At 36.3% G+C, this 144,179-nt stretch overlaps 5 protein-coding genes and 1 long non-coding RNA gene across 20 annotated transcripts in view; 3 read left to right on the top strand and 3 right to left on the bottom strand.

The window, feature by feature from the left end:
- Window positions 1-566, bottom strand: part of cpsf1 (cleavage and polyadenylation specific factor 1) — a 53,724-nt gene extending 53,158 nt beyond the window's left edge. For all 5 annotated transcript variants that reach the window (XR_015945191.1, XR_015945190.1, XR_015515852.2 and 2 more), the window contains 2 exon segments: window positions 424-566; window positions 1-153 (listed from right to left, as the gene is read on the bottom strand). The exon segment at window positions 1-153 is cut by the window's left edge and continues 19 nt beyond it. Coding sequence is in view for 1 of the 5 variants with exons in the window: in NM_001114681.3 (NP_001108153.3) it covers window positions 1-125 (125 nt within the window). In the remaining 4 variants the exon portion in view is untranslated.
- A 4,914-nt stretch (window positions 567-5,480) lies between these two features.
- parp10 (poly(ADP-ribose) polymerase family member 10) lies at window positions 5,481-73,472 on the bottom strand. Of its 9 annotated transcripts, XM_087295486.2 has the most exons (16): window positions 73,233-73,472; window positions 72,067-72,149; window positions 71,503-71,736; window positions 70,784-71,015; window positions 53,859-53,949; window positions 43,637-43,803; window positions 26,526-26,698; window positions 23,495-23,737; window positions 20,880-21,107; window positions 19,796-20,796; window positions 16,704-16,916; window positions 16,493-16,616; window positions 14,316-15,263; window positions 11,132-11,265; window positions 10,406-10,580; window positions 5,481-6,118 (listed from the first exon to the last, which is right to left on the bottom strand). In XM_087295486.2, exons 7-16 carry the CDS (start codon window positions 26,695-26,697, stop codon window positions 5,820-5,822), a joined length of 3,537 nt encoding a protein of 1,178 aa, XP_087151612.2. In that variant the 5' UTR covers window position 26,698; window positions 43,637-43,803; window positions 53,859-53,949; window positions 70,784-71,015; window positions 71,503-71,736; window positions 72,067-72,149; window positions 73,233-73,472; the 3' UTR covers window positions 5,481-5,819. The 9 variants fall into 9 exon arrangements, with proteins under 9 accessions (XP_087151612.2, XP_087151615.2, XP_087151613.2 ...); XM_087295489.2 differs by lacking the exon at window positions 71,503-71,736; XM_087295487.2 differs by lacking the exon at window positions 53,859-53,949 and having other exon boundaries at window positions 70,784-71,010.
- Window positions 28,836-32,318, top strand: polr2k (RNA polymerase II, I and III subunit K). The gene is made up of 4 exons (NM_001199106.1): window positions 28,836-28,915; window positions 29,180-29,242; window positions 29,472-29,564; window positions 32,171-32,318. The coding sequence occupies exons 2-4, from the start codon at window positions 29,182-29,184 to the stop codon at window positions 32,191-32,193; spliced, it is 177 nt and encodes a 58-aa protein (NP_001186035.1). The 5' UTR covers window positions 28,836-28,915; window positions 29,180-29,181; the 3' UTR covers window positions 32,194-32,318.
- On the top strand, window positions 36,278-68,928 carry spag1a (sperm associated antigen 1a). 2 transcript variants are annotated; one of them, NM_001089406.2, is given in 8 exon segments: window positions 36,278-36,715; window positions 38,627-38,726; window positions 43,720-43,872; window positions 46,908-47,062; window positions 54,157-54,298; window positions 58,481-58,607; window positions 58,778-58,904; window positions 68,174-68,928. In NM_001089406.2, coding segments are annotated over 8 exon segments (1,161 nt in total). In that variant the 5' UTR covers window positions 36,278-36,363; the 3' UTR covers window positions 68,179-68,928.
- Window positions 73,473-81,357: 7,885 nt separating the features above from the next.
- Window positions 81,358-130,090, bottom strand: rnf19a (ring finger protein 19A, RBR E3 ubiquitin protein ligase). 2 transcript variants are annotated; one of them, XM_088651381.1, is made up of 11 exons: window positions 129,885-130,055; window positions 123,191-123,309; window positions 106,529-107,372; window positions 99,937-100,145; window positions 97,694-97,838; window positions 97,401-97,563; window positions 91,111-91,225; window positions 89,088-89,249; window positions 87,760-87,973; window positions 84,558-84,701; window positions 81,360-84,440 (listed from the first exon to the last, which is right to left on the bottom strand). In XM_088651381.1, exons 3-11 carry the CDS (start codon window positions 107,128-107,130, stop codon window positions 83,726-83,728), a joined length of 2,469 nt encoding a protein of 822 aa, XP_088507507.1. In that variant the 5' UTR covers window positions 107,131-107,372; window positions 123,191-123,309; window positions 129,885-130,055; the 3' UTR covers window positions 81,360-83,725. The 2 variants fall into 2 exon arrangements, with proteins under 2 accessions (NP_001313624.1, XP_088507507.1); NM_001326695.1 differs by lacking the exon at window positions 123,191-123,309 and having other exon boundaries at window positions 81,358-84,440; window positions 129,885-130,090.
- Window positions 98,576-102,302, top strand: LOC147832481 (uncharacterized). Its single transcript, XR_015516584.1, has 2 exons — window positions 98,576-100,925; window positions 101,659-102,302. It is a non-coding gene; the product is annotated as an uncharacterized LOC147832481 (long non-coding RNA).
- Window positions 130,091-144,179: the final 14,089 nt, after the last annotated feature.

The following is a 144,179-nucleotide window of genomic DNA, read 5'->3' on the forward strand; positions in this document are numbered from 1 at the left end:
CTGTAGACGTACAGCTGAGATGTTCCTGCCACCACCAGGTTTTTCTCTTGGCTGGAGATGAAGTTGCAGTAAACGGCAAACTCCACTGCGGTGGGCGGGTGAGCCTGACGGTACACCGCGTACATGATGAAGATCAGCGGCTCCTCTCAGCACCTTATGAACCAAACACACAGTCAACACTAACGTAGTGCTTCATGCGTCATGACTGACTCTTCACAAACTCCACAGCAGCACTTCACATCTTCTAACTGCTCCATAACTGATAAACACATATTTACTGATTTATTGTAGAGAGTTATTGGTTTCCCTTGTCTATTCGAACATGTTGTTGATATTATTTGCACCTCACGCTAATATGCTAGCTAGCTATATTTGACAATAACAAAAGTAAGTGAAGATACGCATAAATAAACTCGAACATACCACAGAATAAATGTACGATTGTTATGCTCTTTGGCCACTGGGTCTCATGAATGCAGACATTAAAAAGTGCACATTATCAGCACACTGGACAGCACTTTCTCATTCATTACACATCCCAGAACGACTCGCGCTAGAAGTGCGGCGCTCAAACGAGTCCGGTGTGGCCAATGTGCGAAACTTGAGTTCCTGGCGCTTTGTTTGTTGTTACTAGAAAAGATTCAGCTGCGGTAGGAAGTTAACGAGTATTATTTAGAATATGATTATTTATCAAATTATCAATTAATTGTATTTTATTAACGTCTACCCCTACTCCAACCCTAAACCCAACCATCACAGTAATGTAAAAACTGCAATTATGATATGTAATATTCACATTATTTATTAAATTACAATTAAAGTGTAATTTTTTTTGCATCTACCCTCAACAAACCCTCACAGTAATGTAAATAATATATATATATATATATATATATATATATATATATATATATATATATATATATATATATATATATATATATATATATATATATATATTGTTGTACAGTGTCAAAGAAATTAGGCTAAATTGATGTGTGTAGCTGTAACTTATCCCTTCTAAACTTTAGGCTAAGATGATTAAAGCGCGGTTAAGTTGGTTTTGTTTTCGATATTACTTTAGATCCTTTTAGGGTAAGAGGTTTTTGAGTTATTGCCGTCTATCACTAAATGTGTCAGGAATATCGAAAACAAAACCAACTTAACTGCGCTGATAAAGCGGGTGCTTTCTCAGTCAAACGTAACCTATTTTGAATTTATTATCCCTTCTACCTAAAGCAGGAAATTAATGTTTGTTTGTGGCAAACGCCACCAAAATGAACAAAAACTCCACCACATAATTAAAATAAACCGGCAAAAAAAACTCTTGAACAGTTACACGAGCTTCTGTGGTAGCGCTCATTTAGGGATTTGCAGCGCCGTTTACTTTTAACCAATCACACGCGCTGCTGTTGAGTTTAGGATTGAAATAGCCAATCAGAGGCGTTCTGAGTTGACCTCGACTTAAAATGCAGGCCCGTAGCCAGCCTGGATGTTCTTTTTCTCAAAATGTGGACCTTTTTGCAGTTATTCACCCCATTTATAATGTTTAAGATTTAATACTGTATTTTAGCGATGTTTTAAGCACTATTTTAGCTGCATTGGCTTGTTAGATTGTCATCATAATGAAACATTTAATGTACCAAAATATTTCCTAAAGATTTTGAATGAAGAAAAATGAATACTTATTTTTAAAATAAAAATTTATTACATTATAAATCATAAAAAAATTTAAATCTGTTAAAGTTTTACATTAAAAACTGTAGCCCAATGTACCCTTAGCCTACAAACTGGCCAGAACATTCAACTGTCCTCAGTCAGAATTTGGCTATTTGAATTATAAAAAAAAATAAAATATAATAATAATGAAAGAGCCTCATAATTTTTCTATCCTCTCTTGTAAAAAGTACATTTGATTTGATTTGATTGAAATTACATGGATATCAATAATAGCCATAGTAGTTTTCAAATAAATTTGCATATAGCATTTTGCTTGGTCTCAAAGCCTTTTTCAATGGATTAATTTCACTATTCATGATGGCATAGCAGTCAAAATGAGACAAATGAGCTCAATTCTGGTCCTTTGTCATGGAGGGGTGGGTCTTTCAAACCACCCGAACCCCTCCTGGCTAAGGGCCTGAAATGTAGTATTCTGTAATCATTATAGGGGAATGTAACGAATGATATTTAAAAACATTAAAGATAGGGTAAATAGGGTATATGCCGAAGCATGCTAATAGGACTTTTAATTTGCTAGTTATCTGGGTTAAGCGCTTCCGGTGAAAATCTGCGCGTTAAAGGTCTGTTTTCTTTAAAAATCAGCGATCTCCACTGGCTAAATGATATCCGGTATAAAGTGGGTCTCAGATTGTACTAGAAGCACTGCATTAAATTGCATTTTCCCCCGCTACGTCTTAATAATATGAGCATTTATTTTACCCCAGTATATCCATTAGAGCTTCTGCCCTAGCCTGCCGATCCTGACGGACGAGTAAAAGGCCTTTTGTCTCGTTTTACACTTGAACAACTAAATGAATGCCAAAAGTTTATTTAACTGAATGTATTTCAATTACATTACAACATAAATGCTGTAAAAGCTACCGTATAAAATGAAAAAAAAAAAACACAATAACAGGTCACCGGAAGTTTGAGAACAACACTAGCTCGGCATATACCCAATTATATTCATCTGTCTCCATATTCTACTGCATCACAGAATATTACACAGCACCAAAAATGTAAAAATATATATTGAATATATTTAATGTTTTTGTCCACAGCAGACCGCAACTCGCCGTGACGCAAATTCCCGAGTCTGTGCTCCAATGAGGTGAGCCCTCGTCTTCAGCGCTCACCATGACAACTAGACTCACAGTGACATGTCATGTAAAAATTTGCATATGCATTCCTATAAAGCTAGTCGGTTCTCTCTCAGCGTTGTCAGTTCGCTCAGTGTTGCAGTTTGTACTTGACCAAGGTGAGTTCAATACCGACGGTACGAGTGGAGCCACGCCAATCTCACATAGTCCGCTTCGTGAAGCTTCACTCGGGCCCGTCTGTGCTGTAGGTCCTTGTGGTTTGTGTACATAAACGCAACATCGCAAGGAATATTAAGTGTTTGTTGCTCGAAATGTGCCGCCGAGCAACATCCAGTGAATACTGGCACGGCCTGGCGCCCGGTCTTCTCGTGCATTCCCTGGGGCTAGGCGGCCTTTGAGCCCTAGGCAGGGAACAAACAACCCCCGAGGACCCTCAGGGAAACACGGGGGGCCGGTAGTGGGACCTCGCTGCGAGGGTTATGGTGGGTGGGAGCAGCGAGGCCCACTCATCGTCTATTTTAAACTATAGTTTCAAACTTTAGTTTACTATAGTTTGAAATAGACACCATGGTAACTGTTATGATTTAACTTTATGCAAAGAGCTTAGAATGACCAAGAGCAACACTCAATAGAACGTTCCATTGCAACAGCAGCGCCCAGCAACAGCCCCGGATTCCACCATTTTGAAGTGAAAGCGATCGGCTGTCGCGATGGCAAGCAGCTGCTTTGTTTTTAATTAATTTATTAAAAAAGCGCGTTCAAAAGTGTCGATAATGTTGATAAAGTGGCCGCCGCGCCATCTAGTGTCTGTTTCCCAAATTGCACTACACGATCGCCTCTTGGTGATTCTATGCTCTTTGCTCTTTGTCTGACTGTTGTAATGTTTTGCTTTGTTTTTCAGCTAAAGCTGTTGAGCAAAGAAGGACTATTGAAGACATCAGTTGAAGACAACCGCGGGTTATATTAACGAGCTTCATAATGTTTCCAGGCTGTTTTCTGAAAGTTTATGTTGTTTAGATAAGTTTGCAGGTCAAACAAAATAAACTACTCTTTCTAAACACCTGTCTTGTGTTTTATTTGTCCTCTACAGCAATGCACTGTCATAAGTCTGTTGAATGCATTTGTGTGCAACATGGTTTGACAATACAGTAGTCTAACAAATAAATAGTTATGTACCTTCATTAGTCAATACTTGGTGTAGGTAATAAAAAGTTAATCAAATATGTCCTAAGATATAACAGTAATGTTATAGTTGTTAAATAACTGTATTTATTATTATTCTGCATGTTCAAAACCTGCAGATTTACTATATATTTAACATGTCATGAACTTACAGTTATTTAAAAATTTAAAATGGTTTATCAACCTACTGTAGGTTTCAGGTTGAATAGAGCAGATATAGGCTTCTTATATCATACTATTGGTAGTCAGAGTTTTTTAATGACCCAAATCAAGTAAGTCGTCTCTTACTCAAGTACTTTTAGCATGCAAAAGTCAAATTTGAGAATATAAAATACAGTTTCCAACAACAAAATTTTGTCTCTTGAATATGACCAGTTTGGTTGTGAGAAAAAAAGTTAATGTCAAGTTATATATATATATATGTGTGTGTGTGGCTCAGTCTTATAACCAAGCAAACACGTTTCATTTGAGCTAATAAACGTAGTAGCCAATCAGAGACATAGGATTGGTCAACGCTGTGTACGCGTTTTGTTAGTACTCAATACAGTTCTTCAGAATTTAGCAAGTGGTTTGGGAAATAGCTTGGAAATTATATTCATAACTTGCGCACTTTTTTGTCTGTGTAGCCAGATCATGAAATAGAGTCTATTCTCATACACAATAATTACATTTTCATGTAGGTTATTTTATATATTGAAGTCAAATTTATTAGATCCCCTGTTTATTTTTCCCCCAATTTCTGTTTACCGGAGAGATTTTTTAACACATTACTAAACTTAATAGTTTTAATAATCCATCTCTAATAACTGATTTATTTTATCTTTGCCATAATGACAGTAAATAATATTTGACTAGATATTTTTCAAGACACTTCTATACAGCTTAAAGTGATTTTTAAAGGCTTAACTTAGTTAATTAGGTGCTTAGATAGGCAGGTTTGGGTAATTAGGCAAATTATTGTATAATGATGGTTTGTTCTGTAAACTATTGATAAAATGTATAGCTTAAGGGGCTAATAATTTTGAAAATTAAAAAATGCTTTTATTCTAGCCAAAATAAAACAAATAAGACTTTCTCCAGAAAAACTGAAAATATCCTCGCTCTGTTAAACATCTTTTGGGAAATATTTAAAAAAGAAAAAAAAAATCAAAGGAGGGCTAATAATTCTGACTTCAACTGCACACACACACACACACACACACACACACACACACACACACACACACACACACACACACACACACACACACACACACACACACACACACACACACACACACACACATATATAATTTAAGATTACTAGTGTAGCCAAATTATTTCAGAATTAATTTTCATAAATGAGCAAATATCTAGTAACTCCTTTTACATTTCCAACACTGTAAAAATGATAAAATAATGTAATGTATGCATTACTGTTTTTTAACTGATATTACTGTATATACTGTACACATTGAAAGATATTTACTTCATTCCAGCTTTGTTGTTGCTGTTTCACTTTATTATTTGACAGCCAAAAAATGATTATTCAAAAAATGATGTGTATCTGACAGCATTAAGGCGAACAGTGTCTTTATGATTTAATTCATTTGTAACAAAAATAGTATGAATAAAGACGTATGGCTAAATATGAAAATGTCACTTTCCAAACATAACAATCAAATAATAAAATTAAATAAAACACAAACAGACAAACCTTTGTTTCAAATAATAATACAGTAAAGCTGTAAATTAAAGTGGCTCTAATCAGTTTAATAACTGTACATGATTGGCAGTTGCTGTAAATGCATGCCAGCATTAGGATCTGAAAGCATGTGATTAACCGTAGATCTTCTTGCATGTGATAAGGTATTTTGGATAAGCCTGTGTGTCATTAAAGATGACGAATAAAGTCGGGGAGTTGATCTGATCCGTCACGCTGTGGTATCTGAACGGTACGGCTGAATTCTCCTTGAGCGGAGCTGCCTTCATCTCGTGTTTTCCTACAGTGAACTCACCGGTGAGCACTTTGGCTACAAAAATAAACTTGTGCCCATCTGCATTGGGTGGAGAGTAGGTGTCTGACACAGACAGAGAGGCGTTGACCGCAAAATACACACCCTGACCGTATACAGTGGCTGGAAGAGAAAAAAAAAAATTTGAATATTAAAAAATAATTAGTTGAAGTAATTCATTTTATTACATTTTGTTTAATAAACATGTTTGGGGCATTTACACACTTTCAACAACAACAAAAACAGAAAACAGTTTGTCAAATATATGTGTTTTAAAGTGTTAGTTGTTGATAGAGATATGAAAAAGTTAATAGCTGTTTCTCAATATGCGTTCTTCAGCGGTCTTGCGTCCTCGTGTTCTCGTGAACGTCATCATCAGCTGCCTAAGTTCAGTTCCAATACTCAAGTCCGCAAGTACGGAGGACGCGTGAAACTTCCCGGATGTGATCTTGATATCGAGGACTCACTGATGCAGACTTGAGCACCGAACTCGCTCTGGAAGTCCCAGAAGTCATTGCGACTGGAGGGTGGGAAGCGCAGCATTTAATCTAGATTTATTATTAAAGTTCAGAGATTTAACTAATTCACCTCAGAAGTTTTCCTAAATGAAACGGTGAAAGTAAACATTACCATGAATATCTTAATAAAAGGAATAAACACATTAAGGGTGTTTGTTTGCTGAAATTCGTATTGAAATGTATTTTATTTATATTGTGCAGAGTATATTTATATTTATAATGTTTTTATGCAAAGTATATATTTTGAAGAGGGGTAAAAACAATAAATCGTCGTATGAATGCTGTAATGTTTAAATAATTTCCATTTAAAACGCGTGAAGGTCACGTGACCATCAGGAAGAGTGCAGCATCCCATTTCTCAAAGGACGCGTTCTCTACCCTCGCGGTCTCCCGAGTTCGTTCTTCCGAGGACACCTGGCAAGGCCGGTATCCACAAGGACGCAAGTCCGTTCTCTGCGTTCTTGGAATTGAGAAACAGCCATTGTCTCTGTGTGAATTACAAAAGCACAGTTTAGAGAAAAATATTGGACAGTGACGGAAAACATACGTTTTTCTAAAATCTGTTTTCACTTCAATTTTAGTTAAAGATTTAAAGAGCCCCTATTACATGTCATATTTTAGTTTTGGGGTCTCTAACATCAGACTAATATGCATTCAAGGTCAAAAAACACTCTCATTGCCTCATAATATGGATTTATTCATTCATTCATTTTGTTTTCAGCTTAATCTCTTTATTAATCAGGGGTCACCACAGTGGAATGAACCACCAACATGCATTTATTTCTACCTAATTATCCTAACCAGTCCCATATGATTTGTTCGCCGATTCGTTTCTAGACCCCTACTTAGCGCAATGCTAATTGACTGATTGGTCTGATGACATAGTCTGTTGTAAATGGACTGTGTTCTGTTACTTCCCGGTGTGGGAATATAAATGTATATAATCTAATTTCCAATTAACAATAATTTACATATAACTGAAAAGTTATATTCTTTGGTTTTAAATTATATCATTTCATTAACATCCCAGCTAGGAGGGACATTTAACCTTTGGCTTTGTGGCTACAGGCTAAGCCAAAGTGATGCAAATGCTATGGGCAGGTTTTTCGGGTGTTGCTTTTATGCTACAGAAACCCTTGTGTTGATTAACTTGTGAGGTCAGTAGCTGGGCCGGTTCTTAACACATATATGCCAATTTCATGCCGACTTCAATACTTCATTTGCATGCTTAGTTTAGCCATCTCCCTTCCTCCTAAGAACACAATATAGACAGAACAGCTTTGTCTCAAATCAGACTTGTGATAGAACTTGCAGATTGCGGACCTCCAGTAGGCTCTGCAGACACATGGACTTCGTGAAGACGCTGTATGACTGCAGATTAACCAACACGTCTCAATAAAGGAATTCTTCTGCTTGTTTCGAGTCTCCTGGACTGGGTTCTATATCTTCTATTCCATTATGTATTCTTTTTCAACAACAGTTAGGATGTTTAGAGCAGGGGTCACCAAATTTGTTCCTGGAGGGCCGGTGTCCTGCAGATTTTAGCTCCAACCCTAATCAAAATACACCTAAACAAGCTAATCAAGGTCTTACTAGGTATACTTGAAACACCCAGGCAGGTGTGTTGAGGCAAGTTAGAGCTAAACCCTGCATGGACACCGGCTCTCCTTGACCGAGATTGGTGACCCCTGGTTTAGAGTGTGCGCGATAATGACCACTTCATAGTAGGTCATTATCAAAAACCCACAATAGGAGCTTGTTAAATACTTTGTTAGTTTGTTAGTCATTTCTATTAGTTATTTTTGCTATTTGTTGATTTTTAAATGAACTTTTATTTTAGTTACTTCAGTACATTAAGTTAAACAAAATGCAAATGAGACATTTCCATAGCAACTCTCTGAAAAAAGGTTTAATGCATACATGTTAATTGTACGTAATTTTTATTTCAATTCAAGTAACAAACTTGAGTTTAGTTTTGCTTTTTAATCTTTTTAAAAATAAACTTTATCCTTTAATGTTCATACACTGTGTACGGTTGGTGAAAATTAACTAGGTCATATTTAATGGCTATAGGAGTGATTGCTGGAATCAAGACAACAGTAAACATTTAGGGTGCTTTCACACCTGTGGATCGATTCATTTGTTCCAAAACAGGCATTAAAATTGTTACAATGTTGCTCTTTGTTCTTGGTGCGGTTCGCTTTCACATGGCAAAGTTTCTAAATGGATCAAAAGAGCTAAAACAAGTCACGTGTGCGTAAACTCTCCTCACATTGGTAAGAGTTTCACGTTTTTTTTTTTTTTTATTAGAGTCCCGCTCAGCTGTCATGCGTCCTTATTTTAATGTAAGATGATGAACAATAAGACATTATAAGCGAAAAGCTGCGCTTTCAACTTGAATGATGACACCCACAGACATTGTCACCAAGTATAAATCTGAGGTAAGACTTTCTCACACAAAGCAGTTGGCTTATGCATTATAGGCTTTACATTATAAAGAGAAATAACAGATAAATCAAGACTGCTGTTCGGTCAATTTACCTATCGGACAAACAGCTCTCATTAATAGTTAGCATGCTTTCACTTTCGTATTTAACATGAAATCCACATTTACCGGTAGGAATACCTCCCCCCCAACTCATAATTCTCTCTTCATATAGCCGTATTACATATCCTATTCTGGCTCGGATCGTATCGCTTTCTCACTACAATCGATCCGCTCCAGAGTTTGTTTCAATCGAGTCGAGACCACCTCATCCAGGCGATCTCGGACTGACTGTTTTGGCAGGGATCCGAGCATGATTGCTGGATTCACATATGCCAAATGAACCGCGCTAACTGGGGAAACGAGACAGGTTCCAAAACAAAGGTCTAGGTGTAAAAGCACCTCTAGTTTCTGTATTGATAGTACAGTCAATGACCATGAAAGGCAGTATTACCAATATGGACTTCATTAACAATTTTAAATTTTCAGTTACTTTTTAACCACTGTGTATTTTATTTTACATCAAGTAGAAAAAAATGGTTTGAAGCCGCCTTTCCACTGCATACGACAAACGACAAGCGACAGACCGGAAGTCATTCATTTCCAATGGAGAGCAGTCCGGGAGCTGCGTTGAGTTTCGATCATCTCTGTATGCAGAAAATTCGGATCCGAATTGAGCTGCGGTTCCGTTGGAATATTTGAACTCCTGCGACTAGACCGCATGCGACCTGCCGACCGGATATGATGTATTCCAGTGTTGTCCAAGCAGGTCGGTGCGCGTGAGATGAGAAATAAGAGTTTATTTGGTTATTTTTTTAATTATAAAAAGTCTATATTAAACAAAAACTTTACTGTTCATAAATGTAAGTAAGAAAGTAATAAAAATATGTATTTTTAATGTTGTCTCCACATTCCTTCCAATATTTTAGCGGTCCATGAGTTTCTAGTATTCATTCATCCATTAAAGTATGCAACCACACAGAGATTAAAGGCTATTGCTTTTGCAGTCCTTTATTTCGGACACCGTTGAGAATCAGCTTCTCCCCCGTGGTGCACGACAACACTGAAAATACTGTGCGGCTGCCACAAGGGAGCGTATTTCGAAAGTCGTGTCCAAATGTCGTGTGCAGCGGAAAGTCGGCTTTAGGGTTTATGGATTTAGTTGTAGTTAGCTATAACAAGCCTGCTACACATGCACAATCCTTAATCTATTACATGACAGTTATGTACAGTACACTAAAATATTGATTTGAAAACAAAGACACATTTTCTATGAATACATTTGGATAATAAAGGCACATTTATAGACATGAAATTTGGTGATTTGGGTAATTATTGTTGTATTTTGGTTGTTACTATCCTAAATTCCTAACTGTATATGTGAGCAATGCTAACAGCTTTAAATACCATTTTTTCCACAGAAGCTCCTGTTGAAGCCATGAATGCAGATCTCCTTCACGCTGGTTTCACTGGTGCCGTGGTAAAGTGTGCGCTCAAACTGTGGTTCTGAGGTGCTCTGCTCAATACTGGCCTTCTTCAGCCTGTACTGGTCATGCAGGAGTTTGTTCATCAGCTTCTCCACCTGAAAACATAGCAATAGGAACATAATGGACAACTATTTCCCAAAGCAGAATGCAAGTCTTTCAATTCCAAATGTAGATTCCAAACAAACTGTGATAGTAAATATTAGAAACACAAACGTTACAAGTTTTTTTAATGAAATATTTGATAGGCAGACCCCTCCATTAAATGTCTTTTAATTCACCTAGATCTCTGGCAATTTCAACAGAACTGCCTAGTCCACTTAATGCATACATATTAATAAAATAAATAAACTTTTGTTTGTTGGTTGAATTATTTTTTGTGGTGGGGGGTGTTGTTTGTAGGGGGCTGTACTTATTTTAGCCATTGGATTAAACAGCTTAGTTCATATAGATTTGTTTTTACAAATGTGTTAAAGCATCATTTTGGAAAAACAAACTTTTAATGGAGAGACAGAAGTCTCTCAGATCTGATTATAACATATCTACATTTGCATTCAGAAGATTAACAAATTACATATGAGGCAAGTAAGGGACGTGCAAGTAAGAAAAGGGTAACAGAAATCTCAATGGCTTCCATGTTGAATCATACCTTGATGATTCTGATTTTGTTGTGGTTGTCTTGAAGTGTGTCATAAAATTCTTTGACCACATCCTGAAATTCATCAGAATTTACATCCACTGTAGACACTTCAGGCATGCTGGACAGCAGACTGTAATCTTCATCTGAAAAAAAAACTTAATTAGCTAAATATACAAGTGACCCTGGACCATAAAATCATTGCACTGGTTTATTGCACTTTTATTTTTATGACATTTTGCAAATTTTATTCCAAAAGTTTATCAAACCTTAGTTTGTGATTAGCATTATGCATTGGTAAGAAATTAATTTAGACGAATTCAATTTTTGAGCTGAATATTCTATTTCAACAAACCGTATATCAATGAAATGATTAATCATTCATATTTCTAATGTATAAATATTCAATCAAAACAAATCACCCATATAACTGGTTTTGTGGTGTAGGATCACATTTAGACCATTTATATGAGACATTTCAATGTAATATTAATTTAGCTTGATTACTCGCCAATGCAAATCTCATTTGTTCAAGTTGGTCACTTAAATTCACTTCGATGACCAACAGAATGCTGTCTGTCGGGTGTAAAAGTGACCTCATTGTGAATTCACACTGATAATGCAAAAATTGCACTGAAATGCTGTGATTGCAACTAGACAATGAATGCTACAATAGTTATCACATCCAAAAATCAGACAAAAACATAAAAAAAATCGTAGCACTATTAATTAAAAAATGTAAAAGGAGTTGGACTCAATTGATAACTAGGTCTTATATCAACTGATTATGTTATAAATAGACATGACCTCCATTGACATAATTTTTTTACGACATCATTTTTGCATAAAAATGTATGTCAACAACATTTTAGCTGATTGTGCAGCCTGTCATGCCATCTAATATCTGTTGGGAAGCTTAGCTTCTTTTAAGCTTTCTGATAGTTGCCGAATAGGTGACTTGTACCATTTTCTAGTGATGAATTGGAAGAAATTGTTGAAATCCACTTCTGTAAAAGCAACAGTGGAAATAGCACACATTTACAAGTAACATTTATAGCAACACCGTCATTTACACTCTACATCAGCTGTCAAAGTTTATATTAAGACATTTACTTTTAAAACATTTAATTACAGAATCTAAAACTTAAGAGATTTAGATTGTGTTTATGCATCATTAAAAATAATCAGTGGCATGAAATGCTCTTAAAATGACAATAATATTCCATATTGCAATAATCACTGAGACAATATTTTGTACAGCACAAAATTCTTTATTGTGGCAGGCCTACTGAAAGATGTGGATTGTACTTATCACAAGATGAAATAATTTTAGAAATCTATACTCCACCTGATTTAGAAAACCAACAAATAATAACCCACATTTGAATCACAAATAAACTTAAATGTAAAAGACACTTATATTGTACAATTTAGATTCAAAGGGTTTTATTATTGATTTATGTGATTTTTGCTATCTATTTTTGAAAAGTTGATGAGCAATTCTATATAAATGTCAACCTTCTAATGTTAACATAGACTTTCTCTGTGGATTTATGTTTTGAGTTTTTACTGCAAATGTCACATACATTGCGCTGGAATTGCTCTTATATGCGTTTTCTTGATGCATTTTGTAAAATGTTTTCCTTTGAGTCACATTTTCAGCACATGAACTCTATAGGAAGAAAGCGTTTGGGTTCTTTTGATTCTTTCTTTTGATTTGACTTCAAGGCTGGACTACTGTAATGCTCTATTTGCTGGCTGCCCAGCATCCTCTATTAACAAACTTCAATTAATACAAAATGCAGCTGCCAGAGTTCTGAACAGGTCTAGAAAATATGATCATATCACCCCAATTTTATCCTCCTTACACTGGCTGCCTGTTAAGTTTCGTATTGAATTTAAAATATTACTTCTCACCTATAAAGCTCTAAATAATCTAGCTCCTGTTTATCTAACCAACCTTCTGTCTCGCTACAATCCAACTCGCTCTTTAAGATCTCAAAACTCAGGGCTTCTGGTAGTACCTAGAATAGCAAAATCGAGTAAAGGAGGTCGAGCCTTCTCTTTCATGGCTCCAACACTCTGGAATAGCCTTCCTGATAACGTCCGAGGCTCAGACACACTCTCCCAGTTCAAAACTAGATTAAAGACCTATCTGTTTAGTAAAGCATACACTCAATGCATCACCTAGCGGGTTCCACACAGGCTTCTGCATCTTGCTTATATACACTATGAACAGCAGCTACGCTAATTATTCTCTTTATTCTCTATTTTCACCTGGGGATACTCATCCCGAGGTCCTCAGATTATGCAGAGTCACTGATTGGATCCAAGACCAGCGACGAGATGATCCCAAGGTTTCCATATCCGGGACCAGGCCATATCCTGAGCTGCTCCTGCGCTGATGGTCATGGGGAGTGGAGAACATGAGTCTGATTCCAGCGACGCTCCAGGGACAGACGAGTCTTCGCTGAGGCCATCTTCCAGCCTCCACCACGGTGACTGAAGCTCTGTACAAGACTTTTGGCAAGCGGAGAAATTAAAATGGTCGTGCCCAACTGAGTCTGGTTCTCTCAAGGTTTTTTTTCTTCACTCCCATCAGGTGAAGTTTTTTCCCTCTCCGCTGTCGCCACTGGCTCGCATGGTTCAGGATTGGTAGAGCTACGCATCGATGAATTTGCTTTTCAGTGTTTGAACTCTTAGTAATGATTAAATCACACTGAACTGAGCTAACCTGAACTGAACTGAACTTAAACACTAAAACCTGAACCACACTGTTCCAGTTACTATGACCATTTATGTGAAGCTGCTTTGACACAATCTACATTGTAAAAGCGCTATACAAATAAAGCTGAATTGAATTGATTCAGGCTGTTAAAATCTCTTGTGCTTTTACCTATTAAACTGCATTGGCACAGCCTAGCAACCATTTACAATACCCTAGCAGCTACATCAACACATATTTGTCCATTTCTTAGCACTCCATTGCTTTTGGGCAGAACGGTAATGCATTTTACCCCATCAATTTGCCACGGCAAACCTCACACACACTTTCTTTAGGAAATGTACAATTTAGTTATTATTATTATCATTATTATAATGAACAGATTAAACTATTCATTCACTAAATTGGACTTTTACAGATAAAAAAATTCCTTTTTTAATGAATTTTTAAATAATTAAGCTGAATTCCTACCTGCACCGTCTGTGTACAAGTCCTCTGTGCTCATCATTTTTCGTTTAATAGGCACAGATTTCCCAGATGCCAAACTGTGCTCTTCCATCTTCTCTAAGTCAATGCTGTATGGCTGATTGTTGAATAAAATATCAATCTTCTTCTGCTTCAGCTTCCAAGCATTCTCTATGAATACTGTGGCCTCGGGCGAGTACGGTGTGCCCTTAGAAGAGCCCTGCTCATACCACACCCACTGAACAGACTTAGCAATGCCAGCATCACTCATCATGTGCTCTGTTCGTCTCAGGACGTCCTTCAGGTCAGGAACGGCCACAGAGACGTACTCTTTAAAGCCAGAGAGGATGGCGGTGGTGCCCTGGATGTTGATTTCCACAGCATGCTTCCTTTTAATGAGATCTATGCATCTCTTCTGAAACGAGGAAAGTTTCCGGAGGATTTTGTTCTCAATTTTTTCCTCACACTGTCTTAGTCCCACCTTCTTGCCCAATGCAATATCAACCCTTACAAGATCATGGTTGTAGTTTGCGTATACAAATATCTCAGCGGTGTTGGATAATCTAATGGCTTCCTCCATTGACATTTTAAATGCCATCTCCAGCTGTTTGTTCTCCTCCCTTGGTACGGAGTCCCTCTTGGAAAGTTCTAAAGCTTTCTGGATGTCATCATTGTCCTTTCTTTGGTTGATCTCCATTGATAACTGAATCGCCAACAAGAGGCTCGCATCTTCGTCAAGGTTGCAGACATTCGTAGGTGCCGAGGAGCTCGGGAGGTCAAGCGTCTGCAGGGGTTGGGGTTGATCGTCCGAGTCGGAGTTCACTTCTATAATTTCTTCACTTGGGTCGGAATAGATATCTTGAGTATCAGTGTTTGTGGATTCTGAACTTGAAGGAGCGGGGTTGAAATCACTCCCAATCACTGCCAGAATCTTCTTAGCTTCTTCAATACGAGCTGAGAAAACATACCAGCAAACATTAGAATCAACATATTAGTTGCCAGTAGTTTAAAAACAAACAACAAAAAAACAAAAAGCTAAATTTTTTATTTGGCGAAGAAACTTTAATCTTCCAAGGTAAAAAACTAAAGGAACACTCACTTTACTTGAAAATACCCTTGTACAACTCGCCCAGAGTGAAACAGTTGAGTTTTACCATTTTTAAACCCATTCAGCCGATCTCTGGGTCTGGCGGGAGCACTTTTAGCTTAGCTTAGCTTAGCATAGACTACTGAATCGTATTAGACCATTAGCATCTCACTCAAAAATGACCAAAATATGGTGAAAATAGTCCCCAGCTAGGTAACTGTGCAAGCAGATGGTCACATTGCTTATATTGATGGAGGTCAGATCATTTTCAGGCACTGTGTGATATCATTACACCTGCTGTAGCCATGGTACGGCAGCAAAGTCCTTTGATTATTATGCTGGATTGGGAGTATAGGTCCAATTTATTGAAAGAAAATCGCAACTTTAGGAAACAATGTAACTACAGAAAAGTCAAGCATTAAAAAGGAAAATTATTTAAACTCTGGTCATTTTTGAGTGAGATGCTAATGGTCTAATCTAATTTAATTAACTATGCTAAGCTAAAAGTGCTCCCGCAAAACTTTGAGATTGTAATAATGGATTCAAAAATGGTAAAACTCAAGTGTTTAAAGGTCCCATGAAATTAAAATGTGTTTTTAGAGGCTAGTGTCAGTATGTTAAGTTAGGTTTGAGGTTATATATAAGCAAGTGTGCTACAAAACAGTAGCATAATCTGTATTTAGAAGATATAAACCTGATACTGAATAAACATCTAAACCTTCCGGTTTGTTACTTCAAAGTAAATGGATCAACAGTTTTTTTCATTTGACTTCATACTTCAGTTTCTCATCAAGTCTTGACTAATCAAATGCTCTCTAGAATTTGACATGTCGCGCCCCTGTTAAGACACTTCTAGTTTGCTTTTCATTTGATGCTCTTGAGCTCAACCACTCTTACTAGCAGAGCTGTGATAAAACAAATGCAATTGGCTGTTTAATAAAAGGGATGGAGCCACTCAATGCTATATCTCTATCTATACTTTAAAATGGATCTTGTTTGGGGCTGTGATGTTTTCATGATTCTGTATTTATTGAATTCTTTATTTACAGTTATATTAAAATGTGTAGAATGAATCAGGGATATCTTCTGTAATGACCTGATGCATGTGCATCAGTAGCGCCATTCGGTACACCAGCAGTGAATTCCTGAATGGAATTTGCAGAGGAACTCTTCTGGAAGTTCTGACAGGGTGTCATTTTCCATGCCAGCTCCAAAATATCCTGTGGAAAACACAAGCGCAATTAACTGTAAAGGATCACTGATTATCTGAGTTACATCAAGATGAAGAACAAGGCTGGAAACATTACTTTATCTTCTAGAGGCTCCCAGTGCACTTTGGTCATGTCTATATAGACCTCAAACTTGGCTGTCATCTCTGCCAGTATGCTGGTACCTTCATCGTCTAGCAAGAAGCGGGAAATGCCAGGGTGTTTGACTACAATGCTCCTTGTAAATACTGAGCCGATGATAGCACTTAGCAGTTCTGCCGCTGACTGGCAAACATTTGCATCTCCTTGAATCTGCCAATGAAATTAAGAAATTACAAACAAACAAATATATAAAAAAAGTGTAAGCAGTTACAGAAAACATTTAAAGACAATCATAATACTAGGCACGGGACAAAAACGTTTACAAAGTATACCGCAGTTAGGAAAAGTCAAGGTTTTAAAAAAACGGCATAATTTTCTGCTATACTGCTCCTACTGTATATGTAAGATATTATTATTAATTTTATGTTTTTTGTTTGAGTTTGTTTTTAGGACAGCAGTATCTCCAGCAGAAAAAATATCCAAAGATGCTGTATTAAATGGCAAAGAAATCTGTGTTTTGGTACCTAATGAAAACAGCAGAAGTCAGTGATTCATTTGAATTATTTAGCGTGACATGTTTACTGCTCCAACATATTTAAAGTTTTTTAAAACTAAAATATATGTGTTCAAAGGGTAAAAAAGTATTTGTTTTTACTCAGTCATTTAAAAAGATTAGATTTCAGTAATCACAATACCGTGAAACAATGACAATGTTATCCAAGGTTACCATACCGTCAGAATCTTATACCGGCCCATGCCCACCTAATACAATCCAAAAAGGGACTTGTATTGCAAATGTGAGATTGAGTAACCAAAATTGCAATTTTTTTTTTAATCCTGTAAACACGTCTTGAACATAGAAGAGCAGCTATTTGTTTTTAAAAGTATTAAAAATAAAATTAAAATTAAAAAGGACATTGTACTTTATCAATAAGGGCTGTGCAATATGACAATATATTGCATTTTATATAGACAAATTTAAAAGTTTATTGCTTCAAATTTAGCTTTATCATTTGTTTTGTGGCATCACAAAATATTTTATGGTAATAACCTTTCATAATTCACATGAGCACAATTTTACATGGAATTACGAGGATGCTGACAGAAACATGAATAACAGCATCATAAGAAAGTTGCAATTTTAAAAGTACAATGTTTAAATTTTGCATTTCATTTAGTGATGTTTTATTTTTACGTTGGACATGTAATCAGTTTTAGAAAAGCGTTTTATATTTCATTAATATTTTGTTTATATTTCTACATTTTTTAATCAATCGTTCTCCCTGAAGTGAGAAATATGACACATTAAATACATTTTTGAGTATATATTTTCAAATGTCAAAAAGAAATAGTCCTTTACATCTCAATATACGGTATCTAAACTACTAATTGATTGAATTTACAGAAAGGGTGCTATCTTGTGACGTATGCCATTATCAAGATATGATATGACTTAAATCATCATATGAGATTGTCATATCGGCCAGCCCTAATTGAAAAGTAATAATTTTGAACTTTTAGCCAAGAGATGCCCAAACTAAGGCTCGTGGGCCAAAGTTGGCCTATAGTAACTTTTGATTTGACCCACCATCCCATCCAAGAGAGTGATGGTGAGGGTTAAGTGCCTTTAAAAATAATTGTCATTTCTAACTTAACATAACCTTTTTTTTCTTTGTTTGCTTTTAATGCTCAGCTATAAAAAATAAAAATAAGCAAACTGAAATTAAATGTTTCAATGAAATCTATCTGTAGATGAATCTGATTTAAAAAAATTGAAATACAGAAGACAATGTATTTCAATTGGTTTCAATTTCAATTTCAATTGGAAAACATTGGTGAGCAAATCAAGGCAAAAACAAGTGCTCCACTGAACTCTATTCTATTAGAAACAGGATTTATTCATTTTCCTTCGGCTTAGTCTCTTTATTCATCAGGGGTTGCCACAGCGGAATGAATCAACAACTTATCCAGCATATGTTTTACACAGCGGATGTACTTCCAGCTGCAACCCAGTACTGGAAAATAACCATACACACTTATTCGCACACATACACTACAGCTAATTAAGGGCGTATTCACACTATATACAGTTGCCTTGAACCGGGTAAAAACACGCTTGTACCCCTCCCGTCTCCCCCGACGGCCTACACTCACATTACATTTGGGCACAGTGGAGATTTCTTTAGTTATGTCGTTTGGGATGTGGTGACACGCAGTCAAATATTTTGCCAAACAGATCAGCCACTTTTGACGCTCAAAAACAATCATAAAGTCCTCGGCTGCAGGAATTATGAGGTTTGCTAAAGGTGTAGCTGTTGTGCAGTGAAGGGTTTGTGTCTTTAATAATCTACAACTCAATCCTCGTCTTCAGTTTCGGGCTCAGGCATGTTTTGCACTTACACTATAAGCGTACCGTGCCAAAGCCCAAGTGAACCGCGCTCTAGCACACCTCTTCCAACCAGGCCAGGGCTGGCCAAGTGAACCGTGCCTGAGTCCGATTTAGTGCACTCAAACTTCTCAAACGATCCAGGAAACGAGCCTAGGCACGGTTTGGATATCATAGTGTGAGTAGGCCCTTAGATTATCCAATTCACCTATAGCGCATGTCTTTAGGCTTGTGGGAGAAAAACCAGAGCACCTGAAGGAAACCCACACAAACATTGGGAGAACATGCAAACTCCACACAGAAATGCCAACTGACCCAGCCGGGACCGAATCAGTAACCTTCTTGCTGTGAGACGACAGTGCTAACCACTAAGCAACCGTATCGCCCAAAAATGGGACTGTTTTTGTATTTAATATTATAAGTTTATTATAAAATGTAAAAAATATATACTGCATTAGTAAATATAAAGCAATGTTTTCTAGTTATAGTTTTTTTAGTTTTTATACAAATTACTATACATGGTAATAAAGTTTAGTATATTTCCTTCAGCCCACCACGCTCAAGAAAGTTTGGATTTTGGCCGTTTATAAGAAAAAGATTGGGCACCCCTGATTTAGCCTTACCCTAATACTAACCCCAATCCTAACCGTTAAACAAAATCTTAATTATATAACAGCAAATGAAAGTAAAATCAGTAACTAACACTCAATCCATCTCCGCTCTCCAGCGGGAATAAGATGACCTCTCCCATATCTGCTAGTAGATCCTGATGATGAAGTTGCAGGAATTTGAGCATTCCTGGCTGCATAGACAAGACAGTCTCCTTCTGGTGTGGTGTGCTGAGAAACTCAACAATCTTCCCCTTGTTATCCTTCTCCATTCCTGCTAAGGTGACTACATTTATCCTGCCAGCATCTTCAGATACTGTAGTGCTACAAAAGTCCAGAGACGTCAGAAAGTCAGACCACTCCTCTGAGAAGATCGCGCTCTTGTATTCATTGGCCACTGGCACGGTAAACTCTGATATCCTTAACTTTAACAGATCATGGGTCTGTCGGGCTGTGTCACGGGATGAAGACGTTACAGTGACCGTACAATCAGACACACTGTAGATTGAAGGAAAATCTTTCAGGGATGAATCTAGTCTCTTTTTAACATCCTCCCTTCCAAGAAAATCAGCTTTGAGTTTGTCATATGTCTGATGATCCTGCACAACACCAGTCAGGAATTCTAGAACTTTGTTTTTAAGTCTTTCGACCTCAATTTGATCAGGACCTTTGATTTGAACACCATCTTTTGCTAGGCTGACATCAAACTGAGGATGAGCCTTCGTGAGATCCTCAGTCAGTTTACTTAATCGGAGTAAGTTATGTTTAGCGGCGTCAGGCACAGGTACGAAGCTGACACATTCTTTCTGGATTAATGGCTCAGCAGCAGTTGCAGGAGTTAAGTTTGGTATAACTGGGATGATGTTCGTCTGTGCATTAGCTTGTCCTAAACTAGTGCTATCCATTGGGTGAGAGACAGTAGGACTTTGAGATGAAACCGGCTCTGTAAGGTTCATCCCATCCATCAGTGTACTCTGTCCATCTTGAGATGCAGCAGACGCCTGACCCACCACAGCATGCAGGAAGTCAAAATATGGCTCGACAACTAAATCCCTATCCTCCAAATTATGAGATTTCTGGAGAACACGATCCACAGCTGTGAATGAGAAGATCTCAAATGAGATTCAGAAACGAAATAACTTCAAGTGTCTGAAGAAAAACATCTACATTTCAGCTTACTTTTTACATCCTTGAAAGAAACTTTAGCGCGTCCGTCAGACAGCATGCTGACTGCAACAACATCAGCCCCTCCAGAGCGTATACTGCCAAAGTAGAGCTCCAGCACATCTTCTGTTTGAGTAGACAGATTGGAAACCAAAATGGAGTCTGTAGCTACAACCTGCTCCAAAGAGACCTTTGCTCCATGTAGACTCTTCTTGGAAACGTCGTCACTTAGAGTCTGAAAATCTATGAAACAACACAGACAATGATGAAGTAAATAATAACACTCGTGTATCACAGGCAGGGGTGTAAAGTAGGCATTTGCACATACTCCAGTTACTGTATGATTAGTTTTTCTCAGGAATTGTCATTTATTAAGTAGTTTTAAAGATGTGTGCTTTTACTTTCCCTTGAGTACATTTTTTGTGTTTTATCGATACTTTTACTCCACTACTTTCCTTCAACATTCAGTCGCTACTTTATTTATTTCTGTCTATGGGGATTGCCTGAGTAAAAATCTAGTCCTGTGATTCCTGTCCAATCAGATCGCACATAGAAAGTAAGTCACATCGTACTGAACTACCTCAAGACACGGGCACTTTATAAATACAGCAAACAAAAAAAAAAGTTAAACCGTGATTCATACGGATCACAAACCCACGGTTCGGAACAAACGTGACCCACGGATTAATACTTTTTTTTTTACTGGTGGATTAATCCTGAATTTGGAACAATTGCAGAGAGATCGCCTCTCATGTCATTAAACTCACATGTATGAAAGCATTTAGGCTTTCCTGTAAAGTGTAATAATGTTGTATAATAATGATGAAGTTGTGGTGGGTTATTTGAGATGTGGTGGGTTTCTTAGGTTATTAAAGGTGTTTTCTGTCACTACTTGTTTAGCCTGCATTAATGCATTCATTATAAGCTACAGGAATAATAAATAAAAGATGGAGATCTCAACACGTAACATGCATTATAAATGATGGTGATTTGCATATGTTTATAAACACTTCAAATCGCTGCATTAAAATCTGTATTTGAAAAACGCAAAAATCAAGAAAGAGATTGAGTTTTTATTCTTTTGAGTTATTTATAAAGTTACAGTCAAAGAAAACGGAAGTACTGGGAGAACAGTTCATAGTTTAGATAAAACCACTGATGTTTATGGTAAAGGTTAAAATCTGTGCTCAAAAATGAAAGTTGTAGGCAGCAATTACATTATGTAACCAATAGGTGGCGAGAACCAGCCATCAAAAATATGCCACTGAATAATTCTTTAAAAATGACACATCTAGCAATGAAAGTTTTATGAGTGAATAACTGAATTTGTTGAAAATGAGACGAAAAATAAATGTGGGTTGTACAAATTGTAATGTTAGTTTTCTACATTTAGCGTTATCAGCAACACTATTTGTAACAGTGAATATTTTACAGTACTGAATATGTTACAATTTATTTTTCTTCAGATGATTATTTCTTTATTTCATTTTTTAAATAAAATGACAGGTATTAAGTTCTATTTGATAAAACCAAAAGTGTCGTGCATTACTGTTTTTGTGATAAATAGAAAGAAAATTAAATTTGTCTCCTCCTCTTTTGGCTGATCTGAAAAATGGTCCAGTCCGTGATTAAAAAAACATTATGCGAGTTTAACCGTGAAATTTGTGATCCACTACACCACTAGGTAGAAAGCATCGAAAATGTTCAAGAATATCCAAAATCTTTACACGCAATGATTGAGAGACTGTTTAGATTGCATGTGATGATGAGCAGATGACGGTTGTTTATTGTATGATGACTGAAATTGCCAAATGGCCTTCAAAAATGATTAAACGTACCACAGAATCTTACGTTGTCACACACACAAATTGCATCAAGGCGCATGAGCCATTCACAGCGTAATACTCACTACTCAATACTGAATACTTTTAAAAAGGTTACTTTTTACTCATACTTTGAGTGATATTTACAACAGATTTTACTGTACTTGCACTACATTTTTAGGAAAGTAATGGTACTTTTACCGCTGTAATGAAATCTCTGTCTTGTTTTGCAATAATCCATGTCTTTACAGGCGATTTGGTGGAATAAACAATCATATCATTAACATCTATATACACAGCAGCGGTGAATACAAACGAACAAAAAAATAGATTATACAGTATGTACCGCCCCAATGACAGGCAAATATTTTTAAATTCAGTAGAAAACTCAGCCCTCTTCATGATATAAGAATTATGCCAAACATATATGGTTATTTTCTATTTGCCCTCCTTTGAAATATGGTCCAAATCACAAAAATTTGAAGTTTCCTCTGTCTCCTGCCCTCCATCTGAATTTTGCGTGTGACCAGAACGTTACTGAAAACAACCTAAATAATTTTTCTAAGTCATTTTTAGAGAGCATATGAAGTAATTTATACAAAGTTCCTACAGAATCCCTAGCTGAGGATCGATGAATTAAATGATTAGTACAGCATCAGTATATTTATTACGCTATCTGTTAAATTTTAATTTCTTCTTGCTCAAGTTTAAAATTGATTTCATATAAACAAAACACATGAACTTCACAAAAAAAGAATTGTCTTTGTGTAAATGTGTGCATTGCTGATGCACCAATCAGCTACTAACCTTTAGATGGACGTTTTTTTAGGTGTATCAGAACCAGGTCTTTGTTCGGCGATGGGTACAAGGTGAATTCTGTTTCTAAATCTAGTCTAGTAATGTTTTCCACAAAGAGTTCTACATAGTCCATGGGAGTGTCTGGATTGAGGCCTCTTAGCAACAGTTTTCCAGGGTCCTTAGGTGGTTTCCTCCGCAGTGTCAACGTGGTATTGTGGAGACTGTGGCTCTTGGAGCTAACACTCACAGCAGCTGGTGTAAGAGAAACAAGTGTTTTGATCAGGTTTTGCGATTGTTTTTTCGAATCTAATGTAATCTTTCGTTGGTTTTATTGTTGAAAGCTAATTGAAATTAATTTTTTTAATTAAATACTGTAAGTTAATCAGATTTAGTTTAAATGTACATACCTAATGGATAGATGACAATGCAGAGACTTTGGTTAGCAAATCAAAGCAAAGGCAGATTCTGCTTGACTACTGTGTTTTCAGCATTGAACTCCACTGTTATGTTTTAATTTTATGTATCATTTTATAAAGTGGACTGGATTATTTAATTTGATTAGCAATGCTTTTATTTATTTTTAAATATAATGAGTATAAATTAGGAAATTACCCATGGCAACTTTAATGTGATCATATAGACCTTTTTCATGGCTGCTGCATGGAGGGCGCCATAGCGACCAGCGTCTTCTGGTAGAATGCTAAAAACTTCCGTTTACAGCATGTACAACTGGTAATTTGCGCTCCGAAAATGGGTTTCAATGACTTTTTAATAGATAACAGAGTATTTTTGTGAAACACAACTTAGAAATGTGTCTGTTAAAGCCATTATAATCTGTCACATGTGGTTCAAGCGAGTCAGAAATACGAGAAAAACGTTCTCCTAGTTCACGTGTCTGCCGTCAGAAATACAGTGTTAGCTCAGCGGCTCTTTAACACACACACACACACACACACACACACACACACACACACACACACACACAGAGAGAGAGAGAGAGAGAGAGAGAGAGAGAGAGAGCAAACCAGAGTACTGACATGAAACTTAACAGGTATGAAAGTCGTGCAATTTACAAAAATGACCAATAAAAGTCTGTTATTGATCCTCTGCTGGCTGATTTGCTGTTTATTCTAATCGCAAGCCTTTTGTATTTTATTTCATGTGTTGTTTTTACCACGTTTTGTGTTTTTCTGTCATTTCGAAATGACACTAGCCTATATTTTCACTTTGTTACAGTTATTAAATCATTAGCCCCTTTCACACAGTGATACCGGTAAATATCCGGAAAATTTACGGAACGACTTTACCGGTATATACAAAAAAGGGCTGTTCACACAGGCGAGGATGTTACGGACATTTTCTGGAAAAGAGCATTCACACATCCATTCCAAAATACCGGTAAATTCTGACATCATTCACCACAAATGAGCTTTAAACGGCTGCGCTTGTATTTGTAAACATTTGACTAAATTACAAACTCTTTTGATGATCAATATTGTAAACAACTTTCACTGGATCACTTTCGCATGTCGAGATGTTCATAATATGTGCTTGTGCAGACGCTCACAGGCTGTTTCATGGGCACACGCAAAGCTTGAAGGTAAACAAACAACGGCTTATCATAAGCATCTTATCGATGATTATTTGCACAGTTGGCATTAAGAAGAACATATAAACGTGATCTGACTAACTTCTAGCAGCTAAATGTGTCTGGAAAAATATTCAAAGGCTTTTATTCTCACAAACCGTGCGGACGTAAATGCGTCTGACTGTTGTGATTGGCTAAAGCAGAAGTCTTACGTCAGCACGTTCTAGACGTGCACGGGCTTATTACGGGAATCTTCCTTCTGCATTCACACAGCGCAGCATTCCGGCAAATTGCCGGTAATCTTACAACTTCTCTTTCCGGAAAATAGCCAGAACGAATTTACCGGTATTTTCAAAAAGGACCTGTTCACACATACAACCTTTCCGGAAAATTGCCGGTAATTTTCCGGAAAGGTCTGTATGTGTGAAAGGGGCTAGTGTGTCAGTGGGACAGTACAGGCTACGTGTGTGTGTCAAACATTTTGGTGAATTACATTTGTTTGGGCTGGCTATATATTTGAAATAAAGAGAAAATGTTGACTTTAGCGATGACAAGGCTTCATTTAAACTGCAGAAGATGCCGTCTGACAACGAGGGAAAAATGCCTCACAGCAGCTGTTTTCCATTTTATTAGATCGCATTTCTTTAAATGATCAGTCCAGGAGATGGTGCTGATGGACAACAGTATTAGTTCAAAGAGGATAAAAGCAGGTAAAATAGATTAAAACTATCGTTTCAAAGCTGTCCAAATGTGACTGTTTACACGCATCAGCTGCCGACCGGAAGTTCTTCGCATTCTCCTTGCGCATACACGCAAAGCATAATGGGTAATTTTGCGTTCCATGAAAAAGGTCTATAGTTTGGTAGATTTACCTTTGACCCACGGCTCATAATAATATATGCTTTTTGGCCCTTTAAACAAAAACGTTTGGGCACCCCTGAACTACATACATCTCAGTTTCTATGAAAGAAAAAATATCAGTTTTTTTTTATTATAATGCAGTAGGGCTGAATGATATCGGAAAAATTTGCCATTGCAATATTTTGTTTTGCTGCGATATATATTGCTATATGAAAATAATTTCACTAGATGACTTGAATAGCTCTATTTTAGATCGACTAGGGTGATCAAGGCTTTTTCTATGCCTTACATCTGCATAAAAAGCAATAAATTAAGCATATATAAATATGACAGGACAAATAAAGGTTAAACAAACAGTGCGCTATGGTTATCTGGCCTAACAGTATTTAAATATAAAAATTGAGCAATCAAACGTAAAATAAATTGATCATTATTGTATTTTGTAAATAATCTAATCCTGCGATGCGACTATTGCGGATACACATGTTGCGATATCAATGCGCAATTTAAATATTGTTCAGGCCCATCATGCAGCCTGCAGTATTGTAATTAAAAGTCAATTTCTAAAACAGCATGATCATGTTGTCTTACTCTCTGCATCTTCAAAAACCACCAATGCTTGGTTTCCACGTCTCTCCAAAGAGACCACCCTCCCTCCTCCAGAGCGCCGCTTGTTCTCAAAGTAGAGAATGAGAAAATCATCATCCAAGTCATCGGGAATATCTAGAACCTCCAAACTCCGCTCCTCCAGGCTGTCCGCCATCCTGATGAAACATGAAACACTCGTGAAGCATGAAGTTAAGCAGGTTCAGAACACCTGACATTCCTGCCACAGTTACCATCAAAAGCTCATGTGAAAGTTTTTACAATATCAAAAACAAATCACTTGGTGAAATATTGGCTTTGGAGTTTTGTTGTTTGTTGGTTTTTAAAAGTGACATAGGCATATTTTTTCATGAGATTCACAAAGCTTTGCATCATAGACAGCCGATTCAGGACATATCTGTGTGCTGTTGCAGGATCAATCTACAATCACGAGATATTATTTAGTAGTGATTTCATTTTTTTATTATTAAAATCATTTTATAATAGGGCGACACGATGGTGCAGTGGGTAGCACTGTCGCCTAACAGCAAAAAGGTCGCTGGTTTGAGTCCTGGCTGGGCCAGTTGTCATTTCTGACATGGAGCTGGCATGTTCTCCCCGTGTTCCTGTGGGTTTCCTCAGGGTCCACCTGTTTCCCTCACAATCCAAAGGCATACGCTATAGGTGTCTTGAATAAACTAAATTGGTCGTAGTGTATGAGTGTGTGAGAATGCAAAAGTGTATGGGTGTTTCCCTGTACTGGGTTGCGGCTAGAAGAGCATCTGCTGTGTAAAACACATGGTGGAATAGTTGATGATTCATTCCGCTGTGGTGATCCCTAATTAATAAAGGGAATGAACACTTTCATAACAAATCTCTCTTGACATTAGCTGCTCTTGATTACAAGACTTTGAAAAGTGTGTGCTTGCAGCCATGCAGATGCATAAAGATTCTGTGTTTTTGTAAAGAAAGTGAGTCAATTAGCAAAGGGAACTCAACTTAGTTTAATTTTATTTTGAACAACAATATAAAACGTCCATATTTATAGGTTGGGAGACCTAAAAATGTGAGAATGTAGAAAAGTGCTGCTAATAGGAAGTCTTATTTGTTGTTTATTATCTATTGTATAACTGTAATGTTTCTGACGGAACCATTTTAATTACAATACAATCATTCTAGACATTCAACATGAAAACAAAACATGAATATCTTTCTGAGATGTCTTTTGGGGATAGTTTCTGAATATTGCTGCCCTCAATAGTTACAATGCATACACCTGTTGATAACTATGGAATATTAAATAATTTAAATATGTTATTACATTTCATAAACCGTTTTAATTACTTGTGCTTATACTTGATTTAGTTATTAATGGCCAACATGTGTCCTGTGGATTTGAATTACCTTCAAATGCAAAGTATATCTATCTTTTGCTCTAAAAATGAACATTAGTTTTAAAAAATCATAATAATATTTAAGGAATTAGCAGTATTTCAGTATCATTGAAACAGTAACAAAACATTTCAGTATATCAAAAAGATAAACAGCTATCAATAATTAGTAACTCTATTAATATGAATAAATGACAATTGGCTGGATCAGCTTGTTCTGACATATACCTTCGTTATAAACACATTATAAATGGGAATGTTGTCATGGATTAAACACATTGCCGAGAAACAGAAACTGAAAGGGTGAGGCGGGATTACGACTGCCAGTAAAAAAAAAAACATTACAAACATAAATACTAACAGTGTACAGACTATCTGGTTATACCTATAAAACATATAATAGTATATAATACTGACAGTAAAGTTTTGCAAACTCACCCGAGAGCTGAACGTTCACTGGCAGTTTTTGCAGCTGCGACTCACTAACGTTACTTCCTGCTCTGAGACCGTCAACAACACCGACAAATCAAGTGACAATGTAAGAAACACATTTCACTCATACAAAAAATTAAATAATAATTATTCATTAATAATAACACATTTCTGTTAGTAAATAAATGTGTTTAGAATGTTTCACAATTTCAGGACAGGTTTAATAACAGCGTTACACATGAATTAATATAAACCATTAGCGTTAAACAAAAAAGTACACAAATAATACGTCTTCATGGTTACGTACGTCTGTCACTAAATGAATGTTTAAAAACGTCGCCGCGAAGTTTTTCTCCGCCATCTGAAATTGCTGGCAGTAATAAAATAAAAGTCCCAGATGAACCTGTAAGTCTCTGCGTAAAATGGTAATGTCCTCCCTCCTGGCGGCGTATGACGAGATTGGTTCAATTCTTGCCAACCAATAGCATTGTTCGTTACTGTGATGTGATGTCGCTTGTGCGCATGCGTGAACGAAAAACGTTTCGAAGCAAACAGAGAGCTCACGCGTGAAAGGTAGCTAATGCTTTGAATGTTTACATTTCGTACTCGTTTGTACACTGATAAATGACAGGATGAATGATATGTGCGGGGTTTTATTGCAATTTTAATATGATGAATTACGTGTCTTGTTGGGTTTATAATGGAAGAACGTGTTTGTGCATAGTGCAGCATCTCTTAAATGTGCTCTTACGATAGGTTTAGGTCAAATAATGTGTAATATTCTAATGAATTTATTCAATTTAGACTATATAATCATGTTTGTGTGTTTGCTTTAAGCCATGGATTCTCAGAAAGACATTCAGCCCCCCAAACAACAGCCAATGATCTACATTTGTGGAGGTGATTGCTCTTTTGATTGTATTTATGTTTATAATCTATATGTATATTGATCTATTAGAAGGTTTATGTATTGATTATATTTTTGTAATCAGTCATTTCTTTCTTAATGCTAAACAATCAAGATGTTCACAATCTAGTCTGTTTTTGAGCTTGAAATTTTGTGTGTGTGTGTGTGTGTGTGTGTGTGTGTGTGTGTGTGTGTGTGTGTGTGTGTGTGTGTTTGTTTCAGAGTGTCACACAGAAAACGAGATCAAGGCCAGAGACCCCATCAGATGCAGAGAGTGTGGTTACAGGATCATGTACAAAAAGAGGACCAAAAGATGTATCCTTTATCAACTAAACCAATGCTTTGTGGTAGGCCTGGTTGATACGACAAAAAAAAGTTGATTAAATTAATTTCACGCTATAATCCTCTCATTTGCTAATAATGAGATATGTCATGATATAGTAACTAGGGATACAACAATACAGTTAGCCTTAGTAAGAGGTTAAGGAGAAAAAACTTATTGCAATACTTCTTTATTTTACTTGATAGCCAAGAAAAGTACACTAGTTTGTAGTTTAATGTATAATAAAAGTAAATTAACTGAAATCTCACAGCTGCTGGTAGCTTATGTACAAACTGGGGAACACGGATATTCCTACATTTTGAAAATACACATACATGTGAAAAATAATTTCAAATAAACATATTTGATGTAATTTTAAGCTCTGGATGTTTATTAGTTTTACATTTTCTAAATGCATATTGTGTCACTGTTTTGGAGCACACTAGCTAATAGGATTGGGCGATGTTGACCAATTTGCCATCATATGATGTATAATGTGAAACAAAGTAATGGACGATAACATCGTTATTGTAGGCGTCAGTGAATTAATAATTAATTCATAACGGATTAATTATTTGTAGCCCATGTTTCAACTACCTGACCCACAAGGTCTTTGTTTTACCCATAACCAAATCAAAAATAAATAAAGTTGCACACAAATTACCACCTTTCAATCACTTTTTCCATTGGACTCTGGCATGAATAGGCCAATAGAGTGATCTGTGTCTTTACAATGACATTGACAAACTTGGTTGGGAAAAAAAGGTGCACAACCAACCAACTGTATCTGAGGTTTTCACTAAAATTACTAAGTATAAGCATGAAAGCGAAACACTGAAGCAGTGTACTGATGCTGTGACACATTACCTGATAGATTCAAAAGACCAAAATGTCTGAAGCTCTGATACGAATGTATACTGCAGGCATAACAGTGTGCATTTTCATCGATATCGAGTGGAAGGAAGGCTTTTCAGAAATGCTAGATGAAACGCCTGTGTGGACGTAGGTCGCTTTTGTTCTAAAATGCCATTTTAAAACTAAGATGTATTAAGGCTGATTTATACTTCTGGGTCAAACACCGGCGTATGCTACGGCGCTGACGCATAGCCCTTCGCCGTGGCCATCGCCGTCACTGACGTGCACCTCTCAAAAAATGTAACTACACATCGCAACAACGCGTAGCGCAAGCTCTGTGATTGGTCGGCTTGGTAGCGCTGACGAGTCTGGGCGGGACCGAGAGCTGCGCGAATGGCGCGACGCCGCGCGAGCGATTGTTTACAAGTGTGGAGTCCCGTGAAGGAGCTCCGGATGGAAAGTTTTGTTTTGTGTTTACCTCATAGTTAAAGTTGTTGCACGTCCGCCGGTTCCTGCCTTAAAATGAGCGAGTTTGAGCCACTTGTACATCCCAGAAGTGTTCAGGAAATGCAAAAAAGTAGCGAAGAAACTCAACACAGAGGAACATTTACACCTCACTGCCAACTAGCGTTTCGGAAGTGTTAATGCAGACCGACAGAGACAGCGCGCAGAAGTATAAATGCACAGCCACGCGCGTTGCCTGCGCCGTGGGTTACGCCGGTCACCTGACGCAGAAGTATGAATCAGGCTTTAGTGTAAACGGGGCCTAAGTGTGTATTTTTCACAAACGGATTGCTGCTGCGGTGGGGTGGAGGTTAGCGATGCCAGCTCAGCATCGATATGTCTATCGACGATGGCTTCGTCCATCGACCCAACCCTACTAGCTAATAGATATCCTTAAAACTAACATCTAAAAAAAAGTTTAGTTTGAGTTTCACAGGACCTTTAAAAAAAGGCAAACTAATGAAACTGGCCTAGAGAAAATTGAAGGGCGCCAACCTCAGTATATTGACCACATCTCAAGCACTATTTGTTTTTGTTCTTTACATTTTAAAGTATATACTCAGAAATGCGCTCATTCATGTGTGAACATATTTCTTACTTCATTTAGAACTTCAAAGCAAATGTTTTTAGTAAAGATGTAGAAATATGAATAAATTCTTAATAAAATAAAAACACACTTTAAATACCAAATGATTACAACGATTAATCCAACATAATGTAAAAAATATTGCTAAATAAAATGCCAAATGTAAACATTGTTCTTTCTAGATTGCAAATTTCCCATATGATGCCGTTGTTCATGTTTCTGTCTGCATCCGTAAACAAAGTAAATGATAGAGTATAATATAAAACAACAGACTTTGTTTATTGCACAGCCCTACTTGGTGGTTGAAATAACAGTTTATTCAAACAAAAGTAATTTTATTCTGTTATTTACTTAATTTCATAGGGCTCTTCCAAACAATAACCATAAAAAATATAAAAGATTTTAAATGTTGTAGTTATGAGCTGTTCAATAGGCCATTAACGTTATTAATGCAATTTCATTTTCCTAGTTTTTTCTGTTTAAATGATTTAAAACGTATCAGGAAATTATTATTTTGGGGGGATTAGCTGTTACTTTAATTTTTTTTTTAATAATGTTAAGTTGAACTTGGTTTCACGCTATTAGGTTAGTATCTCGATTTTTGTGATCTTTGTCTTGTGTTCTTTAAGTTTTTCCCTTAACTTCTGTTTCCAGTGGTCGTGTTTGATGCCAGATGAGATCCTGCTGTTTTTTCTGTTATAGTTATCTTTTTTATGTCTTTGAATATGTAAATACATGTGTACAATTTGATTAGGCAGTAAAGGGTCAAAACTGAGTAAAATGCAGTTTTCAAAGTTTGTGAGTGAATGTGCTTTATTTCCTTTTTTTCCAGTGTTTGTACAAATTTAAGTCACAAGGTTTTGGGTTGAATCGTGTTCAGTTTGTGTCTGTGTTTTGTATTGTATTAAGACACAAATTATACTACACGAATATGGTGAATTATGAGCGGAGTGAATTATGAGGACTGATGTTCCCATTTTTCCAAAAACTTATAATATAGAAAGTAATATTTGAATACATAAAAAATGCATATGAATAAAATCTTGTAAGTTTAACTAGTTTCCTGTAAGGGTTGGTTTTAGGGATAGGGTGGGGAAAATACAGATTGTACAGTATAAAAACAATAGAAACCTATGGAATGTCAAAGGTTCATAAAAAACGTGTGTATGTTTTTCGATCTATATTATTATTTGTATTGCCCTTATTAATCATATTACCAAAACCCTCCTTTTTCAATTACAACTAATTCAAACTATTAATTACACTACAAGAACTACAAGACAAAAATATTCTGTACAAATTAAATTGGATTTTCGTGATCACAAATTTGCCAACATTTGAGAACATTAAAAAAAAAAAAGTCCTCTTTCCAAACTTGACTTTTTTTTAATTCTGTATGTTGGCTAATATATTTAGGGATTTCTGAGTGAAAACTCACTTCAGTGTATAGTCAAAATCAATATTTTATTGTTTTACTTAACACAAACCTTATTTTTGCTTTGGATATTGACCTTATTCTAAAATGCGGAAGTGCACCTGTTTTTGCGATTGTCTTAGAACTTCCGATTCAGTCTCCTATGGAAGAAATGACTAGTAATAATAAACGGCAGAAAATGGTCAAACTACTTGCTCTACAAACAAATGTTTGCATGACTATACAGACAAAGTAGAATAATATAATAAGAAAATGTCAAATTGCATCATTAAGCAGCAGTTTTTAACGTCAGAAAATGAATGGAAGTGAATGTGACCAGAAGTCACGAGACAAAAAGATTCAAATGGCAGCGCCCGCTCGTCGGCAGAGAATAAGGTGAATAAGGCACAGAAATGACACCATCAAAAAGAAGCCTCCGGGACCCTTAAATCAACCCAAAACCTAGTGACCCTAAACAATGTCAGTTAATGTCTGTGTATAATAAATTCAATAGAAATTAAAACCCACACAAATACAATGACATGAATCGAATTTTAGAAAGAAAAAAAAGAAAACTAATTTAATTTCTTTTTAAATGGTTTGTGAATGATACTAAAATATGGTCTGTACAAATAAATTCAGAATAAAAATTGTATTTTATGCATAAATCATACAGCAAGTGACTAACATTTACACAGTGACCTACACCTTTTTTGATTTTTTTTAAATAAATATTTTCCATCTTTTTAGTGTATCTGAGAAAGAGTTCACTGTCAACGTGATCAAATAAAGACGGCCGGAGTGTGCTTTACAAGAAAATTCAGTTTTATATTTTTAAATAAAAATGTCAAGAAATTTGTGTTCCTAAAGCAACACTGAGCAACATTTCATTTTGTTTTTTTAATAACGGCACATTCACAAAAAATCAACTGTACGTTTACATTACAAAACGGTTTCTGGTCTATGTTTGTACAGTGACCGAGGCCGGTGGTTCTCAAAGTGGGGGTTGGGAAGGGGGGGGGGTCACTTGGCGATTTCCAAAAATCTCATATATTTTATTAAACTATTAGAACTATTTTATCCATAACCTGCAGAATATAAAAAACTAGGGCCAATGATTTTTAACTTAAAATATAATTAATATATACCTTATATTTAATAGTTACATTAAAAAAACATGCAAATAAAAAGTCATCCATTGGATTGCGTTCCCTGGGGTTATTATGCTAGATTAACATCACAGCAGTAGCATTAGTTGCAGCAGGTTGATTTTACAGTACAATGTTAAACTTTTGACACCTTTATGGCACTCGCATACATTACAAAAAGGCCCCGACTGAACAAGGAGGACGATTTCCAAGTGGCTCCAAGTCTCCAAAATTAAACCAAGAATAGTCTTGTGCTATAAACATTGTGCTCACTATTCTCATTAAGTGAGATTAATATTAAATTAAACAAATGAATAATGATTATAAAAAATAGACTGTTACATTTTTTGTGTAGTCAATAAGCTTGTTTATATGATTCCTATTAGTGTATGTGCATTATTGTGTGCAATATTTGTATGCTTATAACCACCTCAGAGGCTGTAAAGTTTGAGAACCCGACCTAAACATTTTACCAAATCCAAAATGCTTTTAAATACTGATATTCTTTGTGTTCTGATAAACATTTCAAAGTTGCAAAAAATTTAAGAATTAAATAATGATTATAAATATCAAAAACTATTATTTCTAATAATTGTTATACATTTTTATAAAATTAATTGTAATAATTACACAATTTTTAAGTTTAATTTTCAAACTTGTATATAAAGATTATAAATATTATTTCTAATAATGAATTTTTTTTAAGTTTCTAACTATATTTTTCACTATATTTCTACCTCAATTTAATGTTTAAATTGTACATTTGTAAATAAAGATTTTAAATATAAATATTATTTCCAATAATTTACTTTTAATATTATTTCTGATAATATAATTAAAAAGACATAACGGTGGCGCAGTGAGTAGCACGACTGCCTCACAGCAAGAAGGTCGCTGATTTGAGCCTTGGCTGGGTCAGTTGGTATTTCTGTGTGGAGTTTGCATGTTCTTCCTGTGTTGGCGTGGGTTTCCTCCGGGTGCTCCAGTTTCCAATATGTATGGGTGTTTCCCAGTGTTGGATTGTGGCTGGAAGTGCATTCGCTGTGTGAAACATATGCTGGATAAGTTGGCGGTTCATTCCACTGTGGCGACCCCTGATAAATAAAGGGACTTAGCTAAAAGAAAATCAATAAACATCAAATTAAATTTTTAAAGCTGTAAATGAAGATTATTAATATAAAAATGTTTTGTCTAATAATGGTTTTAAAAACATTTTTAGTAATATTATTTCTAAAAATTATATTTTTGCTTCAGAATTTCAAATTTGTCAGTAAAGATTATAAATGTTAATAAATATTATTTCTAATAATTTATTTTAAAGTATTTCTAATAATATTTATAACAATTACAATATTTTTACTTCAGAATTACATTTCATTTGGCTTAGTCCCTTTAATAATCAGAGGTCGCCACAGCAGAATAAACAACCAACTTATCCAGCATATGTTTTACACAGCGGATGCCCTTCCGGCTACAACCCAGTACAGGGAAACATCCATTCACACTCATTCACAATGGCCAATTTAGTTTATTCAATTCACCTATAGCGCATGTCTTTGGACTGTGGGGGAAACCGAAGCACCCGGAGGAAACCCATGCCAACACAGGGAGAACATACAAACTCCACACAGAAACTGAAGCAGCCGGGAATCGGACCAGCGACCTTCTTGCTGTGAGGTGTACACTGAGCCACCATGCCTACCTTCAGAATTTCAAGTATCATTTTTTGAGTTGTAAATAAAAATAATAAATGTTAATAAACATTGTTTCTAATAATTTATTTCTAACAATTAGAATATTTGTACTTTAGAATTTAATGTTCAATTTCGTGACAAATTTTCCAGTCGAGTCATTTTTTTCTGAGGAGTCTGCAAAATGTTCAACCGGCTGATCACATTAAGCAGCCTTTTAAGCACAAAATCAATACTTTATTTCTTGACTAAAGAACAAGCAGCCTTGCTTTAACTCTGAAGTCCAATATCAATCACAAAGATGTCATCATAAATAAAATAAAAAACCCTGGAGAGCCCACTGAACCTAAACGGTGTCATCTGAAGGTCTCTGCAGTGTATTTTCCGCACGAGGGAAACCTTTCAGAACTGCTGCTTCAGAGTAAAACCACCCCCACTCTTCTGCAGCAGCGGAGACCCCTCCTCCCAGTGATGTCACAGCAGGAGGTGTGTCCTCTGAATCTGTTTCAATCTGCGCAGGGAACAGGAAGAGTGTGCATGAGAGTGTGTGTGTGTGAGAGAGGACGAGAGCTCGCTGTACTGTATCGGGCAGCCATGGGCAATGCACAGAAGAAGGGCCCCGGTTACAGAGAAGGAGGGGGCCCAAACTCTCAACCCGGGACACCGGGACGCAGGAGAAGCCATGGACTAAATAACGCAGCCAACTCGAAGGAAGTCCCAGGCAGCAGCCCGGCAGCGAATGGCAGCCTTCCAGCCGGCAAGAGCCAGGATGAGCCTCAGGGACTCGGATCTGCCGGGGAAAGCTGTAATCTGGACGCCCCGTGTGGAGCCCTTCCTCCTCCACTAGCCCGGCTCAAAAACCAGGGCAATATGTTGTTCAAGAATGGACAGTTTGGGGACGCGCTGGAGAAATACACACAGGCCATTGACGGATGTATAGAAGCTGGTAGAGTACCAAATACTGCTTTTTAATGTTATTTAAATGAGATATCCTTGAGTAGCTGTGATTATATATCATCTTTAGCTGTATAGAAGGATGTGTTGAAGTGCTTTAAGGGTGTTGAAGGATGTCTAGAAGCTGGTAGAGTATGAATATAGTTTGTTTAATGTTATTTAAACGAGATACACTTGAGTATCTGTGATTATATATCATTTTAAGATGTATAGAATGATGTAATGAAGTGTTTTAAGGGTGTAGAAGAATGTATAGAAGCTGGTAGAGTATAAATATAGTATGTTTGTTTGTTGTTGAATGTTATTTAAATGAGATATATTGGAGTGGCTGTGATTATATATCATTTTTAGCTGTATAGAAGGATGTATTGAAGTGCTTTAAGGGTGTTGAAGGATGTCTAGAAGCAGTTAGAGTATTAATATAGCTTGTTAAATGTTATTTAAATGAGATATACTTGAGTATCTGTGGTTGTAAATCATTTTAAGGTGGTATAAATACAGTTCGTTTTTTGTTAAAGTTATTTAAATGAGTTATTCTGGAGTGGCTGTGATTATGTATACTTTAAGGTGGTTGTTTTTTATTCTTAATATATTGAGTTAAAAGTGCTGGACTTAATCGAAGGAAGTGTTTTGTGTGAAGGACATGACATGTGTGTAAAACAATATATTTAACATTTCTATAATATAGCAATATTTTATTATAATTTATGGATTTAAAAGTACTCATGTAACCTACTAATTTCAAAAATTTTAAAGAATCAGATTGAGTAGATGCATGTATCTTGGAATAATACATAATATATGTTAAAATTGTGTATTACAGTTTTTGTTGTCATCTTAATGACATTTTTACAAGCTGAAACTGGCTTAAAAATCATATCTATGTAACACTATTTTGGTAACGCTTAATTATATTTAACATTTATTACATATTTATTGTATTTTATTATATAGTGCACAGTGTAGTGACTTAAAAGAAAAAAAACATTTTAAACATCCTGCTTCATGGTGGATATATAAGTATTATAATTTTTAGGTATATTTATTTATTATTATTATAAATTTTTTATATATTTTGGTGTTTGACATTTTTTGGTTAAATACTTTTGGTGTTACCACATAGATGTTTTGGTAAGGCAACCTTTGCCATTGATAATTTTTTTAAAATCCTGACTTAAAGGTTTTGGGTTTTCATTTACTCTACTGGATACAACTATTTTGTCTATTCGAAACTGTGTATGTATGTTTGTGTCCTAAAAATCTCATAATTTTTGAAATTACACTTCTGCAAGGTGACAATTTATAATATTCTGACTAACACCAAAATATCTTAATGACTTTGATGAGATATAAGTATTAATCTTGAAATATTAGATTTAACAGCTAGCATACAGTAACAGCATACCAACCTACAAGTTCCCCATTAGCAAGTTTACATCACGTGTAAATGAATCATCTGGTAGTATTGCGCAAAACATTGCATGGATCCTATTCAGCAGCGTTGAGTAATCCAGAGGTTCATTCAAAAACTCAGGCTTGACCGTCTAGAGTTCCTATTGAAACCAAGCATGTATCAACCCATGACATTTTGAAAGCCAGCAGCTGCATTTTTGGTTTAATTAGTAGTGAAAGTGTTTCACGAGAGCCCTCACTCGTTTCTGACACATCACATTGTAGGTGTGCCCGGTAGACTTACGTAACGAACAGCCGTGATGTGTCTCTCTAAACCGAGCTGTGTTTATTCTATGACTAGTTGTGTTTGTAACATCATATCAGGTGACCAAACGGCAGGTTTTCCACAATGAGTGGCCACCTGCACTATGAACTCTTCCTCCCACGTGTCTCCATGCAGAACTAAAGCTGCTTTCTCAGGCTATTTTCAGTGCTGCGTTTGTATTCGCAGGTATCGACAGCCCAGAGGATCTCTGTGTTCTGTACTCCAACAGAGCTGCGTGCTTCCTCAAAGATGGAAACAGCGCAGACTGCATTCAGGACTGCACCAGGTTCATTCACATCTACACACACACTCAGTGAAATTAAAGTGGCAAGAAGAACCAAAAAAAAGGGGGGTTTCACTGAATGATGCCTATTTTTGGTTTCCTAAAGAGCCTTTTAGTGATAATTTAATAATGATTTAATCATTTAATAATGCTTTTCTTAGTGTGAAGAACATTTTAATAAATATTTTGTGAAATGAAAAGTTTTCAGGGATGTTAAAGGTTCTTCATTGAACAATCAATCAGTGTTGGGTCAGTTATTTCTAAATATATATATATATATATATATATATATATATATATATATATATATATATATATATTTACTAATTACATAATAATTTTTTTTAAATGTTTAAATTATTTTTTAATTACTTTGTCTGAAAGACCTGAATACTCTAAGTAATTTAATAATTTGCCTCAATATTAAAAATACCTATAAATCTCAGACAGTAGACAAACTATTAATTAAAATATAGTTCAATTCTATAAATTTGAGTCAAATTGTATGTTTAAATATTTTTATGTAATGCTTCAATTTTGAAAAAGCATCATATGAACCAAACCAAAACGTTTAAAAGACCAAATTTCTTATTTCATTTCATTCTTAATGCAAGTGCAACCGTTGGACAATTTATTGTGTACTTTAATTGTGTAGTATCTGGTTATTATCAAAATACTGAAATACTTTGGTAACACTTTACAATAAGGTTTATTAATTAATGCATTTACTAACATGAACAACACATCTACAGCATTTATTAATCATATATGAACATTTACTAATGCATTATTAACATCCAAGTCCATGCTTGTTGACATTAGTTAATGCACCATGAGTTAACATGAACTAACAACGAACTACTGTATTTTCATTAACTAACGTTAACTAACATGAACAAATACAGTAGTAGATGTATTGTTCATTGTTTGTTCATGTTAGTAAATACATTAATTAACATTAACTAATGAACCTTATTGTAAAGTGTGACCAATACTTTTTTTAATATACAGATGAAGTCTTATATTTTCTTTCTTAAATATTTTCCAAATGATGCATAAAGCTGCGCTGAGAGTTTAAGCATGTGAAATTCTGCCGTGCTGCGCTGCAAAAAGGGGTGGGATTAAACAAGATGACTAGACATTAAAAAAGTGAGCGATTGCTAAATATTTTAAATTTCTGTACAGATAGGTCATGTTTTGATCTACTGGTGGTCTAACGCAATCACATGATTTAAATTTGCAGGTCAATACCGAGTTCACCAAGCCTGAGCATTCATATGCAGCGACAATCGAAACTTGTTGCACGACCTTGCGTTTCCTGTCTACCAAATTGGCATGCATATGAATGGAAGTCTATGGGGCAAAAAGTGCAGTGTGACCGTGGTTTAAAAGAGCAAGGATTTTTTTCACAGTATTTCCTACAGTATTTTTTATTCTAGAGAAGGTCTTAATTGTTTTATTTCGGCTAGGAAAAAAAGCATTTTAAGGTCAATATTATTAGCCACTTTAAGCAATATTGTTTTTCGACTGTCTGCAGAACAAACTATCATTACCTAGACAACCTGCCTAGTTAACCTAACCTAGTTAACCCTTTAAATGTCACTTTAAGCTAAATACTAGTATCTTGAAAAATATCTAGTCAAATATTTTGTACTGTCAAAATGGCAAAGATAAAATAAATCAGTATTAAAAATTATTAATAAAACTATTATGTTTAGAAGTGTGTTAAAATCTTGTTTCCTGTAAAACAGAAATTGGGGAAAATTTACAGGGGGGCTAAAAATTCAGGAGGGCTAATAATTCTGACTTCTACTGTATGTACACACATTTACATTATAAACTAATTTCTTTTCTTAAGCATTGTCAGTTGTCTTGATAAATGTAATCTTTTTTTTAATTGAAAATTTTTATTAAATCTACAAATTTTATTTGTTTAAGAAAACGACAAGAAATTTGCATCCCCAAATTAATTTATACTGTACTGTTGAATCTATGTATGTTTTATTCATTTTTATTTAATGATCTAAAATGAAATGTAATCCCTTTACTTTTTTAGTAGAAATTTAATTTAATTAACTTAAATTAAATCCACCCAACACTGGTATCGATGGCAGTGTTAAACCTTTATTTTGAAGAGTTTGACACAATAATGAGAGTCACAGTGCTGTGTTTAGCTTGGATTTACGTGTGAGGTAATAGCAAGTGCGTGTGATTGTCTCAGAAAGATTAACACTCAAAGCGGTCAGTTGTACAGTAAGGAGCTTTACCAACAGACTGGTTAACCGGCACTAAACCCAGAGCGTCTGTTACCATGTTCTGCTCCACTGGAGGGAAACGATCATTTTCACCATCAATGAGTCTTGCAATTATACTTTCCACTCTCCTATTTGGATGCATCCATTTTTTACGGCAAGACACTGCAGGCACAAACAGTTTTTTAATGCACTGGTCAGTTTTATGATTTTGACCTTTTTGGTTTTATATACTTTTTTTTCAGGTGTTTTATTGTCAATAATATTAGCCCCCTTATGTTTTTTTTTTTTACTTTCTACAGAAAAAGCCATCATTATACAACGATTTGCCTAAATACCCTAGTTACCCTAGTTAAGCCTATAAATATCACTTTAGTCTGAATACTAGTATTTTGCAAAGTATGTAGTAAAATATTACTAATTGTTATCATGGAAAAGATAAAAGAAATCAGTTATTAGAAATGAGTTATTGTTTAAAATGTTTAAAAATAGAAAATATAAAATAATTAAGAGAAGTCAAATAAGTCTGACCTACTGAAGGTTACAGAAGGACAACTTTATATGTAATATGTCTGATTATATGGAGCAACTTATTCTTCAAAAAAATTATGAATAGTTTTTTTTTCTGGCTGACTCTTTTTTTTCATCACTGAATAATTAATAAAATATTGTGATTCCCAAATTTTTCCCTGTAAAACATTACAATCTTGTTTGTAAAAATAAAAATGCTGACAATAATTAAACAATTGTATACCCTGACCTCAAATTAGTGCATATTTAATTAAATATTGACTTAATTGCTTATGTAAACTAGATATGTTATACTTTCAGAAATAAAGGTCACCTTTTCAAAAGAACACTTTCATAGTTTTAGGTACTATACTGATACAAATTGTATCCTTAAATTACAAAACTACAGTGGCCAAAAGAGCTCAAATGTGCTGCAAGTTAAGAGAACTAATTTTCACAACACACGCAAATACAGAAATTCGCTGCTAAAAGTGCAGATTACAACAGAAATGGGGATTCGCGGAAATGACAAACTCGGCTAGTTCCTGTTTAAAATTCATTAACTTTAATTGTGCAATTTGTCAGATTATTAGGGCTAAAATATACAAACAACAAGGAACCATAAGACCAGGGTGTGAAAAAAACCCCACCACTCAGATCTCCAACAACACTGCTGACTTTAAACAGGAAGCAGAAAGTTTGTCACTATTTGGGCTTCCCCAACACATTTCTGTTGTGGTCTGTTATTTTTCATGCATGTGTTGTGAGAACTGGGACCTGTATCATAAAGTCAGATTATTTGTCTAGCCAGTTAAGTTTCAGTGTAGTTTGCAAAAATTCTGGATTTTTGATACCACATAGGTAGCTCAGCTCAGCTACTTCATTATACCACAGCAACAAACAGTGATTAAAGTCAAAGGCTCTTTAAGATAAGTCATTTCACTCGGCAGCCGTTTTTCAAATGCTTCTCGGCCAGTATGCTTAGGCTTTTTGTCAGAATGTGAAAACATCAAATTCTCCAAAATGGCTTGCCAAGCTTACGATAAAATGTCATGTTAGGTGTGGCACAATAGCTTAGTGGTTAGCATGTCGACATATGGTGCAGTAGCCCATCAGGGTGTCCCGGGGTGTCAGTTTGAATCCCGGCTCGAGGACATTTCTTAACCCTACCTCCCTGCAAGCAATTTTAGAGAATTTGATGTTTCCACATTCTGACAAAAAGCCTAAGCATACTGGCCGAGAAGCATTTCAAAGACGGTCTCCAAGTGAAATGACTTGCCTTAAAGAGCTTTTGACTTTAATCACTGTTTGTTGCCGTGGTAAAATGAAGCAGCTCTCTCTCCAAGTTCACTTCCTGTCTCATTATGGTCCGGTCTAATAAAGGCAAAAAGGCCAAAAATAAATCTTTAAAAAATGTCATGTTAGGTATCAGCAATAAAATGAAAAAACAACTGTCTCTTTAGTTTCATTTCTAAATGTTTGAATCACACAAAATCTGTAGAAACTCTGGTCAGAGCCCCTGCCCCAGAGAATCGTCAGTCAATAGTAATCGATGATTAGCTCCTGTACTAGAAGTCGGGGCTTCACCATATTGACCATTACACTTTTCCCCAATCAAATCTATAGGAGTGACACGTCTTGTGTACTCTTTGTTAAAGTCAAGCTGACTTCATACTACCTAAAATCCAACATTGGTACAAACTGAAGTGAAACTTGACAGGCTAGCCAGCTAATCCAGCTTCATGATACAGACATTCTGTTAGTGATTTGTTTTTGCTTGTGTTTTTTACTTGCAGCACATTTGAGCTTTCTCAGCCAACGTACAATACAGGCCATTTTAGTATAAATGTTTACCTTTTGAAAAGGTAACCTCACAGTCATAGTTCACGTACCTTTATATCTGAATGTCCAAAACTTGTAACACAAAAAAATTAAATTAAATATTTAATTAAATGAGGAAGTATAATATAACAGCTTTTTAAAAAACTTTTTTACTCTTTTTATTTATTTATTTATTTTTACCTGCCATGTCTTGCCATACTCAATCAAGGCTGCTCTTTTTAAACAAATAAACCTAACAGCAGTTTTATTAACTTAAATTGTCAGGATTGTTTCCAAAAACAGTCAACGGCTTCATGAATGGTCTCTTACGTTGTGGTGGAGAGTTCACTGTAGGGCACCGGTCAGGATCAGAGAAAGATGTTGATCCTCTGTCTCATCCGGTTTATTTATAGGGCGCTGGAGCTCCACCCCTTCTCGCTGAAGCCCCTCCTCCGGCGAGCGATGGCCTATGAGTCTCTGGAGCGCTACAGGAAAGCCTATGTGGATTACAAAACAGTGCTGCAGATTGACATCAGTGTGCAGGCCGCTCATGACAGTGTGCACAGGTACAGTTCACAATCTACACAGATACTTACATGTTTTTTACACACACACAGTTTTAATGGATTTATTTAATATATAATTTAGAATGTATATGTAAATGCTGGATATCATTTTACTATAAAATAATCTATCAAAAAAAGCTTTTCTTGCTTTGTATTTTTTACAGTATACATTTGTAAATACTCCTAAACATTCTTCAAAATAAATTCAAAAAGAAAAGTTTTACATTTTTGTCCATATGCTATTGGTATATATTTCTTTCTTTACTGTATACATTTTCAAGTAGGTCCAGTTTATTATTTACCAAAGAGCTATTTCCACAGTTTGTTTTATTTATTTTGTTTAAATATTACTTTATTTATTTATGTTTTGCCTAAACTTGAATCCACTTTTAAAAATAAGTCTAGCAATTTTAAAATAAAATGTAAAATATTAATTTTCCTATGTCCAGAAACACTTTATTTTAATATCCTTTCAGAAAACTTGGCTTAATATATTGCTTCTCAAGGGAATTTATCCTTATTTAACAATGTTTATATATTTCCCTGAAAACAAGACTAAAAATACTACATAATAAAACATTTTTACAGTGTTTTAGTGTTATTCAGATCAGTTTTTAGCCACTCTAAGAATTTCCAACTTTTTTTATAGTATACTAACTTAAGTGTTTTCTTCTTAACATTATTATCAGCAATGTTTTAAAGGTTCTGTTAAAAAAAAAAAAAAAATATATATATATATATATATATATATATATATATATATATATATATATATATATATATATATATATATATATATATATATATAGTTTTTTTTTTACTTAAAAAAATTCTTACTTTTAAGTATATCTATAAGCTAGCATGCTCCGAAACAGTGACAAAATTTGTGTTTAGAAGATATAAAAAAATTAAAAATAAAAACACATTTTTCACATTACCTCATTCTACATTTTATCTTGACCAGTCAAATACTCTCTAGTATCTGACATACCCTGCCCCCTTTAAGACGCTCTTTATACGATACTCTTGAGCTCAACCACTCCCACTGGCAGAGCGGTGATAAAACAAACACTATTGGCTGTTTTTTTTAAATGGGGAGGAGCTACTCTATGTCCCATTCTCTCTAAATTTTTCAGTTGAGATTACGTTTAACATAGAATAAAACAAAATGCAAATTTCAAAGCACTTCAGGGGTCCGTTCTTCGTACGTGGATTACTCTGTTAGCTGGATTTGGATATTGACGATTTGACACGATCCAGGATCGTTTCGTTCTTCAAAGCTGATCCGAGAGTTGTTGTCATAGCAACAGTTCTGCTAGGTCAAACCTGATCGGGAGCAGGTTCAATTCATATAAACAGGATTAGATCGGCTCAGTTCAAGCAAAGATAATAGAGAAAGTATGTACCGAATTCTGATATTTTCTTACAGTAGTAGTTATATACACTTGGGAAAATGGTACATATTTTTTAACTATATATATATATAAAGTTATAGTCATTAATAAATTAAATTAAGTTATACATATTAATAAAACGTATGCAATCTGCACCCTCGAAATGAAAGTACAAAGACTGCCACCTGGTGGTGCAAAGAGAAAACTTATTGAAATTAACTTTTTAGATTGCTTTAGTACAAATTGTGTATAATAGAAATGCACAATATGTGACTTTTTTTAAAGCAATAATACATTTCAGCAGTCATAAACATGTTTTGATAGTTAATATGCCAGTGATTTGATGCTTCACAAAAGTTGCAGACACCTTTACCAATATGAAAACGCTTTTGTAAACATCCAGTTATTATTTACACCGATTAAAAAACGGCTACTATAATAAAGACAATCTTTTCTAAATGTAGAACTAAATACATTGATTTGCATTGAAATACACGATGAATACTCTTGACACATGAAAGCGTAAAGCCTGCAGCTCACAACAAATGTGGAAGGTTATTGCGTGTCATATTTAACAAACCGTTTACTGCTAATTTGATGTAATTTTGCTCACATGGATAATTGAATATAAATCAGATGATGTCATTACGCTGCTGTGCCGTCAGCCAATCGCTGCATTGCTGATCATGATTTCGAGGATCGATAGATCTGTCCTTCACAACACACGCATCGATCTCAGATCAGTTTATCCAGACACTCTAATCTGATTCGCGAACTTGTTTTAAGAACCAAATTAGCGAGAGATCAGTTATCAAGATTAAAAGATCCAGAATCTGCCAAATAATCTTAGATCATTTAAGCGAGGTACGAAGGACGGACCCCTGGGGACCCTTTAAATGTTGTGGTTGTGCAAATAAATGCATATCCTTTTAATAATTTTTCCAAATGTATTTTTACCAGGTGGAATTTATGGTATGTATTTTTTCCATTTAAAAGACTGTCTTTTTTTAAATGATCATTTATTCTGATGATGTTGAAATATTCTGAAACTATATATACAGTTTTGGGTGTCATCAAAATGCTAATTATTTACAGTACAATATAAAACTGTGACAATTTTTGGTATTACAAACATGATATGCATATATATGGATTTGGTTAGAATGCAAGCACTATCTGTTTTAAGACCTTGAAATGATTTATAATAAGCTATATGTGTTATAACAATAAGTAAGAAAGCTATAACATAATTGGTGTGATTTGGCAATTTATTATTATCATTATTGAGCACAAAATAATATGAAGGGTTCATTTGGTATAATTTTTCCTTTACATGTAGTACATTTTGTAATTTACGCATTGAATTGTTTTTAAGAAAATTCTGGAAAACTGCCAGACAGTAAGTTTCCGCCAGTGCATTTTCCATTACAGAGCTGTTTTACTTGTAAATAAAAATAAATTCCAATACTCAAGATGTAAACATGATTAATCATATCCTACGCTTTCAAGTAAACAGACAAGCTTAATGACAATTTTTAATATATTTGCTGGAAACATAAGCAAATAAATTACTCAAGGAAATGATATGAAATTGTAATCATTCCAGTAAAGTCATAAGTTACGTCTGATATCTGCTTTCAGAATCACTAAAATGCTGATAGAGCAGGACGGTCCTGACTGGCGAGAGAAGCTTCCAGAGATTCCAGCGGTTCCTCTTTCTGCTCAGCAGCACCGCAAAGAAGAGCCCAGCGCAGAGCTCCTGCAGGCCCGAGCAGAAAGAGCAGAACAGGAGAAAGGTGAGTGTAAACACATACACACTGTGAGGTTATTCTGCATAACACCATAGCTATGCAGAAGTCTGCAATCTGGCTGGTTCATTGTGTTTAAACTGGTTTTGAGGAAGCAAAGGTTGTGAATGCCCTTATGTGGTGAGCGTTTGGGTGTGTTTCATGCAAACAACTACCCTTAAGCATGTTGTGTTTCATTTAAATGCAACATTAGAATAAGACTGAGGGTCACTTAATTTGCATAAAGCACAAGTTGGAAGTTTCTCTTGAGGCACTTTGCATGTAAATATGAAAAATCCATGCAATAATTAGCATATCAATTCAGCAAGATTATGCTATATATATATATTTTTTTTTTTTAACATTTTTTTACATTTACTCCATTCATTTAGGAGACAATAGAAAGAGATCGGTTAGTTCAGCATTTTTTAACATTTTATTCTTTTAAATAAATAGAGGACAAACAAACAGGGAGTTGTTGGTGTTGATGAAACAGATGAGTTGTCAGTTATTTCTTAATACTCATCTGCTTGCATAAAGTTTGGCAACCATCAAACAGTTTCAAACCTTTATGGGTTTCTTTATTCTGTTGAACACTGAAGAAGTAACTTGTAACCGTTAACATTCGTAGTAGAAAAAAACTTATTCTATTTATTTTAATGGTTACAGATTTACAGCTTTCTTCCAAATATCTTCTTCTGTGTTCAATAAAAGAAATAAAGTCAAACAGGTTTGAAACAAGTGAAGGATGAGTAAAAGATGACAGAATTTTGATTTTGGGGTGAACCCTCCCTTTAAAGGTGAAAATCCTTGAATGTGATTTTGTGCTCCTTTGGGATCCCAGCAGGCACATAATGTCAGATTGAGTTTGAGTTTGAAAATGAGGGGTTGATGTCAGAACCCAACGTCAGATCAACATCAGTGTTCAAAGCTGGACAGACGTAGCATTTTGGTTATGTTCCAACGCAACCTAAAAGCAACAAAACATCAACGACTAATGATGTTCCAGCTTGACGTTGTGTGGATGTTACCAATATGACGTCTATCAGACGTTGGATTTTGGTTGCCACACCTGACGAATAAATGTCAGTATTTGACGTCAATATGACGTTTATTTAAGATGTTGGCTCAACGTTGGATTTTGGTCACTTTCCAACACAACCTAAAATCAACAAAATATCAACTTCATTTCATGTCATTATTGGATGTCAAAATACCATTGTTCTTAGACACTGGCGACCTACATCTAACCTAATATTAAATTTCTTATGATGTTGTGTGTCTGCTGGGATGGTACCACAAAGTGACAATTGTTAGCAGCAGGCAAAGTCCTGCCGTGCACACAAGTCTAAAAAAGTGGATTCAGGTAAAGAGGTGAAGAGCCAGGGGCCATTTTGTAAGATAACGGTTGCTTTGTAGCAGTTGCTGTTGGGTTTGTCAGCATGAGGCTCTTAAGGTCTTTCAGATTTTGGTCTTTTCAAATCTGTGTAAAATGTAAAAAAATCCCAAATTCAGTTTTAATAGCAAAACTACTGAGGCAGTCATTTTGGTATTTTTTTATGTAAATTAATAACTGGATTAAAATAAAACCCATACCTATAATACCCTGACTTTTCCTAAATGTGATTATATTTTATTCTAACCCTACAATTTTATTAAATAGTATTATTTTTATTTTATTAATTAATTTTATTATAAAATATTACAATTTAATTTTATACTGCATATTTCAGCATAAGCTACATTTATTCCTTTGAATATGCATGCCTCTGTTGCCTAACAACGTTCTGCTTCTTATAGCAATAAACATAACTTAGTAAAGAACATAACCCCAACTTTAAGAAAAAAAAAAACTTTGTTCTTCCTGTCTGCTGGAAAAAGGGAGGTATGCACCTTTGAGGGCAGCCAAGTTACTCATTACAAAAATTATTGTGCTTTTAGGGTAATAATTTAATAAAATATGACGACAGACTATCAAAGCTTAATTATAAAATCTCAATAAAAGCTTTGAATGTAAATTTGATGTGTCAATACAGCACAATCTTGTTTTTGGCCACACTTCAGACACTTTGTTTCTGTTTCAATAAAAAAAAAAAAAAACATTTTCTCAAAAATAAATTTTCCTTCTGCACTGAGCCATAAATCTTCCCTTCAACGGTAATTACATAGATCTACTTTACAGCAGTGGTGTAAAGTAACCAATTACAAATACTCCAATTACTGTAATTAAGTGGTTTTTCTCAGGAACTGTAATTTTCCTAAGTAGCTTCACAAATGTGTACTTTTATTCCACTATTTTGCCTCAAACTGCAGTCGCTACTTTATTTCTTATTGAGTAGAAAAATCAGTCCTGTGATTTCTGTCCAATCCAATTGCAAATAGAAAAAAACATCAAACTGAACTACCTCAAGAGACGTTTACATTATTGACTGTTTAGACCATGTCATTAATAAGATGAGGGACGTTGACTGTATGATGACTGAAATCAGCAAATGGCCTTCAACAATAACTAAATGCACTATAGAATGTTACGCTTTCACACAAACGCACAAATTGCATGCAAAACCATCAACCTTTTACTAGGTATGCTCAAAATAATCGATTAACTGTTAACCGAAAGGGTGCGTTTGTGACCGATTAATGCTATCAGTTAAACAATTAAAATTATTATTTTATATATTTTTAGTTTGGCTGCATAAGGGGCAGATTGAATGCGCCTTTGCGTTAAGAGGGGCATCTTTTACACGCAGCTCATCCCAGAGCAGCAGTTTGTGTTGTCAAGACAACTACAGAGAACTTTTAAAGAGCATGGTTTCCGCTACATTCATTCTTACATGGCGAGGACCAAAATGCATCACGCCACGGATATATTACCCATTCAAAACATTCAGTTATTGTTGTTGTTGTTTTTAATAGCGGGTTATAATCGTATCAAATCGTATTAAAAGGTAAGTGGATTATAACAGCGCAAACTTTTCTGTAACCGTATAGTGCTGTGCGCTGTCTGTTTAATCCTTTGGGGTTACGTGCTGACTGACTGACTGACAGGTGCGTGAGGCCAGAAAACACGCAGAAGCTTTCAGTTAAAATGAACACAGTTTCTATAGTTATACTTTATTTATAGATAAAGTATGACTCTGCATATAATCACTCTATCTTGCTGGAGTTTATAGCCGTTTTGCTTTACTTCAGGATGCATTATTGCTGCTCTGAAGGTCTAATCGCTGTTTTAAGTTATCCAGAGCTGTATGAATGTATAAATCTTGAATATCACAATATTATTAAATATTACAATTTTATCAACATATACAGCAACACTTTTGCGCAATCGATACCCAGCTGATTCAGTCTTTTCATTAGAGGACCGCGCCTCTTCTCTTCTTTTTTCCTTGTCAACATATAAAGGCAGTGAGGTGCGCCTTGCGTTTTTGGAATGAAAAAAGCACGTTAGCTGTGGTCGGCCACTTGTTTAACTGCAAGACATAGCCTACTTAACTTGCGGGACGATAACGTATGCTATAACCCGTGCCTACAGACACATTTGCCAAAGAAGCAAAATGGAAGAAGAATATTGCTGTTTAACAGACGTGTTGATGCCAAAAAAAGCGCTGATGTTGACCTGGATCTGCATCATAAACGCAACAAATAGGCTTTACCTTTTATTTTACAGCTTATAAAGCATGTATGCACATTAATGCAATATCATATTTAAACAACAAAACTGTTTACAATAAGTCAACATAGGCTATGCGCGTGTTGTTGTCTTTTCATCACGCAGCGCGCACTTTAGCCGCGATGGAGAGAAAGGAAACCATAGCAAGACATAATCTTTAAAATAATGATTTCTATTAAAAATGTAAAAGGTTTTGTGATTATAATAATACAAGCGGGGCATTAAATAAATGCCAATTTATTTGAGGGCGATTTGAGGAAGTCTGCTATTTTATTTGACGGAAGACAAAAAGATGATTGGAAAAAAACAGCCTATGCCGGTTATTAAAAATAATCAGTCAGTGTTTTCGATTTGTAATATAAATTAATTATTTAAGTGGAAAATAATTTAGAGCAGTCCTATTTATTTTATTTAAACTATTTAAACTATTTTATTTAGTTTATTCTGTTCTTCTTTGCTAAACACTGCAGGTGCGTGAAGATGCTCTGTTGTTCTGTTCTGTTATTAATATGCTAGCATATAAAAATAAATCAGTATTTTATGCAATATTTAATGTGTCAGACACAAAATAGACATGTCAATTTGTTTAATATAAAATTAATAGTAATCTGACCAGTTAACCGTTAATAACCGATTAATGAGGGGCGGTTGTCGGTTAGCAAAATTAACCGAAATGAGCATCCCTACCTTTTACAGTGTAATACTACTCTTGAGTACTTTTAAAAGGGCTACTTTTTACTTTATTTTACACTTCTATACTTTTTTTAAGTGATAGTCTCTACATATACCTTTACACTACTTGCACTACATGGTACTTTAACTGAGTATGAATTTTCATTACTCTTTCCACCACTGTTTCAGTTTCATTCATATCTATTTTCTGAAAAAAAAAAATAGATAAAAATAAAAATGTCCAAAATCCAAATCCTCTCCGAAAAAACCATTTCCAATATTCAACCAGTTTTTTAAACTGCTTCTTCCATAGTTCAGATTTTTTTTCTGCAAATGTATGCACATTTTTTTTTAAAGATTTTTTTTAAATTAATTGATGCATCATTTGCATATTTAAATCTAACATTTTGTGAAACTTTTAATACAAAATTGCAATTATTAATGTAATGAATCAGCTGGGCTGTGTGGTGATAATTATTAGTAATATTATTTTTATCTTATTTGCTTTAATCTGTCACAAACTAGCTTAACCAGCAAGACTTCCTTGGTCAATCAGTTTCTGCCGGCTGACCATTAATATTACTGGTGAAAAGCATACCTATGTTGACCAGCACAAACTAGTCTGGACCAGCACGAATATCCAAGCTGAGGTTATATAAGAGCATTATGTGTAGTTAACATAATGCATTTCAAAGCAAAAATCCATTCTGAAATAAAGAACTGCAAATTCAGGTCAATGCTTACAAACAGAGCATACTCTGTTATTTATTTTAACATCTTTTATTTTAACATAAAGATATCTACTGAGAAACTTTAGTTTGTGTCATGTGATGTTTACGTTCTTTTTTATTGTTTGCAATAATTAAGCAAACATGCTGCCTCTAACAGCATTTGTCAGCATGGATGTACAGCGCTTGATGGCAATCAATAATGTAAAAGCGTAACACAGTCAGCTCTCATCGTAATGGAAGCAGACGAGTCTGGTTTCACTCTGAGCCCACATGATTACGAAGCACACATTTCACCTGATCACATTCACAATGGACAACCTTTGCTCTGCTGTCCTTTGAGCCACATGAGCTCAGATGAATGACAATATGACTTAACTGGAACTGAGAAAAACCAGTGCCAACTTGCCAAGTGTTCTGCTGCTAGTGGGTCAATTACAACAGCACATTTAGGTTTCATAAAATCTAAATGTTGTTATTGTTAAACCCATGTTGGTAACACTTTATAATAACTACACACTATGAACCATTTATTAAGCATTAGAAAATAGTGAATTCATTATCTGTTAAGCATTAACTCTACATTAATAGACGTTAGTAAGCAGTTTATAACTGCAGCTACAAATGCTGTACTATTGACTTATGAGCACATTTATAATGTGCTTAATAAATGTACTTTCATACTTTGTTAATGATTTATTTTTCATCTTATCTTTAAAATATAGTGCCCTTTAAAATAAAATATTAAAATATGAAATATTAAGCTTAACAGAAACTGTAAAACTAAAATAAATAAATAATATGAAAATAAAGACTGAAAATATAAAAAGTCATTTGAAATAATAAATACTATAACAATATATGAATATAAATTTATGGAAACAATAATTGGACCGCCTGAAATTTTTCAGTTAGTGGAGGTTTCTGTAGTTTTTCCCTTCTTATTTTTCAGAAAATGACAGCTGTCAAAAACTCTTAATATCAGATGCCTTAATTTGTTGTGACTGAAATCTTTTTGCAGCATTTTTTCTCCTTATTTTTACTGATGTATTATTTAATTTAATTTAGTCATCATCATTATTATATTTGACATATTATTTTTGACAAACAATAAAAAATAATTGTTGCTGGATCATGACATTGAATTTATTGATTCTGTTTTCTGACAGTTGCATATGTGTTTGAGAGAGATATTAATTTGTCACTTATAGGTTTTGTGTGTGTTATGAAAATTGTATTTATGCATTTAATATTTCTAGGGAAACTATTTAACTTTCGATCCAGGGGGTGCAAATGCAAAACATGCTTTTGACTAATTCTGACACATTGAACAGTACATTTCTGTATTATTAATGTACATTGTCCTTAAAAAAACAAACATGACATTAGGCATGGGATGGTTTAAGATTCTGACAGTATGATAACCTTGGATAAAAATATCAGGGTTTCCAAATATTGAGATTACTGCTCTAAAATATATTCTTTTTAAAAGTCTGAGTAAAAACTAAAACTTTTTTCCCCTTTGAACACAATATATTTTTGTGAGAAATGTTTTAAATTTTTTGAAGCAGTAAACATGTCAGACTAAATAATTCTAGTGAATCATCGACTTCTGCTGTCTTCATTAGTTTTAAAACCCAGATTTCATTACATTTTAAAAAAGAATCTTTGGATATCTTTTCTGCTGGAGATGCTGTTGTCCTAAAAACAAACAAAAAATGTCCTACCTTACCTTAGGAATGGTATAGCAGACAATTTGGCCGTTTTAAAACCTTGACGTTTCCAAACTGTGGTATACCTTGAAAACGGTTATCGTCCCATGCCTACATGACATCAAATGGAATAAATAAGAAAATTTGAGAAGGAAATGTGCTTAGAAATCTAAAAAACATTTTTTGAGAAATATGTTGCAGACATGACATGCAAAGAAAATCTAGGTCAGAGGAATTTAAGTCGACTGGACTATGTGAACTAAAGGACACTGTTTGGTATTCAGAAATGTAATTGTGCTGTATCTACTTTCTCTACAGCCAGAAAAGCAGAGGCTCGATTCACAATACTGAAACAAGAAGGAAATGAGCTGGTGAAGAACAGCCAGTTTCAAGGTGCCTCGGAAAAATACAGCGAGTGTCTGGCCATCAAACCCAACGAATGTGCCATTTACACCAACAGGTATACACGTGCAATTGATTTGATGAAAACTGCTTCTGTTTACCACATTTTACAAGCTACAAACTAAAACAGCACTCTAAAATAATTAACGTAAAGTGGAAATGTTGGATTTTAAAAGTTGAAATCACATCAATCTTCTGCAAAAGAGAAATAATTTTGATGATAGCTGATAAACCTTTAAAGACAGGCCTAAAAATGTCGCAGAAAAGAATTGTGGTTTTTCAACTCATTTGAAATATGTCGTTTGAACAAGCAACCAAAGTATTTTTGAGCGAACAACAGTAACAAGCAAAATCACCAAATGACACACAAACTTAATGCAAACTACAGGTGACATAATTATAGCCAGTGTTTCAGCCATTTCAGCATAGTAATTGAATAACAAACCTTCTGCAAAATGAAACATGCTTGTTTTGGTCTGTACTTATTTGAATACATAAAAGAAACAGCGATCATGCAAAATTTTACAGTGCACAGCATATATACAAGTATAGCCCATCTTTTAAATTAATATTTTTAATAGGAAGCTATACAATATTATATCTGTGCATATACAGTGAAGTCAGAATTATTAGCCCCCCTGAATTATTAGCTCCCATGTTTATTTTTTTCCCCAATTTTTGTTTAAAGAAGAGCAGATTTTTTTCAACACATTTCTAAACATGATAGTTTTAATAACTCATTTCTAATAACTGATTTATTTTATCTTTGTCATGATGACAGTAAATAATATTTGACTAGATATTTTTCAAGACACTTCTATACAGCTTACAGTGACAATTAAAGACTTAACTAGGTTAATTAGGTTAACAAGGCAGGATAAGGCAGGATAGGGTAATAAGGCAAGTTATTGTATAACAATGGTTTGTTTTGTAGACTATCAAAAAAAATAATTGCTTAAAGAGACTAATAATTTTGACCTTAAAATTGTTTTTAAAAAATTAAAATACGTTTTTATTCCAGCCAAAATAAATCAAATAAGACTTTTTCCAGAAGAAAAAATATTATTAGACTCACTGTGAAAATGTCATGCTCTGTTAAGCATCACTTGGGAAATATTAAAAAAATAAAAAGAAATTCAAAGGGGGGCTAATAATTTTGACCTCAATTGTATATTAGATACAAATATATATTTTTGATTATTCATGTAATTGCCTCTACAATAAATATACTTTTACCAATATTAAACTTGTGATTAAAAAAAAATAAATATTATGTTGAAAATAGTTTACAGCTACAATTTTCTTGTTTTGACACATTAAAGTTTGTCACTAAGAAATAATTACATTTGATTTTTTTTTCTTTTAGAAATAATCGTTAGTGTTTAGCCCTGTATAAGTCTAAAAATTTCATTCATAATGTTCTTAAAAGGGTCTTAAATTTGACTTGATGAAACCCGCAGGAACCCTGAAAAACTATAGTACACCCAAATTTATGTTATAGAAAATTATTACATATTTAACAAAGAGGAAAAATCAAGAGAAGCAAAAAAATAGAAAATTTGTATTTAAATTTTTAAGGTTGTTTTTGCAATATTAAGCTTGAATGTAATTGTATTATATTTCAATTTCTGAACATGTTTGGTGACTAAAATATTATTTTCATAAATATATCTGTTTAATAAATTTGTTTTGTTTAAATGCACTAAAACACATTGTATATTTACTGATAAATGGATACTAATAATCATTTTCAAAATGGGCTGCACTCAATTATGCTGAGAATGAAAGGGAGTTTGTTTTGGTAACCTTCAATCAAAATCTGAGTATTTGCTTTCCTCTGGAATGTCAGTCCTTTTCAGATGACATCAGTTTGACAACTTGGGCAAAATGTGCCACTATTTTTCCCACAGCCGTAAAAACACTATCATGGAGATTGCTTTTGTTGTTTGAGCGAACTGGAGCGCAAAAAAACGTATTTGTCCTACTCTTCCATTCACTGCTCTCTAAGTTTGACCAACTATGATGACTTCTGCTACTACTGAGAAACCTGAAAATATTAAAAAGGTCCATTTATGTAAAATGGCTAAAACTTATACTGACATTTAAAGGATTGTGCCAAAGTATAAAGACTTAAAACGGGAGTGAATTGGTATTTTTGGGGCTGCACTGTATTATCATTCTCGCTCTAAATATGCCTGACAAAAAAGAAGAACATTAATGTCCGCATGAAATCAATGCACTTTGTCCTAAGGTAAACAGTTATTCTGTAAATTAATCCACTGAAAGATGTTTGTTAAGGTAATCTTTAATCAAAATCTGAGTATTTGCTTCCTTCTTGAATCATTTTGATGGCTTGGGCGAAATACGCTTAGCCACAGACCTCTAACCATTAGTTTGCTGCAAATGAAAGATGAAAAAGAAACGCACCTCAATAAAAATATGTTTCCAGTTAGAAATACGTCATCATACTCAAAATAAACGTCATGTGGCAGCTTCCGGATTATCTTAACTGAATCAACGTCCCATTTGACAAATGTCCAACGCGCACTGGAAACAGTCTAATAATAACTAATAATTAGGGTTGTAACAATATACCGGTATGACGGTTTACCACGATTTGAACGTGCACGATTATCATACCATGAACAATTGCATATCAATGGTTTTAACCCTTAAAGACCGAGACAGCCGCCCGCGGCTAAAAATAAGTATTGCTCTTAAATGTTTAATAACTTTTGATCCGCTGATCCGATTCATACAATTCAAAGATTGGCATAAAGAAGAGAATCTCAGCTTTCCAGTGCTGTATCACATAACATTCGGACTTTCAGAGGCTCCGGAATCAGTGCGGTTACGTCATCAACATTTGACAGCGCTGATTTGACAAAGAAACGCTCGTCACTGTGTCTCCGGACAAATCAGACATGATACATTGATGCATTGTCCCTCCTCTATGCCCAGATTGGTTCAAACTCGCTATATCACAACCAATAAGCATAGGTTTCGCTTTGGTTTGTGGACCAAGCTTTTTGAACAACACGGAATGAGAGATAGGCATACATTTATGCGCGGCTAAATAAAACGCAAAAAAAAAAAGTTTTGCATGAAATAATTCTCATACTAAGTACTTTTGCATGCACAGCAGCACAGAAACATGACAAAACAGTGACACAGCAAAGACGAACTGCTGCTCTTGCTGTTTTCAAAAGACGCAAATGAAGGTGCAGCTGTTTGTCTGCATTGCAGACAACCATATCCAAATCCATATCCACAGACAACCATATCCATGCTGGCACATAAAACCTAAGGATGTTCCATATTGAATCTAGTTTCGTTATGTAACTATTTATAGTATAGTAAATATTTATATCTATTTTTTACTGAGGATTTGCACCATGTTTATTTGGACTTTATTTGGACTTTGACACATTATTTATTATTTTCTTATTTTTATTTGTTCATTGTAAGTAGTGTTGTTTATAGTAACTAAAAATATATTATTTGGAAAAAGTCAAATTTGCTTCACTGTTCTATTATTTTGTAACATTTGTAACATACCGTATACCGCGAAACCGTCAAACCGTGGTATTGTTTTAGACGATTATCATACCGTGAAAAATTCATACCGTTACAACCCTACTAATAATAATTGGATTAGACTGCTAAAATTTATGGCATTTGGTGCAAACTACGATTGAAATTACAAAAATATGCTGCTATACTTGTCTACTGATACCCTTGCTTTTGTCTTTTTTGTTTGTGTTTGTATGTAACTTAAAACCAATAAAAAAAATAAAATAAAATAAAAAAATTTTTTTTAAAAATCGCAAAAATAAATGTTGCAGTTCTCTTCTAAAAACACTCAAAGCCATGCACTAAATTAATCATGCTATAAAATGAGGTCATTTGACAATCGTGGTATATACTGCTGATTCAAATGCTGCATAATGCATACTGTTTCATATACATGTATTATACAGTATACACTGCACGGAGTGAAACAGGCACTAGTATTCCATTCTGAGCACGGGCGCAATTTGGTGCTAAATACAAAGTAGCTACAAATCCCGAATAGCTGTACATGTTGTCCTGTCTCCGATTTGATGGAGCCTTCTAGAAAGTGCTGAGGCTGGAGCTACTCAGACGGAGCCATTCAGTCAGCAATTAACTCTGACAACTCCAGCATAAAACAGAGAGTCAGGCCGCATCGCTCAATGAAAACTCTCCCTGTGTTTTCCAGAGCGCTGTGCTTTCTCAAGCTGGAACGTTTCGCAGAAGCCAAACAGGACTGTGATTCTGCACTTCAGATGGAGCCAAAGAACAAGAAAGCGTTTTATAGACGAGCACTGGCACACAAAGGCTTGAAGGTTTGTATTATGTCCTTAGATATTATGCCTGTGTAGTCAAAAGAGAGGTTTTACATTTAAAAATAGCATATGATGGCTTTGTGGTCATTTAAAGTGTGCAGTAAAGCATAGAAATCAACGTGTACTTCCGAACTCAGTGCCGTATTGCAGAGTTTTGTTTTCTCTCACAGGATTACCTGTCAGCCAGCACTGATTTACAGGAAGTACTGCAGTTGGATCCAAATGTGCAGGAGGCCGAGCAGGAGCTGGAGATGGTCACTAACCTGCTAAGAGAAAGTCTATTGGCTAATGCTCAAGGTAAATGTTCACAAGCCAATAACGCTCCCAAATACCTTTGATGAAAAGGTAAATGTCGCTAGATGACGTCATGTTCCTTATAGGGCTGCACGATAACAGAAAAACTGCTAATCACGATATTTTGTTTAAAATGTTAATCATGATTAATAATGACGATTATTCCTTTGTATATGTATAGACATATTTCATGGCTGCTGCATGGAGGGCGCCATAGCGACCAGCGTCTTCCGGTAGAATGCTAAAAACTTTAGTTTACAGCGTGTACAACTGGTAATTTGCGCTCTGAAAATGGGTTTCAATAATGTTTTTAATGAATAACAGAGTGTTTTTGTGACACACAACTTAGAAATGTGTCTGTTAAAGCCGTTATAATCTGTCACATGTGGTTCAAGCGCGTCAGAAATACGAGAAAAACGTTCTCCTAGTTCACGTGTCTGCCGTCAGAAATACAGTGTCTTCCCGTCCTGTCAGCTGTTAGCTCAGCAGCTCTTTAACACACACAGAGAGAGAGAGAGAGAGAGAGAGAGAGAGCAAACCAGAGTACTGGCATGAAACTTAACAGGTATGAAAGTCGAGCAATTTACAAAAATGACCAATAAAGGTCTGTTATTGATCCTCTGCTGGCTGATTTGCTGTTTATTCTAATCGCGAGCCTTTTGTGTTTTATTTCGTGTGTTGTTTTTACCAGGGTTTGTGTTTTTCTGTCATTTCGAAATGACACTAGCCTATATTTTCACTTTGTCACAGTTATTAAATCAGTGTGTCAGTGGGACAGTACAGGCTACGTGTATGTGTCAAACATTTTGGTGAATTACATTTTTTTGGGCTGGCTATATATTTGAAATAAAGAGAAAATGTTGACTTTAGCGATGACAAGGCTTCATTTAAACTGCAGAAGATGCCGTCTGACAACGAGGGGAAAATGCCTCACAGCAGCTGTTTTCCATCCTATTAGATCGCATTTCTTTAAATGATCAGTCCAGGAGATGGTGCTGATGGACAACAGTATTAGTTCAAAGAGGATAAAAGCAGGTAAAATAGATTAAAACTATCATTTCAAAGCCGCCCAAATGTGACTGTTTACACGCATCAGCTGCTGACCAAAAGTTCTTAGCATTCTCCTTGCGCATACACGCAAAGCATAATGGGTAATTTTGCGTTCCAAGAAAAAGGTCTATATAATGAACAATGGCATAGCTAAGTGTAATTATTGTAGTAAACTAATAAGTTATAAAGCAGAGTGTCGCGATCAACATGACAAAGCATTTGCGGTTGGCTCATTCTTCACAGATATTAAGGAAATTAAAAGAATGGCAAGTTAGGTTTATTGTGCATCCCGCGGGTGCAACCAACAAGAGTTGTGCATTTTAATTTAACTTTTTGAGACATTGCGAGCAGTTCGGTGTTAGTTTTTATTTAAATACCTTGTGATGAAACTAAACAGCCCATTCTCTCCGCCTCTTCATTCATAAACAGCGGGACCTGCGGCTGAAGCATGCAGGAGAGACGAATGTACAACATCCTTTGGCTTTTGTATAGGAGTCGAAAGAATATATTAAAGTGGAATGTTCTAACAGTCCTGATAGGTTTAATCTTTTTCTTTTGCAAAATTCCTGTCATTTTTCTTCAGCAAATTAGTATTTGAAGCTGCTTTATTCTTTTAAAACCAAGAGCAGAGCCGGTCAATTGGTGTTTTTCCTTAAGATACACCTTTATGTATGTTTTATTTTGTGTATAGTCTTTAATGTGCTTTTTAATCATTTCATTCTATTCAAAGCAGCACTTTGAATTTATCCTCAAATGTGGCATGAGAGCGATGCATGTGTCAGATGATTGCTTTTTTTGCGTGCGCGCGATCAATTCCTGATCCTTTTGCATAAAGTTATTAATTAAATGACAGGTAATTTAATTACTTTTGATGTGCTAAAATATTTGTTAAGCGAATGTTATTAAAAAAAAATCATATGTACATATTAAAGAGCCCATATTATACATGAAATAGGGTCATATCTTGGTTGTGTCTCCAACAACAGTCTAATATGCATGCAAGGTCAAAAAACACTTTCATGGTCTTATAATCTGCATTTATTTTTACCTAATTATCCCAGCGACTCCCGTATGAATCGTCCAGTGATTCATTTGTTCCCAAACCCCTCCTTAGCGCGAAGCTAATCTGATTGGGCCGATGACAGTCTGTTGCGATTGGTCAACTGCCTTCAGTGAGAGAGTGAAATGCCAAACAGCTAATCAGCAATATAAAAGTAATCACAGTTCATACACACTTCATAGTGTAGGCGTGGATTTTAACTGCCAGAGGGTCAATGTAAATACAGACAATGGACTTGAAAATACCGACAACTAACTATTTTATTAGTTAAAAAAGTTTTACTTTTAGTTTTATTATTTATTAGCAAAAACTCCAAAAACAGTTGAGGAGATCTTCTAGCTTGTCTCACTCTGCTCTTTTCACAGACACACACATATTGCCCTCGTCCTTGCGCGCACGCACGCACGCACACACACACACACACACACACACACACACACACACACAAACACTTAACTCTCCTACGGACAACAACGCGGGCACACACACACACACACCTCTGGACGACAGCGCGCGCGCACACACACACACACACTACCCTCCTCCACGGAACTCCGTAAACAAAGCAGCACGCGTCGCGTTTTTAACGTGGCTTTGCACGCGATATGAGAATAAAGCGAGTTAACCTCATACAGTACACGCGGTTACAAGTAACAAATCACAACTAAATACATTTGCAAGCTAAAGTCAACGAGGCAACAACTTTAATCGCACGTACACTTGAGAAATGGAGGAAGAAACCCATCCTGACATGTCTATCAGTAAGTTACTCTTTACTGATCCTTCCTTTAACAAACGCCGATGAAGTATTCTTTGTAGCATGTAGTTTCCAGAAGTTTCCAGTAGTTTCCAACTGCTTGGCTATAATGCTAAAGTTTCATCTTTGGGTAGTGACTAAATAATATCCATCTGCAGTGTGACTTCAATCGACCGGCATGTTTGTGTGTGTGTGTGTGTTTGTGGGTGTGGGTTTTTGTGTTAGAGGACGGGGCCGCAGATTTGAAATCTCCCGGGTTTGCGCGTGCACGTGAATAACTTGGTTTTGTTCGTACGTCATGGCGAAACGCCTAATGACGTTATCAAGGCGACTCGTTTGAAGCACTATGAGTCGATTCTTTTATAGATGAATCAACCGTTTTAAACACTGTACACTAACAGATTTAAGCCTTAGCTGGATACTTCACTTCACTTAGAGCTGTGTTACACACTACATGGAAGGGCATTTTTAAAAACCCATAATATGGGCTCTTTAAAACTGTAAAACTAAATAAAGTACATGGTCTAATCGGAAATAAAGGAAATTAGCTATAGCCTATATTTCATTATTTAATGCATAAAATAGGCTAGTAAATTGAGTTTAATTGATCTGAAACTTTTAAGTGCATTTTTATTTCCTGTAAATAATAAAAGTTGCATCAGATTGATGAAAACAGACCTGAATATCCGCATGAACAGGGCCACAATGACTTTTTTTACATCAAAACAATTGGATAGTCTTCTGTCTGCATGAGTGGCAAACGCGTCAGAAAAAAACAGCTGAATCTTTTCAAATAATTGTGTAACTTATAAAACAAATGCATAAAACAAATAAAACAGCAATTTTTTACAGTGTAGGCCTGTTTACAACACTTCAAGCTTTTGACTGCTTTTGACCAAATAGCTTTCATAGTGTAAACGTTAACTCAATCAGCAATCCTCTCCCACATTAACTTAAGGTGTTCACACTTGGTTCAGTTCAGTTATAATGAATGCACTAACTGCTCTTTATACTAACTGCTTTTTAGCAGCTTTTGTTATGTCTAAAGTGTCTTACAAATGAGGAAGGCATTTAGCAACTCAAGAGGAAGAGACAATACAAACAAGAAGTGCGACTTATAGGTACTGATATTGCTTAGAGAAATAAAAGTTGGGGAATGGAGGAAAAGGTAAAGACTGTTTTAAACTGAAACTGAAGTTTTGCAATTGAAAATGTAACTGCTGCCATCCAAGTCAACTTGATGCACACTAAATCAAGTTGACTGAGACCACTGAAAATTTAGGTCTTGTCCTACTTCAAACTCCAGAAATATGAACGCAATACAAAAATGGCTAAATTATCAAAAAAAACATGACATGACATCAAATATACCACCATAAAAATGACAGAACAATAAAGAATTCAGGTGTTCAGCCACAATAAGGAAGTTTTGCCCAGCACGTAGCATTGCTTTGGAAGTTTGTATGATTGTTGTGTTGAGATCCATCACTAAATATAAATCATGAAAACTAAAGTGTTACTGATGCATTTTCTGTTTGTGCTACCCACAGACCTTATTTTAGGTATTAAAACAGACCTCAGCACAATTAACCAAGAAGTGGTAATGTCTTAACTTGTTTTAGAGTTAAACTATGGTCTAAAAATATGTCAGCCCCGCAGAACTAAATTTCTTCAATCGATTTTTTCAACATCACTCTACTAGTATACCCCAGTGGAAGGGCAAATGAAAAGCTGTGAGTGAATTCAAGCACTGAGTGTGCCTCAAGTCCTGCAGATGACATTTTCTGGTGAAGCATGGGAATTTATTCAGAACAAGCATCAAAGCTTATCCTGGACTGTACATTTGTTAAAACAAGAATGAACAAGACAAAAATGTCCTCAACATCAAGGGTTAATAAAAACAAACTATTTTATCATGATAGAAATTACACAATTAGTTTCTTACATAATTTAGTCTTGTTTAAATATAGGACAATGAACAATCCTTAAAAATAGTTTTTAAATACAAGGTAAATTACCCTTTTTTACTATTGTTAATAAGGTAAATAATGCAGGGTTCCACACAATTCCTTCATGTTGTCCCACTCCCAACACAAATCGATTAAGTTAACTTTACAAATTCACGTTCAAGAACTGAACATAAAATACTAAAGTTGTCCCAAATACAAACTTAGAAATTGTGTTGGATCCATGCATTTTCAACAAGAAATTTACACAAAAAAAAATTAATCTTACCTTTGACCAAATTAAATCGGGTAGTTTATTCTTATTTAAAGTGACCTTACTGAATGAATTCGTGTTCTTGAATGAATCAATTGACTAATTGACTAATTAAGTGACTAATTTACGATTCACTGCCATGTAATGGTGTAGTAAAGCTGATCACTGACATTTTTCAAAAAATATTGTAGTGAAATTTAACAGCGATTATGATCAGCCATATTACCTAGTGCACTTTAATCTTAGGTTTAGCAGATTAGTAGTGTTTACTGAGGCAAGGCTCATTATTACTATTACTCATAAATGAACAAATCCTTTGTCCTTAAGAACTAAACTTTGGCCTGTAATTCTTCACTAATGTACACACAGTTGGAAGCTATTTTATTTACTGATGGTGTTCTTCTTCTCCTTTGGAATTATCATATTGTAAAAAGCAGTCAGATTTGCCACACAGATAGAGGACGCTCTGAAATTTAACCACAACAAACGTAAAATCTCTAACCCAGTACCTCTAGTGCCACCACTAGTGCACAATTTCCCTGTTCCATGGATTGGGGAAAAAAAAATCCAAACAAATTATATTCAGACAATGGAGACAAAATTTATTATTATTACAGAAATTGATTTGATTTGTGACAAGAAATCTGTGCAATCTGACTAGAGGTTATACCTTCACAATTCTTTGTTGTGTAAAGACTTTGCACTGCATTCCATTCAGAAGGACTCATCCATGGCCAAATTTTAAAAATATGCTGTTCAACACCAATCATTTTTCCTGCACAAAGAAAAATGAGGCCTGTAGTGTCCATCAGATTTACCCCTCGAAATCCTTATTTAGAAGGGACCTTCAGAGTAGCCATTTTGAGTACTTTGGTTTGGAATGACACTTCGGAACAGCAGCCATAATTTTGAGTTAGATTTTTTTGTTTTTACCCCAAAGTGCCCTTCGAAAAATGATTAATCTGTAGCTTTTTTAGGACAGTGCCACCTAGTGGTCAGGAGATATGAAAAACAGTTATTTTTGTTTAAAACTTTGGAACAGTCGAGCCAAAAATAAATGATTGGTTGGTTTAGATTCAGAGTGGCACAATGAGTTGAACACCATCTAGTAGTTTCCATTTCACAGATTAAATATTTTGCTTACAAATGCGAAATTTTATGTATGTATTAATATATTGCTAGAAACTCTGTATTGTCTTCAGCACTCAAAACGTTTCAGATCAGCGCCACCTTGCGGTCAAAAGTCATTATATATTCCTATTTACACCACCAGAGATACGCAGTCTATCTCCGACAACACTAGAGACAGTGATTACTGGCGATCTAATATGGGCATGTCTTGCAACCCAACTAATTTGAGAATCTTTCAACTCTAAGCAAATGAAGCGTAACCGCCAATACTACCAATACTAGCATAAGTAGAGTTCACAATGTTCTCTCAGATCTCGTGACATTCGCCACTATCCGTACCGCGGACCTACTCAGATTGCTGTTTGCCACCGATAAATAGCCACAATGACACATCACATGTTTTTTTTTCTTGATCATGATTGTAAATGAACATTTTATGACTGCTGATTTTAAGCAGCAAGAAAATCTATTCACTGTCACTGATAATCGTTTATAAATGTTACCCAAACAAACTTAAGATAAGACTTAAATCAACACCCAGGGTGAAAGGCAGCTACAAAGTCACTGTTAGTGTGAATAAGGGTTTACTCTATAATCCAGTTAACTCTAGCTCTCTGATAACAAAGAAACCATATTGCTTTTTTATAATCATTTTTTAGGGATTTTTCACTTTTTTATTGGTCAGAATAGTGGAGATTATGAGAGAGAGGAGAAAGATTGGCAAGGGACCCTAAAGCTGGGAATTAAACTCAGGTTGTCGTGAGCACCTCAGTGCTATATGTCATCATACTTTAGTACTAGGCTATTGGCACGACAAGAAACTGAATTGTTTAGATCACTTAAGTTCATTTAGTTTTTCAGCTAATTAATTATTTCACTTTTTTGAAGAGCTGGAGCATTTAAACTAAACTGGAGCACATGCTCAAAATAAAGTCATTTAGCATTGATGTGAATAGTAATCAGTGTAATAATAGTAATTAGTAGTAATAATACAATCATCATTCTTACTGTGCGATCACCCTTACCGCACGTCAAAGGTCACTCTGGCCGCCCTGGCAACAGCGCTGTCGGCCTTCAGCTCCAGCAATGAGAATATCAAAATTCACTACACTGATCTCGTATTTAAAGTAGCCGTTGTCGCATATCAGCAAATCACTTACATTCCCGCATAAAAACATGCTTTCTAGCAAGAAAATGTTGCACACTTTTTAGCAAATGAATTTAACAATGGAAGATCAAGTTGTTGCGTGTGGTGTGGTTTGGCTCCACTTACACAATATGTGTACATATGTCTGAAATATTCTGAAAGAGCAGTACTGTTTTGTATTGTTGCATGAGGCTTCCACTTTTTAAAAGAAAAAAAAAAATATATATATATATATATATATATAACGCAATAATCGAACACATGGGAACATCTGATGTCAGAACTAAAGTTCACAAGGCTGTGTTCTCTGGACTCCTCTAAAGTAGTGGACTTCTACATTCCGATTGCTTGTCGACAAACCGCGTCATAGCTCATTACCATAAAATTGACTTGATTGCAACTCTTCTCGACGCCTACACTGGCAGACACGCCACACTGCTCCTTGCTGCCCGGCTACCATTGAAAATGAATGACTTGCAGCTACTTTGAAGCTCTTGCCGCTTTCAATGTAAATGTACAGTTTTTAAATGACCCTGAGTGGTTTTAGAAGGGTGGTCCAGAGTGTTTTTTAAGGCTTGGTTGTGTTTATGTGGTGCAAAGCAATTTGTGCTCATGCTTCATTTGTAAAAAAAATAATAATCATGTTATTTTGTTCATGAATCTTACTTTGATTATATACAGCTACTCAGCTAACATGAAAACGACTGTCATATTTCCTAGCCCCTCCTAAAGCCCGCCCTCAAGAGGCTGATTGGTTATCTAACATAATGTGCTGTGATTCGCTGATTGGCTCCATGTAACCAGAAAGCGCCATGCATGCTTTGCTATTGTGTAACTACACTGTCAGTCAGAGCAGCTGTTAGCCATATCAGTTTGAGCCTGAATCAGACAGAAAATGAAGAGGATACAGTTGGACCCCATGTCTGCTCTCTGAAACAAAATCTAACAAATGTCTTTCAAATATATTCTAAATAGGCATGTGTGAGTAATATGAAACGTTTTACATATCTCTATGCACACAGAAAGTGGCCGCATAGAAAGACACTGCATTGCTGGTTAAAATTGTGGGTGTTTACAGGGGTTTGAATAATAAATGTGAATTTGTAGCTAAATTGTTAGTGGTGCCAAACAGCATTTCCCGTTATTTACACCCTTGTTTACATTCTCGCAACAACATACTGTTAACGCTAGACACTATGCATGTAATAGATCAATTTTAACAAATACAAATATTTACAGGTTGTGGCTCACAATCCTCATTATGGTTTGAGCTGCTCCTTCTTTGAGGAGTTTTTAGCTGAATCTAGCACTGAATAGACAGAAATTCATGGAAGCTGTCCTTTGTCAAATGCCAATTATATATTTTTTTATAATTCTCTGGAACATAATTAAAATTAAACTGTAAGCACTTCTCTCTTTGTGTCGTGTCCTTCGGAAGCCCAAATACAGAAAGAGAACAAGCTTTGTGGAAATAGCAGCATTTGGACAACATTTTAGCTTTCTCTGCTATAACATTACAGCGCCTCTGGCCATGCCCCTTTCTCTGCACGTTGTGTATGTACATTACCTTAAGAGTTTATGACTTCATTAACCCGCATGTATTTTTTAGAGTCCCCAAACTTTGTTCGTTGTAGGCTTTGCTTAGCTTACTCTGTAAAAGCCAATGTCTCCTTTTGCAATGAACTATAAGCGTATTACTTTCAGAGATGTTGTGTATGTTCACGAGGCTACATTACACATCAACTAAAGTTTGATATGATATTGTAGTTAGCAAAACATTACGTATGTTGTGTGTTAAAGTTTTTTTGTATTTCAAGGCTGTGTATAAGCACAAATCCAGAACTTAATGTCAATAACTGTCTCCACTAAGACATAAATGATACTGACTGGCTGTTTCACCTTTGCAGGTTGACAGCCAAGCAATAAATGATGAGATGAACAGAGATCTGCAGGAAGAACAAACCCTCTTATCATTAAAGCCAGACACAGCGGATCCACCGAGCCTGAGACTCCCAGCTCAGAGATGCCAGCGTCCCACAGCGAGGGTCCATTCATCTCTGTGCAGACCGTCATGCGCCGCAACTAAAGTTTCCCTTCCAGCAAACCCTCATCTCACGTTCTCCTAGGAATATTGTGTCTGATGCAATGCTGACTATGCAAAGCATGCAAAACTGTTCATACTCTCTAACACAGGCTTCAATAGGCACGTGTGAGCATGGCACGGAAGGGAAGCGCGTAATAGGATTTTTTGAGTTATGACGGGATGGTTAATGTGTATATGAGAGAGAATGTGCCTTTCATGAGAAGCTCTGGCTCACGTATTGAGTGATTTAACACTCTCAGATGAAATTGTATAGAAAGATTTTAATTTGCTACATTAAAAATGTCTCATTTCTCAGGATTTAATATATTTTTAATAGCTAGTTCATTGTACTGTGTCGCATGTACCTGTAGCTCATGTAGTTTTTTTTTTTTTTGACATCTTTCAGCCTTCAGTTTAACTACCGTCTCAATTCGCATAGATAAAACACTATTTCACACTGTATGAATGTACAATAACACAGATGCTGTTTTGTTCTTTCGTTCTTTGGGATGTCAGCAAAAGAAATGTTTCAGGGAAAAAAAATGCATCAGCTAATAAATGGCTTTATAAACTTCTAGGTGAACTATTCTTCCGATTAGTTTATAATTCGTAATTTAATGATGAATATTAAATAAAAGCTCTGTAAATTTCAAGTAAAACAAAGATGAAATGCAAAAAGTATTTTGAACAATTATAAGGTCAAAGTACTCTTGAACAAGAGTCCGCGACTGCTATTTTTTTCACATTGTGACGCAGTTTCTAGAGACACTAAATATTAAATGACACAACAGTGGGTGTGGCCTGTTTTTCTGCTGCGAGTTGAATGGATATAGTAAGGGTCCAATCACGCCCAACACGCTTTTATGTTCCAAAAAAGCAAGGCGCACCACACTGCCTTTTTTGTTGTCAAGAAAAATAGAAGTGCGATATTGTTGAAGTGCGATAAGTGTTGATATTATTATAATTGTAATATTTAATAATATTGTGATATTCACGATTTGTAAAGTCATACAGCTCTGGATAGCTTGAAACAGTGACCTAGTGGTTTAAATTATCCAGACCTGTATGTCTCTCCATCTTTAACATTATCTGTAGTCGCGGCTGGCCGGAAGTGTGATATGCACATTAATATAGCAGCATTTTTTATGACACTGTATAACAATTATCAACATTTTTACAGTACTATAGCAGGCTTGGGTAGGGTAGGTGTTAAAACATACAATTTATTGGGTAATTTAATAGACAACATAAATAATACTCGGTACAACTACTGTTTTTATGTTACTGTGGTGGTTGCATTTAAGATTGGGGTGGGGGTAGACCTTAATAAAATACAATAAATGGGAAATTTCATAAATAATAAAAATAAATCTTGTTAACTTCCGGCCGCAACCGTATCTTATACATATATATATATATTGTGTCTTGTCAACACAAACACTGCTGTCGTCTTAACGGAAACCCTGCCTCTGCTTTCATTTGATTGGAGAATGATTGGTTAAATATGTTTGCCACGCCTAATTTCTAAGATATACATAAGCTGTGTGTCATTTCAGAGGCTACATCCTCCAAAGGATGCAGACTTTAAAGGCGAGTTCTTTAAAGTCTGCACAAGCAGAATCAATCGTTTTGAAATGAGACAATCTAGCCTACAGAGGACAGATCCCGTCACCTAGCAACCATAAAGCCACCTTTCCACTGCACACAACATTCGGACACGACTGTCGGATTACGCCCCCTATTGGCAGTAGCACAGAATTTTCAGTTTTGTCATGCATCATGGAAGCTGTTCACGCAGTGTCCGAAACAAAGGAGCACAAAAGCAAGAGCCTTTATTCTCCGTACGTTCACCATGAGTGCAATACTAGAAACTCATGGACTGCTAAAAATTTTGGAGGGAATATGGAGACAACATAAATATATATATATATTTTTATTACTCATTTATGAAGAGAAATGTTTTTTTCTAAAATTTATATTTTTTTAATAAATTTTTTTCTGATTCAAGAAATTATGAAAAAAAAACTAATATTTCTCATCTCGCACGCACAGACCTGTTTGGACAACACTGGAATACATCAAATCTAGTCAGCCGGTCGCATATGGTCTAGTCGCAGGAGTTCAAATATTTCAGCGTATCCACAGCTCAAATCAGATCCGAATTTTTATGCATACGAAGATGATCGGAACTCAACGCAGCTCTCGGACTACTCCCCACTGGAAATGAATGGCTCCCGATCTGTCGCTAGTCGTGAGCGGGGGAGAGGCGGCTTATGCTGAGTTCAGACTCCATGATTTTCAAAGTAGTCGTGTCACAGATATTTTCACACTGCATGACTATCTGGGCTAGCGTTTGTTTCACATTGCACTTTACAATAGAAGGAATAGCTGACAATTTTCTACAATGGGGTAGAAAATGTACATATTTGCTCACCTGGGTTTGAAGGAAGTAAATGCTGCTCTCTCAATGGCTGTAGCCGATCACAGATGCTTTTTTTCAGTCAAAACTCATTTCGCAGGTCAGCACCAGTGGTGTAGTGGTTAGTGCGTCGACACATGCACTCCGGTGCTCGCGGCGACCCGGGTTCGATTCCGCTTCGCGGTCCTATGCCGATCCTTCCCATCTCTCTGCTCCCCATGCTTTCCTGTCAATACTCTCTACTGTCCTATCAAAAATAAAGGTGAAAACCCCGAAAGAAAAAAAAATAAAATAAAAACTCATTTCACAGGGCATGATTTGAATCGCAGACAGCTCCAGATATTTAGCACGCCAAATATCTCACAGGCATCAGCGACTCTTCTGCGATTCTCTCAGATCGCGTCTTTAATAGTTCATACTGTGTGATTGTCACTCACGTGCATGAGCACTGATTGGCGATTTCTTAAAACCTGTCGGCGAGTCAAAATCAGGGCTGCCATAAGCGTTAATAAAATTTGTAATTACTTTTTTTTCCTCAAAGTGACTTTAAATCTCACATCAAGCAATTTGAAGGCAAAGCAAGGTTTGCAAAAGCTTGAAATATATTTCCTTTGATCCCTACATTTGCACATGAAAATGTATCTTTAAAATCACTCTTTAGTAAGACATGTCATACTCTTCTTGTTTATGAACATGTATTTAGATACCTGAGTAAAATAAAACCTAACTCATACATTTAATCCGGAGTTTTCTTTTAAAACGTCCAGCCGTTATCAGCACCCAATGAATCTTGGGATGTTGGAGGACACAAAGGATCCACCGGTTGAATCCTTCATTAACTGAGAAATGAAGGAAGCATTTTGAGGTTGCATTTGTAGAAGTCTTCGAAATTATTTTAAATGAGACCACGTTCGTCGCACCATGATGACGCAGGGCCCTTTGAATGCATCCTTTGGAGGACGCAGCCTCTGAAATGAGACACACACAGTTATAATCTGACAATTTAACTGAAAAAAGCAGGACGTGCATTTTCAGATTTCAATTAAAGATTATAAGCGCAAACATTTTTTTCTTAGTGACATGGACACGTGAAATTAACTGTTCACAACAAAACTATAAATGTGAGTTAACAAAATCATATGGTTAGTTTTGATTTCTTGGGGACTTTAAAAGCTTAAATTTACTGCAAAAAGTTAATTTGCAGTAAAACACAAAGATTATATAAAGTATTTTGAACAATTATAAGGTTAATGGTTAAATAACATAATAAAACAAATATTCTGTCAATGCTTACTCACCTCAAGAACCAAATTCGTGAGAATCTCTTTCTTCGATTGACACAACACAAATGAAGATAATGTAATTAAAGTCGGAGTTTGTCCTAAAACAGACACAAAAAAAAGATAGAAAAACATGAATCAATATGGTGCGTGTACGTTTTCTTCCTTTCCTTTATTCCGTTTAAAAATGGAAAACAAATTAACAAAACGTACACGGACCCAATATGAACTGACTTAAGATCAAATAAGCAATAGGCCTACATTAAATAAATACTCATTCATTTATTTTCCTTTAGCTTAGTCCTTTTATTTATCAAGGGTCCCTACAGCGTAATGAACTGCCAACTTATCCACTATATGTTTTACACAGCGGATGCCCATCCAGCTGCAACCCAGTACTCGTAAAACAGCCATACACTCTCACATTCACATACACTACGCCCCCCTGCAACGAAATGCACCCACGCATGTACTTTCTTTAGCATTCACAGTCTATATTTAAAAAAAAAAAAATCAAAGGTCCTAATTTAGAGCTGTCCAATCTTAGTTCTGGAGGGTTGGTATCCTGCAAAGTTTGGTTCCAACCCCAATCAGACACACCTGGGCCAGGTAATTAAGCTTGGCTTTCTAGAAACAACCGTGCAAGTGTGTGGCTAGTTGGACTGAAAATCTGCAGGACACCAGCCCTCTAGGACCAGGTTTGGACACCCCTACCCTGATTGAATTAAACGTAAAATGATTGTTATTTTAATGGACAAAGCAAGGACAGGAAGTGAACGCAAAACAAACTAGGTTTACAAATAAATGTAAAACAACAATATTGACTGTAGTGTAGCTTAAATGTAAGGTTTTTTGTGGGTTTAAAACAGACATTTAGGTTACATGGAACACACAATATTGTTGCTGTTGTTTTAATCTAAACCACACATTAAACAATTTACTCTATCTCATCGGTGTTGTATTTGAAGTCTATTAATTTGTTTATCTTCTGTTAGGGAAGGGTTCCATTCATGAAACTCACCCCAGTCACTCATTAGTGGCATAACTCTATCGCCTACTCTATCGCCTCCCGCCACAACACCGTCGTTATATTAATATTACTATAAAATCACATAATCGATCATTAAAATTTACTCAAACATTTAAGTTATAAGGGTATTAAACAATCAGAAGATCAACCATACCTGCTTAACACGTGGTTCTTGCAGAAGCTCAACCGCCAAACCGCCACCAAAATACAAAAAAGCTGCAAAAACTCACCATGAAGCAATAAAAACGCACCTACAAAATGTTATCTATTGCTACTTCCGTGAAATAAAAGTGAACAAGAATGGAAGCTCAATTAGCAACATTATGTTTAAATCAATATGACTGTAGAAAATCTGAGACGTTGCTTCATAAAGGTATCTTTCATCTTTCTACATAATATGCGTTGTTTGCAGCGCCGTTTACTCTTAACCAATCACGCACTGCTGTTGAGTTTATGATTGAAATCAACCAGGAAGTCAAAACTGAGGGGGCACTTTAAATCCATAGGGGGGCACTAGACCTGGTGACTGATTTTGGTCTCTTGTTTCTTTCATTTAGGCTATTTATTCACATTTATTATTACTTTGCATTACTGCCGAAGTTACTGAACTAAGGCAGTAATATAGGCTACGTTAATAGTAATAACAATATATGCAGTTTTGCTATTACGAATTTTATTAACGATGGTAATGCATACCGCTTTTATTAATGCAGACGGATCATTGCTTCAGTGCCAAACGAGTGCTTTAAATCATGTTATTCTCCTTATTTCCGTTTTATTTCAAATAAAAGGCCTATCAATGTTTAAAATTTAAGGTAAAGACGTCAAATTATGCCCACACATGCAAGCTGACCCACAATCAGACTATTCATTTAACCGGTAAATAAATATAGTGAAATCAGCTTAACCGAGTCATCACGCTTCACGTAGCCTATTATCCAACCAACATTAGTGTTAGGGAAAAGCTAAATGTTACAATCTAATGTCATTCAAAACAATCACTTAGTTACATTTTAAGGCATTAGTGTAGCCAGAAAAATACCTAAAAAAGATACCAAAATTCACATGTTATTACCGTGAAAATTGGTTAAATATTGGCACGGATAACACGCAACACAATATGCTATGTAACTTTTTTTCATCATTTTAAATTTAAAAACAAAGATTTATCTTAGGCTATCATAAGTGTGATTTTTTGGTGATATTGTAAACCAACATAAACCATTAGGTTACTAGGCCTACCCGTCATTTTATTTATTATTTTATTTATTAAGCCTTTTTTAATAGCTTGTTTTTAGGTTATTTTCATTTTAGGGCCATGAGCAACAAGTCAAAACAAACTCGATATGTTGTATTTTAGCTCTTAAAATAGATCTACAATATATTTTATGTTGTTTATTTTTGCATGTGCAAATAGCAGTATAGCCTAAATTACATATTTTTAAAAGATCATCATTCTGCCTACCTGCAGCGCACGTGAGAGGTTTCTCGGTTGGAAGGAATGCGTCAAAAGAGCCGCCATTTTAGTACAGGGTAGCGCTCCTTTGAAATGAACGCTCCTTTTAATTGAGCGCCATCTAGCGGTCACATGATCTAATGACTAAATATTATGACAACTTGTTCAACTTCTTTTATATATATATATATATATATATATATATATATATATATATATATATATATATATATATATATATATATAACTTGATATTACTTTTTTCTCACCACCACACTGGTCTTTTTCACAAGACAACATTTTGTTGTTGGAAACTGTATTTTATATTATTAAATTTGACTTTTGCATGCTAAAAGTACTTGAGTAAGAGACGTTTTACTTGATTTGGGTCATTAAAAAACTCCCTATGATGTATGTAGCCTATACCTGATGTAGTCAGCCTTAATCCTACTGTAGGTTGCCATAAAATCAAAACAACACCCATTCTTGTCTTAGGACATTTTATTAAGCATATTTTAAAACCACAGTAAGTTCATGACATGTTAAATATATAGTATAATTTGCTGGTTTTAATCATACAGAATAATATTAAATATAGTTATGAAACAAACATAACATAACCCTTATGTCTTAGGACATCTTTGATTAACTTTTTATTACCTACACCAAATGTTGACTAATGAAGGTACATTTATAACAACCATTTATTTGTTAGACTACTGTATTGTCAAACCATGTTGCATACAAATGAATTCACCAGACTTACATGACAGTGCATTGCTGTAGAGGACAAATAAAACACGAGACAGGTGTTTAGAAAGAGTATAGTTTATTTAGTTTGACATGCAAACAAGACAAACTTTCAGAAAACAACCCGGAAACATTATAACGCGCGCGCTCGTGACTATAACCCGCGGTTGTCTACAACTGATGTCTTCAATATTTCTTCTTTGCTCAACAGCTTAGCTGAAAAACAAAGCAAAACATTACAACAGTCAGACAAAGAGCAAAGAGCATAGAATCACCAAGAGGCGACACTACAATTTAGGAAACAATAACACGCTTTTTGAATAAATTAAATAAAAACAAAGCAGCTGCTTTCCATCGCGACAGCAATGAGATCCAATGGACGGCCGATCGCTTTCACTTTAAAACGGCGGAATCCGGGGCTGTTGCTCTTGGTCATTCTAAGCTCTTTGCATAAAGTTAAATCATAACAGTTACCATGGTGTCTATTTCAAACTATAGTAAACTAAAGTTTGAAACTATAGTTTAAAATAGACGATGAGTGGGCCTCGCTGCTCCCACCCACCATAACCCTCGCAGCGAGGTCCCACTACCGGCCCCCCATGTTTCCCTGAGGGTCCTCGGGGGTTGTTTGTTCCCTGCCTAGGGCTCAAAGGCCGCCTCGCCCCAGGGAGTGCACGAGAAGACCGGGCGCCAGGCCGTGCCAGTATTCACTGGATGTTGCTCGGCGGCACATTTCGAGCAACAAACACGTAATATTCCTTGCGATGTTGCGTTTATGTACGCAAACCACAAGGAACTACAGCACAGACGGGCCCGAGTGAAGCTTCACGAAGCGGACTTCGTGAGATTGGCGTGGCTCCACTCGTACCGTCGGTATTGAACTCACCTTGGTCAAGTACAAACAGCAACACCGAGCGAACTGACAACGCTGACAGAGAGCACACGAGCTTTATAGGTATGGAGATGCAAATTTTTACAAGGCACGTCACTGCTATCTTGTTGTCATGGCAAGCGCTGAAGAGGGCTCTGATTGGAGCACAAACTCGGGAATCTGTGTCACGGCGTTTGTGCCATACACAAAAATATATTCAATATATTCAATATATTTTTTACGTTTTTGGTGCTGTGTAATATTCTGGGATGCAGTAGAATATGGAGACAGATTAATATAATTGGGTATATGCCGAGCTAGTGTTGTTCCCATATACTTATAAACTTCCGGTGACCTGTTATTGTGTTTTTCCATTTTATACGGTTCCTTTTACAGCATTCATGTTGTGATGTAATTAAAATACATTCAGTTAAATAAACTTTGGCATTCATTTAGTTTTTCAAGCGTAAAACGAGACAAAAGGGCTTTTACTCGCACTCGCCCGTCAGAATCGGCAGACGCTCCATTGAATATACTGGGGTAAAAAATAAATGCTCATATTATAAAGACATGGCGGGGATAATTTAATTTAATGCAGTGCTTCTAGTACAATCTGAGACCCACTTCATATCGGATATCACTCACCCAGTGAAGATCGATGATTATTAAAGAAAACAGACCTTAAAAACGTGCAGATTTTTCCTTTGGCATACAGTTTGCCGGAAGCCCAGGTTACTGGCAAATTAAAAGTCCTATTAGCATGCTTCAGCATATACCCTAAAATCCCAGAATGTCTTTCGAAAAAGAGTACGGGTTTAACCCCGGCATCCTGGCCAAATTTACCTTCTGGTCTCTGTCCATCATGGCCTCCTAACCATCCCCATATCATAAATGGCTTCATTACTCTTCTCTCTCTGTGGTGTGCGGTCTGGTGGAAAATGGCTGCTGTCGCTTCATCCAGGTGGATGCTACACTGGTGGTAGATGAGGAGATTGCTACCCAATAAATACCAAACTAGCTAAATTTAATAACAATATTTCCCCTAAATGCTGTAAAGTGTTTTGGGTTGACTTTTCCAATTTCATTAAAAAATTCTTATTTCCAAACTTCTGTATTTCCCCAAAAATTGTATTCTTTGGTTACTCTCTGAGTGTAAAACCTTCTCATTGTAAATGTATTATTGATTTATTGCTTTTTTAAACAAAATTTTACATCTATAAATGTAAATTTTTAAAGAAACACCGTTATTTTTATTTTCAGAAAGGACTTTGAAATGTATGTGAACTCTTTAAAAGACTCTAACCATTACACTGCATTTAAAACTCTTTCTTAGTGTAAATCCTTTAAACTTGTTTAATTTGCTGGAATTCTATTTATTTAACCCTCTTTGTCTCTTTGTTCATATTATATCTTTGTAATGTTCTTTCTTGCATTTAAAAAAAAAAGAAAATGAAAAAGTAGATGAGAAGATTCCCCCATGTCTAAAGCGCTTTGAGTGCCAAGAAAAGCGCTAAAGAAATGTAAGGAATTATTATTGTTATTATAAAGCACTGTCCATCATGATATAGCCATTTTCATGATTCAATTGCTATGTCATATATTTTAAAATATTTAAATGTGTGTTCTGAAGGTTGGAACGACGGGGTTGTTAATTATTAATGAGAGAAAGAATTTTCAGTTTGATTGAACAATCCTTAATAAAAAACGGGGGGGGGGGCACAAATTCTTTCTGAGGGGGCAATGCCCCCCTTTGCCCCCCCGTAGCGCCAGGCCTGAGCCAATCAGAGGCGTTCTGAGTTGACCTCAACTTAAAATGCAGGCCCGTAGCCAGCCTGGAGGTTCTTTTTCCTCAAAATGTGGACCTTTTTGCAGTTATTCACCCCATTTATAATGTTTAAGATTTAATACTGTATTTTAGCGATGTTTTAAGCACTATTTTAGCTGTATTGGCTTGTTAGATTGTCATCATAATGACACATTTAATGTACCAAAATATTTCCTCAAGATTTTGAATAAAGAAAAAATGAATACTTATTTTTAAAATACAAATTTATTACATCATAAATCATTCAAAAAATTAAAATCTGTTAAAGTTTAAATTAAAAACTGTACAATATAGCCTTAGCCTACAAACTGGCCAGAACATTCAACTGTCCTCAATCAGAAATTGGCTGTTTGAATAATAAAAAATAAAACATAATAATAATAAAAGAACCTCAAAATTTTTCTTGCCTTTCTTGTAAAAAGTACATTTGATTTGATTGAAATTACCCGAACCCCTCCTGGCTATGGGCCTGAAATGTAGTATTCTGTAATCATTATAGGGGAATATAACGAATGATATTTTCAAAACATTAAATTAAATCAAAATCAGGCCTTTATTAGTTACATACACTTTCGTGTAGTGAAATTGAACCCCTCCCACCATACACAAACATCACAATTTTCAGGGGAAGACAGGTCATAGGAGGTAGCATTTAGAAAGGGAAGTAAGATACATGAGGAGAGTTAGGCTGAAAAAAAAAACACCCTCTTGCTCTTGATTAGAGCAAAGTGAGAACAGGACGGGAAAAAAAACAGCCCAATCTAGCATAAGCACACCGGCAAGACACAACATTGACACAGGGGATGGGAACAGGGGATATGGAAACAATCCGATGAGTGAAAGATAGGGTGAATTCGGGTAATCAGGGACACTTTTCGCAATTTAGCCTTCAGCTCTCTATTTCAATGTCTATCTAAGTAATTAGAATCACATATTAGACTTTCCTAAAATACCTAAGATGTTTTCTAACCACCTAAGAAAACACATTGTCGATACCTAGAAGTATTTTTGTGTCAAAAACAAAAGTTCTGCCTGAATTTAATAATCTGGGACAGGTCACTTCGTAGTCCGAGGCATATTGGGCTAAAACGTATATATATATTTGTCATATTTATGCATGACAAACCCTTTTTTCTTTTTTAAATAGTGTGTGTGTGTGTGTACAGAAGATTGTACATTCCATCTTTGTAGTCGTTAAACATATAAAGTCTTTAAATGCATAAATCTCCCATTCAAAGATTGTCCCAGATTACTTAAACCATGCTGTCCCCGTTATCTATCATATTTGAGAAATGTGGGACAACAAAAAATGTCCGAAAGAAAAAAAATCTTTAAAACGTTTTCAACGCTTTAATACATATTTAGGTACATGAATAGATCACAAACATGATTTGACAACAACTGGGAACATTGTCTTATTTATGACCGGTTTATGTCCTTAACATTAGTCTAGTCAGAATCCTGTCATGCATGAGAGCTTTCTGATTGACACGCGCCCTTAAATAAACAGAAATATACACACTGAAGCTTAGGTGTCCCAGATTACCCAAATTCACTCTATGTCAGACAACACACAAATGACATGCTTAAGATTTGAAAGGTCAGACCAAAAAGAAAAATTAGGCCATTTACGTTTTACCACTTGTAACAAACGTGTGGGATTTAAGCAGTGGTGTAAAGTAGCAAATTACAAATACTTCAATTACTGCATGATTGGTTTTTCTCAGGAATTGTAATTCACTTCGTTTTTAAAAAAATTTACTTTTACTTTCCCTTGAGTACATTTTTAGTGTTGCATCGATACTTTTACTCCACTACTTCAACATGCAGTCGCTATTTTATTTATTCCTGTCTATGAGGATTGGCTGAGTAAAAATCCAGTCCTGTGATTCCTGTCCAATCAGATCATAGAAACCACATCATACTGAACTACCTCAAGACACGGGCACTTTATAAATGCAGCAAACCGTTAGAAATAGGGATGCGACGGATCACGATTGATCCATGAACCAAATGGATCACAACCCATGGTTCTGAACAAACGTGAGCAGAGGATTATTACATTTTTTTTTCTCGTAGATTAATCCTAAATTAGTAACGATTGCAAAGAGATCACCTCTCATGTCATTCAAATCACATGTATAAAAGCATACAGGCTTTCCTGTAAAGTATAATAATGATGTAGTTGTGGTGGGTTATTTGAGCTGTGGTGGGTTTCTTAGGTTTTTAAAGGTGTTTTCTGTCATTACTTGTTTAGCCTGCATTAATGCATTCAGTGTAAAATGAAATTAAGATTAATCAATAAAAGATGGAGATCTCAACATGCAACATAAATGATGGTGACTTGCATATGTTTATGAATTCTTCAAATCGCTGCATTCACATCTGAAAACGCAAAAATCAAAAAAGAGATTGAGTCTTTAGTCTTAGTTAGCTATAAAGTTACAAACAGTCAAAGAACACGGAAGTACTGGGAGAACAGTTTATAGTTTAGATAAAACCACTGGTGTTTATGGTAAAGATTCAAATCTGTGCTTAAAAATAAAAGTTGTAGGCAGCAATTACATTATGTAACCAATAGGTGGCGACAACCAGCAATCAAAAATATGCCACCGAATAATTCTTCAAAAATGACACATCTAGCAATGAAACATTAAGTTTTGTGAGTGAATAAACTCATTTATTAAAAATAAGACTAAAAATAAATGTGGGTTGTACAAATTATAATGTTAGATTTCTACATTTAGCTCTATCAGCAACAATTTTAACAGTGAATATTTTAAAGTCCTAAATATGTTACAATTTATTTTTATTCAGATGATTATTTCTTTATTTTTTAGTTTAATAAAATGACAGGTTCTAAGTTTTGTTTGATAAAACTAGAAGTGTCTTGCAGTGCTGTTTTTGTGATAAATAGAAAGCAAATTACATTTGTCTCCTCTTTTTGGCTGATCTGAAAAATGGTCCGATCCGTGACTCATAAACCATTATGTAATCCAAACAGAGAGATTTGTGATCCACTACACCACTTGTTAGAAAGCATTGAAAATGTTCAAGAAGATCCAAAATCTTTACATGCAATGATCGAGAGACTGTTTAATCAAAGTAAACAAAAAAGTTGGATCCAAGATTGTCAACTTCAAAATGGCCATCATGGTCACCACCCATCTTGAAAAGTTTGCCCTCTCACATATACTAATGTGCCACAAACAGGACGGTAATATCACAAACCATTCCCATTTTATTAAGGTGTATCCATATAAATGGCCCACCCTGTACATGGGGGTGAGCAAACGACATTTCAAATTTCTGGGTGAACTAACCCATCACTTCTTCACCCCGCTGCGTAAAAATGAACAACAAATACCACACGCACATCTGGATTCATGTTTTTATTTTCATTTAGATATGCATTTACACGCATATTATAAAGCAAATATACAAATATCAAGCTGTTTTGAACAAGTTAGAAATCAAACGGCCCTACTCTCTGAAGTAATATTCGAACAGAAATGGGCAGGAAGGCTCAAAACGTAAGAAAAAAAAAACACTAAAGAAACAGAAAGAACAATAAACAACAAAACAAAGCAGCTTGTGGCATTGGATCAGTTCCGAGAGATTACTGAGCAGCACCAGAACGGCAGCAAGAAAAGTCCACTCTTGGAAGAGACCCGGCTGTAGACGCGAACAGGACTGGGATGAACAGTGCAAACACACACTCTCACACACACACGCACATACACAAGGCGAGGAGACGAGGAGGTGAGCGTGTTGAAGAGACGAGTCGTCGTCGTCGTCAGTGAGCCTGAGTGCTGTCTTTGGTAGGCGGTCGGTTGTGTAGTTTATAACCGTGCGCACAGAGACGATAGGAAACCATGCCACGCCGCCTCGCTAACATTCAATGCAGCCTCATCCATTACATTTCAATTAATAAGACACAAACCGGAGAAACAAACAGTTTTTCTATGATCCAAAAGGCACCATGAGTCAATACAGATACAAACATGACAATAAAGAGAGAAATAATCACTTAAACAACCTGAATGCGATTACCATCTTATCCTTTACAATGAACGTAGTTTTTTTTTTTCTCTTTTATAAACAATGCAAATCCTTCCGCTTCATAAATATAAACCCACTGCACCCAAAACAGTAACTCTATTGAAAATTAGCATTAAATTGGCTTTGAAGAAACTTTGTTTGAAACATGCCAGACGAGGGTTTGGTCAATTATCCCCATCTTACCAGCAGGGGGCGCAATACGACTTCATTCAGCTTCTCAGTGCTTCTTCAACTCAAAAGCATCTACTTTCCCCGCAAAAATGGAAAACAAGCAGTGATGAAAAAAAAAACTAAAATTAAACACTCAACCATGTACAAGAATCACTGCTGTGAATAGGGAAATATCTGCTATTGCCTGGTCCCTCATGGGCTCATCTTGTATCATCTCAGGAAAAAAAAAAGGGAGTCGGTTCCCTCTCAACTTGCTCGTTGCCTTTGAATAGGTGCAGGTTCCTCAGACTAAAGCTATATGCTGGGTAACTGAGCGTATATGTGTGTACATGTGTGGTGAAGGTGCCTGAATACACGGGTCAGTAACATGAACTCTGTCAAGAACACGTCATGTCATATTCCAACCCAAAATCAAGGAAATGTTACTTAAAGAAAAAGACTTTCTGAAATTTTTTTAGGAAAATATTGCATTTTTTTTTTTTGGCAAACAAATCTCACTCTTATTACTGCAATAAAACTAATAAATGCAAGTCATGGTACTATTTGCAGTACTGCCTTTATGGTGATTGAAATAATTGTTCTATGGTAATACAGGGAGATAAAAAAATACTGTATTATCGTAATAAGAATGAGAATTATCACTACCTACAAGAGAAATAAAAGAAAGCCAAAATATCTGACACATTAAATTAGAAATTATAAAGAGAAATATGCTTAAATGGACAGTTCACACTCCCTCATGCCATTTCAAACCTGCAAAATATCTCTAGTGGAACTTAAATGATGACGTTTTAAAGTAGTAGTTTTGGATCCCATTAAATACAATGAAAGTCAATGAGGGACTAAACTGTTTGGCTGCTAACAGGCTTCAAAATGTCGATATGTCCCACAGAACAGACAGGTTTAGAGCTGGCTTAATTTCTGGGTGAACTCCCTCTTTAATCACCATGAAATTGTGTCAGCACAGATCTAACCTGTTCTAAATACAGGCTTTATTTCACATTCTTCTCATTCTTCTGGTTTTAATTTTGGGTTGAACTATGCAAGACGTTTTTGCGAGATTCATCTATGTACTTGTTCATCAGAGCGACCCAGAACACTGAAAGAGGCATATGTGATTGACAGCTACATCATCAACAGCATCATCATCCTCAGTATCTGTGCATCACTTGCCGCCTTACATTCATCTGTTGACTTTCCGAACCATATCCAAGCTTTAGACCAACTAGAAGCGCAGACCGACAGGTCTTAACAAAGCCTGGTAATCAAACTGTAACCTTTGGTCAACTTTCTGAAACCTCAAGGCACAACCTGCCCTTGACCAGTGTAAAAAGTGGTGCGCCTTCTCCAACATTTCAACAATCGACCATCAGACCAGGACGTTAAAACCTCCACGTAACCCCCGAAGAAGAACACCAAAACAAAATCTTCAATTCAGTGTGCAATCCTTGGTAATAAAATGGGCGTTGAGGTTAGCTGTGAAAGCATTTTGGGTGAAGTCGACCCGTCTGGTTATATCTCGGTTTGAATGCAGGTGTTGCGCACAGGGCTAGCTGGCTGAGGAAGGTTGTTATTGCGTTCTTTAGGCGAGCTCTGGCTCGCATTAGCCGCACACATTAAACTCACATTCTCCTCTGCAATGTAGCACAGAGGACGCTCTGCCGCCCCATCGGGGGAGATTGGGGCTACCATAGCTTGAGGGAGGCTCCCAGAAGCAGGACAGTTTTCCAGCCGGTCGTTTTCGACTTCGGGAAGAGGGCTGACCGCTCCGCCTGTGTTGGGATGGCGGATGTGAGACTCGTAGCATGTAGGTCTGCAGGCGTCCAGGTCAGAGCAGCTGAACTCTGAGAAGTGGCTGGAGTGCGAGTCGGCCACAGACGGAAGGCTGCCGCTCAGAGAAGGAGAGTCTAGTTCGCTGGAGTTGGTGCTGCGGCGCTCCAGCAGCTGTGCGTCCATGTCTTCGCGTGTCTCATTAATCTTGGTTCCGCCGCTCTTTTTGCGCAGCTTTCCTTTACTCTTCTTGCCAGATGATGAGGATGAAGTGGAGGATGGCTCCTTGGCCCAGCGAGAAGTGACGCATTTGCCGTCGTGAAGACAGCCAGAGGGGCAAGCACTCGCCCCGGGGCCTCCACTGCTGCCGTCATCCATGCTGCTGCTGCCACTGTGGTGCCGGAGCTTCCCTCTTTTAGATTCCACATCCACCTGCACCTCCACACTGTTCCCATCTCTGCTCCAAAATCAATAAATAAATAACCCATTAATTAAAGCTTGGCTTTCTACAACACTAATAAACAAATTCACTGAACTATGCTTGTAAAACTACCGTTAGACTTGTTCAACAGACCTGTCCATAGGCAAGTAGGCGTTGAGAATGGATCCAGCCATTGCTTTGGTGCTAGCGTTGTCACTGATTGTCCCCAGACTGACGGTACCAGACTCTCCACTCAGACTGCAACGCTCCTTTTGAACATCAGCTTGAACCTCCAATCTGAGAGACACAAGCAGCACCGTTAAAGCACGGTCACACCAAACCTGAATGTGTTTATAGAAGTTCCTGTAATGCAGTTTGACTGCTCAGATCAAAGCCATGTTCCCACCTGGTCTTAAACCACAAATTAAATTGCTGTTATTAGTTAGTCACCCCATCTCATTGCAATTCCCTGAGATTATCTTTGGGACACAAATCAAGATTTATTAGATGAAATCTAATAAATCTAAAAAAAAAAAAAAAGACAGTCTTTGGATTGTTGCTTTCTATGGAGGATAAGAAATTTCTTATATTTCATCTACAATACATTAATTTGTGCACTGAAGATGAGCTAGAGTATCGGGAAATTAAAACACGATGACAGTGGTCTAATTAATAGCAGAAATTGTACTTTTGGGTGAACAAACCCTTTAAAGTGCATTCATATGAGCACTTGTGTTGTGATTTGGTCAAAATGGCTTCCATTCGTTTACGGGATCATGCCATGTGATACATGCAAGTACTTCTGAATAAACAAACTTGTAGGACAACTATGATTTTAAACTAAATCGATGAGTTTTGGCTCAAGATCTTGTTTGAATGCACTTGAATTCCATTAAAGTCACATGTGAGGTCAATAAGATTCTAGGCAATTTGTTTCACTAAACATTATCTATGAATTGTGGCTGGAAAGGCATCTGCCACATAAAACATATATAAGAGTAATTGGTGGTTCATTCCACTGTGGACACCCCTGATGTAGCAGGGACTAAAGGCTGATGTATACTTCTGTGTTGAGTGCACGTGCCCTGCGCCATGGCTGAGGCCGACCCCGACGCGCACCTCTCAAAAAAAACTTTAACTACATGTCATGACAACATGTTACACAAGCTCTGTGATTGGTTAGCTTGGTAGAATGGATGACTGTGGGTGGGACTGAGAGACATGAAAGAGGAGCGAGCCCGATAAATTCAGCGTTTAACAAGCGTCAAATCCCGTGAAGGAGTCCAGATACACACTTTTGTTTTGTTTACCTTATGATTAAAATTCACAGACACTGGTTTCTGCCTCTGAATGAGCCAGTTTAAGCTACTTGTACAGTAAGGTATCATTACAGGTATTTCCGGTGTAAACACAACACCAACAAATAAAACCCACACAGAGGAATATAGAAGTATAGAAACCCCGCTCCTAGCTAGCGGTATTGTCAGAGCAACACAAACAGAAGAAAATATGCAAGGCATGCGCCGCATGTTACAGCAATAACTCGCCGCAAAAGTATAATTCAGCCTTTAGTGAAGTAAAATGAGGGAGTACCTATGAAATCATCCTTGCAGAGTATGTAGTGCATTTTAACTAGTTACAGCGTTAACAGCGTAACAGCGTTACGTAATTTAATTACAAAATAAAAGTAACAGTAATTCTTTACAGAAACGGAGAAAAAATGTGTATTAAATTACAGTTACTTATGAAAATGTTAAAGATTACAAATGGGGTTGCATCTAAATATGTTAAATAATATGAATCTGTTGCTTTGCTTCTTTTTGATAAGCAAGATGCCTTCTGCTAAGGCCATTTATTAAAGCGGTGCTATTCTGCTATAACTACATTTCTCAGCAGCATGGTAGAGTTAGCATCGCTACTTTCTAAATGCTCTAGCTTTTCAGAAGAGAAACTATTTTATTAGTGGAGCAGCGAAGTCGCGTCCACACAAGCTACATTTTCCGATCGCTGATCAGTAAGTGCCAGCACCGGCATTCACAGGCCTGTGAGGCCGGAGTCTAGCCGATGAAATTAAAGCCATATGGCAGCGAGAATGATGATTTCTTCTTCTACCCGTTTTTCGGTGTTCGACAACAATTTTTTTTGTTGCGTTACTGCCACCTCTTGCTCTGGTCGGTGACGTCAAGGATAACACAAGAAATTTGCTTGATGGAAAGATGACTGAGGGAGAGGAGGTCTATATGTATAGTTTAATGTAGTAAAAGATAAAGTACACTATAGTAATTACTATAAGTTCATGATAGTTACTAATGCTACTACATTATGTAGTGTAATTCATTAATGAAGAGTTGTAAAATATATGCAATATAATGCTTACTCCTAATAATCTCCCTTTTCTATAAATTACTATTGTATTTTAAATGTGTAACACCTAGTGTTATTGGATTAGCTTTTGCCGTTATATACTATATATAGCTTGTTTCTGTTTGGTACAGCATCATATTCACAGTAAATAATTGAACTGAACAAATATGCCTCATATGTTTCATAGACAGTTTTATTGATCACTAAAATATGATTGACTTGGATTTAAGTTGCTTCGATTTAAAAATGAAAATTGCAAAAAATGGCTTGGATGTATTTTTAATATTGCAAATGCCACAAAAATTACCCTGCACAACTAACTAACATTTTTATTTTGTAACAACAGTAAACACTTTTTGTTATAAGGTGTGGTTTTGTGATGGCTGTACTTTAAAATTAAATGAATATAATCTTAATTTAATTAATGAGAGATTTTGAAATTCTTTTTTTTTTTTTTTTTTTTTTTTTTTCCCGGGGTTTTCACCTTTATTTTGACAGGACAGTAGCGAGAATTGACAGGAAAGCATGGGGAGCAGAGAGAGGGGAAGGATCGGCATAGGACCGCGAGGCGGAATGGAACCGGGGTCACCGCGAGCACCGGAGTGCATATGTCGTAGCATTAACCACTACACCACTGGTGCCGACAGAGAGTTTGAAATTCTAACAGTAAACAGCTATTGTAAGGTGACACCTGCTTGGTATAAATGCTTGAAAATGATTTAGTTGAAAATATCCATTAAAAATTTAAGTAATCATAAAGTAATCAGATGTAATCAGTTACTTTACTTTTATAAAATAATTAAAAAGTTAAACTACTTATTACACTTTAAACAGGGTCATTTGTAATGTGTAATCGATTACATTTTCAAAATAACCTCCCCAACACTGATTTTAAATTTGTGTCTACATAGTACATCACAAAATAAATACAATTTAATGACATTTATTGTATAATAAAGCACAAATTAACCTGTAGACAGGTGTCACTGACCTGTTGAAGCAGTTGACCATGGCACTTCCTGACAGGCTGCCAGTGATGCTGGCTCCAGCAAGGGCCATAGTGCTGGCGTTCTCACTCAGGTTGTCTCTCATTGCTCCAATACGCTCCATGTGGCTCCCGCTGGCACTCAGACTGCCTGTCAGACCTCCTACACTGCCCTCACCAATGCTGGGGTTTTGCCTGGTCTCTGCTACTGAAGTGGTGTCTATTAAGATACAAAGGCAACATTTATAGTCATTCATAGAGGTTTGAAGCATCATGGAAACAAACAAACAGCAAGAACAGAACTATATAAAATAGGAATTTAAGTAGGTAAATTAAAATGTAGCATTAAATTAGTTTGTACTAGTGTCTGTGAATGATACATTTAAATATCAAAATTTTCTTTTTTTCAATTGTCTCCATTGGAAAATTGAATGTCATTAACACTTCTTAAAATGTTAAAGAATACTGCATATCATATATTTTTGTGTTCATGATTTACATTTTTTTGTATTATTTTTTTTTCTACATGTGTGTGGTGTTAGTAGGCCGCATCACACTTGCAAAAGTCAGCCTGTTCTAATCACCACAACTGGTTTACTATAGGAGGTGAGTATCAACAAAGCTCTAGTGCTTTAAGAGCCTGTTTTCATGCCCTCCAGATCTCATTTTATTTTAAATGTTTTTTAAAAAGAAAGAGAACTCTATTTATAATAATAAAATCTCCATTTCATGCACAGATTATTTGTCATTCTTTTGATTACTAAAAATGTCTGGATTTCTAAAAAGAATCCAGAAAAAAATGCAGAAAACTTTAAATAAGTCAAGCTTGTTTCTAATTATATTTTCCTCCAGCACGCACGGCACATCAGAACAAAATTTGCTTGTTCCCAGTGTTACCCCAGCTTTGGAGGAATTATTTGGCGTTTGAGAAATTAAGCTACTTGATCCCGGAGTATCAGCAATTATGTCTAGATAAGGATAAACTCAAGGTCTTAACATTATTTCTGGTCTCTTAATATGGTTCACCTTCACTCAGAGTCTAGTGAGACCCGTATTACACAGTAAAATCTAACACAATCTAGCACACTCCAGGAAGTGCACTTCAAACTAGAGCACACTTCACACATTTGCATTAAAGATGAACGAGGCGGAGTGAAAGTGTGAAATATGATAGACGAATCCTGAGGGAGTGACAGTCAAGACAGAACCAGTGAATAACAGACTGGCACAGAGAAGGACAGACTCTGAGGGCTTTTTTTAAACAGCGTGTGACATTAAGATTTATAAATGTGTTAAGAACAGCCGTGAGTTTGCCTTTAGTGAGATACACTTACCAGTCACAGCAGCTCCAGTGCCAGGGTTCATGTCGTTCTCATCATCAAACTCGATACGAACACCTTTACCGTTGCCCGCAGACACACCGCAACCACCGCTGCGGCACAGAGAGATGGGCACCACACCATAGACATATGCCAACATGATGGGCACTCCTATTCCTGCAGACACGCAATATAATGGTTACACAACTGCTAATACGCAACGCATACAGCCACCTTTAAACCTGAGAGATTAACAATCAGATTTGCATATGCTGAAGGAAATACCAGAGCTTGATCTATAACAAAACAACAATGTAAAAGCCTGTTCACCCCAAAGACATAACTTTTATTGATATTTAGAATGTCTTTATTTTTTATTTTGCAGTTATGTGATTTAGGGTCAAAAGTAGTGGATCTGTTCGGCAAAATATTGGACTTTGTCACTGCATCCCAAACAACTAAAACGATATAACAAAGCAATTGCCACTGTACGAAGCAAGAGCGATTCTCTTCCTATTAAACTGAACAGTTGCAATGACGCAAGCATGCTCGGGTTTGAAAGGCAAACGACAGTGTGAGTGCAGGCCGTCGGGGGATAGGGGAGGGAGACAATCGGGCTTCAGCACAGTGAGCATGCCCTTTAATAATGCTTATAAAATTTTATTTTAGCTACAGTTTAGGTAACTTTGTTACACGTTTTGTCTTCACAACAATTTTAATTTCAGTTATTTTGGTATACCACATTTAGAGAAATGTGATGCTAAACAACTAGCTGAAATCAATTTGTTTTATACTAGTTTAAAAAGCAGTAACAAATGGTAACAAAATAGAGTTCATGTTAATTATGATGAAGCTGCTCAGAAGGCTAGAAAGGCCAATTGCAATTGTGTGGACATTGCAATGAGATGAGCAATAGCAATAGAATGTAACTGATAAAGTATTTCGGCACAGTGTATTTCATATTTAAGTATATGTACTTTATTGTAGCATTTTAATTTTGGAAAACTTACATTTTTACTTCACTACATCTAAAAGCATAATATTATACTTCTAAATCATTTCATAAAAAACATGTTTCTCATTATTTTGAGCTGTAAAAAACCCACTCTCGAATATGATTGTAGAATATAAATACACAGAATGAGCATATTGTTATCAGTTAAACTGTTCAATCAGTTTGCAAACACACTGAATGATTTGGTCATTAAGACAGCATTTGTTCTAGAAAGCCCCCAGACATCAGTTAACAATTTACTAAATAAAATGGTACATTCTCATCTCAAAAATATAAATTCACCCAAAAATCATTTACTCCCCTTCATGTATTTTTAAACCTTTTTGAATTTCTTTCCTCTATTGAACACAAAAGGAAGATTTTGAAGAATGCGGGTTTAGGATACCCACTGAGTTCTGTTATAAGGAAACTATGGAATTTATCATGGACGTCACTATGGAAGTATTATTATGGGAGTCAATATTTCCCAGCAACCAGCATCCTTTACTATATCTTTCTTTTGTGTTCAATAGAAGAAAAAAAAAAAACAGGTTTGGAACAAGTGTAGGGTAAGTAAATGATGAAATGTTCATTTTAGGTTTAACCATCCCTTTAAGAGCATTCACAACCAGTGACACAAAAGTGAAACATGCAGGATTTATTATAGCAATTAAAATTAGATTAAATAAAGATTAAGCCATGACTGCCTGTGGTCTGCCTAAAACACACACTTGTGTTAATTAGTAGTAACAAGCACCACAAGATGAGCTTTGGTAATAAAATAAAACATTTGTTTAAAATCTTTAACTATATTTTCTTTTAATGCTCAAGTACAATTTAAGCAATATTTAAAAAAAAGTTTTTTATATTTCTTTTTTTACTGGAAAAAAATTCAACTTAAGTAATTGCATGTAATACCTTAGGTTTTGAGTTCCGAACAAACAGATTTGGTGTTTTCATAAGGAGTACAAAATGCTAAATCAAAATCAAAATTTCCCCTTTAAAAAAAAAAAAAAAAAAATTAAAAAAAAAAATTCCACTTACCAACAGTAACAGCAGCAACCACTGGAGACACAATGACAGATAAAGTCACTCCGCCGGCTATGACAAGGTTCCTCTTGTGCTTGGAGATGTCTTTCCCTTCATAACGATTATGAATCTGAATCAGACAGATTTAAACAATGAGTGAGTAAAAGCATTCATCTGCCAGCACACTGCTCATTCACATTCATTATTTCTACTGAAACTCTGCTTTTGGTTACTTAAAATGCTAACATAACTTTCCGCTCGATCATCTGACAAGTACCTTGAAGATTAAAAAAGGCTGATAAAGTGTGTGATAAGACATGCAGGTCTTCACATTTAACATTCACACAGCTCAGTTTGAATCCAGGTCAGATAAACAGACCATTATGGAAATCCCTTCATAATGAAATTCAGACTGAACGGCACATATCTGAAGTGTTATTAATCATTGTACAAGTGACCCAGTTTGCAGTGGGTTAATCTGGTTAAGAGACAGTCTGCATATTAAAGAGGATCTATTATGCAAAATTCACTTTTACATGATGTTTGAATGCCGATGAGTGTACACAACCAGTCTATCAATGCTAGAAACCCAATCACTGCTTTTTATAGAGAGCCAATAAATACATTTCTGAAGCACACTTCTACAGGTTTCACCCTACTTTGATGTCAGAATCCAGAAGATTAAGTTGCCACTGGTTCCCTTGAGATTTTAATTGTAAAAAAACAGAAGAAAAAAAGGTCCACAACATCCAGAAGGGACTGGTTGAGCACTGTGCAGACAAAAAAAAAAAAAGAGCTACAGACAGCCTATATTATGCATTTTAAAAGGTCATATTTTGGTTTTGAGGGTCCCCAACAACAGGGTGATATGCTTGCAATGTCAAAAAACACTTTCATTGTCTTATGATTACATTTGTTATTACCCAATTATCCCAACGACTCCCACGATTCGTTCAGCGATTCATTTGTTCTCAAACCCCTCCTTAGTGCGATGCTAATCTGTGCTGGTCGCGATGCTAATCTGTGCTTGGTCCAATGAGCCAGTTTGTAGTGATTGGTCGATTGTGTTCAGCGCGAGACCGATAGATACGCTAACATTGTTGAAGTAGCCAGAGTGTAAAGTATATATGTGAGTCCAATGCAGAAATGCATTAAAGCAATGCAGTTTAACACCAGCATATTGTTCTATTCTTAACCAGAGGTCATAACAACGACAGTATACAGTATTAACCCAAACAGTGGCAAAAGCGGGACTATTTTGAAACTTGAAACTTGTGTAGAAACAGCTGATGGCCATAGCAATGATAAATGGCAGATGTAATGGTGAAGAAAGCGGCACGGGTCGCATTTTCAATTTTACATGCAATGTGTGAATAGAACTTTGTCAGTACTCAAAGCTCCATACATCAAAAATCTTTTCCAATCATTCCTTTAACAAACGGCCAACAAATGCCCCATTACAGGGTAGTTTATTGTATTAATCACTAAAACGTTCACTCGATGTTCACTCATTTTCAGTCATGATCAGTCCCACACACACCCACACTCCGCTAATGTTTGAAAGGAGAGGCACGTTCATGTTGTACCGGATCCGGGACTTCATATTTGTTTCATGTCGACATAGATACGAACAGGCAAAAGATCCCAACGAACAACAAATCATTTAAACAACTGTAACTCGACCTAAAAATTTTTTTTAAATATTTTTAAACAAGGTGCATTTTCAGGTTTAAACATCAGCTGGATGTTTTCATTTACTTAGAGCTGTGATACACACTGTATGGAAGGTCATTTTCATAAACCCATTATAGGGACTCTTTAACAAGCACAACCTGGTGCCTGCATTTGATTGCCAGCAGTGGGAAAAAAAGCCTAACCATAATGATTAACAGAATTTATGAAATAGCATGAGAAACACAGTAAGATATAGTAGTACAACCAGTACTACTATACAAATAATAGTACAAATAATTTTGATAAATAGGAATTAAATTAAACGACAAACGAAAATATTCTATGAAATAAAATGTATAAAACTCCATGACTTTCAATGTCTGGAAGAGACCTTTTAAAATTCCATTATATTCCAAAAATTCCATGACCCCTGGGATGCCCATGTGTTACAAGACAAAATGTGTTGGGATGTGGGTTTATGCAGTTGCTGTCGTAGAGCAAAACACTCAAGTATACATAAGTTATGTTTACCACAGACCTTATTTTGCTAATTAATTGAAAGCCCTCATTACAAAACCCCACAGGAAAATCTCCAAGGAACCTGCAGCAAATTACCCCTGAGACTTGTGCAACGCAGCACAACAGGTCCCCTTCAACTCGCACAATACCAAATCCTTAATGCAGGAAATAAAATTATATAACATGACTTTTATTTTGACATCCGAATGTCCAATCTGCTAATAAAGTTAAGAATAGCGCTTGTCAAATTGATGTTAACATGCTGGCAAAATCTTCTAACGGGGTTTATAATAGCAACAGTGTTTTTCTAGTCAGACAAAATGAAAGCCCTTATTATCTTGTAGTCATGACAAAAGAATTCAGAGAAACTGGTTCACAAAAGAAGCTGTCACAGGAAATGTTGTCGGATTAAAAGAAAATCAACCGATGTGTATTTTTCCTCAATTTAGCCCACGTCATGAGCCAGCGAGTTGACAGCCCAAATTAAGGTTTATAATGCAGGATTTGTAATGGATGTCTAATGATTAAAAAAAAAAAGGCAAACGTCCTTGATTGCCAAGACAGTTTGGCATTCATGTAAAGGTTTATTAATAGAGCATTGTAGTGGTAAAGTTAAAACCTGAAAGACCAATTCCCCTTTGTGTTTCCATGTTTTTTTTTTCCAAATTGTCATTTAAATGAGGTCTGCTGTGAACATAAGTTGTGATACTTTATTTGCTCTACAATTCAAATTACACACAATATTAATAACAAAATTTAAAGCTGCTAGATTGTGCAGTGTTTAACTAGAGCGCCTTTATGCTGTAAAACAAAACATAGCACTGAACATTTAAAACAAGCTTGTTTTTGTAATCTGTTTCACTTTGAATGGCCACTTCTTAAAAAGAAAAAAGGCTGCATGATGAATACAATATTTTTATAAAGGTTTATATTAATCAATAAAATGAACATTAAAAATCATATCACAACCTGACTTCATGTGATTGGCAAGTCTCAAATGCCAATTTCTACCATTTTAAAGCATGCGGTTTAGGCATAAACCAATTAAAAATGCAAAATAAAATGCACTGTAAATGTTATTATGATTGTAAAACAAATTACATGAACCACAAGTTGCAGTTACACACTAAAAAATCTAATATTATGTACTATGTACTATAACTACTATTTTAAAGATAGTGCTTTTTTATCTTAATCATTATTTTTAGGGTAAACCTGCAGTGCATAAACTGCATGATTTAAATAGTAAAAAAAGACATTTGAGATTTGCTAATCATCAGTCACCCCAAGCCTTGGACTTTTCTCTCCGTTAAAATGGAATTATACTTTCGCCTGGCGCCGCATCGCGCACCTCCGCTGACTGCACACACACCTTGCGAAACGGACGAGGCTTTTATACTCGCTGCGTTCACCGTTGTGATATTCTTTAAAACGACAGGGGGCGGTCAAAAGAAACCCACTGTAAAATCAGACAGATAAACAGAGAAGTAGGAAGTTTCCGGAAGTACGTCATATCATAATGTCGTTCAATAGTTTTAAAATAATGATTTTGTATTGTTTTTATACATTATTTTAATGATTTTAGGCATTTTATAACCATTCAAGTTTTTTTTTAAATCAAACTTTGATGCATCACTTGTTTTGTTCATATCTCGACCAGTTTTACCATTTAAAGTTTATTACAATATTAATCACAAAAAACATGAGTTCCTCTACAAATATATTTTTATTATGGCAAGAATAAAAGCACAAAAAAAGTACACTTACTAAAACGATTGTGGTCTTTTTTTCTTTTTTTTTAGATTTAGCCCGATCCACAAACATATACATCAGTGTAAAAGCTATGACTGGTGGAAAAACGTATTCTGTAATTTTGTATCTGGGTCTCTACTTTTGCCATGGACTCTTTTGACACAACAAACTTACTCCTCAGGTTTTTCCAAACTTTTTAAAATAAACCTTCCTCCTTTCAAACCGCTGTTGCTACTTCTAGCAAATAATTATAATGATATATAGTATCTTGAACAGTTATACCTATTACAATTTATTAAAATATTAACGACAACAGAACACGAGTTGCTCTACAAATATGTTTTATTATCGCAAAAATAAAACCAAAAAAGTACGTTTGTCTGGCTAGTTTCTGTCCTATACTTATGCTAAAAAGGCAATGGTGGTCCAACATTACAGTTCATTGTCACCAATAAAGCCCAGAGAAACAGGGCATCAGTGTATTATAATCCTTTCCAGTTATCAAAAAAAATTGTGACTTTGTTATAGTTTTGTAACTATTAAATTGTTTTAAATACAAAATTAAACAAAATACATCCGTGTGAAACTTATGACTGGTGGAAAAACATATTCTGTAATTGTGTATCTGGGTCTCCACTTTTGCCATGGCCTTTTTTGGAACTCATCCTTGAGGTTTTCCAAACCTTTTAACAAAAACTTTCTCCTTTCCCAAGGCGGTTGCAATTTCTAGCCAAGAATTATTGATTATCTGGTTATCTCTCTGATCACGGGTCATAAGATGCGTGTACAGTTGTACTGTTTCAGATAAAATCTCTTCAAAGTGGTTCATATTCAACTCAAATCAGTTGTGACGCCGCATGCACTGTTTGCTCAAGTCTCAAAAAATGCCGTACGCACCGCCAGCTGAAATCATGCCACGATAACCCAAAGCGACCCTCCGCAAACACCGCAGTGACATCACATTCGCCGCGCACACTCAAGTGAACAAGCGGACACGTCGAGTATAAACCAGGCTTTACTCTCAGGGAGACTGTTCTGCAGCATCCAGTCGTGCATCAGCTGACTGAAGGAAAGCTTCTTCCAACAGACTATCAGGCTGATGAACACTTAACACACCTCAAAAACTCTTTCTATACCCCTCACTGCATACCATTAGGATGTAGCATGCACTGCACTTTAACCAAATCCTTAACAATATTGCCTACAATAACTTTCCACCAACAGTCAAACTATATGTGCACCTTTTTGACTGTGTACTTGTCCTACCTGTGCCTACATGTGTGTAATGTGCGTTTTTCTTTACATATTTCTTGTCTTTCACACATTTATTGTCATTCACGCATCACTGTGAACATTGATATTAGCTGGTTTTAAGGAGTATGTTGTTGTATATTGTACTGTCTGGAGCGAGCACCTAAGCTTTTCACTCATCATAGTACACGTGCTGCTGCTGATGTGACAATAACAGCCACAGTTTTCCGTCATCCAGGACGTTGAAAAGCTACGATTGTCTAAAACTTATTAATAATAATTCCTTACATTTATATAGAGCTTTTCTGGGCACTCAAATCGCTTTACACAATGTGGAGTAATCTACTTATCCACCACCAGTGTGCAGCATCCACCTGGATGATGCAATGGCAGCCATTTTGCACCAGACCGCACACCAGATAATTGGTGGAGAGGAGACAGAGTGATGAAGCCAATTATGATATGGGGAGGGTTAGGAGGCCATGATGGACAAATTTGGCCAGGATGCCAGGGTGAAACCCCTACTCTTTTTCGAAGGATATCCTGGGATTTTTAACAACCACAGAGTCAAGACCTCGGTTTAATGTCTTATCCAAAAGACAGAGAAAGTATCGAGTCACTACATTGGGACATTAGAACCCACACAGACCGCAGGTTGGGCGCCCCCTGCTGGCCTCACTAACACCACCTCCGGCAGCAACCTAGATTTCCCATAAGGTCTCCCATCCAGGTACTGACCCTGCAGGCAGCCCTGCTTAGCTTCTGTGGATGACCATGTGAGAGTTGCAGAGAGCTAGCTGCCAACCCAAGTAATGCCTCCATTGATGATTGTCCACTTGCGTAATGAGTTTTGCATCCTGCAATAATATCACAATAAGGTGATATTAAAAGGTTTTAGAGAATTACAGCTTCTCTCAGTCCTAGAAGAAAATCTCTATTGGCACTATGGAGACACTTACTATAGTAACCAATGCGAACACACCAAATATGACTGTTTAATACAAATAGTTTAACAGACTAGGTTTAAAAATTACGCAATGTAGAATTACACAAAGAGCCATCATGTACACCTCACCCTTCATTTTTAACATTTAAAGACGACCACCCACCTTTCTTCCCACATACACCGGTATCCCAATGATCATCGCGGGTATGGCAATGCCTGCAATCAGTGCAATGCCAACGGGAGCTCCCACTAGCGTGCCCAACTGCCACAGGATTTTCTTCTTCCTGCTCCAGGGCTTCTTACCCCAGAATGTGCATCCCGAAGGACTGTGCCAGAAACGGAAATCAAACACAAAATATATGAAATTAGCTAAAAATTCAGTTTTTTTAAACACATGGTATTCTATATCACATGGTTGTATATTGTGAACACCGCAGTGGTGTCCCGCTCACTGACCTTAAGTAGTGCAGGTCAGAGATCTCCTTCATACACAGCCAGCAGAACTCACAGCCGCACACTGCGCAGGTCATGTGATTACAGCTCCCATCATTCATCTTAATGATGTAGGCCGCACAGCGGGGACATGGCTTAATGTCGTCAGCTTAGGGAGACAAACAAAACAGTTAAGAGCACTCTTTGCTGACATGACGCAAGATGTTTTCAGCTTAGGTTTGATCATTTTGTACAAAAACACAGTTTGTGATTTTACACAAGACCCCTTATTGTTCAAGATCATATATGAAAGCCCCCCAGATGTTTAGGATAATTCTAATTGTACCAGGCAGATACTTGTTTTGGTAACACTTTAAAATAAGGGTCCATTAGTTACTACTTGTTAAAGTATTTACTAACATGAACAAAAATAATGCATTTATTATTACAGTATTTATTCATCTTTAATGATGTTTGTAAATTTAAGTCGTTCATTGTTAGTTTCTATTAACTCACAGTGTATATGAACTAATGCCAACAAGAACAACTTTCAATTTTAATAACACATAAAAAGTAAATGTTGAATCATGATAAATAAATGCTGTAAAAGTCTCTTCATACTTGGTTCATTTAAGTAGATACATTAACATACATTAATGTTAACATCAAACAACAAATGGGCCATTATTTTAAAGTGTTAACCACATTTTTAAAGTTGTGAATTTTCAGAAAATAGAAATGACCAAGTCAGTGTTTTTCATTAATGACCTAGAACTTGGTAATTAACAAATAATTGTCCCAAATATTCCTGACAAACAAGAATATCTAAATATTGTGCCAATGTAAAATGCCGCAAGGGACTGCGATTCGCGCAAGTAGAACTAACCAATCTGCTTCACACTTTGTTTGGGATATATACACATTTCAGTAACGATAGACTAATTACCTCAGACAAACACAGCACATCCAAATACTGTGGTGCTTTTTACTTTTCTCTATAAACTAATTGGAGCTGCAGCAGGGAAGGGGAGGGCGAGCACAAATCGCAATGAAAACGGTGAAGGAAACCGTGTGCTCGCACTTGTCACTTCAGGTCAGAATAACAACACACGAAAATGAGTGCCATATAGCAGCAGTGAGGAGATTGTAAATAAAAAAAAAAAAAATTAAGGATGTTGCCAGAGTGGCTTTCTGGTTTCTTTTCTTTTGCATCCCAACCACTAGCACCCCATCTGAAAGATTTTTTTAGCATAGGGAGTAATGTAGTCATTCAACTTCTCAATTTGAAATGTTGCAATATGTATTTAAATAATAATGGTTGGTTCATTTACTTGAAGGCTCAGATTTGATTATCAGTATTTGCTTGGTTTACAAAGTTTAAGATTTACAGCCTCAGACACCTTAAATCTACCTTTACCATTGCACACATTTTATCTATCAAGTTTGAGAGTCTATTTACAATTATGTTTATTATAAAGAGATGAGATATTTTGTTTAAATATTTTTGTATTTGACCATGGGTTAAAACTATTTGCCTTAGTAATGTTGGTAAATTCAAATAAAGTGGTTAAAATAATTTTAAAATCCTAATATTCCTAAATGTATTGTTAAAAAATATTCAATAACTATCAATATCGAATGATATGAAACATGATATCATGACTTTTTTTTTTTTTTGCAGTATCACCACAGCCCCATGTGCAACATCTCCAATATGTTAGACAGATGCTTACGAGTGATTCTACAAAATAATAATAGCTTTTTCTCTCGCAAAAGAATAGATTAGATATTATTTCCGGCTGTTAAAAAAAGAATAATATTATACAGGGGTCACACTCTTCATAACACAAACTTACATAGGTTTCTCAGGTGTTTTTAAATCACATGGATATAAACCAATGACAAACCAAACTCTAGCTCTGTATCCAAAGCTCTATTGTGAAAGCGAGTCTTAAAGATTCACTGCAGAACTGGATTGGATTTAAGTCCATGTGAAAACAAAAATGTACAATGTTTATACTGTTAGCTCACATCTTGAGGTGAACAATTAATCCATTCAAGTTAATCCACAAAAAAAAAAAATTTAATCAAAGTCTGACAATTTGCTTCTGCGTTAGAGTGGCAATCATTGGACATCAGTTTGATGGCTTCAGCCACACAATTCCTAACCATGCTTCTCTATTAGTTAGTTTGCTATGAGGAAAAAGCAAAAAGAAAACCCCACCCCAACTAAATACTCAGTGCATGTGTGAGTGTGTGTGTGTTACCAGCAGCGCCGCTCTCCTGGCTGTAGCTGAGTGAGGATGATCTGAAGGGTCTCAGCCGCAGACTTTGGGCTCTCTGCTGTCGAGCGGCGTCACAGGTCTGATTTGGATGCCACAGCTGTTTACAGTGGTAACAGAACTCAGTCCCGCAGCCGTCACGACCACACGTGATCTTTGGACAGCTGGCACAACCGAAGGCAATGACCGCATACCTGTCAAATCAAACAGATAAATACTTCTCACAACCATGCACTACAAAAGGTCCATGAGCTCATGGTTATCTGAGGTCACCCATCTAACAAAAACATTGTTATTAAGATGTATTAGCAAAGAAAACGCCATTACAGCTATTTCTATTAATATAATACTTCTTTTTTTCCCATTCAAAACAAATACGCCAGGTCATGTCACTGCAGCTATCTAGTTAAGAAAAGTAGATGAGCTTTTTTTGGTCAACGTAGATTAACTGGCCTGCTAATCTGAATTGACGGCATCATCAATTACAGCAGCCAATGGCCACTGTGACCCAATCATTATTAATGAGAACCTATTAAGCTGCAAATTGTGCTTGTCTGCAGAGCTAATGATTGTTGGAAAGTCACAAGGGGCAGATGGAGAAATCAGAGAGACGACAGTTACAGGATCACTATGCTAAGTGTTGTGTGTTAGACAGCAAAGCTGAATATGAGTCTTTGATAGTCATTATGATGTGATAAAAAAAAAAATTCAGCAGATGATAAAATAGTTTTAATATGAACAGCTGAATCAGTCAGGTAAAAAAAGACATTAAATAGTTTTGTTTAAGTGTCACAGACATAATTGCACTACAATTAATTTTCATACAAAAGATGCTAAACCTCTGTTGTGCAAAGCAGTTATCATTAGGGTCAACTGTAGGTTTTCCATTGGAGAAAATTCTTCTTGACCTCCGTTTCCACAAACAGTGGCTTTTGTCATTAGAGTTGCCCATATTTCTACAGGAGTCTGAGTGTGTAACCGTACGTTCACACCGAAAGCGGCGAGAGCGTCCAAGGTCGCTTTGGCCGCCCTGGCGACAACGCTCTCTGCCTTCAGCTCCTGCGGTGAGAGCGTCAAAACTCGCTACATTGATCTCATATTTAAAGGAGCCGTTGCAGCATATCAGTTACATTCCTGCATAAAACATGTTTCTAGCGTGAAAATGTTGCGCACTTCTTATCAAATTCATACAACAATGGAAGATCAAGTTGCGTGTGGTGTGGCTTTGCTCTATTTATTCAATATGTGTCCATATGTCTGAAATATCCTGAAGCAGCAGTACTGTACTTGTACTGTCACATCGCGTGAGATTCCCGCTTTTTAAGATAAATTTATATAACATTAATGAACATCAGTAACTCGCCAGTAACTTATTTAATGTTCCTTTAGGAAAAAAATAGTAAATAATTGGAAATCCGGCGACCGCAATAATCAAACCCTTGGGAACAACTGTGGTCGGAACCAAAGTTCACAGGTCTGTGTTCCCTGAACTGCTATCAATCGATGGACTTCTTCATTCTGATTGCTTGCCGCCGAGCCGCGTCATAGCTCATTACCATAAAGTTGACTTCATTTCAACTCTCCTCGATGCTCACGCCGGCGAAGACGCGACGCGCTGCTCCTCGCCGCCTTTCGCCGCCGGCTCTCATTGAAAATTAATGACTTCCGGCTACTTTGACGCTCTCGCCGCTTTCGGTGTGAACGTAGGGTAAGAGTAAACACAATGCTGGAGAATTGAGACGCCCCTCGTCTGATCTACAATGAGCGCTAACAAAAGACAGCAATGTCAAAAGAAGAATAGTGACAGCACAAGAACTAAAAGTCAAACAGGATTTCTCCTCTGAAACACAAAGAAAGCCCTGCATGTGCCACACAGCATGAAACATGGCACAAAGCCTTTCCGCTCAACACAGAATAGCTTTAAACAACATTTGTCTTCCAAGACAGCAGACCCTCAGCCAAGCCTGCGGTGCAACAATGCAGAAGCAATGCAACTCACACTGTCTGCTGTTCACGTTAACTTTTAATGTGCACTTTTAATGTCTGACTAACAGAAAGGCTTTACACAGTGCGACTATGTTAAAATTCAACTTATACATAAGCTTATTTTGTTTCTGCAACGCTAATAGTTTTAATAATAGCCACTAATGAATTCATACTGGATACTGGGGACTTCTTCAGTAGGACAATAATCCAAGTCTTGTGCAGTAAAAAAACAGAAATGGTTCCAAAACCAAATCTTTGATCTTATTTCACCATTACGTTTACTGACTCATCGAAAATTGCTTGAAAATCTACTTGATTTTTAGGGAACCAAGATATGCAAAGGACCAATAAAAAATAAAAAAACAGCAGATTATCAACTGATGTCTTTCCAAACAGAATAAAAACTAGTTAATCAAAAGAAATGAGGATATTAGACTAGCAAGTTTATATTTAAAAAATCTAATTTTATCAGTAATGACATTTTTTCAGTTGATGCAGTTATGTTTGGCATCTTCAACTGGAAAACAGCAGTTTAATTAAGACACTGTTTTAGTTTGAAAATGGTTTGTTTCATTTCAGCATTAATGGAAACAAACAGTTAGATTGCCAATCTGAACGAAAAAGCAGTTTTAAACTAAAATGCTTTTTTTTCTTTTCTTTTTTTTAATGAAAAAAGTTCAAATGTTGATAAAATGTCATTTGAACTTAATTTTTTTTTGGTTCATGTGCATCTGATGTCTGTCCCTCAATCACAAATGTGTTCGGCAACACACATAAATAATTTTATTCAGTGTAAAAATGTCCTGCCCCAAAATAAAGAGTTGGTAACCAGATTGTGGAATTTTTGCTACTTGAAACAAACAAGCTGCATTATTCTTGCAATTTTATTAAGCATTATCATATAAAAAAAATACCATGCTTGACCAGTGCTTGAGCATCACTTGGGGTCTGCAAGCAGCCATAACTGCCAGTCTGATTTTTTTCTTAAAGGGGGAGTTGGTACAAAAATTGATGGAGACATACGATACCATTTATAATTCTCTATGTAGGAAAAAACCCCTAAGTGTGTAAACAAATAAGCAACACTTCTTAATGTAGCACTAACTGAATTCCAGAAATATATGATTTCACTCCTCTGAGCATACCTCAATTTATTTAACTGCAACCAAACTTGATGTGACATGTTAAGCAGTTCTTCTTTTCTGCATTGTTAAGGCTTTGCCATGCATTAAAAAAAAGTACCAAGCAAAAGCACCTAATCTTTCTGTTATACACACAACAGACACGTCCTGTGACAGGACAGGTTCAATGTTGCCACCTGAGAAAATAAGCAAGTGCAAAGGATTACCAAAAAGGAAATAAGAAAACAGGCAGCTTAAAAGGTCATGTTATCATTAAAACACAGGGCACAGCATGACAAGATATGCTGCCAGCCACTCCACCGGCCTGATAAAAGACTCCATTCAAACCAGCAGTGTCACCGGTGTCAGACTTCCAAAAGTGCTGATCCCAACACAATACTTTGCCACTCGCTTGTGCCAACTTCAGATGACGCCCCAGACAGATCTGGCTCCGAGTCAGAGAACAGCAAATAGTGAAAAGCTGAATCTCTGACCAATAACAAAGTGCAAATAAAACCTCCCTGGTCCCAGTTGCACAATTAATAATATATCCTTTGCCCAACATATTCAATGCAAATGGGTACATTCAAAACAACTATTCATTTTAAAATTTTAATTCTATAATCCTTGTTGAATAAAAGGAATCCTCCTACTCAATTACATCACTGTTTCCACAAAAATATGAAGAACCACTTCCAACACTAACATTAAACTGGTGCATTCATAATTTACATGATCACAGGGGTTAAGGCTAGCTTTAGTCAAAAGCTTGATTATAGCAGTGAATGCAAACATGAATATTGACACTGATAGTCAATTAAAAGCCGCTGTTTATACTTGCTCACACATTCACACAAAATGACCTCTACCATGTCTATGGCTCAAATGCCAAAACAAACAGCCAACAAACAAGCAAATAGACACACATGCAGATATACTTAGCAGCTGTGGAAACACATAGCAGCTGTGGCAACAGCACAGCCATGCAGTTAAAAACCAGAGCTGCCATTTAAACCAAACCAGGGGAAAAAAGTAATGGAAACTCCCATCATGCTGCTAAAGCAACAAGATTTTAGCATTATGCTGTACTGATGACATAAATGGTTTGTAGATCAAGTGTGATAGCGCAACATTATGTTATAGAATTTTATTTATTTAGGTTGAGTAATGTTCATTTTTACAGGCAATATTTTTTTAAAACAATGAACATCATTAATGATAAAAAAACTGCATATGATGATGATGATAACAACAACAACAACAACAACAACAATACCCATATTAAACGTTTTGACTTGTACAAAAATCTTGATTATTTAAATATTTCAGTTAACATTGAAATGTATTTCATCTTCCTTTGGCTGTCACTAATTTACAACTATAATTAAAACTGAAAAACTAAACAGGCAATGCTGACAAAACAAACAAAAAAAGAAACAAAGTACTACAAATGTTTGAATTTACAGTGCCTTTCATAGATGTTGACCTCTACACTACATAGAGCCCTAATATTGGTAGCCCAATAACAATGTTTAAATATTGGTAAACCCAGACCCCCGGACTTGGGTTTCAGTAAATGAACTTTAGATATCGATGTGCTTTGTAATTCCAAACATATGGTAAGATTATAGAGTCCAACTCTTTAAAGAATGCAGAAGTGAGAAAATTGGGAAATTTTGGCAGATGTATAGGAACCTAGGGAGAGTGACCATTTTTATAGAATTTATACGTCCAATCACTGATATATAGAGCTGTGAACCTAAACTGGTCTCACTGTTCGGTTCAGTTATGATTATCATGCCATCGATTCGGTTCAACTCAATATCTCTGTGCATTATGGTGCATTGATCAGGCTTTCCTCACACAATTTTATATTTTCTTCACAGCACAGCAATTCTTGTATTAAAATGTAGTAATATGAGAGAGAGACAGAATTGGCGTTTACCTTCAGTTTATCCTTAACAGTGAAATAGTGCTGTCAGTGAAAGACTGTCCAGCAAACACATGCACTGAAATTGCGCAGTTTCTGCGTTTTTAAGTAGCTGGAGCATAGCAAATACCTGCGCTCGCCTCCCTCGCCATAGTAAGCTACGGAGACATAGCGCATATGAGATAAATGGCGTTACTACATAATAACCGGTTATGATTATTACTAAACCAATACCAAATTGTCGGCATCTGCATCGCGGTGCACCAAAGAAACAATCAATTTTGACACCCCTACTGATAAAGGCTGGATTTTCCAAATATCTATATTGTTTTTGAGTTTTGTAAAAGAAAAAAAGATAAACAGCAAAATTCAGCTTAAGTAAATGTATTTTGATCAACATTAATTGTCAAACCTAAATATGTGAAGTGGTCCCCTGTTATTTGAAGTGAAATGTTTTCCAGAAAGCCAGCTCAAAAATTTGTGAAAAGTGGAACAAAAATGCTCTTTGTGAGGTTGACTGTGAGGTTGATTGTATATCAAGACAGCTTCCCAAAAGAGGTAATTAAGGGCCTACTCACACTATGCCATCCGTACCGTGCCCAGGCCCGTTTCCCGGATCGTTTGAGAAGTGTGAGTGTGCTGAATCGGGCTCAAGCACGGTTCACTTGGCCGGCCTTGGCCCGGTTGGAAGAGGTGGGCCTGAGCGCGGTTCAATTGGGCTTTGGCGTGGTACGCTTGTGTGTGAGTGCAAAACGTGCCAAAGCCCGAAACTAAAAGCGAGACGTGACTTTTAAGGGGCTGTTTCATATGGATTTATTAATCATTCTTACTGTTCAGTGAATGCAAACTGCTGTAGTTTATTAAATACGCAAACCCCTCACTGCACGACAGCTGCGCACCTTCAGCAAACCTCCTCATTCCTGCAGCACGAGGGCTCTATGATTGTTTATGAGCGCCAAAAGTGGCGGATCTGTTTGGCAAAATATCTGACTGCGTGTCACCGCATCCCTAAGGACTGTTTGGCGAAATATTTGACTGCATGTCACTGCATATCAAACAACTGAAACAATATAACAAGAGCAATCTCCACTGTACTGAGCGAGAGCGCTCACAGCGCAGCATCGATGACGTAAGCGTACCCAGACCCGATAAGTGTGAGTGCGGGCCGTCGGGGGAGATGGGAGGGGGACAAGCGTGCTTTGGCCCGGTTCGAGGCAACTGTACATAGTGTGAGTACGGCCTTTATCTAAAGGGGCGGGAACAGATCTTCCAGAGTTCTTTAAATACAATATCACATCATCTGCATACAAGCTGATTAAACATATGCTCTTCTAAAAGAAAAAGAAAAATTTATCAGTTATCAAATATTATCACTATTTTTTCCATACTTTATATAAAGTACATCTAAAAGATAATTTTTTTTATTTATTAATTATTTTTAAAAAAATTATTCATAAAAAAAAAAAAAAAATGTATTCACTTTTTAAAATTCTACCAATACCAAGACATTATTATTAGTATTCCTAAAATGTGCACTTACCCGCAGTCTGGAGCAGGGCACCATCGACAGTCAGGGTCCGCCACCAGCCAGCGGCGCAACATGAACTCTTCATACTTCTCCATAAGCACCCGATCGTTGAGTATCATCCGGATGTCATGGGGGTTGAAGCGCTCCGAGCACTCTGGGCAGCTGATGTTGACCCTACTCTCGGATATCTCGATGCGGAGATACTGTCGGAGGCAGTCGGCACACGAGCGGTGGTGGCATGTCATGATGTCAGGAAAACGGTCTCTGGTGTGGCGCAGCAGGCACAGCGGACACTCCAGCAGCTCAGAGGTGGAGCCTGAGGACGAGGAGCATGAAGACGAGGTGTAGGCCACACCGGCCGCAGAAAGAGCCGAAGCGTGATCCTGCTGCTGGCACATTTCAGAGTGCACGCTCTCCACGCTGGCAATGCCATCTACTCCGGCGGCTAGTGCCCTTGACTTGCGGGATTTGGGATCCCCACAACGACGACGAAACAGTGAGCGCAGCGAGATACGCCGCTTCTTAGGAGTCTTCCTTACAGAGGGTAGACTGACGGACGAGGCAGCGGAGGGGAGGTCCCTCTCCGACCCCTGCTGCTGCTGATGCAAACTCATCTCTCCGAAGGAGGCACTGTGGTTTCCAAAGGACTGGGAAGTGTCTACAGGGAGGGAAGGGGAGGAAGAGGAGGAGGGGGAGGGAGGGGAGAGAGAGGGAAGGGGGGACAGGGTTTTCAGAGGGGACCGTGAGGTGTTAAGACATGGCGGTGAACTCTCTGCAAGCTGCTCCCTTGAGCCGGGCAGCTCAAGTTGGGACACACGTGTCAGTTTGGAGTCACCAGGCTGGATCTCGACCTGATCTGTGAGAAAAAAAAAAACACAAGCGAGTTAGACAGACTGACAGAAGATTTTAAATAGTTTGTTGATTCTACCTTAGTTTCTAGATGACAGTATACATATAAATACGATTAATAAACTTTATATAAAACTTCAGATGGTTGCAAGAATTATTAAAATGGCTATTCTATCAGATCACAGTACATTAATATTGAAGAGCCCATGGATTTCAAATAAAGTTTTTTTTAGATATAACAATAAGTATGTTAAATTTAAGGTATGCTGACTAGTAAAAAATAATAATAAAAAAAAGGCTAAAATATTTCAAATGTTTGTTAAAATAAAATGTATTGTGTTCAATAGGGGAAAGGTAATTTTTTTACCAAGACAAGAAAATGACTTAATTTAAAAGTAATCACAGTACATTGTTAGCTTGAAATAGTGATATCTTTATCCAAGGTTATCATACCATCAGAACCTTATACCGGCCACATGCCTACTGTATACACTATTACAGGGCTAGCTATAAATATACTGCTTTTTTTAATTAAATGTTAAGAAAAAGGTGTGGGTTACAAAATAAATTTGTACCCATCCCAGCTCAATGCATTTACAGTGTTTAGCTCAAAAATGTCATGCTAACAGCAAGTTTAAAAGTTGAAACTGATTCCTGCTGTCTGAAAAACACATTAAAACACTGCCAAGAAGTTTTCTGGAGAAGCACTGACTCAGTGGAAAAGTTGATGAAAGGCTGAAAACAGCATATTCACAGTAATGAAACAATTACAAGAAGACTGCAGAACCAATAGGATGTGACATCACTGATGCAGTACCAGAAAAGAAGAAACTTCTGCATGCCAGTGGAAGCCACAGAAACCAGGAGGGTAAGAAACTCGACACATTAGAACGAAGTGTGAAAAGAAAGAGAATGAGGATCCTTCCCGTCCTCCGCATATACGTTTTCCTCTCGCCCTGCCTGCAGGCCTTTCACAAATACACTAGAGAGCCTGTAGTCTACAAACACATCTGTTCTGTCTGAAAAACTGCTGAGAGCTCCAGTTTCAGACCTCAGCAGCACAAATGAATCAAAGTGCGAGATGGCCTTTTACTAAAAAGATGTGGATATAGTCCTTAGATGAAAGAAGTCCAACTGATCAAATCTCTGCTGCAGAACACGGATCAGAAAGATACTGCAGGTTAAACGCACCATATTTTGGGGCAGTAAGATACTTTAGCATATGAAAAGTGTCTGAAAAGCATGCGATTAAGTGTGAACGCATCAGATTCGACAATACATAAAGAGATCAGTCTCAAACGAAAAAGCACGCAGATATGAGGAAGTGACACGAGTCATATGAGCTTCCCAAAAATGCTGTATGCTCATTTGTCACATGAGAGATCATAGAAATAGCAGGTAAGGTGTTTTCCTCACTCTGACATCATTGGAAGTTTGCATTAGATGTTTCTCTCGCTCTTGTGATCCAGGACTGTTCTGTCTCCAAGTCATACCAGAAATACTTTTACCTCCTTGTGCAAATACAAACTCGCTTTCCAGCTGGGGATTATTTTCTTTTCACACATGCCATTTAAAAGACACTCAATGATTTGCTCGTGTGTTTAAAGGAAACAGATAGTCAGCCAGATGAGTCCCACTTTACGGTCAGTGACATGTTTTTAGGCATTGCATAAAGAATTGTGAAGCACAATCCCACAGAATCAATTGTTCTGCCCACAATATTTTTCAGAAACACATGCTGGATTTGTATACTAAATAAAAGTTAAAATAAGACCTAAAGCATGTCCTAAAACATTTCATGTTATTATGATTATTCTGATAGCACCTGGATGTTTAGGGAACTATGAAATCAATTACATTTTTCTCATAATTGTTTTTTTTCTGTTTTAATTTTCCTGAATTAAAATTTTGTAAACTTAGTTAAATTAAATGATTCTTCATTCCATTTTACTTTAATCTATTTGAATTGAGAGTTCCGGTTAGCAGCGAGATGGAGTAGAAGTGTCTTTTTTCCCAGCTGAGTTTTGTTTATTCACTTAAAACCCCATTCTTTTTCAACTAAATGCATAAAAAAGCTAAACAACTTATAAACAACAGTATTTATAAAAGATTGTATCTAAATCCATGAAAACGTCCAAGAAAGAAGCTAATGCAACAGCCGAAACACTCGCGGCATCAGGTGAAGTGAACATAGTGGCTCTGTCAGATTTGCTGGAAGATTTCAACACTGGAAGTGATACTTGACTCTGTACAAGCCATGGTATCCCATCATGGACAGACTTGCCTTGCCTCGCAAGAATCCCATGTGGAATCGTTGGTTGAGCGCGTAGAACGACTAAAAGCTTCTCTCTCAGCAGTAACAAAGAGCAAAGCAAAGCTAATCAATTTGAAATATGTAACTAAACATTTAACAATTATGGAGTGCAACAACTTTAAAATTAATTTTAGGAACTATAAAAAACAATGTTAAATTTTAGTTGAGTGTTAACATTGTTAATATTTATCATATACATTTCTGTTCATTTTTTTTTACCTAATGAAAAAAGTTTCATAATTATTCCTTATCGTTATGTCATTTGCTTTCCATTGCAAAAAAAAGCACTGCAAGACACTTTTGGTTTTAACAAAAAGAACTTAAAACCTGTAATTTTATCAAAAGAAAAATTAAGAAATAATCAGCTGTATAAAATAAATTGTAAAAAAAAAAAAAAAAAAAAAAAAAAAAAAAAAAAATTACTACTGTTGCTGAGAACGCTAATCGTAAAAATCTAACATTATAATTTGTACAACCCCTATTTTCAGTCTAATTTTCGAAAAGGATTCAGTTATTCACTCATAAAACTAAATTTTTAGTGTATAATTTAATTATTCAGTGGCATATTTTTATTGGTTATCGCCACCTATTGAGTAAACGTTCTAATTGCTGCCTAAAACTTTCATTTTTTGAGCATCCAGTTTAATGCATATAATGGTGATTTAAATCTTCACCATGAACATCAGTGGTTTTATCTAAACTATAAACTGTTTTCTTAGTACTTCTGTGTTATTTGACTGTTTGTAAACTAAAGACTTAACCTCTTTCTTGATTTTTGCATTTTTCAAATACAGATATTAATGCAGCGATTCGAAGTATTAATAGACATATGCAAAAGACAATCATTTATAATTTATGTCGAGTGGTTGTTGAGATTTGGATCTTTTAATGATTAATTGAGCAGCTTACACTGAATGTATTAATAAAGGCTAAAAAACAAGTAACAGAAAACACCTTCAATAATCAAAGAAACCCACCACATGCCGAAAACCATACCACAACTTCTTCAGTCATCAATATATTTTACAGGAAACCCTAAATGCTTTCATACATGTGATTTGAATGACGCGACATGATCTCTCTGCGATAGTTACATGTTTAGTAAAGTAAGAAAAAATGTATTTAATAATCACGTGTGTTCTGAACTGTGGGTTGTGATCTATACGAATCACAGATCAACCATGATCCATTACACAGCGACTTATCATTTTAAATAATTGAGTATTCTTGTTATTTGCTTTGTTACCGAGGACTTCATGTGTATTTAGGGCAGAAGAGATGGAATGTATTCATGTATACATAAACCCACACACAGGGCCTAAGTGCATTTACACAAGTTGAAGAAAATGTAAATCACTGTGAGCATCTAAACTACATGGTAACCACAGTGGTGTCCTGTCAAAACACACGTAAAAACATGCACGAGCCCTTGAGACAAATGCCATGGCAAGCAGATAACATTCAAGAAAGATAAAATGCCATTAGCAGCCAGTCAAGATGCACATCACTCTCATTTGGTGTGCATTGCATTGCGCTTCCAACACAACAAACATTAAGCGCCAGATAACATCTGCACAATGGGTTTAGTCTTGTTCTGATAACATGTATGTGCAAACAGCTCCTACTCGTTTTAAAGAAAAATTTCCATCTCAAGTCAAAACTAAATAAAAGTCTAAGAAAGAAATGAAACTGAGAGCTACAATGCAAAACAGCTGACACTGTTAAACATTCCCAAAACACACCTACCTCGTCTAACCAGTGCGGTATGCTGTTTAGACGCATCATATCAACATTACTCAAATATTTCAGGTTAATCAAGGACAATTTCCCATGCTTGTTTTTCTCAGTGACTACAATGACTATAAATTAAGGTGTCTGGTTTTTATCTTTTGCTCTAAGACAACTATAAAAATTACTAAATGACATATCTGTGAGCTCAGAACCTGAATGAGGAATCATTCTGTTTTGTTATAACAAATATAATGGGAATAAACATAACATTCATAAATAATTCAGCCTTTATAAAGAGAATGTGTCACGATGTTCAAAGTAAAAGACAAAAAGTAGCAATGTTCCAGCGGGGGTTCTTTGTTTACCAAAGGGGTCTTGGGGAGTTCGTGTAAACACTGGAGGAGTTAATTACATCTGTAAGAGCTGCACAGAATTTCATTTATTGGGTGTAAATGCTTTTATAGCAAACAAACACACTGTACCCTAGAGACAACAGACAAACAATCCAGGCGAACAAGCTAGGGCAAAAGAAAACCATTTTCTAAATGTTGTTTCCTTATCACAACAATCATTTTTAACTACTCAAAATTCGTTTATGACTCTCATAAAGAGCTGACTGCTAAATGGCCAGTTGACAAAGCATTTTAACTTAAAAAATAAACAAAACAAACAAAAAAAAAAAAACTGAGAGGAAAAGTTTAGTTGTAACTTGATACCAAATGATACCAAAAGCATCTTGTCAACTACACTTGAAACAATATCAGTTAATTTACCGTCACAAGTGTTTTCTGTTTATTTATGGTTGCGAATTGCATTATGGGACTTTGATCTCTGCTCTGATACTGAAACTTCAACTCTACAGCTTAAAGTGACTTTTATTGCAATTTTAGTGGTTTAAAATAATATGAATGTATAATAAATAATATATAGAGTATTGAGTCTATAACAGTAAATGCACTGGCAGCTTATCACAATGTTTTTGTATCATATTATGCAACTCCAACCCAGACAACACATCACTTTAAACTATGTTATTAAGTAACTTTTTTTTACATGGTTAAAAGTTGTTGGAAGAAGGATCAAGGACCCCTTAATGCAATTTAGAATCACATCTGCGCCAATAGCCTAGTGGTTAGTGCAGACACATAGCACCAAGGTGCTCACGGTGACCCGAGTTCGATTCCCTGTCTCATGGTCCTTTGCCAAACCTTCCCACATCTCTACTCCCCCTACTTTCCTGTCTGTAAAATCTGTAATAACACTGTCCTATCTCAATAAAAAGGTGAAAACCCTTAAAAAATAAATAAATAATTAAATAACGAATCACAAAATATGGACAACTACTATTTATGGATTTTTAAGAGAGTCTAGCATCTACATTATTTGTGTGCATTATTTATTGCAAATGATACCACTATTCTTGTTTTAACAATTTGTGAGCTGACATTGGTTTCATTTCAAAATAAATCAGCCATTTTGGACAAATAGCTTGACTAAATCCGCTTGTTAAGTGGTGACGTGTTTGTGACGTTTGTAATACTGTTTCCGGGTCCAAGCCGCCACTCATTTGAGTGGAGAAATTATTCGTTTATGATCACGTTTTATTCCGATCACACATTAAAGTTAATTTTATATAAAATCATGGTGTACACAACAATCTCTGGGCTTGCTGCATAACAAATACCAAAAATGTAACAATTTATAAAAAAACAATCACTTTCTGGCCATCGGATATTAGGCATGGACATATATACTGCGATCGTGATTTTCGAAAGCCTTAAATCGCTTTGTAAACGTTTATTATTACCATTTCATGAGTCTCCCCATTCAGTTGAATAGAGCTCTTGGACCCGGAAGCCGCTTCGCGTGACGTCACACTTAACAAGCGGATTATTCAGTTTCGAATTCCACAGGTGGTTTAAGTGTCATATTTGTCATGCAGGGCTACAAGACTTTTTAGCTTATCATTCATTTAGACAATGAGAACATCATATATCAAAAGATGACATTTCTGCAAGTATCTAGTACTGTAATACAAAGCACAAGACTTTGTAAGGCAGCTTGACCTACAGAAAAAAAAAAGAGGAGGAAAGAGTTAAATCACAAAACCAACTTCCCGTTGAATGTACTGTTCAAATTTGCAACTCTATTTCTAACATATGGAAGCCATTTGACTCATAAAACAGCAGCCAGCAGCATCATAAAGAGCAGCTCACATGAGCGAGACATTCAGAGATTTTTATGTTCATTACAGTCACGTCTGACTCCAAGGTACCAAGCAAACCAGCTAAGCTGCTGTAGTTTACCCTCTTTCCAAAACGACTGAAAAAGAGCAGCCGAAGCAACAGGCAGGGTGGAGACGCCACCACAGTATAAGGGATCCCACCCTTCATGTACCCCTCCTCCCCTTTTTTCTGCCTTCCACCCCCTTTTTCCAGTCAGCTGAGGGCCGGCAGGAAATGATGTCAGAAGCGAGGCATTTTGTGAAGCAAGAGTTCAACTGCTCTATGTTTGTGTGTTCACCGAGAGACCAAATAGGCTTTTCTTCATCAGCACAATTGCTGATTATGCCAGAATGAGAGCGGTTGCCACTGTCCCAGCTGCTGCAGGACACACACGCACACACACATCTCAGAAGCTGGCAAGAGTCCTGTGTGTGGCTCAAGAGAAGCAGGCATGTGTATAGAATGCAGTGGGATTTCTGTAATGAGCTTATTAAAGCAATTTCCGGGTGCATTTTTCACCGAGGACAGACTTCCTCACCAGGACAACGTGCATTCGGTCGCCTATTAATGCTGCCCTTCAACTTCCTGATCACTCACCGGGTTTCACCTTGTTTTATCTAGTTGATATTTATACTGGACGCACATCTTTGATCAGATATTAAGCCTGACATGGCAAATCCAAAAAGCCCTGAGCTGCTTTTCAAACTGCTGTCAGCTGAGCAGCTAAAATAAAAGGCTTATTCAGGATCGGTTTAATCCGTCTCCATTCCAATCTAACCAGGAAACACAGCACACTTAACTAGGACAGGTGGAACTACAACCAGTAGTGTTCAATGAACCTTATACAATATTTACCAGGCAAAAAAATGACCTCTGTTTAAAGAGCGGTGCTGTGCCAAAAGACATCAAACAAAAATAGCTTAGTATCCTGTGCGTTACATATAGGGAACAAAATGAACACGAGTGCTAAACATTAGCATTTCAATTGGCAGTGGAAGGGTGTAAATAAGCAGAGATGCAATCAACAGTCCAAAGTAGAAGTTTCTCAAAACATAACTTGCAGTAACAAGCTGCTTTTCCAACAAGTATAAAAGTATTGAGATAGAGGTCACAGTTCATGATCACACTTTATTGTGCAAGCTGCTGTATAGGGAGATGGACTCACTGAGGCAATAAACAAACATGTCCTCCTAAAACGTTCTCTGGCCCAATTCAGTGTGCGAAGGTACAATTCATTCACTCTGGTGGTTTGTTTGTCCAGACAAAGAAATATTTAGGATAATCAATTTTTAGCAATGTTTCTAAGGTTCTACTAACTAACATTTTAGGAAGCCAAACAACTGAAATATAAATACATGACTACAGATGTTACAAAGTCAGGATGTTACAAAGTCAGGTATACAACCGGGGTCCGTTCACAAAATTGATTCATCAAACAAGTGTGTGAATAAGATTTAAATATCTGGTTTAAATAACTGGCCATTTATCTATTATGACATCATATGATTAATATTAAATTGTCAGCCGTTTTGAAGAATGAAGATTCGTAGTACATTATGCCTTTCCTGCACTGTTTCAAGCCACCCGAATATTAGCGAATACTAGATTGTGAGAGCTTGACTCCCATAAATTTTGGCTCCCCTGAAATTGTACTTAAGCTGGGGCAGTACCCTAACAAACTAATACTGGCTTATTAAAGCATATTAGAACCTAAAGTGTGTATATCAGTCATTAAAAAATACAAGATTAAATCTTTATGAAACCCTTGAAAAGGTACCACCACCCCCTGACAGTTTTTGTACCTTAGGTTCACAGCTCTACATCTTACTAGTGACCATGTGCTGAATGTTAATCCACCATCTACACTTTTCCAAGAGTGGATAAAAGACTTCCATTGGCTTCAAGGCCGCTATGAAAAGTCTGTGGGATGGAATTTTCAGGTAACTGTTTGCCACATCTAGCATGAGAGCTTCTGTTTAATCCTTCATCCTTCATATAGCCAGATGCTGTCTGCCGTGCAAGTGGCAGATATGTGTCAAATTTAACACCACGTACACCATCGCAAACGGACTTGCACTCAGTAAACTAAGGGCCTACTCACACTATGCCATCCGTACCATGCCCAGGCCGGTTTCCCGGATCGTTTGAGAAGTGTGAGTGCGCTGAATCGGGCTCAAGCACGGTTCACTTGGCCGGACCTGGCCCGGATGGAAGAGGTGTGCCTGAGTGCGGTTCACTTGGGCTTTGGCGCGGTACGCTTGTGTGTGAGTGCAAAACGCGCCAAAGCCCGAAACTGAAAGCGAGACGTGACTTTGGGGCTGTTTCATATGGATTTATTAATCATTCTTACTGTTCAGTGAACGCAAACTGCAGTAGTTTATTAAAGACGAGAACTCCTCACTGCATGACAGCTGCGCGCCTTCAGCAGACCTCCTCATTCCTGCAGCACGAGGGCTTTATAATTGTTTATGAGCGCCAAAAGTGGTGGATCTGTCCGGTGAAATATCTGACTGCGTGTCACCGCATCCCTAAGGACTGTTTGGCGAAATATTTGATTGCATGTCACTGCATAACAAATGACAGAAACGATATAACTAGAGAAATCTCCACTGTGCTACGGGTGAGAGCGTATGGCAAGCCGTTTCAGCATTTAAACCTTGTTCTGACTATCCATAAATATATTTAGGGACATCTCTAATTATATTTTGACTAGTCATAATTATAATTCGACTAGTCAGATTGGAGATATCTGCAAATATATTATGACTAGGCTTGGGCGGTATTTCGGTATTATGGTATACCGCGGCATCTAAAAATAGCAACGGTGTCAGTTTCAATACCGTTATACCGTCATAAAATATTAAATATCCTTTATTTAATGCCTACAAAAACGTATGTGTGGTTGTCATCACGGGACAGTGTGGAGGAGAGAGAGAGAGGAAGAGGGAGAGGGAGGGGGAGAGGGAGAGGTGACGTGACGTGTCGCGCTTCAAAGTGTCCTGCAGTTTGGCAGTTTCGACTGAACAGAAGGGAGACGTAGTTAATATGAACGAGAGGTCTGCATTAGAGCTGAAGATCTTTGCCCGAACCCAGCGAGACCCGAAAAAATCCAAATCCCTGCATTAAAATCCATCCCTGCAAAGGTGAAACAAATGATGTAGTAGTAAAAAAAGCGAATTATTACGGCGGTCAAGCCAGTCACTAGCTCAGAAAGAGCGCATTCCAGCCGCAGGTATTTCGCGGTCGCTCATACACTGCGTATTACGGTAGAGCCCTAAACCGCAAGCTGACAGGTAAAAAGACGAGGCCTCTCGCTACAATGAAACTACAGTCATGGAAAATTAAATGGATGTTCCTGACTGGTAGAAGATGAACAAACAATCCTACCAAAAACTTGCAAAATCAGCCAGATCAGAACTCTGCATCTCGGCCTGTAGCAGCAGGAAAGGGTGTTCAGCTGCTGGACCCCGTGAGCGCAGGACTGCGCTAAAGCCTGTGGATTTAAATGTTCCTCCACAAACACACGTAGCCTAAACTTGGTGAGTAAAGGGTTTTTCAATTATAAATAAATATTAATTAAACCATATAATCATAATGTAGACAGAGTATACAGGCTAATGGTGGCATTATTCTTTTATTATTCAGCTTCACCGCCGCCTTAATGCCAGATTGTGAAGAGAAGTTGAGAAACAAACCTTGCAGAGCCTTTATCTTAATTTCGTTATTGCCAAAATACCCGTCATCATTTAGAGTTTATTTTAATTTGATTTGTTAAGAAAGATTTTTTTCATTTGTGTGTTGGCCAATTTAAAGGCTAAGTGCATCTACCTAGACCTATAGAGTGCTGAGATGTTACGATGTTACAGAGGACTTACTTTAGCTATTTCTTTGTTCCAACTTTCAAGTGGCCTATAGTCTACGTTTGTTACGAATAAATGATGTTAAAACATATAAATGACTCATTCTTTAAAAAATGCAATAGAGCTGTGTGCATAAGCACATTTGAATAATGTCGGGCTGTAAATGGGTTCGGGCTTTATAAAGCTGTCAATCAAAATGTACCTGTCGGACTCGGGACCTATCGGGTATAATTCTTATGGCCTGATTACAGCTCTCTGCATTCCCGCGGGAGCCGGCCAGATTTCTTATGGTGTGGGAGTAAATTTCTGAATAAATCGCGGGAGAGATGTGTGTGTGTGTGTGTGTGTGTGTGTGAGAGAGAGAGAGAGAGAGGTGCTGTTCTCTCTCTCTCTCTCTCTCTCTCTCTCTCTCTCTCTCTCTCTCTCTCTCTCTCTCTCTCTCTCTCTCTCTCTCTCTCTCTCTCTCTCTCTCTCTCTCTCTCTCTCTCTCTCTCTCTCTCTCTCTCTCTCTCTCTCTCTCTCTCTCTCTCTCTCTCTCTCTCTCTCTCTCTCTCTCTCTCTCTCTCTCTCTCTCTCTCTCTCTCTCTCTCTCTCTCTCTCTCTCTCTCTCTCTCTCTCTCTCAGTTCAAGTTGCTTTATTGGCATGACATTAAATACAGTATTGCCAAAGCATTTCAAATATGAAACATATTAAAACCATTGAAAATAATAATTAATAGTAATACAAATAAGATATAATGACACAAAAAAAAAAAAAACAATACATTTGATAAATATAATAATAATAATAGTAAAAAGTTTAAATGATTTAAATAAGATACATGAGTTTACATTAACCGTTTCTTATGGTGTGTAGGGTATATACATATTTTGCAGCTAGTCTAAATGTCAATTCGTCCTCTCCGAGTATATGGTAAAGTTTTTCTGAGTCATTTAAATTAAAAAATGAACTGATCAATGTTTCAAATTGGGGGAAAAATATTTCTCTAGTGGTGCTGTATTTGGGGCAGAACAGAAGGAAGTGCGTCTCATCCTCTATTTGCTTTGTGTCACACTGTTGACATATTCTCTTTTCCTCAGGAGTCCAGGATTTTTTATGTCTGCCTTTTTCTATGTCTAGGTCATGATCACAGAGGCGATATTTAGAAAGAATGTGCTTTTCTTTTAATTGTTTTAATGATAAATAATTTGCCAACTGTGTGGTTCTATTTAGGGCCGAATAACATTTAAGTTTAGTCTGGAGGTTGAATTCAGTTTTCAGTTTTTCATCATAGTTAAATTTTAATGTTTTGTCAATTTGTTTGTGAAGGTTTTGTTTGGGGACGGGTTCGGTTTGTGTTTTTTCCAGTAGCTCAGATACCAGTGTGTTTAGAGGATGAGACACTGTAGGTTTTTCTCTCTCTCTCTCTCTCTCTCTCTCTCTCTCTCTCTCTCTCTCTCTCTCTCTCTCTCTCTCTCTCTCTCTCTCTCTCTGTATTCAGTTTCTGAATGGTTTAGGCTCAAGCCAACAGTTTGGTGACGCTGTCTGAGCCTTACGTCATAATTTTTTTATTACGCCGGTAATACCGGAAACCGGGGTAAAATATGAAGGCGGTTTGACGGTATCAAAATTTGGATACCGCCCAAGCCTAATTATGACTGACTAGTCATATTCCTCCATTGACTTCAATTGAAAAATGTTTGCAGATATCTCTAAATAAGTTTTGACTAGTCAAAAATCCAATTCAAGATATCTACAACTGTAATTCGAATATTAGTAAATTAATTAGAGATCTACAAATATATTTGTAAATATCTCTAAATATGACGAATTAAAGATATCTCCAAATGTATTATGACTAGTAAAAACTCAGTTAGAGATATCTCTAATTACAATTGTGAATAATCAAAACTCATTTAGAGATATCTGCAAATATTTTTCAATGGAAGTCAATGGAGGAATATGACTAGTCATATATTTGCAGATATCTCCAATCTGATTTCGTACTAGTACAATTGCAGATATCTCTAATTGTCATTCTGAGTAGTGGAATTATAATTATGACTAGTCAAAATATAATTAGAGATATCTCTAAATATATTTATGGAGTCAGAACAAAGATTTAAATGCTAAAAAGGCTTGCCATAGAGAGCGCTTGTCACTGAACAGAGCAGCAGCGATGACGTAAGCGTGCCGAGGCCCGATATGGTGTGAGCACGGGCCGTCGGGGGAGACGGGAGGGGGGACAAGCGTGCTTTGGCCCGGTTCGAGGCAACTTTACCTAGTGTGAGTACGGCCTCATATAGCCAGATGCTGTCTGCCGTGCAAGTGGCAGATATGTGTCAAATTTAACACCATTGCAAACGGCTTGCAATGAGTAAACTAACATCGCTACTGATAAAAAGACCGGTATTGCTATTAACATGATGTATGTATATAATAAGGCACAGTATATGTCAAAAGCAGTCAAAAGCAGTGCAACATCAGACAGCACCTGTGTGAACAGCATAGTTATATCGTTAACAGATTCATTCATGTCAAGCGGTGCGTGCAGGGCCAGTGAGCGGTCCGTGTATGCTTTGGTCACTCAGTTATGTTATAAAAATCTATTTTCTTGAGATAACGGGATTTCGTTGAGATATTTTCTTTATGCTGGCATATATGTATTTTTTGCTTGTTAGTTTGATTGCTGTTGATTTCAAATGCAATAAATGTTTGTATAAAACTTGTAGTAATGGTGCTTATAATTGGTGGGTGCGACTAAACTTGATGCGCCTAAATTATTAAAGTTAGGAGCACTGGTGCTGCCAAGCAAAGAGGTTAATTTCGAGCCCTGATATAGTACTCTTGTTAAAAATTATCAGAAGCTGCTATACTTTGAGCATCACCTTTGATTGAAATGACACAATCTAATCCGACTTACAGGAAATAAGTCTGTTCCCAAGCATGTAGCCATGACGACAACTGCTGAATGAGTTTTGAAGACTAAAACAATTATGGATCTTGTTAAATCGACTACAATCAAATCCAGTAGGAAAAGTAATCCACGTACAAAGAATGGTCTCCTGAAGATCAATATAGAAGTGATTGTTGCGTAATTTTCAAATATAATTTTCTTGTGTAAGCCCTGCATGTTCTCCTTGTGTTCGTGTGGGTTTCCTCCAGGTGCTTTGGTTTCCCCCATATATCCAAAAGCATGTGGTAAAGGGGAACTAGGTGTGCGCGGATGTTTCCCAGTGATGGGTTGCGGCTGGAAGGGCCTCCGCTGTGTAAAACATGTGCTGGATAAGTCGGCGGTTCATTTCACTGTGGCAACCCCAGATTAATAAGCCAAAAAGAAAATGGATGAATTGTGTACGTCCTAATTTTAATATATATATTTATATCGCATATATATATATGCGATTAATTTTAAATATTTAATGCTTAAAAAAAAAAAACAATGAACGCAGTTGCAGGTTTTTTTTCATTCCTGTTGTGTCAATGTGTGTTTAACATGCAAAGAAATATGAATAATACCAAGGAAGCACCTTTTGAAGGCAAGTTTCAGTATAAAACAAATAATGTCGCATCACCAGGCTCTCCAGTTTCATGCAATTTCGTATGTTTCATTTTTAACTTTTGACTTCTGTTTTCATAGAATTTGATACCATTTGGCGAATGGAAATAAAAACCTCTGCATTTTGTGACTCTGTGGTCCTTTAAGGTAATTAAAAATGCTGCTTACATGGTAGACTCTTAAGAGTATTATCTTAATCATATTAAAATCGGAGTAATGGTGTCTTATGTACATGTACTCAGAAAGTGTCAGATAAAGTCGCGAGTTGTCAAAGACTGCGCATTCCAATGCCTTTCTGCATGAGCCCTCCAATGTTTCATTATGTTTGACGCGTTTCCTCCTTAAACGCAACAGAAGCGTATGCTTCGTGTTGTTGTGTCAGAATCCTTGTGAAATACAGCCATACTGTAGAATGCTTAGTTTAGGCAAATTTGATAAACGCGATCATGCATGTTAAATCTGAAGGGAGTCGCTCCACCTGCCCTGCCATTGCGCGCGTGTGTGTGTGTGTGTGTGTGTGTGTGTGTGTGTGTGTGTGTGTGTGTGTGTGTGTGTGTCTGTGTGTCTGTGTGTCTGTGTGTCTGTGTGTCTGTGTGTCTGTGTGTCTGTGTGTCTGTGTGTCTGTCTGTCTGTCTGTCTGTCTGTCTGTCTGTCTGTCTGTGTGTCTGTGTGTCTGTGTGTCTGTCTGTCTGTCTGTCTGTCTGTCTGTCTGTCTGTCTGTCTGTCTGTCTGTCTGTCTGTCTGTCTGTCTGTCTGTCTGTCTGTCTGTCTGTCTGTCTGTCTGTGTCAGGCCCGTGCACAGACCCTTACAGGGGCAGGTGCTCAACGCGATCGTAAAGTATGGCACCTCGGCCAATAAGGGCAGAGGGGCAATGGCTCTAGCCAACGGGTGGCACCTCGGCCAATAAGGGCAGAGGGGCAATGGCTCTAGCAAATGGGGCACCCCCCTGTGCACGCCCCTGGTCTGTGTGTCTGTGTGCAATGCGCGTGTGCGTGCGTGCGTTTCTTAGCAACAAACCTGCATAAACGTTGTTGTCTGTAGCCACTAAATCAAAAAGTTACAAATTGCGCTACACTCGCAGCTCACATCATTCAAAAGATAAGGGCCACATGGTCCCACGATAATGTCAACAGACTGGACTGTCTTAACTGGATAAATGTAAAGAAGGACAAAGCAAAATTTTTCTACTTTATAATTAATGTTCTCAACTCACAGCAATACAACTTTACAATGAGTACAATTGTTTGTATTCAATACTTTAGTATTATTATTATAATTTACCAATTTCCATATTTGCAATGCCTGTATTTTGGCATTTTTTTCAGTCCACTTAGAATCCAACTTGGAAATCTTTTTTTTCTTTATTGGCATTGATTGTTTTGAAATTCAAATGGCATTAACATGCCTGTGTTTTAATTTCTGTAATAAATATGGCTTTTAAGCCAGGATCTTGATAGTTTATTGTGGGTTTGTTGTTTACATGAAGAAATCTGTTACAAGATAAACAAAAATTCTAATGAACAACTATATTTTGAATTTAAATAGTTTTTGTCTTGCGTTTACATTAATTTTTTTTACAACTGAATAGCCAAAGTTACAAGTTTAAGTCTTTTAAATGTTATTAATCGCGATTAATTTTCAAAAAAAAAAGTGTGAATAATCAGTTAATTTTTTTAAATTGATTGACAGCACTAATATATATATATATATATATATATATATATATATATATATATAGAGAGAGAGAGAGAGAGAGAGAGAGAGAGAGAGAGAGAGAGAGAGAGAGAGAGAGAGAGAGAGAGAGATTATGAGAAAGTGCTGTTGACACAAAAAATTAAAACAAATTCATAAAAAGAAAACATTTAGAGAAACAGCTCCAAATTATGATATCTTGTTATTAACGGCCACCTCTGTTTTTAAATTAAGACTTAAAAATTCTGTTAAATTATAGAAATAACGTTTAAATTTAGCTTATACCCAAATCAAGATTTCAAGTAGCTTTCCAAACACAGGTGTTATCATATCATGACACGGAGCAGGATTAACACACGCTAGCTGGTCAATGATAGGGTAAATGCTGCTATAGGTTGAGTTGCTAATCTAAAGGGAGCTTCACACTGAGATCCTGAATGAAGGATGGAGATTAAGACGTTACCATGTGATCCAGACACAGCCAGTTCAGCTGGCCTCCCCAGGTCATTCAGCAGGAAGATTTAGCTCCAATTGATGCAGGCTAAACACAGACTTTCTATATATGGCTGCTGTACAAAATGTCTGTTGAAGAAAGAGCTGAAAATAACAACCGTGGAAGAGCATGAATGCTGAAGTTTAAAACTAAACTGTACTAGCAAGTGAGTAAGACAAACAAACTGAGACAACTGTAAAAATCAGTGGAAAAATGTGGCTTTCATAACAGAGCATCAGATGCCATCATGTTCCGGATATAAAGCGTTCTAACAAAAGCGAAAGTGCGTGGATCAGATTTATCTGTTGCTTTTAGGAAACGACAGCTTTTACGCTGAACTACGTAAACGCACAAGTGGATTATGTGGAAAAATTCTGTATACCAATTACCAAGACAATAATATCAGTCCGGTTCATACTCCTACATAAAAAACAAAACAAAAAGTGATTCATGTTCCTTTCAAAAGGGTGGCTTCTGTTTACAGCACATGAACTAGAGCCCTGCCAGGTGAAAACTCAAAAAAATGCCATTAGACACCATGTACACACTTCCTTTAACAAACACGTGTCTCCCTGGATTTCCTGAACAGTATTTCACAAGACACGGTCACCACAGCAGTAGAGGAAACACCCTCTTAAAGCAATACAGGCTGTGAACAGATTCACATAATAAAGACAGCTATGCAAGTAAAGTCCACTAACAAAGACACATGGCTAAAACAGAAAACAAAATACTTAAGAGATGTTGAAATATATAAGAGAAAAGCACAATAACCATATTAGCATACACTCAATGCACTATGTATTGTTCATAAGCATGTACTGCAGTTCTCTTGAATGCTGCTTCAATGAACAAACTACAATACAGATTGATTCTGACTCGCTGTCAGTGCTTTTACTTCTTATATTTAAAGTTACTGTTCCTGTGCATCATTGTACCACAAACACTATAAAATACATTTGTAAAAAATACAATATGTAAAAATTGTTGGACGGTATGTTTTGTTGGACGTTTCAGATGAAAAAAAAAATATATATACACACCACAGGGTGCTGTCAACATAAGCACGAATTTGAAATGTGTTGATTAGGATGCTTTAGGGCCTACTCACACTATGCTATCTGAACCGTGCCCAGACCCATTTCCCGGATCGTTTGACAAGTGTGAGTGCTCTGAATTGGGCTCAGGCGCGGTTCACTTGGCCGGCACGAGTACTTTATGGTTATTTATGAGCGTTAAAAGTGGCTGATTGGTTCGGCGAAATATTTGACTGTGTGTCACTGCATCCCAAACAACTAATACAATATAACTAAAGAAATCTCCACTGTGCTGAGTGAAAGCGCTTACTGAACAGCGCTACAATGATGACGTAAGCACGCTCAGGCACGAATGTAATGTTAGTGAGGCCGTCGGGGAAGACAAGAGGGGGGACAAGCGTGCTTCAACCCGGTTTAAGGCACCTATACATGAAGTGCGAGTACGCCCGTATGTCACATTTTAGATAAACGTCCTTGTAAACAACCATGTGAAGGTGGTGCTCCTCGTACAGAGCAACATTTAAACTACTGTGCTAAACTCTTGCCTACACCCAACCAATGCGAGGCAGACTTATTCCATTACAAATCACAAACACTGACTGTTAAGTTGTTTTGTAATGTTTGTTGGGTGTTGTAGAATGAACTGCACAAAAATTATACTTTATTTGATGATTTGTCCCTGTAAACATCTTAGTTTAATATATTAGTGTAAAAATAAACAAAATTTGTGGGTGTTATACTGACCTGTACTGTTAAGTTTTTACCTAGAAGCTGCAGTCAAATGCATGTTGAAGTACGTTTGAGGTTTTAAAAAAAATGTAGACTGATGAAGATATTTCTAATGAGCCTGTGTTTAAATAAACTTATTTAAAATCTGACACTATAACACAAGTAAAAAAAATAATAGTTATTTTCAATAGTTATTGAACTTTGTTAATGCCTTTAGTCTATATGTTTACCCCTGGTATTTTTCCTTTTGTAAGCAACAGTATGATTCTTGAGTTCTAGTGTTTAATAAGATGTTGCTGAACCCAAAATAGTTGATTGACCAAACAAAATGGTCACAAAAACAAAATATATTTGCCATAAAGCAGCATTTATCATTAAGAGTGCTTTTTAATTGGTTTAAATTAATTGGATAGTTAATTGGATTGCATTATTGGATGGCAGAACAAACTTATGTATTTGAAAGTTAATTTAAATAATTATAATTTAAAGCACAGTTTATATTCATTATAACCAATAAATTGCCAGCTCAAATGCAAGTCGTGTGAGAATTAAAAAGTAACTAGTCATTAGATAAGTGGCTGCAGTACGGATCACTTCATTGTGGGGGCTTATGATGAATGCATGCATAAACACTGCGGTCACTTTAATGAGGCCCTGACCTCTGCACACAAAGAATTCATCAACTACATTACCAAATGAGAAACAGTGATTAAACACTGATACCAGAGGCGGACTAAAAACATTTGTTTCAACAGCTAAAACTTTGATTTTTAATGTCACAAACATTTTTCCTGGAAAATTTAATGTACTGTGTTAAGACACACTAGCCTTAGGAGTACTACAACAACATCACTTTCCATTTTGAGACATGCCTGGCCTTCAACACACAAACACACACAACTCTTATTAGCTCAGTTTGGTGTGTTTTGCAAGCCACCTGATTGCACAGCACTTCCAGCTCAGGCATAAAGCATTCATTGTCCTCCAACTACACAGAAAGAAACAAGCCCAAGACATTGATTAAGGTCAAGAACAAGACCGTGGGGAATTTGTAAACAACATAAACACAGAGACCTCAGACGTCAGACTGGTTTGCTCTAACAGAACTTCATCACAACTTTTCTCTGCTTCATTGTTGATCATCCAGGCAGCTAAAACAGGCCTAATAACATGTGGCAGAATTAGAGACCATCCAGATATCAAAAATCAGAGCAGTCAGAAAGTCAGAATCCCAATCCTATATAAAAGACACAATAATAGACACAACTATTCATAATGTTCTAATATAAACACTACCTTTACACACAGATAAATACATGCATGTTTGACTCGATGACAAAAATTTAATTATGTATTAAACAATAAATAGAAATGGCTTTAAATTGAAGGTTTTCTGTCTTCCCACATTACAACGCATCCCGATTCATTTATTTTTAATTGATCAATACACCTACTGAATATTCATCATTTGGACCGTCATCGAATGACATCTGCTAAAATGTAATTTAGCGTAACAAGTTTTTTTACGAGACCATTACCTGTTCCATCATATTTAGAACAAGAATCATTTGATAACAATTCACATTTAATCATCATTCAAAATCCATATACTTTGCCATTATCCTTTAAACTGTAACGTTTTGTCAGTTTTTCAGCAAGAAACTATTATTAATTTAAAAATGAATTTAACATGACCACTTATTAACCTTAAGAACGTTACCTGCATTTAATAGTCATTCTACATGTATTATTTAAATTTTGCAAACATTCGTTGATAAAAAGAAAGATAGAATGCCTGATCTTTCATGTATGTTGCTTATGATGCTCTAGCACAGCAGCAGCACTTGACAAAGTAATATAGTTGATTCCCAGCTAAAGCAAGAGCTAATAAATTAAAGATGTCACTTAGGATAAACATGTTCACCAAATGAACAAATATCAAATATATTAATTTACATGAAATAATAAATGTAGTAAATACATAATGACATGAGTATTTCGAAACTATTTTAAAATATATATTTTAAAACTTTTTCTATGCTAATGCTTTTTTTTTTGACAATTTCGAAAATACTCATGCAATGAAAAATGCCCGCAGTCAGTCTGTTACCCTAGTGATCAAAATCAGACCACATTGGTAGACACTGAAGTAAGCCTGTCCCAATTACTAATCATCCAAATACAGTTATTTGATCTAATCACAATTATTTTCAGTTCACCATGACAAAAGTGCAGCTTAAAGTCATCACATTTTGCTAATTAAAAGAAATGTAAACATTTTGGCCATTGAAGAATGCAAATGAGTAATTCCATTGTTATTAATGTGACATTTGCAGTAAAAGTTCAAAACATAACTCTAATAGAAATTATGTTAACATTATATTAAAACATCCGTTTATAATATCCAAAACAAACAACCACAGAATTATAAGATCAGAACAATATGAATCTGTAAAAAATTTTTATATTTTAAATAAGGAAAATAAACGCGTTGTGGATGTAACCAAAAAAAGTCTGAGTTTACAGTATACAAAACACGTAGAATTTTTAATTAAACTGCACAATTCAAAAGAAATACTGCTAATCAAAATAATAAGAGTTGGCTTACTATAGATCCAAAAATGTTCATTTTTATTTTTTATATTTATGAGGAAAAGGCTTGGTTATGGATGTGACAGATGTGGAAAATCAAATATAATTGTTTGAAAACATTAAGAGGACTTTGAGCATTTTTACAGTACTGTAAAATACAAGCCTAAGCAAAAAATGTAAAAAGGGTTTCACTGTTTTGGTAAAATCTTTATTTTTTATGGGAAAATTGACATTTGCATGGAATTACTGTTATTTAGCATGTATGGCCTTTTAATTAGGTTTCCAAGTAAAACAACAAATATTAGCAAAGGTATTTGGCTTACAAGTCAGTGAGATCAGCAAAAAAAAAAAAAAAAAAAAAAAAAAACACTTTAAATCATTTACAATCATAATTGTTTGTTTTAAATATTACAGTTTATGTATTTTTATTGGGTTTTCATGGATCCAGTGTACATATAACGTCGACCACAAAGTTTAAGAAAAAGAGAATTATATAAATATGATTAAAATATGGGCGACGCAGTGGTGCAATAGGTCATGCTGTCGCCTCACAGCAAGAAGGTCGCTGGTTTGAGCCTCAGCTGGGTCAGTTGGCGTTTCTGTGTGGAGTTTGCATCTTCTCCCTGCGTTCGCATGGGTTTTCTCCGGGTGCTCCGGTTTCCCCCACAGTCCAAAGACATGCGCTACAGGTGAATTGGGTAGGCTAAATTGTCCGTAGTGTATGAGTGTGAGTGAGTGTGTGTGTGTGGATGTTTTCCAGAGATGGGTTGCAGCTGGAAGGGCATCCGCTGCGTAAAAACGTGCTGGATAAGTTGGCGGTTTATTCCGCTGTGGCAACCCCGGATTAATAAAGGGACTAATCCGAAAATAAAATAAATGAATGATTAAAATATTTTGTACAGCATTAAATATGGGCCAACTGAACAATCTTTTCAAACAAATATAGACAGAAATCATGTACTAGGCTTACACTTTATGTGACATCAGAAAAACATAATTAAATCCTTCATCCTAATTATTCATTCATATAACATTTTACTCAGGTTTGATGAGGAAGTGAAAATTTAAAGCAGACCAAAATTAAAGCCGAACAAACAGGTTTATTCAACGCATTAACGAAAAGCAAACGGGCCAACTTAAACAAATGATAAGATGAGCAAAGCAAAACAATTACAACGTTAATCAAAACTATCTGTCTGAGGATTCAAAACAAAGCAAAAAACAGAGAATTCACGATCCTCTCTTGAGGCCTGTGCTGAAGATAAGCTGCTTCCATGCAGGATTTACATCAAATGCTGATCCAATATTTCACCACTACCCAAAATGATCAAAACAGACGCCACTTCATTTTTGTGATGGGTCACTATATTCACTCCCAACTCATTTCTTTACCTAAAACCTCAAATAGTGACTAATATGTGGAAGTGGTTGCTAAACCAATATTTTTCACCTCTAGACCAAGTTTCCATAGATCTGAAATTAAGTCACACCACTTCCAGCTAAGTTTGAACATCAGAGCCTAGTTAGTACATTTTCACTATTACTACAAAACACACTCTCGAAGAAGTTTGAGACAATCTTCATACTAAATCACCCTTTGAACTCAGACTGTATGACATAAGACTGGCATTTGGCAACATGGGCAAATCCTTATTTTCAACTAAACACTCTCGATTCTACGTAAGTGTACTTGTTCAAACATGTTAGTCATTACAGGAAACAAACCAATTAAATATACATTTAAAAAAGACGTTTCACAATGTCAATACAAACTAAAATACTACGAAAATTTCATTTGTGATCCATAACTTAGTCAAATTAGGCGTGCAATCTGTTGCTAAATAAACCTCCCTAAGCCTTCAACAATAACGTTAGCTGGAAAACACCTTATCGATGTTATAATGGAGATCAAAGGTTCGTGTCGTTTTACCTCAGCGATGAAGCTGGGTATTTGTTTCTTTTTCCACAGACTTCCTGGTTACAGAGGTGTGAATTTAAACTTAACAGAAACAAATGGACAATGCGATAGCTGGCTACATGCCTACGGAAGGTCCATCTAATGTCGGACTCACCACAGGCCCTTTAAAGCGATTTTACTTCCCTACACGCCAGCTAGCGGGCGTACAACCCAAAATATGCGGTTATTAGTTGTATTGGGACAACCGTGGGACTCGTCTTTAAGAAATAAAGCTGTAAAATGTGGGCTTTCTCGTTCGCCAGCGAGAGTAAATCTGAAAGCGAACACACGACCGTTAGCCAAGCCGTCAAACTAGCCTTTTATAGCAACGAGAACAACAGCGACTCACCTTTCAAGTCATCCGCGTAAAAGCATTTCATTACAGGCAACAAATAAAGGTGAAAAACTCCGAGTGTGGTGTTGGAAGGCGGCTACTTTTGGGAGTTGTTTTGTCGGGCTGAAGTCGGGCCGTCCTGTGTGTCCCGTCCTCCGCTCGCTCTTTCGCTCGTACTGACTCACTGGCATCCGTCTCGCTCGCTTCTCACATATCAGTTCAAACTCTACTCTCGCGAGAGTCGGCGCGCGCATTCCTCAAAGCTAGAATAATTAAAGAGAACAGACGGAAGGCAGATTTTCCTGTGATGGTTTCAAAACCTAGTTTTACCATACTTTTACATGAAACAGTTTCTGTACATTTATTTTTCACACATAAATAGCTATTCTTCGATAAACCGCTTATATCAGAGATTTATATATTTAAAAATGATAATTTAATTCAAATATAGCCTAATTTCAGTTGAACTATGGCAGACATGTAACGTACATCGTGTTTATAAGCACACGTTTATAAAAAATGGCATTTTTCTTTCTCTTTATGCAATTTTCGGTTTATTTATTCATTTATTTCATTAATAAATATTTTATTTTATAAGGATCAAGGTTAATTCTGTTAATGAAAAAAGAATAGAAGAACTGAATCAGTCAGTTTTGTTTTGTGCATGTTTTTGAAAAACAAAAATAAAGCTAAATTAAGAAAATGTGTTCCTACTGAGATAAATCAGTAGTCCCTTTATTAATCAGGGGTCACCACAATACAATGAACCGCCAACTTATCCAGCATATATTTTATCCAGTGGATGCTCTTCAAGCTGCAACCCAGTACTGGGAAACACCCATAGACACTCATTCACACACAAACACTATACAGACAATATAGCCTACCCAATTCATGTCTTTGGACTGTGGGGGAAACCGGAGCACCTGGAGGAAACCCACGCAAACATGGGGAGAACATGCAAACTCCACACAGAAATGCAACTTGACCCAGCCGAGGTTCTAACCAGCGACCTACTTTCTGTGAGGTGAAAGCGCTACCCACTGTGCCACCGCGCCACCCCCTTAGTATTATCTTTATTATTATTAGTTTAATTTAGTAATTAACCTATGCTTTACGTTAAGCATCACAATAATTTCTAGTACTTTCTGGAAAATCCTCTTCTCAAGTCTGTTTATTAAAGTATTAAAAATGATGCCACACAGTATCACAAATAACAAGTGTGATAGAATTCTTTGATAAATTGTGTTAAATTGTTCTTGGATATCTAAATAAAAGATATCTAACTTAGGTGCAAAAATTATCCAGAAACAATTTTACAGGTTAATTTCCCAACCTAGGAATTGGCTCTAATATGACATTCGGCTGGTTTTGACCATATTTGGAAGGGTCATAAATATTAATAAAGTCTACTCTGCTCCTAAACATTTCATGTCAAGGACTGAAGCTCTCTCTATCACACACACACAAACACACACATACTCAATGAGAGAGAGAAAAGAGACACAGCACAATGTACTCTAAAATACCAACCTGATCTCACGAGGAAACCAACTTTTGTCAGTTTAGTGGCTAATTGTCAAATGAAAATGTACCATTTTAAAAAGGAGGTGTGGCACCAAACCCCGCCCCTAAACCCAACCGTCACTGGGGGATGAGCAAATTGTACTAAATTGTATGAATAGTACCAATTCATATTAATCAAAAAATTATGAAGTTAAGTTATATGTACAGTTGAAGTCAGAATTATTAGCCCCCCTTTGAATTTTATTTTATTTTTTAAATATTTCCCAAAAGATGAATGTTTAACAGAGCAAGAAAATTTTCACAGTATGCCTGATAATATTTTTATTTTTCTGGAGAAAGTCCTATTTGTTTTATTTCAGCTAGAATAAAAGCAATTTTTTATTTTTTAAACACCATTTTAAGGTCAAAATTATTAGCCCGTTTAAGCTATTTCTTTCCCAGATAAACTACAGAACAAACAGTCATTATACAATAACTTGCCTAATTACCCTAACCTGCCTAGTTAACCTAATAAAAAATAAACATGGGGGCGAATAATTCAAGGGGGCTAATAATTCTGACTTCAACTGTATATATATATATATATATATACACATATACACATAGTTAGTTAGTTAGTTTAGTTCAGTATAACCTATGTTTTTTGTTAAGCAGCACATTAATTTTGAGTATGTTTTGGAAAATTCTCTTCTCAACTGTGTTCATTAAAATACATGAAATAACCCTGTACCACACACAGTTCTCTTTAGTAAGATTAAGTTATTTATATTGCAAAATAAATGGTTTTGTGTGTCCAATAATATTGCATACCGGGAAACCCTGGTAATTTGGCTCACTGTGGTCAAAATGCACACAGCTCAATGGCAAACACACTTAAAAACTTATTTCCATATGGAGCAATTGGTGGTGTCCAAACCAGGGTCTAATTATAGGGAGTTTAAACACAAACCTTCCTCATATGAAATCAATCAGAGCCAAGCAAAATATTCCCTTTGTGGGATACTATTTAATGAAGACAGGGCACACGCTGAGAGTGTTTTATGAAGAAAATACACTTCTGTGACTTCCCCTGTTTTCAAACACAGTGCAATCCACAATCCTTCTGCATGATTTGGCAGTAATGTCTTTCACGTGACAGAAGGAATATTCCAGATCCATACACAAAGCTGAAATACACCACAAGTCTTACGTCAGACAAAGCAGTGATGTCTCATTGCACACACCCAGTTACTCATGCAAACAATAGCACCTTACAAAACAATCACAGCCCCATTTGCATCTCAGTGCTGGGTGCAAAACAGCCCATGTGCATGTGTATGTGTTCTTTGACTGGCTCCTTTTTTATTCGAATGTGACAGAGATCAGGGAAACAGATTCAGCTGGCTTTACACAATATACATCCCTTATTCAGCTGCTAAATAAACCAGAGGAGACACAATACAACCAGAAAATGACCATAGATGGGCTAATTCAACAGGTTTTATAGTCACCAAAAATTCATAAAGGATCGTTTGAATTTTTGTCAAAATCGAGTTATTGACATATTCTTATTAAATGACACTTTATTTACATTATGGGATGTTTTTATAAGTTGTTTACATTTTTAGACTTCTTATTTTTAAAAAAATGTTACACACATACTGTTTGCTATGGATTGCAAAAACCTTGAAGCTCAATATCTCAAAATCATTCAGAACACAGCTTGAACCTTATAATTTCAAGGTGACGATATGTTTGTTGTCTCATTGCAAACATGCAGCAGATTTCACAATATTCAGGTTAAACTAATAAAAGATACATTTAAACAGACAATATGCTAAATTTATAATCCATATATCCTGCATTTTGATTATGACGAGCATTTACCATGGTCATGTATGGTTCCCTGTTTCTAAAAACTGCTGTATTTACTCTTTGCTAAAGCATGTCCTAAATTAACTAATGACAATGGAAAAACTTATGTCTTGTGCATGACTTCAGTATGGACATGAAGATGTTTTTTAAAAATATATATATTTAAAGAAATAAGCTGATTTCTGTTGGCTTATTCATAATAAATACACACTGTGGCATAAGAAATATACACTACCCAACAAAAGTCTTGTCAATCCCAATTGAAAGAGCAACAAATAATACTTTGACTTCTAGTTGATCATTTGAAAAATGTCAGAAGGTAGATTTTTCTGATGAATCATCTGTTAAACTGCATCCCAATCATCACTTATCCACTGCAGAAGATCTATTGGAACCGCATGGATCACAGAAATCAGTCAAGTTTGGTGAAGGAAAAATCATGGTTTGGAGGTACATTCAGTATGGGAGTGTGAAAGAGATCTGCAGAGTGGATGGCAACATCAACAGCCGAAGGTATCAAGACATTTGTGCTGCCCAATACATTACAAACCACAGGGAAGGGCAAATTCTTCAGCAGGATAGCGCTCCTTCTCATACTTCAGCCTCCACATCAAAATTCCTGAAAGCAAAGAAGGTCAAGGTCCTCCAGGATTGACCAGCCCAGTAACCAAATATGAACACCATTGAGCATGTCTGGGGTAAGATGGAGGTAGGGGCATTGAAGATGAATCCGAAGAATCTTAATGAACTCTGGAAGTCCTGCAAGAACGCTTTCTTTGCCATTCCAGATGACTTTATTAATAAGTTATTTGAGTCATTGCAGATTTATGGATGCAGTCGTCCAAGCTCATAGGAGTTTATTTTCACTGCACCATGATTTTAAATTCTATAATGTACATTATTTTTGATAAGGGACAAGACTTTTGTCTAAGCAAAGCCAGACCTAACATTTATTCAATCATTTTCTTGTCAGCTTAGTCCCTTTTTTTTAATCCTGGGTCGCCATAGTGGAATGAACCGCCAACTTATCCATCAAGTTTTTACACAGCGGATGCCTTTCCAGCAACAACCCATCTCTGGGAAACACACACACACACACACACATACTACAAGGAGAACATGCAAACTCCACACAGAAACGCCAACTGAGCCGAGGCTCGAATCAGCGACCCAGCGACCTTCTTGCTGTGAGAAGCACTACCTTGGTGTGAGAAGCACAGCACTACCTACTGTGCCACTGCTTCACCCCCATACCTAACAGTCCTAATCAAATAATTTAAAATGAAGGCATGATCATATTTTATTTTGGTCAAATAAGTGTAATCTAGAGGCCTTTGCCTTTCATCGACAAGAAGTAGAGTTATTATTTGTTGTTCCTAAAACTTCGATAAACAGCAAGACTTGTCAGGTGTATAAACAGGGAAAAAACCAGCCTGATCTCACGAGAAAACGTAAGTATTTTACGTTTTGCCAGTTTAGTGGCTAATTCGTACGAATTCGTACGAGTTCAGTCGTACGAAATGGTACGATTTTAAAAAGGAGGCGTGGCACCTGACCCCGCCCCCCAACCGTCATTGGGGGATAAGCAAATCGTACTAAATTGTACGAATTAGATCGTATGAATTCATACGAATTAGCCACTAAATGAAAAAGTTACGAATTGCCGTGAGATTGTGTTGGAAAAAACATGAATAAGGTGCACTGTCTGCTACACATTCTTCAACAAAATCAGTATTGTCAGCTTTGTGCAACAAGACGTACAAAAAGCCTCGAATCAATAGTAAATGACTTACACGAATCAACCACAACTCATTTTATTCAGTCTGAGAAGGAACCAGACAGATTCTAGTTGTCTAAAAGATTTGTTTGTCTGTTTTGATGTGTAGTTCGCAAAGGCAACAATCAAATGAACTAATGACCTCATTATCTAACAGGATCTATAAAGAAAACATGAATGTAAGTACTCCATTGTGCATGGCACTTCTCCTCAAGGACTGTTGTAAGAAAGCCTACAGCATGTCAAACTATTCAATTTTGCTCAAGCATGTAAAAGTGAAGTATGTCAGCATCATGTTATGTAACTCCATATAGGCAAGCAAAGACTTATCATTGACTGCAGAGTAATATATAAAGTCACGATAAAAATGATTCTGACAGCAAAATAGAGTAAACTGTGACATTATAAACAAACTATTATATACATTTTGCAGCTGACCAAAACAAACAGGAACTGAAGAAGCTGCTGCACTGAGAAAATATTGAAGTTCAGGTTCACATGAACCTGGTTGATCAATGCAATCTCATGGCAATTCAGTTTGTAGCTTTTTTATTTTGTGGCTAATTTGTAAATTTGTACAATCTCAGTTGTACATTTTTGCTCACTGGTCAATAACACTTGGCTTCCAGGGTGGGCTTTTAAAAATCGTACATTTTCATACAAATTAATTGTATAAATTTGTATGAATTATCACTTTTTAGACAATCCATAGAGGGTTGACTTTATCAGGAGACTATAAACTGCCATTTCAAGAGTTCCCACTTAGCTGATGATTGATAATGAAGCTAGTTTGGCGTACTGTCCCGGGAGAGAGCCCTGAGCTTATAAGATCTTCGAGCCCTGGGCTCCCTCTCGTTGCAAGGCGAGGGGGGAGTTTGAGCTCAGGTAGATCTCGATGACTCCCCCTCCTGCTAAATGTAGCTGAGTGTCAGATATGGATGCTGAGAAGGTGTACTCAGAGTTTGGCTAAAATATTTTGGATTATTTGTTTAGAGTGCTTGTTTTTGAACTGTGGGAGGAAACCGGAGGACCCGGGGAAAATCCACGCGATCATGGGGAGAACGAGCAAAACTCCACACAGAAATGTCGCCTGGTTTGGAAAGGAATTAAACCAGGGGCATTCTTGCTGTGAGGCAACAGCGCTAATCACTGGCCACCATGAAGCCCGTTTGAAAAGAGGAAAAGTAGGGATGGGTGGGGGGGTTTCTTCAAGACGAAGATATTGAGATGAAAGTCTGGTTATTTATAGTGAGTTAGGGATCGTCTGATAGGATAATCAGTCATTAGATAAAGTTGGAACAGCTGTGAACAATCATAAGCACGTGATCCTCTCGAAATTTGTTTATAAATAAACTTCACTAAGACGAAAGGTGACTTTAGCTTGGCTAAAACAGGTATAAGGTTTTAATATAATATATAAAAAATGTTCACACAAGAGTTCTCTTTGCAAAAACAGACTCCAGATTTATGTTATGCATTGAAATGTACAATTGCAAAAAATATTTGGAGCTTTTTAGTTTTCAGAAATCATGTTTTACATTGAGTATTGAAAAATTCATTCATTCATTCATTTTCTTTTCGACGTTTGTGTGGAGTTTGCATGTTCTCCTCGTGTTTGCCTGGACATGAGGTATAGATGAATTGAATAAGCTAAATTGGCCATAGTGTAGTATGAGACTAAATGCAAGAGTGTATGGGTGTTTTCCGGCGTTGGGTTGCAGCTGAAAGGGCACCCGCTGTGTAAAACCTATGCTGGATAAGTTGGCAGTTCATTCCACTGTGGTGACCCCTTGATGAATAAAGGGACTAACCTGAAGGAAAATGAATAAATGAGTGAATGTTTCCTTCATTGTTACTAAATATGTTTTTAAAATGTCTTTAAATCCTATAAAATAAAATCAAATGGACGTTAAATTGAATCCTCAAGAGATTCGTTCATATGCAGGTACTTACAGCTGTGTGCTCGGTTTCATGATCTTGCTGGCTCTGAGTATCAGTAACAGCAGGGCCATAATGGGCATGTTCATTCATGTGTACCAATAAAGCGCATGACCATCTCACGGTAATGCTCTGCGCATAGCAACTGGTGTCAATGGAGATCAAGCATGTCGTGTCCCGTGTTCCTTCACTGTACTTGCCCTCCTATTTTATTGCTTCTGTTTTATAGCTTTGAACACAACTGTGGTTGAGGCTTTACAGCACACATTCAACTTAAAGGAAGCCCTGCTGAAAAAAAACAATAATGTAACTGGGTAACTGGTGGCATGTCAAGGCCAATAAATAGAAAATAAGTCCCAAAAACACTAGAAACCATTAAATAATCTGCTTTAAATGTTTCAAACTGAATGCTTTGCAATGGTTTTGAATTGGAAACTATTAAAATCTTTAGTGATGGAGGGTTTATTTGTTTGCTGTTTTTAGCAGGCTGTATTTTTTCTTTAACCCTCATTAAAATATTAGCATATGCATCATTATACATTACAGTTTATTCGCTTTTACTTTTTAAAGATTTATTCAATTTCCTCAGCTTAGTCTCTTCATTCTTAAGGGGTTTTCACAGTGGAATGAACCGCCAAATATTCCAGCACATGTTTACATAGTGGATGCCCTTCCAGCTGCAACCCAGTAATGGAAAACATCCAAACACAGTCATTCACACTCATACACTACAGCCAATTCAGTTTATTCAATTCATCTATAGCGCATGTATTGGGAAGCACCCAAAGGAAACACATGCAAACAAGAGGAGAACATGCAAACTCCACCCACAAATGCCAACTGACCCAGCCGGCACTCAAACGCAGTCTTCTTGCTGTGAGGCGACAGTTCTAAGCAACCGTGACACCCCTCTTTCTAAAGATATGACCGTTAAAAGCATTTTTGCAGTGTACCTGCCAGTTATCTACACTGTAAAAAAATATATGATCAATTAGTCATGATAGCATATGTTTTTAGGTAGGTTAATCATGTTCTGACTTAATTTTATAAGTAACAAAAGATGTTTTAAGTTAGTTTAACATAATATAAGTTCAATATACTCATAAGGTGAATTTGATTCAGCTTAAAAAGTTAAGGCAATCAGGATGTTTTTACAAGGTGGTCTATAACCTGGGAAAATTGACACAAAGGCTAAAATGAGCACAACTGAGAACAACAGTTGTTTTAAATTAAATAATAATGTATAAATAAATTAAATTGAATTGAATCAGCACAGATCTTATTAATATTTCATATGGTCTTCCATTGACCCTTCCAAATAAGGTAAAAATCAGAGCATTTAAACTTTTTCTGAAGAATTTCTGCATTTACATAAGCCAGACACCTTCTATGTAGCTATTAGAGAATAATTCAAACATATAATCTCTGTGCACCTTTAATCACTACAATACTAAATTCTCAATAGAATAGACATCCGAAGTGGAAATGTGTCAGAAACATACGGTATTGTACATTTTTACAAGAGAACAACTTTCAGATGGCATCTTTATTTTTAAGTGCAGTTGTCAGGAATAGACTGCACAGGATTGTGGGATATCAAAGGCACAAAGCGCACATTCTTGATGCCTTCTGAAATGGATCAGATGAAGAGATCTCAGCAGAGAGAAGACGAGGCTATATTAGGATTCAGTTGAGTCCTGATGCCTTCCTATGTTGGAATGAGTCCTTTGATGGGAGCGTTTTCAGTTTTCAGACTCCATCAGAAAGCCAATCCAGATGTGTCTATTGATAGTGGCACTCAACAACATGAAAAAAATAGCGCTGATACTTTATTGAGACACAGACAAACAGATGTGCTAATAAACAATATTTTGGTACCGTTTATCTTCTGTTTATGTACAGCTGAAGGTCGTGCCGGGTTGTTGGGATTTTCTGAGTTTCTAAGTGAGAAGTCTGACTTGGAAAGGCATTCGAGTCTAAATTTGCTATCTATAACTTGGGATTTCTTGCTGCAAATTTAGTAAACCATAAATCCAGTCTGCATAGGCTTCTAACAAATTTACATTATGCCAGACTTCATTGGTTGTACCCAAACAATTCCTTTCACCCTTAAACACTATAGCAGAGGTTGGTTTGTATTGATATGATCAATAAGAGGGATGCCCAAACTTTTTTTTTTTAAGGGGCAAAAACCAAACTTGATTGAGGGCTGTGGGTCGAAGTTAAAGATACGGAACTGTATTACATTAAATTTGCCTAGCTTCTAATTTATTCGCATATTATTTTAAAATAACTTGAAAAACGTTGCTTTCAAACAGATTAAATAGTGATGCAGTTTCATTTTTTACATTTAATAATAATCTTATTATAGTAAAAATATAAACAGTCCCATTTATAACACAATGGATTTCAGTGCGGAATACGTCAAGCTGCTCCTGCTTTTGCCTTTATTTGTTCTCAGATTTCCTGTGCATCAGTCAAGTGACAGTATTTACGTTTTAAAAGTCGATTCATTTACAACATTTAATTTCAGTTGGCTTTTTCCCTAAATTAAACAAAGAAACAAAATGGGAACATTAAATTCTAAATGATGTTTCTGTCAAAGGCATTCGCCCCCAATTATCTGCCATTCATTTTCCCTATTATTTTTTCAGATGGGATGGTGGGCCAAACCAAAGGTTACCATAGGATAACTTTGTCCTGCGGGCCCTATTTTGGGCACCTCTGGGCTAGAAGATGCTGTTTTTGTTCTGCAAAAGCACTTCGAAAGATTGAGTAATCAAATTTGAATGTATATGGTAAAATCATAAGCATCATTGCTGAGGATATTACTTTTTAAAACAAGTGTTAAAGACACCAAAATTCAGATTCCTACTGTGCCTGAAATCAAACACCTCGATATGAAAGTATATCATGTGAAAAACAGTATGCCAAGAGCTGAAGAGTGAAATCTTATGAATTAGTAGGAATTTTTTTGGACAATACTTAAAATGTAATTTGCTCGTAAGATCAGACCAATCAGAGCAGAGAAGGCTCTCAGAAAGGGGATATTTATCACGGAACAAACATTTTCAGACTACAAGAAAAGAGCTGATACTGCAAATGTATATGTTGAGATAATTAAACCATTTTAATCTTGGATGGATGTCTCAAACTGTATGAGACCTCCAAGATAAACTTAAAAACCATTAAAATTTAGTTGAAAGTTTCTTAAAAGAAATAGTAAGTAAACAGACTTTTACCATTTTTGAATCCATTCATCCAATCTATGGGTCTAGCGGGAGCACATTTAGCTTAGCTTAGCATAAATCACTGAATCGGATTAGACCATAAGCATCTTGCTAAAATAAAAGTAGTCCCTTCAGCAGTTACATTGACATGGAAAATGAAAGGTTTCTATTTTCTAGGTCAATATCTAAGAACTATACTCTGGTATAATAACCAAAAAAATGCTAAAACTCAGCTGTTTATCTCTGGGTGACCTGTAAAGTGAGCCTTTTTCCAAAGGAGAGTGAAGTGATCCTTTAAGATGGATTCCTGAGAAACAAACCCATGACCTTAGTGGCACACTCTGCCAGCTGAAACACAAGAACATTTCTGATGCCCCCGGCATTTCGCGGAACAACTGTTGAGACAACATGTTATGCTCACCTGGCTGGGAGGGGAAATCGGTGAGTAATTGTAATAAGTGGCCCAGGGAGAGTTGTTAAGAGTGCAAGAGATCAAGCTTGAGCAACCAGTTGTGTCCAGGTAGAAACAAACATGTGCTGTTAGGCTCAGCTTTATCCAGAGAAAACAGTGACTCAATGAGATTAGGAGTGATGTTTGCTATTATAATGTGCATACAGGTTAAAAACTTTAAAAAGCTGTCCAATTTCTTATAGATAACAATTACTCACAATTGAGATGTGCTGAGAGTGCTGTCGTCTCACAGCAAGAAGATTGCTGGTTCGAACCTCGGCTGGGTCAGTTGGCGTTTCTGTTTGGAGTTTGCATGTGCTCCCTGTTTTCGCGTGTGTTTCATCCGGGTGCTTCGGTTTTCCCCACAGGCCAAAGAAATGTGGTACAGGTGAATTGGGTTGGCTAAATTGTCCATAGTCTATGAGTATGAATGAATGTGTATGGATGTCTCCCAGAGACAGGTTGTGGCTGGAAGGGCATCTGCTGTGTAAAACATGTGCTGGATGGGTTGGCAGTTCATTCCACTGTGGCAACCCTGGATTAATAAAGGGACTAAGCCGAAGGTAAAAATAATAAATGAATGAGATGTGCTGAGCTATTGTGCTGAATATTATTCATCACTCTCTGAACTTGGGTCTTAGTCTCTAATCTTAAATCTAAACCTTCAAACAACCCTTGTAAAAAAAGAAGTACAATTTTAGACAGAGTACAGTAAAAATATACTTAAAGGGATAGTTTAAAAAGCACCTACGGTAAAAATCATATTTTGTAAGATGTTTAGACAGAACTTTGTGTATAGGTATAGTGTGTCCACAGTCTTAGTGGGTTGATATAAAGACAATAAGTTTCTTTTTTTGTAATTTTCAGAAGGTAAAATAGGATCCAAAACCCTGCCATTTTGAGGCCCACTTCAAAGTGACATAGGAATCTGGTTCCCCACTCACCGAATCGATCGACAGCCACGTGTTAACATGTCTCCATAGTAACCTGTAACAAGACAGAACGTGCATAAAGCAACTAGGCTTAAAAGATCTGTTGAGCACGCTGTGATCATCAATCATCATCAAACGTGATCAAGAATGAGTTATACAAGTTTAAAACGTTTTGAAAACATTTTATCACCACAGCTGCATGGCAGTACAACTATAAAAGAAGACTCTTCAGTCCATAAAGCAGTGTATATTAATGTGTATCCTGTCACATTTGTAGTGCAAAAACAGTACAAAGTTTAACATGTGTGTGTGTGAACTCTGTAACGGCATTGTGTGTGACTCATCGTTGCAGAAAGGCTTGCAATAACTCCAAAACAAATACATCAAATAATCATTGCGAAGGTTCTTACAGTAGTATTTTTCGCCAACGTTATGTGATATCTGCTTCCTTCATGTCTGTCACTTTGCAGTTTATCTGACTTAGCCGAGGCGAAGATTAGGGCACACTCTGACAGTGTGGGAACGGTGGGTGGCGAGAACCAGCATTAAAGGCACAGGCAACAAAACAGCTACAAGATGCTCAGAGCTGAAAATTACAAACTTCTAAAAGGTATAACTTTACAGATACATTATGGAGACACAAAAGAGTTATATAAAATCTTGATAAAGGGGTAGTATAGGTGCCCTTTAAACCAAAATTGTATCACCATCAAATTCATCCAAACTAAGTTTTCATTACCTCTCGAACATAAAAGAATATATTTTTAAAAATGTGGTAACAGTTGATGACATCCATTGAACTACTAATGCTACTTTGAGAGTCAATGGGCACAACACCTAGTGAAATATAAAAAAGTGCACTTAAAAAAAAAAAAAGACGCTTTCAATTGTCTTACAGTATGCTTAAGTACACTCAAGAGGCCTTTTATAATAAGTGCTGTGCATTGTTATGGGTAAATGATGCTAATATTCGGCATAAATCCATCAATTTACCCTTTCTGGCTGTTCTTTTTGTGAATGAATTTTGTAAAAGCACTGCGCGTTTTCTCGTTGGTTAGTAATGCTATATTTAATTGCACAACAATTTATCTATGAGGCTTTTTGGCTAAAACAGAAAACAGATAGTTTAATTAGTTATTATTAGGTTATTTTTAAATTTCCCCTGCTGTGCATGATCTGAGCTGTTGAATGCTCAGCGTATGAGGCGGCTAGGCTGATCTAGCTTCAAATTTTGATTCAATTATTTTCTAATCGGTTGCCTATTAGGTCGTGAATATACCCCTGTGATGCATACTGCAGTCCTTTTTAGTCTGGCTTTCTCGGATATCTCACCTGTTGGCCAAAAATGACTAATTATATTCCTGGCAATGTCTGACACCGGCGCATACACACTGTAATAGACATGCCAGGCACGAAAGCTTGACAGGCGTAGCAACAGTAACTAAGGAGGGTGGGACAAAGCGAATGGTTAATTGATATTACATTCCACAAGTCAATCAACAAGTACAATTGTTTTAAAAATATATGTCTCAACCCTTATGTGCTGCTGGGGATGATTTCATCTACTCTGAGATGATTTTAAGTCTTAATCTGGTCACAACTTTCTCAGTTTTTCAGCAAATGAAATGATTTTTAGTGACAAATAATTTTGAAAAATGCTTAGAAAATTTCAAAACAAAAATCAAAAAAATCATTCCGTTGTTGGGGGCTGCTTTTGCCCCATTGAATTCCATTTGCTGTTTTACCTTATAGAACTTCATATAAAGTCAAAAACCTTTTTTTTTTTTTGCACAGGCCTATCTAAAGGGTTGATGCTGCCAGCTGATGGTCAACAAAAAAATTTAAAGTTTGACCTCTTTCCAACAGGGAAAAACATAAATGAATCAAGAATGCATGATTATTTGTTGTCAAGGCTTTACAATAAAAAATGTTGTTATGATTGAAGTCAATGGGGCAGAGCAGCCAAACATAACGGAAGGGTAGCCAATTTAAACAGTACACAAAGGTTAACTTGCAAAGTAAATGTAAAGTACAAATGTAAGTTGTACAATATGTAAAAATGGTATTTTGCAACATACTTTGGAAGATCTGGCTTTGTGTTCAACAGAAGAAAAGAAAGTTTAGAATGGTGAGGAAATGTTTTTTTGTGTGTGTGTGTGTGTGTGTGTGTGTGTGTGTGTGTGTGTGAACGATCTCTTTAAAGCACACGATTGTGTGTATTTTTATTTAGTTTTATTAGTCAGAATTTCTCATCCTTTATTTTTTTTCTAATTAATGATGTGATTATCCTTGTAACACATTTTTGTTTCCTTTTCTTTTTTAAAATCATTCATACTTTACAATAAGGTTCATTAGTTAGTGTTAATTAATGCATTTACTAACATGAACAAACAATGAACAATACATTTACTACTGTATTTTTTCATGTTAGTTAACGTTAGTTAATGAAAATACAGTAGTTCATTGTTAGTTCATGTTAACTCATGGTGCATTAACTAATGTTAACAAGCATGGACTTGGATGTTAATAATGCATTAGTAAATGTTCAATTATGATTAATAAATGCTGTACATGTGTTGTTCATGATTAGTTCATGTTAGT

This window comes from Danio rerio, chromosome 19 (assembly GCF_052040795.2).
Source record: "Danio rerio strain M-AB ecotype USA chromosome 19, GRCz13ab, whole genome shotgun sequence".
Lineage (NCBI taxonomy): Eukaryota > Metazoa > Chordata > Actinopteri > Cypriniformes > Danionidae > Danio > Danio rerio.

Bases quoted from the DNA above. Each gene is read 5' to 3' on its own strand.
- parp10 (XM_087295491.2), bottom strand. From the start codon at position 26,697: ATGGCGGACAGCCTGGAGGAGCGGAGTTTGGAGGTTCTAGATATTCCC. The intron at 20,797-20,879 runs GTAAGCTGAAAT...TCTCATTCACAG, and splicing joins TTCTTTCAAGGATGTAAAAA to CTGTGGATCGTGTTCTCCAG. The intron at 16,617-16,703 runs GTAATGTTTCCA...TGTTTTCCACAG, and splicing joins GGGAGCCTCTAGAAGATAAA to GATATTTTGGAGCTGGCATG.
- polr2k (NM_001199106.1), top strand. From the start codon at position 29,182: ATGGATTCTCAGAAAGACATTCAGCCCCCCAAACAACAGCCAATGATC. The intron at 29,243-29,471 runs GTGATTGCTCTT...TGTTTGTTTCAG, and splicing joins AATGATCTACATTTGTGGAG to AGTGTCACACAGAAAACGAG. The intron at 29,565-32,170 runs GTATCCTTTATC...TTCTGTTTCCAG, and splicing joins CAAAAAGAGGACCAAAAGAT to TGGTCGTGTTTGATGCCAGA.
- spag1a (XM_087294729.2), top strand. From the start codon at position 36,946: ATGAAGTGTTTTAAGGGTGTAGAAGAATGTATAGAAGCTG. The intron at 38,727-43,719 runs GTTCATTCACAT...GTTTATTTATAG, and splicing joins TGCATTCAGGACTGCACCAG to GGCGCTGGAGCTCCACCCCT. The intron at 58,608-58,777 runs GTTTGTATTATG...TTTCTCTCACAG, and splicing joins TGGCACACAAAGGCTTGAAG to GATTACCTGTCAGCCAGCAC.
- rnf19a (NM_001326695.1), bottom strand. From the start codon at position 129,915: ATGAAATGCTTTTACGCGGATGACTTGAAAG. The intron at 89,250-91,110 runs GTAAGTGGAATT...GCGTGTCTGCAG, and splicing joins GGTTGCTGCTGTTACTGTTG to GAATAGGAGTGCCCATCATG. The intron at 84,702-87,759 runs GTCAGTGACACC...TGTGTCTCTCAG, and splicing joins ATGGTCAACTGCTTCAACAG to ATTGGAGGTTCAAGCTGATG.